General features: G+C 39.1%; 5 protein-coding genes, 1 long non-coding RNA gene and 2 other non-coding genes across 11 annotated transcripts; 7 read left to right on the top strand and 1 right to left on the bottom strand.

Annotated features, from left to right (window-relative positions):
- Positions 1-7021: 7021 nt before the first annotated feature.
- Positions 7022-8059, bottom strand: LOC131326778 (uncharacterized mitochondrial protein AtMg00810-like). Its single transcript, XM_058359660.1, has one exon. It carries the CDS (start codon positions 8057-8059, stop codon positions 7022-7024), a length of 1038 nt encoding a protein of 345 aa, XP_058215643.1.
- A 12021-nt stretch (positions 8060-20080) lies between these two features.
- LOC131299011 (uncharacterized) lies at positions 20081-22272 on the top strand. Its single transcript, XR_009190591.1, has 3 exons — positions 20081-20360; positions 20767-20869; positions 21219-22272. It is a non-coding gene; the product is annotated as an uncharacterized LOC131299011 (long non-coding RNA).
- Positions 22273-51130: 28858 nt separating this feature from the next.
- Positions 51131-51329, top strand: LOC131309207 (U2 spliceosomal RNA). The gene has a single exon (XR_009194875.1). It is a non-coding gene; the product is annotated as a U2 spliceosomal RNA (small nuclear RNA).
- Positions 51330-66116: 14787 nt separating this feature from the next.
- Positions 66117-66315, top strand: LOC131309327 (U2 spliceosomal RNA). Its single transcript, XR_009194968.1, has one exon. It is a non-coding gene; the product is annotated as a U2 spliceosomal RNA (small nuclear RNA).
- A 5297-nt stretch (positions 66316-71612) lies between these two features.
- On the top strand, positions 71613-115123 carry LOC131298960 (ankyrin repeat-containing protein NPR4-like). 4 transcript variants are annotated; one of them, XM_058324479.1, is made up of 3 exons: positions 107542-108542; positions 112454-112475; positions 114074-115121. In XM_058324479.1, exons 1-3 carry the CDS (start codon positions 108055-108057, stop codon positions 114812-114814), a joined length of 1251 nt encoding a protein of 416 aa, XP_058180462.1. In that variant the 5' UTR covers positions 107542-108054; the 3' UTR covers positions 114815-115121. The 4 variants fall into 4 exon arrangements, with proteins under 4 accessions (XP_058180478.1, XP_058180462.1, XP_058180469.1 ...); XM_058324495.1 differs by lacking the exons at positions 107542-108542; positions 112454-112475 and adding an exon at positions 71613-71920 and having other exon boundaries at positions 114074-115123; XM_058324486.1 differs by lacking the exon at positions 112454-112475 and having other exon boundaries at positions 107542-108564; positions 114074-115122.
- LOC131299002 (calcium uptake protein, mitochondrial-like) lies at positions 75406-81520 on the top strand. The gene is made up of 7 exons (XM_058324530.1): positions 75406-75946; positions 77474-77541; positions 78186-78409; positions 78542-78625; positions 79108-79325; positions 80116-80405; positions 80743-81520. The coding sequence occupies exons 1-7, from the start codon at positions 75616-75618 to the stop codon at positions 80959-80961; spliced, it is 1434 nt and encodes a 477-aa protein (XP_058180513.1). The 5' UTR covers positions 75406-75615; the 3' UTR covers positions 80962-81520.
- LOC131298928 (receptor-like protein 9a) lies at positions 85683-90296 on the top strand. The gene is made up of 4 exons (XM_058324436.1): positions 85683-86164; positions 87434-87598; positions 87694-87837; positions 87967-90296. Exons 1-4 carry the CDS (start codon positions 85789-85791, stop codon positions 90198-90200), a joined length of 2919 nt encoding a protein of 972 aa, XP_058180419.1. The 5' UTR covers positions 85683-85788; the 3' UTR covers positions 90201-90296.
- A 12908-nt stretch (positions 115124-128031) lies between the features above and the next one.
- LOC131326769 (ankyrin repeat-containing protein At2g01680-like) lies at positions 128032-130075 on the top strand. The gene is made up of 2 exons (XM_058359652.1): positions 128032-128601; positions 129314-130075. The coding sequence occupies exons 1-2, from the start codon at positions 128032-128034 to the stop codon at positions 130073-130075; spliced, it is 1332 nt and encodes a 443-aa protein (XP_058215635.1).
- Positions 130076-141368: the final 11293 nt, after the last annotated feature.

Below are 141368 nucleotides of genomic sequence, written 5' to 3'. Positions count from 1 at the left end.
TATGTCCATATTCAAACTTTTTATTGTTAAATTTTTGGCATTTTTTTTTTTTTGGTAAAAAAACAAAACCCTTGGATGAAGGGAAGAGGAACAACACTGTCAGATTATCAAACATCTGCTGCTTGAGCGCATAAAAAAAAGAAAAGGTGACGGTGAGATTGGTCAATTAATAGATGTGAATGCAAGAACTGGGAGTGAGTGGATGACGCTGGATATTCATTCCCGAGTTGTAGAGAGTGAAGATAAGAATAGTGATGAGTATATCAAAGACGTCCTACGTGAATCTGTGGTTAAGAGATCCGACAAACTTTTTTTTCCCATTTGATCCTTATTGGTAGAAGAAGAAAAATGATACATTAATGATAATATCATCGCTGATGGCGACGATGTCATTCCAAGTCGGGGTCAACCCCCCTGGTGGTGTTTGGCAAGACACATCGACAGAACACCAGGCTGGGAAAGCTATACTTGCTTATACCAATCCCAAAGCGATCTGTACTTAATGTATTTCAACATGGTAGGATTCTTTTTGTCTTTGACTACAATCTTAGAGCTCATTGTTGTTTTGCCAACGCAAAAAAGGGCTTTAGGGTTTATTCGAGCTGAGATCTTGTGGTTTGCGATCATGATCATGGCGTTCGCTTATACATTTTCCGTCATTGTCGTCTCCCCCACGGCAATGTATAACTTTGTAAACCTTGTCATTTTGGTTACTGTTATATGTGGGCCGTTGTGATATCATTTCTCCGGGTGCTACCATACCAGGTTCAATTGATACTACTTGGCTTGATAGTATTTCCACTACTACAAGTGACAGCTTTGGGGCCGCTACCTTTAGCAATTTTGCTTCTGTGTTTAATTGCAGGCATAAGATTTTTGGTTCGAAAGGCACAATGTGGAACTAAGCCCATTGAAAGTACTGTCCAGTCGACTGGAGATACGGCCTCACCACCAAATCCAATTGCAGTTACCCAGAACGACTCGATGAGTGTTTCGATCAAGGAATAATTATTCAATGGTCTTTGGCGCGCAGTGCCACATTCGTGTCCCAACACCCTTCCTTACCACAAATTCATATGAAATCTGTATATTTTATCCTGGTGTTTGGCTCCGAAATGGCTCAAGGATTGAGCGCGCGGGCGTGCCAAGACTTGTCGCGTCTAACGTAAGAGCTAGGCGTCCCTTTTCTGATTTCATAACTGTACGGCAAAAGTGCTGCAAACCTAAATGCTAGATTGCAGTGATGGTTTGTTGTTTTGCCTCAACGAGCGAGGACTTAGCAATTTCCTAACCGTGTAGGAAAGAAATCAACGTAAAAATAAAGATGAACTTTATTATGTCGGAATAATAAAGTTGGGTACAAGGAAAAGTAAAATTCAAACTACTTGAAAAAGTGAGTTCGAATGGGTTTGAATACGAGGTACTCGATAATCTACTTTGCTGAAAGTAGGAAAGTTGCTTCATTGGGAAGACTTCGGTTTAAACGCTTGACTTGATTGGTGTGAGAACTCTTTTTTCTTCTTGTGAACTAGTATTTAAAGGCCAAGCATCTTCACGGTTCTGCATGCAAACGAATTTATTGGCTTCTCATTGTGACTCCATATGTCCTTTGTAACTTCCAATTCATGGGATCATGGGGTAATGAGTGGTTATTGGAAGTTGGCTGAATGCAACATGTATTTTCTTTGGTAACGGGTGGTTAATCTGTTAATGGAGGTTACTAAAGATAGTGGGCCCTTTCCATTATCTTTTCTCGTGAAAATCAAAGAGCAATAGGCCATTTTGACTTGGTCAAATAGTCAAATGGCCGAGTAATGCTCAACCTCCCAGAACCCACGCTCCTACTTATATGGGATCCTTCCACTATATCTCAAATAACCATATTTAATCACGGGCCTTTATATTTAAGGCCTAAAATATCTGTAGCCCGTGGCCGAATTGTGTAAAAACCAATTGGGCCTAATCTGTATTGGCTTGGCCCAATTATTTTAACTTGTAATAATATCATTTCGCAGCCCAATTTAATCACATAATAATTAAATGGCCCTCCAACGTACGCTTGCCTCGGACTGGGTGCCAACAACGGATGTAAACACCCGGGTAGAAATGTGTAGCGGAAATTAAACGGTTTGAAGTCGCCACATGGTTGGTGCCCCAAGAGTGTTGAATTTCGGCTCGATTTGTACATTGGTAGTCAGCCCGGTAGTCAAGGACTACCACGGAACTACCAGCCAGAAGCTACAAGGACTGGCGCAGCAGTGTATTTGGGGACCTGTAGTCAGGCGCATCTACCGGTCGGACTACTGGTTGACGCGCGAGAATGTAGCCACATTTTGTGATGCAGAATGGAAATGGTTTATTATTTAAGAAATAGATATTTAGTTTTATTATTTTGGTTATAAATTATTTTTGAATATTACGCTTTAAGTGCCATTTGTTTTGGCAAGTTTTCTTTTAATATTTAGTATTTTGAGATCAAATCTTTTGATTTTGGTAATATTGAGTCAAATAGTGATTCACCGGGACTCAGCTTCCTGTTTTGCTGATTCCTTTTTGGTCTTAGGTTTTTAGTATAAAATAAGTTGTAGAGTGATATTAAAATAGAGTTGTTTTATTGAATTAATGAAAATTGAGAGTTTTCTCATTATTGTGTGTTCGAAGAGGTAGTACCTCTAGTTCATACCCATTTGTGTTTATGTTTCAAAGAGAGAATCTTTAACATAAGCAAGTTTGTGATCTCTTCTTGCAAATAGTTTTGTAAAAGGAGGTTGCGCTGCATCAGTTAGTATTAGAGCTCTCGTTTCAATCCTGACTATGGCCGGAGGACGTGCTGGAGGTCGAGGTGGAAGAGGAGGTCATACTACTAGTGTTGATAAGTCTATGAGCGAGATGAGGTTGCTCGAGATGCTCGAATGGATGAAAGATTGCAGCAAGTCTTGGCGGCGATTGGGTTGCTTACCCAACGCATGGAGGCTTTTGAAGTTGCAATCCCACTTCGTCATCGTCCAGTTCAACCTTGGTTTCTGAAAGAGGAAGAGGTGTCGGATGATGTTTCTATCACCAAACCTTTGGCTGATAATCATCAGACGAGGGGGAGGGCAATGGTGAATGAAGCTACTATTGAGTGGCCATTCACAGTAAATATTATTCCAGATCCAGTAGTGGATTGGAGTAAACCACCAGTTTTTGATGAAAAACCGGTGGAGAAAATTACAGAAGAAAAAAAATCAAAAAATATTGGAAAAAAAGTTTTTACCATGCTTGAAGGTGGTGAGATTGGTTGGGGAAATCAATTTGAGGATTCTTTTTGGGAATGTACTAAAGCTATTATGAAGAAGAATATTTGGATTGCATACTAAGAGCAAATTGTGGCAAACAATATTGCTTTTATTTTTCCTAACTCATCTTTACAGTTTGGGGTCCGAAAAATTAATTTGAGGTACAAGATTGATGCAGACAAGTCACGACGAATCCAACTTTATAAACTCGAGGACGAGTTTCTTCAAGACGGGGAGAATGATGCAGAATGGAAATGGTTTATTATTTAAGAAATAGATATTTAGTTTTATTATTTTGGTTATAAATTATTTTTGAATATTTCGCTTTAAGTGCCATTTGTTTTGGCAAGTTTTCTTTTAATATTTAGTATTTTGAGATCAAATCTTTTGATTTTGGTAATATTGAGTCAAATAGTGATTCACCGGGATTCAGCTTCTTGTTTTGCTGATTCCTTTTTGGTCTTAGGTTTTTAGTATAAAATAAGTTGTAGGATGACATTAAAATAGAGTTGTTTTATTGAATTAATGAAAATTGAGGGTTTTCTCATTATTGTGTGTTCGAAGAGGGAGTACCTCTAGTTCATACCCATTTGTGTTTATGTTTCAAAGAGAGAATCTTTAACATAAGCAAGTTCGTGATCTCTTATTGCAAATAGTTTCGTAAAAGGAGGCTGCGCTGCATCATTTTGACTTCATTTTTTGGGGGTTTCCTAACCCAATTAGGTTTCCTTTTGGTAGGCAACTTGTCTTTGGGTATAAATACACATGTTATGCCTCTTTATTGGTGTGAGAGCAAATATTAGGCATCGGATTAGGGTTTGAGAGAGTTGCCTCTTTGTTTTGGCTTTGGTGAGATTTGGGTAGAAGAGTTTCTGCAGAACTTCTTCTTTGTAGCTCTTTGAGCATTTGTATTTATTTAGTGAAGCCATTGATTGACTACCCGTGGACTAGGCTTACATCTTAAAGTAAGACCGAACCACGTATATCTGTGTGTCTCTCTCTCCTTTTGTTTGTTTTTCTCTCATTCTTTCACGTTTGGTTTGCTTCACACATCTATTTTTGTTCTTCGATTCAATATTCATAATCACTTCCGCACAACAAAGAGCACCTCATAGTTGTTCTTGGATCATGCCATGCCCTGGGTTTTTTATGTTAGGAAAGTGCTATCGGGCACTTTTCTTTTTGCATGTCCTCATTATATTAATTTGTACGTACGTTGTGGTTATGCTACAAATTTAAGTTACCTTGTGTCTTGAATTTAGTAAGATTTGTGTTATTAATATCTTTTTGTTTTTGTTTTTGTTTCATATATTTTTTTCGCTATCAAATTCTCAAAAGCAACATAATAAAGGAACGAAAAGCAATAATAGGTGAACACAAGAATATACGTGGAAAACCCTTTAAAAAGGGTAAAAACCATGGGAGGAAATCGAACCACTAAAAGTAATCATTGTGTAGTTACAAACAATCGTAATTAAACAATCGTGAATCCTCACTGACTGACCAAAGATCGATTTTTCGAATCCACGTACGCCACACCAAGTGGTTGATTGCGGCACGCCTTGAATCCACAAGTCCTCCGATATACTTCCAGAATCCACTGGAAGAATGTTTCAATTAGTTGGAACAATGGTTGAAAAGAGCACTTGGAGTTTATGTAGAAAGGTTCATGATCTCCGAATCATCTGTAACTCCAAGAGGTAAGAACCGGTCACCATTAGACATTACTCGGTATTGGAGACAAAGGTGAATAGCTCTGATATGTCGGTGGTCTTGAAAAGCCAGCAAAGCCGCATATAAATAGACTGCTAAAGAAAAAAAAAAGAACGTTGCTCGAGCACTAAATGTAACCTATCTTGAGTTGCTCGAGCACTATGACAGACAATCACTTTCATATTGCCACCCACGATTTCTGCATTTCCTTTTCTAATATAGCATATGCACAAAATCCTCTATGCAAAATGATTTCCTTCCAAATTGATTCCCTTAACACACTCTCCCTATCAGTTACATAATACAATTGATATCTTTTCCATAAAACAGATGCTCTAGAAAATAAGATACAACTTAATTAACGGGATACAAATCAAACGGGATTTTTGTCATGGGATTTGCCAAAATATGGACCTTACAATCTCCCCCTTTGACACTTCCATGACAAAACAAGCATAGCACGATTAACCTATCCCTTAATAGATGGAGCACAATTGTGAAAAGCTGCGCGCAGACACAAATCTGAAAAAGATAATCGGTTAATCAATAAATTACTACCCTTTTTTGTCCCGGAATGACAAAGGTAGAGCACATAGAAATAAGCACTTAATTAAAACATGGAAGTGATGTTAAAAAAAAATATGTGGCCCATTTAGAAACACTTTGAACCGTGTAGAGTTCAAAAGAAAGATGGCTCACTGCCTTAGAGCCCAAAACAAAACGGAAGATTTTTATATGACTAAAAATACTCTGTTTTTTGTTTTTTTAAAAATTCGGGGAAGACAAACACATGGATCTAGAGATGAATACTCAACCATGAGAATCAATAAATGTCACTACATGTTTTTGAAATGCATGAGAGAACTTGTATGTATCCCAAGCATGAAGAAATCTGGAATTAAGTACAACATGCAATATGAGACCATGACAATAGTGGGTGTGTGACACGTTTGAAATATTAAGACCACCATCTTCGGATACATGATTTCTCATGTTCCATGAGAATGACAACCACCCTTCCTCCCACGAAGTCAAACCAGGCATGATGACACAAATGACATCCCAAGGCTTAGAAATAACTCTCCTTCAACGATTAAATACTCCCCCTCAACCAATGAGTATTTTGTCATATCAATTTTTATTGATGCTTTCAAATAAATACACGTGTTTTTATATTTTTACCCCACTGCCGTTTGACACGAATATATGAAATAAGAGTACCTCATACCCAATCCCCGGTTACTAAGTCAGTGGTCCAACATGGTTGCCTTCACAATGTCTATTCATTTTGTGACACGAACGCTCAGAGGGAGAATACCTCAACCCAATTGTCCGATACTCAGATGAACGCCCGGATAAGCATTAAGAACTCACAAATAGACTTTTGTCTTTCTTATATGTTTTTGTACCCCCCCCCCCCCCCCCCCCCCCCCCCCCCCCCCCCCCCCCCCCTTTGTTTTCAAAGAAACCAAGAGAACACCATATCCAACCAAGATGCCAAAAGGTCAATCGCCGAGGAAACAAAATGAGACATTCCAATGGACATGAGAACCAACTATCCAATCTGAATAATCTCTCTAATCCTGACGTGTAAATGTGGCGATCATATAGTCATAAAGCATGATGCAACTAATGTCCAAAAATAGCGCATGAGTGGGGATCAACAAGAAGTACGCATGCATTTGAAAAAAAATGTGCATTTATGTGAAACCCATAGATGATTACACACAACTAAAGCAACATGCTACGTCCAACACAAAATTTTAGCTATTTTAATTTTTTTTTTCAAAAAAAAAAGGTAAATCAAATAAACGAAGACTACTTGATTGAAAGAAAAGCAAATAGCAATAATAGAGACAGAAGAACCAACCCAATCAAGGAGACATACCCCAACCGACTTGCGGAGACAATCAAGGCGATGGAAGTCAAGGGGTTTGGTGAAAAGATCAGCTTTTTGATGAGTAGTGTCAAGGTATTCAAGTGTGACTGTACCATCTTCTACGAGATCTCGGTTGAAATGGTGACGAATATCAATGTGCTTTTGTGCGAGAGTGTTGCACAGGATTTTTCGGGATGTTAATAGCACTTGTACGCGTTGTCACAGTAAACAGTATTGCATTCTTGAGGTAACCGGTACTCATGCAGCATTTGTTATCCAGAGATGCTGTACACGCACTACCTGCTGCGATGTACTCCACTTCGGCAGTAGATAAGGAAATAGAATTCTGTTTCTTACTAAACCACGCTACAAGATTATTTCCAATGTAAGAACATCCCCCCGAAGTACTTTTACGGTCATCAGCGCACCCAACCCAGTCAGCATCAGAAAAACCAGCTAAGTTTGAATTAGTATCGTTAGACAACCAAATACCATAACCCATGGTTCCGTTAATGTATTTTATAACACGCTTAACTGTTGCAAGATGAGACTCTTTAGCATTGGCTTGGGAACGAGCACAGACTCCAACACTAAAGGCAATATCAGGCCTGCTTGCAATCAAATAGAGGAGACCACCAATCATGCTACGATAAAGAGTCTGATCTATAGAGACGCCATCTAAGTCTTTTGACAATTTTGTATTAGTGCTCATCGGTGTACGAGAGTGTTTAGCAGATTCAAGACCAAATTTCTTAACTAAGTTGGAGGCATACTTAGTTTGAGATACAATTAATATTCCATGTTCAAATTGACGTACTTGTAACCCAAGAAAAAATGTAAGCTCGCCCATCATGCTCATCTCGAACTTGCTTTGCATAAAATCAAAAAATTCATTTACAAGAGCAGGAGATGTAGACCCAAAAATAATATCATCCATGGAAATTTGAACTACAAGTAAATGCTTTCCCTTATGCTGGACAAAAAGCGTTTTATCGACACTTCCTCTAACAAAGTCTTTACTTAATAGAAAAGTTGTCAACCTCTCATACCAAGCTCGGGGAGCTTGTTTTAACCCATAGAGAGCTTTGTTTAAACGATACACATGATCAGTTTTGCATGGGCCTTCGAACCCCTGAAACATAGATTTCTTCTTTATGACACCATTGAGAAAAGCACTCTTAACATCCATTCGAAATAATTTAAAGCCCAAAAAACATGCGACAGCTAGCATAACATGGATAGACTCTAGCCTAGCTACAGGAGCAAATGTTTCATCAAAATCAATTCCCTCAACCTGTGTGTATCCCTGAACTATGAGACAGCTTTATTTCTAACAACAATACCTTGTTCGTTAGATTTGTTTTTAAAAATTAATCCATTTTGTACCAATAATATTAGTGTGCGAGGGTCTTGGAACTAACTCCCAAACATTATTACGCTCAAATTAATTTAACTCTTCATGCATACCATCAACCCAGCACTCATCAATTAAGACTTCTTTAATATTTTTTTGGCTCAACTAACAAAACATAACAAACATACGATACCTCATCCTTGAGCTATTTGCGAGTTTTCATCGGGTCTGTAACATTTCTGATTACTTGACTCGTGGGATGATTGAGCTTTAATCGAGCTGTTGGGTTCAATGGCTTGTTGTGACTTTCACAATCTTGCTCATCTTTGCGCTCTTCTTCTTTTGAAATATCTGTATCTTCATCACTTGAATTTGCCTCTACCACATCACCTGTGTCTTGATCACTTAAAGTCTCATATACGTCATTAGAGATAAAATCTGCTTCATTTAATGGACTCTCATCAACAACTACATTAATGGACTCCATAATTAATACTGAGTATGGTTATTATAAACTCTAAATGCTCTGCTATTTGTGCAATAGCCAAGGAAAATTCCTTCATCACTTCTAGAATCGAACTTACCTAAGTGCTCCCGGTCTCTCATGATAAAACACTTGCTACCACACTTGCTGCCAAAAGTTTTAAAGTACTTAACATTTGGTTTTCTACCTCTCCATAACTCATAAGGTGTGTTCATAGTACCTGGTCTAAGATAAACACGATTGATCACATAGCAAGCAGTATGAACTGCTTTGGCCCAAAACCTACGAGCAATTTTCCTAGCATGTAGCATAACTCTTGCCATTTCCTGTATCACATGGTTTTTCCTCTCAACCACACCATTATGTTGTGGAGTTTTAGGAGCATAAAACTCATGACGAATACCAAGTTCATCACAAAAGTTAGCATATTCTGAATTTTCAAACTATTTTCCATGATCTGAACGAATACGAGAAATATAACCAATTTTCATTCCTTTCTCATTTTGAATATGTTTAACAAGAACTTTAAACACAGATATTGTCTCAGATTTTTCACAAAGAAACCTCACCCAAGTAAAGCGAGAAAAATCATCTATGACAACAAAAATATACTTTTTACCTCCAATGCTTTCAACTCTGGAAGGACCCATCAAGTCCATGTGAAGAAGTTCAAGGGGCCTCTTGGTAGCTATCCCAGTAGTCTTTTTGTGAGCTGCCCTGGTTTGTTTACCGAGTTGGCAAAGACCACAGACATGATTTTTTGGTTTGCTGAGTTTCGGCACACCTCTAGTCAATTCATGTTTAGTCAACATAGGTAAATCCTTATAATTAAAGTGACCAAGACGTTGGTGCCAAAGTTCAGTGTCGCTTAATGTAGTGGAGTGACATGTTATCTCACTAGAAGGGAGTATGCCATAACAATTATCATCAGTACCAGTACCATGCATGACATTAGTTCCTTCTCTATCCAAAACATAACAGTCATTTTTAGAAAATCAAACTTCATGATGAGAATCACACATTTGGCTTATACGAAGTAAATTAGCTTTTAATCCATCCACATATAGAATATTCTCAAGGCGAGTTATTCCAGGAGCTTGTATGGTTCCTTTACCTACAACTTTCGAAGTGTTTCCATCACTAAAAGTCATTATATATACCTCCGCTATAATTTTCGAAACTAATGAACACAGACTTGTCTCCAGACATATGACGAAAACAACCACTATCAAGATACCACACTTGAGAATTACGAGCTTTAAAAGCAATGTGAATAAACATACAGCTCAAATCTCTCTTTCTAACCCAAATCTGTCTAGTTTGAATTTTACTCAAGTTCTTTTGATTTTCAAACAATGGTTTTGACTGCAAACTCTTTACCCTTTTATATTTATCATGACTAGACATACCATCTCCTATATTGCCATTCTTGGTAGCATTCTTAAAGTGACGAAAACCTTGAGGATACCCATACAATTGAAAACATTTTGGTTTAACGTGACCCTTAACCTGGCAGAAATGGCAAGTGGGAATGAATCTCATTCTGCCCAATGGATAGTAAATGAGATTGGGCATAAACCTAAAGTACGTGAATCATAATTTCTAGGTCGTTGTAGTCACGTTAATGGAATTCCAGATGCTGAATATCTATAAATCTATAAAGAATTGAGGCGACAAAACTATAAATCTATTAATGAGATATGTGGGCCATTGATTCACTCTTTGTTAAATTAATTTTTTGAGGGGAGGGCCCACTACAGTAGCTCGCTACTGGGGCCTCTAATGCGTTGCCTTGGTGTTGCACTATTGCCTTGGCTTGGCACACCCCAACCAAACCAAGTTCAAATGTTTCTGCTACTTCGGGTCTAGAACCAAATTAGTTGGCTCGATATATGCAGATCAGTGTAATTGAGAAGTACCAGTATTTTGTCGATTGTTTAATTGCAGGGATAACTCTTTCCCTATTAAGCGGATCATCAATCAACTGAAGTAGTTTTAACTCCTTCAAATTAATGTCTTACACTTCTGCTTTCAATTCTTACACTGTACTTGCACACTCAATCCTCGCACTCTCAATTTGTAATTTTACAATCTACCATATGAGATCCTTGGTGAAGTAATTCAGTTGGAGATCGATCCAAGTTGTTCAATAAGTCCACATCTTCATGGATGGAACTCTTGGAATCCCTTCCTATACTGGCTTCTTGTGCCTCTTTTATGCTCGAACAACCTTTGAGTCACTTCATACGGGCTTCTTGTACCTCTCTTATGCTTTAAAAATCATTACAATGTTTGAAGGATTGCCTTTTTTTAGTCTCTCACTCCAATTCGAACTAGAAAAACCCAGTTAAAAAAATAAATTAAAAATACTTGTTGCATCACATGTGCCTCAGGCGCATTTAAGTTGCGCCGGGGCACATTCACATTGTCTATCCTTTTGTAATGTGCCTCAGGCGCAATTGAATCGCGCCTCGGGCGCATTCTATTTTCTCTCATTCTATAGGGCGCCTCAAGCAAATTTCAATTGCTCGTTGGGAGCATTCAGTTTTTTTCTGTTGATGTAATTTAATTCCTACGTATAACATCCAGTGGCTCATAGATTTCGCAAGAATTTGAAGGTGCAATTGATTTCCTGTAACAAACCCATGGATTGACCATTAGGCTTCAACGCAGCTCCACCTCGGCTACTCTTCATACTTCTTCGACTCTATCCCACCTTTCAACAACAGCTTGAACTTTACTAAGTGTAGTAGCTAGCCACCATTTTTAGGTTCCAAATATAAGAGCCATTTTACGACATATTTCCCTCATTTTTTGGTTCCCATGAACTCTACAAGCTGCCAGTAGCGCTCCCAAAATCCTACCACATGGAAAAGTCACTAGTTTCAGAATCATACCAAATGCCCATTCCATGATCGGCCCAACAAATCCCCATTGAGCTTCCCATTCTGAATCTCCATTTCATGGCATAAATGACTCTACAGCCTTCACCTAGATGGCAAGAGTGGCTACGAGCAAATAATAAGCTCAAGAAGGTCATACTATTAATTTGGCTCCATTAATTCCTTCTTCCGCCATTTGATGACAAAATTGCAAGGCTTCAAAACCAAGCCCATGGTCGTATTATATCAGCTCTCCATCAATAAGACTGGATATAATAGCACTCCAGGTAATGCTGTTCTCCATGTCCCCAAACTTTGCATAAAAATCCAACAATGAAGTTTGGAAACACTACAAGAAAAATTACATTGGGTGACGAACAAAAATCATCATAAATTGCATGTTTTTCGTCACAAATAATATAGGTGTCGAAAAAAAATTTGTCGACTAAAGGTTGTCGAGGATTTCTACCTGGTGACGAAATCTATTTTTCATCACCTATAGTGTCTTTTGATGACGAAATATTTTGTCACCAAAAAGTGAATAATTGGTGACCGAATTTTTTCCTTGCTTATTGTGCTTTTTGGCGACGAAAAAATTCGTCATCGACTGAAAATTTTCGTCATCAATATAAGAAATCGGTGACGAAATTTTTCGTTGCAAAAAACGTTTTCATATGGAAAAAAATCCTTCTTTCTTGCTCTTGCTAGGTTTCGAACCCGAGTCATTGAGTTTTTCAAGCAAGCTTCGGCCAACTGCACCACACACACTTTTCAATAAATATTTGAAATATCTAATATATAACATATACTTTTAACATAAAAATATATTTCGAATGTAATTTTGAACCTTTAAGCATTAAAAATTAGCAATTTTGATAAACATGAAAGTTGTAGACAATTGAGTTATTGTTCAAACCCAATTTGAATTATCTCAATCGAAGTTTTTAGTAAAGAGTTATGTCCAAAATACATTTAGTGACAAAGCGCAATTCATAAATTTTGTCACGAAAGGTACCCATTTGACGACAAAATATATTTTTCGTCGCTAAAAGCATTAAAATGGTGACGAAATTATTTTTCGTCACCAAAGTTAAGCATTTGGCGACGAAAAAAGTATTTCGTTACTAAATTGGTCTCATTTGGCGACGAAATAGTTTTTGTCACCAAATGCTTAACTTTGGTGATGAAAAATAAATTTTTCACCTTTTTAAAGCTTTTGGCGACGAAAAATGTATTTCGTCTCCAAATGGGTAACATGTATAATTGGTGACGAAATTATTTTGTCACGGTAGTTGTCAAAACAGTGACGAATTTATTTTTTCGTCGCCAAATATACTCATTTAGTGACGAAATTAAATTTTGTTGCCACTTTTTTGTCACCAATTTTCATTTTTCTTGTACTGAAAACACTGTGATGAAGTCCATTTTCAATAGTAAAATCAGACATTTTGCCTTGAAAAAGATTAACTTTCTTCCCATAATCCAACTGCTAGGCCTTAATTACTTCACTTTGCCGTTCGTTAAAACAATTGTCAACTTCCACATAATCCAACGGCTAGGCCTTACTCTTGTCTTGAAACGTACCAAGAAATCAAGATATTGTCAACTTTCATTTTAATTGAATAGGCCTTTTAGCTAGTTAATTGATTTTCTTGTAACAAAAGCATAATCAACAAAGAATGCCGCCATCGATGAGAAATAATTTGATGAGTAATTTTACATTCCATATGAAATTCTCAGTGAAGTGATTTAATTGGAGATCGATTTAAGTTTTTCAAAAAAATCTTCATGGATGGAACTCTTGGAAACCCTTCGCACTAGCTTCTTGTGCGTCTCTTTTGCTTGAAAAATACTTACACTAATTAATGTTCAAAGTCTAGCCTTTTATAGTCTCCAACCAACAAGGACTAAAACGAACCTGTCAAAAAAAATTTGCATCACAATGCGCCTCGGTGGTATTTAAATTGCGTCAAGGGCGTGAATCCCAATTAATTTGCACTCTATTCGTAAGGCACATTTAAGTCGCGCCCCGGCTGGGCGCACCCAAAATTTCTTCTTTTTTTGTAATGTGTCTCAGGCGCAATTGAATTGCTCCCTGGGCACATCTTATTTTTTCCCTTTCTGTAATGCGCCTCAGGCGCATATGAATTGCGCCTTGGGAGCATTCAATACATTTTCCTTTTTTGAAGTAATGAACTACTGAAATAGACATTCAATTTTTCATAAAACAGCCAAGAAGCATACAAATGCACCAACATTTCACATAGAAATCTTCATTCTGACTCGAAACACATTTATAATTGTCACCGAACATTAATGTATCGTTCAGATTGATGCTTCCAAAAAAAAATACAAATCGCAAGGAAGAATATTGCATGGTTCAATGTGGGGAAAGAGAAACTATATGTTCAACTCCCAATTATGGTTAGATCCCGCCATCTTTTACTACTTTAAAAACACTATTTATTGATATATAATGGGTCTTGATCCATTTAAGACGAGAAACATAAATGCGTTTTGTCGGAACGAATCATATTTTGACCCATCGAGGGTAAAATGGTCACTTCATTAGATATAAAAATGATTTTTTCATCCAAATTACATGGGCTAGAAAGTAAATTGGAAAAGCTTTCTAACGGTTCAAACCACGCGAAAATTGGATTACGGGAGTGTCAGGGGCAAGTCCACAAAGTTTAACAAGTTATGCAACATTATAATGCGCCTCAGGCGCAATCATTTACGCACAGGCGCATTACATTGCCCCCTGGGCTCATCCTGAACTTTCAAACAATTCTAACTTTGGAGACTTGCCCCAGACACTGCCGAATTCCAATTTGGTCGTGGATTGAACTGTTAGAAGGCTTGTCCAATCTAATTTCCTACCTAATTGGTTCCATTGAAATATAATTTTTACATCAAAATACATGACCATTTTACCCTCAATTGGTCGAAAAAAAAATTCTTTCAACAAAATGCTCGTTTTTTTTATTTTAAATCGGACTAAGACCAATTATATAATGATAAATAAGGTTTTAACTGTATTAAAAGATGATGGAAACGACCAATTAAAATAATGAAATTTTATATATGAAAAGTCGGTCGTAGGGAGACTGATTCAAAGATCAATGGAGCGGCAAAGGCTAATGTTCGTTTTCACGTCCATTTAGACATTCTAAGTTCTGTTTGCGGCCAAGCGTAATTCTTTAATCTTCTTATTCTTCCCAAGATGACGAAATCCAGGAAGAATAAACGCAACGGAGAAAGATTATTGCAGCAGCTGAAAATTTTGTAGGAAGAAAATTGTCGTTCAGTTCTGAGCAAAACCAACTTCTTCTTTCAAAATCACATGACATAAGCTCGTCTTCTTTATTGCATTTAACATTATTATTATTATTATTATATATGTCATCGATTAAAGTTCTCTTCTTCCCCTGTTTATAATTCATTTGAACAATGCAAGAAACCAAGACAAGTTCGAATCTTTCTGTTTGCATACGGGTACCAGCAAGGACAGAATCAAGATGTCGTAAACACGGGAGTTGAAATAGGAACAACAAGAAGATGCCACCGTCTGGTTCGTGGGCAAATATCTAATACCATAAGACTATGTTCAATGAAATCTTCATGGATGGAACTCTTGGAAACCCTTCGCACTTGCTTCTTGTGCGTCTCAAAAATACTTACACTAATTAATGTTCAAAGTCTAGCCTTTTATAGTCTCCTGCCAACATGGACAATAACGAACCTGTCAAAAAAAATTTGCATCACAATGCGCCTCGGGCTTATTTGAATTGCTCCAAGGGCGTGGATAATGATTAATTTGCACTCTTTTCGTAAGGCAAATTTAAGTCGCGCCCCGGCTGGGTGCACCCAGAATTTCTTTTTTTTTTTTTGTAATGTGTCTCAGGCGCAATTGAATTGCTTCCTAGGCACATCTTATTTTTTCCCTTTTTGTAATGCGCCTATGAATTGCGCCTTGGGAGCATTCTGTACATTTTTCTTTTTTGATGTAATGAACTACTGAAGTAGACATTTAATTTTCCATAAAACAGCCAAGAGGCATACCAATGCACCAACATTTCACTAGAAATCCATCATTCTGACTCAAAACACATTTATAGTTGTTACCGAACAATGTATCGTTCAAATTGATGCTTCCCAAAAAAAATACCAATCGCAAGCTAGAATATTGCATGGTTCAATGTGGGGAAAGAGAAACTATATGTTTAACTCCCATTTGTGGTTGGATCCCGCCACCTTTTAGGACATTAAAAACACTATTTATTGATACATAATGGGTGTTGATTGAATTTTAAATGAAAAACATACACGCGTTTTGTCGGAACGAACCATATTTTGATCCATCGAGGGTAAAATGGTCATTTCATTAGATGTACAAATGATTTCTTTATCCAAATTACATGGGCTAGAAAGTAAATTGGACAAGCTTTCTAGCAGTTCAAACCACGGGAAAATTGGAGTTCGGGAGTGTCCGGGGCAAGTCCGCAAAATTTAACATGTTATGCAGCGTTACAATGGCGCCTCAGGCGCATTCCTCTGCGCCCAGGCGCATTACAATGCGCCCTGGGCGCATCCTGAACCTTCCAAACAATTTCAATTTTGCGGACTTGCCCCAGACACTCCCGAACTCCAATTTGGTCGTGTACTGAACCGTTAGAAGGCTTGTCCAATCTAGTTTCCTACCTAATTGGTTCCAATGAAATATAATTTTTACATCAAAATAAATGACCATTTTACCCTCAATTGGTCGAAAAACAAATTCTTTCAATAACATGCTCGTGTCTTTTTTATTTTAAATCGGACTAAGACCAATTATATAATGATAAATCAGGTTTTAACTGTATTAAATGATGATGGAAATGACCAATTAAAATAATGAAGGTTTATATATGAAAAGTCGGTCGTAGGGAGACTGATTCAAAGATCAATGGAACGACAAAGGCTAATGTTCGTTTTCACGTCCATTTAGACATTCTAAGTTCTGTTTGCGGCCAAGCGCAATTCTTTCGTCTTCTTCTTCCCTAGATGACCAAATCCGGGAAGAATAAACGCAACAGAGAAAGATTATTGCAGCAGATGAAAATTTTGTAAGAAGAAAATCGTCGTTCAGTTCTGGGCAAAACCCAACTTCTTCTTTCAAGATCACATGACGAAAGTTCTTCTTCTTTATTGCACTTAATGTTATTATTATTATTATTATTATTATTATATCTCATCAATTAAAGTTCTCTTCTTCCCCTGTTTATAATTAATTTGAACAATGCGAGAAACCAAGACAAGTTCGAATCTTTCTGTTTGCATATGGGTACCAGCAAGGACAGAATCAAGATTTCGTAAACACGGGAGCTGAAATTGGAACAACATGAAAGATGCCACCGCCTAGGTCGTGGGCAAATATTTAATACCATAAGTCTATGTTCAAAGAAATCTTCATGGATGGAACTCCTGAAAACCCTTCGCACCGGCTTCTTGTGCGTCTCAAAAATACTTACGCTAATTAATGTTCAAAGTCTAGCCTTTTATAGTCTCCAGCCAACAAGGACAAAAACAAACCTGTCAAAAAAAATTTGCATCACAATGCACCTCGGGCTTATTCGAATTGTCCCAAGGGCGTGGATCCTGATTAATTTGCACTCTCACTACAACAAATTACACAATTTTCGACTAAACTTTGCCGACTAAACAAAATTTAGTCGCCAAATATTGACCAATTGCCGACTAAATATAGATTAGTCGGTAGAAAATTTAATAATTCCCGACTAAACATATTTTAGTCGTTAATAGTGGTTTTTTGCCAACTAAAAATAAGTTTAGTCGGCGAAAATTAATTTTAAACCAATTTAAAAAATCAGTAAATAAAATATAATTTGCCGACTAATTACTTTAGTCGGTATTTAATGTTATTAGACGACTAAAAATAACATTAGTCGGCAAAATTAATTTTAAACCAATTTAAAAAACCAATAAATAAAATATAATTTGCCGACTAATTACTTTAGTCGGTATTTAATGCCATTAGACGACTAAATATAATATTAGTCGGCAAAATTAATTTTTAACCAATTTTAAAAAATCAATAAATTAAATACAATTTGCCGACTAATTACTTTAGTCGGTATTTAATGACATTAGACGACTAAAAACAATATTAGTCGGCAAAATTAATTTTTAACCAATTTTAAAAAATCAATAAATTAAATACAATTTGCCGACTAATTACTTTAGTCGGTATTTAATGCTATTAGACGACTAAACATAATTTTAGTCGGCAAAACTAATTTTTAACCAATTTAAAAAAATCAATAAATAAAATACAATTTGCCAACTAATTATTTTAATCGATATGTAATGATATCAGACGACATAATAATTTTAGTAAGTAAAATTCAATTTTCTACGATCCATCTGCAATCTTCTGACCCATATATCAATACTACTTCTTATTGCCAAATCAAAAGGACTAAATGGGTTTTCTGGAGTATTGTTAAAGATGGATTTAGCTTTAAGAGAGAGAAAAAGAATGATACCTTTTTCCAGGCAATTCTGATGAGTAAATAATCTCCATCTTTCAGACAGAAGTTCGATAACATTAATGCAGCGGGGAGAGAGAGTTTATTAGCCTATTAGGATTTCTAATGGCAGCTTAAGGCTAATTATATACCCTTAAATAGGCTAGAAAAAGAATGGTACCTTTCCAAGCGATTTTGATGAGTAAATAATCTCCATCTTTCAGACAGAAGTTTGATAACATCAAGGCGGTGGGGAGAGAGTGTGTATTAGCCTAGCTATTAGGGTTTTTGATGGCAGCTTGAGGCTTATATACCCTTAAATAGCCGAGATTGTGGGTGGAGCTCACGTTGCATTTTTGTAAAATACAAAAATTAAAAAAATTCTAAAACATCTTTCGCAAAATATTGAGCAATTACCGACTAAATATTCCCTTAAATAGTCGGCGACAATTAATTTTTAACCAATTTAAAATATCAATAAAGAAAATACAATTGCCCGACTAATTATTGTAGTCGATATTTAATGATACTAGACGAATAATAATAATTTTAGTCGGTAAAATTCATTTTTTACGAATTTAAATAATAAAAAAAAGAATTTATTTTTCAGACTAAAAGTTTGGTCGGTATTTATCGATATTAGCTGACTAAGAGTTGTTTTAGTAGGTAAATGCCTTCTTCTTTTTTTTCTCCTTTTCAAAAAATTGCAAGAGAAGGAATATTTGTTCCAATTACATTATTGATTACAATGCAACTTTTCTGATCGAAACTGTTCCAATTTCTTTTCTTCTTAATTATGAGATTCTCATAATTTTTTGACTCAATTGGGTTAAGGAAATCCCTTTATCGACACGTAAATTCTTCAATTAAAATTTTTTTGTTGTCCAATCAAGAGTTTATCCATACACGATTAACTTCATTTTTTAGGATGAATAATTTAATTCTTATTACGTCAAAGATAGATGGTTTTGATTGCCAAAAAAGAACTTATGTCGGGTTCGATTAGTGCAATATAACACTTAAACGTCTTTGAATGCATAAAATGTTTTTCGATCACGAGGTTGCCAATGTCAAATGATCTCTGATTTTGGTGACAGTGCTATAATTGGTAAGACATGAAATTCTAACGGTTCAGATCGAGCATTATAAAAAATGACTTGGCAGTTACCTTTACAATTTATACTTTTGATATAATTAATAGTCAACTAAGTCTTATGTTGCATTTGTTGTTGCAATAGCTACATGATCGCGAGACAACCATGATAATCGAGACCGTTGATTTTGCTGCACTTGTTAAATTATTCATTATCGTAAATTTGTGGCTTAATCAGGTTTAGAAAATTTCTTTATGGAGACATGGACTCATTAGGAAAATAGTATATTTCATTCAATTAGTTGTCTAATCAAAAGCGATCTCAACTATAACTCAGTAAGAATGATCTAATCCATAATAAATTAAAGACAGAAGGTTTCGATCTTGCAAAAAGATCTCAAGTGTGGTTCAGGTGGTGTGCTATTAGACTCTAATGGTTCTGGAAGCAGTAAAAGTATTCCGATCATGTGGTTGTTGATACTGAATGATTTTCAATTTTGGTGACAATTCTATAATCAATAAGACGTGAAATCGTAACGGTTCAGATCAAGCATTATAAAAAACATCAATGGTGAAAAGTATAGAGTTTATATGCAATGGTGGCGCAATTAGAGCTCACTAAATATTTTTTTCCAAATTGTCAAACTGTACAATTGCCGACTAAATTAGGTATATTAGTCGGACAAATTGTAAATTTTTTTGCGGGACAATTGAAATTTCCGCGAAAATTATTGGCGGCAGTCTTTTTCCCTAAACGACATCGTTTAAGGGATAGGTCTCTCTTAACCCTCGTCTTCGTCCCAGAGTCTCTGAATACTCCTGAGAGCAAAACACGCTTCCCTTTGCTCTCTGTCTCTTCCACCGCTTCCCCTCGCTGTCTTCCTCTTCCTTCCACCTCTCCTTCCTCAATTCCTCCGCATAAAAATTCTCCTTACCCAACCTCTCCCACTCCCATTGTCACCTTCGATCTCAACTAGTTGTGATGCCGCTTTGAAATAGTTGAATCCCCCAACATCTCTCTCTACAAAAACGCAGATCAAGTGACCAAGTTACGGAGTCGACTGAGAGCAACCGATTGTGACGCCATTGCCGACACCTTCGTCCTTGCTGGATTGATCGCTGACTTGTCTCTCCTCCTCCCTCACTCGTAAGAAATTTAAGGGTTTTGTGTGTAAACATTGGGTGTTGTTATTTACTTTGAAAATAGGGAGATTGATTTTGGGGTTTTTATATGCTTTGTGGTTTTTGTTCCATAACTGAATGGTAAACTGACATTAGAGGTTTAACCCAAATCACAAAAAATGGAAACCAGATACGTGGCCACGGTCATGCGTACTCTCTAGTAGATTTCGACATATATTTTTTTATTTGGGGATTTTGTGTGAAACTTGGGTTTTAGTATTTACTTTTAAAATAGAGAGGTTGATTTTGGGGGTTTTTATGTGCTTTAGGGTTTCGGTTCCACAATGGGAAACTGACATAATGATAAGTAAAAAGTACGTATTTTTGGATAAAAGGGCTTGCTATAATTGCTTCTTATTGGAGTTTTTCAGGATATGAGATGAGATTTAATATGAAAACTGGTCTGGCATTACAGAAGAAACTATGAGCAGATGTTGTAGATTTTCCAAGGGTGAATGAGAGCTACACTGGAAGGTATGTTGATTGAGCTTTTATGATTTTGGTTTACAGATTTTATAGTTCACTTGTATGTAATACAAATTCAATCTTTATCTGTGATTCACGTGGAAAAGTGTAACAATCCGACCCTGAGTAGCGTAATAACGTACGATTAATCTTGCTCTTATGTTTGATCCTATAGGATGTTACTTGATTGTGCTAGAAAATCATAAAAGTGCGTCCAACCGCTTGATTAATATAGTCGGGACCCTGCTGAGACTTTTGAAACATTCCCTGTATTTTTCTGAGATTGTTTAGTGTACCCACTTTGATTTCGAACCATGCCAATTTGGTTGGTGACTTGATAATGCATATTTAAACCTAGGATTGGCATGTGGCTATTATGACTCAGCCTATTGTAAGCATATAGCAACAAAACCCACCTCATTGAAAAAGAAGAAGAAGAATTAGAAAGGATAGAAGGCATTAGAGGCGAAAGAGGAGGTCACCGGTTGGAAGAAAGAGGAAACCATCAACTGCGGCTTCGATCGCCGAGACTGCCACCATCACTTCCGATCATCACTCTCACCTCCAAACCTCTTCTCTACAAGTATATCTCTCATCTCTCTTTCAGTTTCTGGATTTAATTTTTGTATACAACAACATATCAGTAAGTTGTCATTTTTGGGACAGCTTTCGGGGTCGCCATTGTTGGGCGATTTCTTACTATTAAATTGTGAATTGGGTTTCAACTTCTTCTTGAGATTTAAAGTACATATGTAGCTTGTTCTTTTGCAGTTGAAATCGTTCAAAAACGTTGAGAATTCAATTCATAATGAATTTTCGAAATCTGCTCTCCATTATGAAAATCTGTTGTTGAACAAATTCGTACAGCTTTGCTATCTGTCTGTATTTTCATCCTTATACTTTGAATTTGATTCAAGTTCCTTCATGAGATATAAACTAGACTCGTAGATTGATCTTTGAGCGTTGGAATCACTCAAAAATATTGAAGATTCAATTTATAGCGAATATTTGAAAACTGCTTTGCATCCTGATAGTCTGCTATTTGACAGATTCGTATAGCCTTGGAATTCATTTAGTTTTTCATTCTTAAAGTTTGAATTTGATTTCAGTTCCTTCATGACATTCGAACTTCATTCTGTTGCACAACTTTTGACACCAAAATCACTCGAAAATATTAAGAGCTCGATCTATGGTGATTTTTGGAAGTCGGGCTGTTTTGTATTGTTCCTGTCTGAAAACCAGTCACTTGTTTGGTTCCCATGATGAATCTACTTAGAATTTCGGTCTCCAATTATTTTCTGGAAATTTTATTGTTAGTTAACTATCATTGAGGGCTAGTTTCACCCTTTTTGGATCTCGAATGAATTAGTTATGATTTTTATATCAAGAGGTGTCGGTTTGGGACATTGATTGATCTTGGTACCAAACTCATGCTATTGTAACAATTTCCTCATCAATTGATAAACTCATGGATGTTTTGTGGCTTGACCAATACCTGTTTTCACCATACATCAATTGGCTGAATTTTCCTTGATTGAAAGAGCCTGGTTTTCAAAATCTTGACTTGTAAGTGGGCAGTCGGGTTCGATAGCTATAACTAGGTCATAGTTAGAGCTTATCAATACTAGTAAATAATTCCCTCCACTAAATAATTCCATCTTCAATTTATCTTTCCGTATAGATAGGAGCAGCAGCAATGGTACTTCACCTCAAACAAGAAATTTTGAAGTGCAATCAATTTGGTGATATATATGCATTCTGATCAAATTTTGTTCTATGATTATCTGGAAATCAGCAGTGAATGAAATTGATGCAAAGACGATGTCAGCTGATCCAGTTATAGTGTTTGAATTACCACATCGAGTTCCTTATGGATTCCATGACTTTTTTTGATACAGAGGTTTGTATTTTTTGTTTGCATGTAATTTTGTTAGAAAATGAGCTCTAGTTTTCTCGATTATGGATTTGACGAAAGAACATTGCCTTGTGATAATGCGGATAGTTCACTGTATGTATCCTTTGTTGAAAAACTTTTGGCAGCTGAGAAAGTAAATGTTATGAGACGACGAAGCATATCAATGCTCTTGCTTGTCTTGGCTTCCATTTACTTTTAGGTGTCTTGAGAAGTTATTCGGTGTTTCTAGGGAAAATCTGAGAATTGTCCTAATTTGAATAGAATTGGTTGTACCCCTATGCACTTTTGCCTTTGAATTGAAGGCATGGTTCTACAACATACCATCCTTTGAGTTTCTCGATTTTTGGCGTATGCAATTGCAGTAATTGCTTTATGAAACACTTCTTCCAAAGATTTTTTTGGTGCACTATACGTTGGAACTATGCTTTCTTTGCTTATATGCTATAATGTATTTCCATTCCAAACTTAACTTCAAATGTGAATGCTTTACTGCCTATCTCTCTCTCTTTTTTTAATCAATCTCTATGCCTCTTAAGTGGCAGTTAATGATCCAACATGACTGTCCTATCCACAGGAAGGATGGGATGCTGTGGTCGAGGACCAATGCTTTGTATTTTGGTTTAGATGTTATTTAGGACAATTCGGTTTTCCATATTTGAGTTTTTTTTTGATCATACTCTATGTTCACGCTATTTAACAACGGGATACGTTAGTTCATAAATACTGATGGTGAGTTGTTCTTTTATTTTTTTTTCCTTACAGATTGACACTCTAGTGAAGTATCACGCAGATCTACCTTTGGTCATGGACTATGAAGATCAAAGTTGGAATTTTGGCTATGGATTCTACGTGCTTGGATGTTTAATTTTACTTATGGAGTATACCGAGCTTGGATTTTTTTGTTTTCCCTTGTGATTGGATGTGTGGTTATTTTGCACCTAACAAATTTGGATACAAGTTGTTTATTAGGTATTTGGTTGACACCTCTATTTATGAAAGCTATGAATGGATTTATTTGTTAAAATTTTCAATTTAATTACAGTAGGTTGGCAATTCTATGGATGGAATGATTGTTGGCTCAAATTTACAGGATTTTTGGGATTTAAGCTTTTAGAATTGGCGACCAACACATTTTTGTTGTTGGGAAATATTGCATATTTAATACTTTTGTTGCCAGGACATTCCCCGACTAAACTTTTAGTCGCTGATGGGTGTTATTTACATTGTTGTTGCCAAGACATTCCCCGACTAAACTTTAGTCGTTGATGGGTGTAAATATTTCTCGACTAAACTTTGGTCGTTGATGGGTGTTATTTATATTGTTGTTGCCGAGACATTCTCCGACTAAACTTTAGTCGTCGATGGGTGTAAACATTCCCCGACTAAAATGTGGTCACTGATGGGTGTTATTTACACCGTTGTTGCCGAGACATTCCCCGACTAAACTTTAGTCGTTGATGGGTGTAAACATTTCCCGACTAAACTTTGGTCGCGGATATCGTATACATTTACCGACTAAAGTAGAAATGGCGACTAAATGTTTTAGTCGGTAAAAATTTACTTTAGCCGACTAAAAGTTTTTTGGTCGGCATATACATTTGCCGACTCTCATTCATCGACGAATCTTGCCGACCAAGTTTTTAGTCGGGAAAGGCCTTTGCCGACTAAAAAGGTGACATTAGCCGACTAAACTGTTAGTCGGCAATTGTGTTTTTTCTTGTAGTGTCTTTTCCTAACGCAAATTTAAGTAGCGCCCCGGCTTGGCTCACCCAGGATTTCTTCTTTTTTGTAATGTGTCTCAGGCGCAATTGAATTGCTCCTTGGGCACATCTTATTTTTTCCCTTTATGTAATACGCCTATGAATTGCGTCTTGGGAGCATTCTGTACGTTTTTCTTTTTTGATGTAATGAACTACTGAAATCGACATTCAATTTTCCATAAAACAGCCAAGAGGCATACCAATGCACCAACATTTCACATAAAAATCCATTGTTCTGACTCAAAACACATTTATAGTTGTTATCGAACATTGTATCGTTCAGATTGATGCTTCCAAAAAAAGATCTAATCGCAAGCTAGAATATTGCTTGGTTCAATGTGGGGAAAGAGAAACTATATGTTCAACTCCCATTTGTGGTTGGATCCCGCCAGCGTTTAGGACTTTAAAAACACTATTTATTGATACATAATGGGTGTTGATTGAATTTATAATGAGAAATATACACGCGTTTTACCGGAATGAATCATATTTTGACCCATCGAGGGTAAAATGGTCACTTCATTAGATATACAAACGATTTTTTTTATCCAAATTACATGGGCTAGAAATTAAATTGGACAAGCTTTCTAAAGGTTCAAATCACGCAAAAATTGTAGTTCGGGAGTGTCCGGGGCAAGTCTGCAAAGTTTAGCATGTTATGCAGCGTTACAATGGCGCCTCAGGCGCATCCGTCCTGAACCTGGCAAACAATTCCAATTTTGCAGACTTGCCCCAGACACTCCCGAACTCCAATTTGGTCGTGGATTGAACTGTTAGAAGGCTTGTCCAATCTAGTTTCCTACCTAATTGGCTCCAATGAAATATAATTTTTACATCAAAATAAATGACCATTTTACCCTCAATTGGTCGAAAAAAAAATTCTTTCAATAAAATGCTCGTGTGTTTTTTATTTTAAATCGGACTAAGACCAAATATATAATGATAAATAAAGTTTTAACTGTATTAAAAGATGATGGAAATGACCAATTAAAATAATGAAAGTTTATATATGAAAAGTCGGTCGTAGGGAGACTGATTCAAAGATCAATGGAGCTACAAAGGCTAATGTTTGTTTTCACGTCCATTTAGACATTCTAAGTTTTTTTGGCGGCCAAGCGGAATTCTTTCATCTTCTTCTTCTTCCCTAGATGACCAAATTCGGGAAGAATAAACGCAACGGAGAAAGATTATTGCAGCGGCTGAAAATTTTGTAGGAAGAAAATTGTCGTTCAGTTCTGGGCAAAACCCAACTTCTTCCTTCAAAATCACATGACGTAAGTTCTTCTTCTTTATTGCACTTAACATTATTATTAATATTATATATCTCATCGATTAAAGTTCTCTTCTTCCCCTGTTTATAATTCATTTGAACAATGCAAGAAACCAAGACAAGTTCGAATCTTTCTGTTTGCATATGGGTACCAGCAAGGTCAGAATCAAGATTTCGTAAACACGGGAGCCGAAATTGGAACAACAAAAAAGATGCCACCACCTAGTTCGTGCGCAAATATCTAATACCATAAGTCTATGTTCAATGAAATCTTCATGAAGGAACTCTTGGAAACCCTTCGCACTGGCTTCTTGTCCGTCTCAAAAATATACTTACGCTAATTAATGTTCAAAGTCTAGCCTTGTATAGTCTCCAGCCAACAAGGACAAAAACGAAGCTGTCAAAAAAAATTTGCATCACAATGCACCTCGGGCTTATTTGAATTGCTCCAAGGGCGTGGATCCTAATTAATTTGCACTCTTTTCATGAGGCAAATTTAAGTAGCGCTCCGGCTGGGCGTACCCAGAACATCTTCTTTTTTGTAATTTGTCTCAGGCGAAATTGAATTGCTCCCTGGGCACATCTTATTTTTTCCCTTTTTAAAATAAGCCTCAGGCGCATATGAATGGTGCCTTGGGAGCATTCTGTTCGTTTTTCTTTTTTGATGTAATGAACTACTGAAATTGACATTCAATTTCCCATAAAACAGCCAAGAGGCATACCAATGCACCAACATTTCACATAGAAATCCATCGTTCTGACTCAAAACACATTTATAGTTGTTACCGAACAATGTATCGTTCAGATTCATGCTTCCAAAAAAAGATCTAATCGCAAGCTAGAATATGGCTTGGTTCAATGTGGGGAAAAAGAAACTATATGTCCAACTCCCATTTGTGGTTGGATCCCGCCAGCTTTTAGGACATTAAAAACACTATTTATTGATACATAATGGGTGTTGATTGAATTTAAAATGAGAAACATACACGCGTTTTACCGGAACGAATCATATTTTGACCCATCGAGGGTAAAATGGTCACTTCATTAGATATACAAATGATTTTTTTTATCCAAATTACATGGGCTAGAAAGTAAATTGGACAAGCTTTCTAAAGGTTCAAACCACGCGAAAATTGTAGTTCGGGAGTGTCCGGGACAAGTCCGCAAAGTTTAACATGTTATGCAGCGTTACAATGGCGCCTCAGGCTCATCCGTCCTGAACCTTGCAAACAATTCCAATTTTGCAGACTTGCCCCAGACACTCCCGAACTCCAATTTGGTCGTGGATTGAACTGTTAGAAGGCTTGTCCAATCTAGTTTCCAACCTAATTGGTTCCAATGAAATATAATTTTTACATCAAAGTAAATGACCATTTTACCCTCAATTGGTCAAAAAACAAATTCTTTCAATAAAATGCTCGTGTCTTTTTTATTTTAAATCGGACTAAGACCAAATATATAATGATAAATAAGGTTTTAACTGTATTAAAAGATGATGGAAACGACAAATTAAAATAATGAAAGGTTATAATGAAAAGTCGGTCATAGGGAGACTGATTCATAGATCAGTGGAGCTACAAAGGCTAATGTTCGTTTTCACGTCCATTTAGACATTCTAAGTTCTTTTTGCGGCCAAGCGTAATTCTTTCATCTTCTTCTTCTTCCCTAGATGACCAAATCCGGGAAGAATAAACGCAACGGAGAAAGATTATTGCAGCAGCTGAAAATTTTGTAGGAAGAAAATTGTCGTTCAGTTCTGGGCAAAACCCAACTTCTTCTTTCAAAATCACATGACGTAAGTTTTTCTTCTTTATTGAACTTAACATTATTATTAATATTATATATCTCATCGATTAAAGTTTTCTTCTTCCCCTGTTTATATTTCATTTGAACAATGCACGAAACCAAGACAAGTTCGAATCTTTCTGTTTGCATATGGGTACCAGCAAGGTCAGAATCAAGATTTCGTAAACACGGAAGCCGAAATTGGAACAACAAAAAAGATGCCACCACCTAGTTCGTGGGCAAATATCTAATACCATAAGTCTATGTTCAATGAAATCTTCTTGGATGGAACTCTTGGAAACCCTTCGCACATGGATGGAACTCTTGGAAACCCTTCGCACTGGCTTCTTGTCCGTCTCAAAAATATACTTACGCTAATTAATGTTCAAAGTCTAGCCTTTTATAGTCTCCAGCCAACAAGGACAAAAACGAAGCTGTCAAAAAAAATTTGCATCACAATGCACCTCTGGCTTATTTGAATTGCTCCAAGGGCGTGGATCCTAATTAATTTGCACTCTTTTCGAAGGGCAAATTTAAGTAGCGCCCCGGCTGGGCGCACCCAGAACTTCTTCTTTTTTGTAATGTGTCTCAGGCGCAATTGAATTGCTCCCTGGGCACATCTTATTTTTTCCCTCTTTAAAATAAGCCTCAGGCGCATATGAATTGCGCCTTGGGAGCATTCTGTTCGTTTTTCTTTTTTGATATAATGAACTACTGAAATAGACATTCAATTTCCCATAAAACAGCCAAGAGGCATACCAATGCACCAACATTTCACATAGAAATCCATCGTTCTGACTCAAAACACTTTTATAGTTGTTACCGAATAATGTATCGTTCAGATTGATGCTTCCAAAAAAAGTACTAATCGCAAGCTAGAATATTGCTTGGTTCAATGTGGGGAAAGAGAAACTATATGTTCAACACCCATTTGTGGTTGGATCCCGCCAGCTTTTAGGACTTTAAAAACACTATTTATTGATACGTAATGGGTGTTGATTGAATTTTAAATGAGAAACACACACGCTTTTTGTCGGAACGAATCATATTTTGACCCATCGAGGGTAAAATGGTCACTTCATTATATATACAAATTATTTTTTTATCCAAATTACATGGGCTAGAAAGTAAATTGGACAAGCTTTCTAAAGGTTCAAACCACGCGAAAATTGTAGTTCGGGAGTGTCCGGGACAAGTCCGCAAAGTTTAACATGTTATGCAGCGTAACAATGGCGCCTCAGGCGCACTACTCTGCGCCCAGGGGCATTAGAATGCGCCCTGGGCGCATCCTGAACCTTGCAAACAGTTCCAATTTTGCGGACTTGCCCCAGACAAGTCCGAACTCCAATTTGGTCGTGGATTGAACCTTTAGAAGGCTTGTCCAATCTAGTTTCCTACCTAATTGGTTCCAATGAAATATAATTTTTACCTCAAAATAAATGACCATTTTACCCTCAATTGGTCGAAAAACAAATTCTTTCGATAAAATGCTCGTGTCTTTTTTATTTTAAATCGGACTAAGAACAATTATATAATGATAAATAAGGTTTTAAGTGTATTAAAAGATGATGGAAAACGACCAATTAAAATAATGAAAGTTTATGTATGAAAAGTCGGTCGTAGGGAGACTGATTCAAAGATCAATGGAGCGACAAAGTCTAATGTTCGTTTTCACGTCGATTTAGACATTCTAAGTTATGTTTGCGGCCAAGCGTAATTCTTTCATCTTCTTCTTCTTCCCTAGATGACCAAATCCGGGAAGAATAAACGCAACGGAGAAAGATTATTGCAGTAGCTGAAAATTTTGTAGGAAGGAAATTGTCGTTCAGTTCTGGGCAAAACCCAACTTATTTTTTCAAAATCACATGACGTAAGTTCTTTTTCTTTATTGCACTTAACATTATTATTATTTTTATTTTATATCTCATCGATTAAAGTTCTCTCCTTCCCCTGTTTATAATTCATTTGAACTATGCAAGAAACCAAGACAAGTTCAAATCTTTCTGTTTGCATATGGGTACCAGCAAGGACAGAATCAAGATTTCTGCTTGACGATTTCCTAATCCTAAAATAATGGGTTGCCCCAAGCGTAGGGCAGAGACCAACGTAACATAATATCCGGTAAGTCTGGAGTCGAATCCACAGATACGGTGATGTGTGCTGACTAAAAATTCGGGTTGTTACTAATTAAACGGGCTCTTAGGTAGCCACCATTTGTCGATTGATTCTGATATTATCTAAACTAAAGAAAAACAACTGTTCTTGTCAAATAGTTAAACAGAGGTATGGTCGTAGGGTTCATAGCACTCGCAACCAGTTTCGGACTTATCTGCTCCATTCTTTGTTCTTAAAAACATTTGAATTTAGAGAGAAAAAGATACCCCGAAAGCTGCGAACCTTTATGGTCGCCGTTTACCAATGCGCAGCGGAGAATGCGTTTTGGACCCCCATTCCTCCGTTTACATGGGCTCCGATGATGCCCGGGTTCGTCTAACGAATGTTCTTTAATAACCTAAAATTGCCTTTTTATTTTTATTTCAAAATAGGAGCAAAACATGTCCCACTTGACCATGGTATGCTAATCAGCCCGCGACCCTACCTTTACAACTACTCACTCAACATCAAATAAAAAGAACGAAAAAAACCCTAAATTGAAACATGCTTCTATTGCGCGAGATGAAAAATAATCAGAAAAATATCAACTAATCAAATACCAACGAACAACATTAATTATGAGCAGAAATTAAAGCTAGTTACTGAAATACGAGTAATTGAACAATGCATAAAAACTTGAAAGGAAAAGAAAATACTAAACAATATATGCTGCACCCCGTCCGTGGAAATCAATCTGTGCGCAGCTTTCTTTTTTTTCTCCTCCACGGCCAGAAGAAGGAAAATCGCTTTTTGAAGTCAATAGGCTGACTTTATATATTACAGAAGTAGGGTTTTAAACCCTAATAACACTAAAGGCCCTTGAACTTCACATTATAAGACATTAGTCATTCAACTTTAAAGAACTTTGTATTTTTAACCCCAAACTTCTTTAAAATCTTCTTTTTATCCAAAGTCTCGGACAACAGGCTCGAGCAACCTATAAACATAAAAACACAGAATAAAAATAAGTTAACAAATATAAAAGACTAATAAATGTAGATAAGAGGGCCAAAATATGTATATTTTGGCACTTATCAATTTCGTAAAAACGGGAGCCGAAATTGGAACATTAAGAAAGATGCCACCGTCTAGTTCGTGGGCAAATATCTAATACCATAAGTCTATTTTCAATGAGATCTTCATGGATGGAACTCTTGGAAACCCTTCGCACTGGCTTCTTACACTACAAGAAAAAACACCTTTGGCGACCAACTTTTGGCAACCAAACCACCTTTAGTCGCCGATTGTAGACATTTGGCGACTAAATTCCTTATTGTTGTCGATTGTGGGTGACTTTTGGCGACAAAAACATCATTAGTCGGCAAAAAGCTTCCATTTGGCTACCAAATGTCATTAGTCGGCAAAAGGCTTCCAATTGGCGACCAAATGTCATTAGTCGGCAAAGAAAACATAAGGCGACCAAAACGGATTTTGGTCGCCGAAACAATAAAATGGCCAACAAAAATATTAGTCGGATAAGAGAAAAATTATATTTTATATCATAATAAAGTTACATATTTTATAGGCGAAAGCTATCATTCGGCTACCAAAGGGTTTTGGTTGCCGATACAAAAAAATTGCCACAAAAATATTAGTCAGATAAGAGAAACATATTTTATACCATCATCATATTTTTCGTTCAATTATTTGGCTACCTACATGCGATCAACTTGATATTTTGTAGGAATTATCTAATCAATAACATCTATAAAATCTATAGATCAGATAAAAATAACATGTCATTTATGGGCCCATAATTAGAGGTTTATCAAAGTGCACTACCTTTACTGAATATAATGACTGTCGATCATGCAGCTATAGCTTTCTGATCAACTCCATATTTTTCATAACTAGTATACTCGGCAGATACTACAAAATGAATGGATCCGATGATGGAATTTTTGTTATGATTATATAGGTACCATACATTCACTAGTAGCAAAACATATAAAAATGGGAGTTTCAGACACCTTGTGGGGAATCATTCGATGTCGGAACCATGTTATATAAAGAGTCTTTCCCACTATAGCCATTCCAGACATCAGCTTAGGCGCAAATACTATAAACTAAATTTATATTTGTTGTTGTAAGTGAATGTATGTGTGGTAGGCCGAACCGAGACTGGGCCTACGATCGGCCCACGAAAGGGAAATGGGTAGAGCCAAAGTGTGGGCTTTCCTTGCTGGCCTCGCGTACATCATTTGGACTAGGGCCCAAATGTGGTGGACAGGATAACAGCATAACCGAAGAGAGGTGGGCCGGACCGAAGGGTCCGACCCATCAGTTTATAGCCCAGTTTGAGCCCTTGGACTGACTATTAGTTTATAGTGTCCACCAAGCATATTAGTCATGCAAAATATGGAGTTGATCAGATAGCTATAGCCACATGATCAACAATTATTAAATTCAGTAAATGCTGCAAAATATAGTACACTGTAATAAAACTTCGATTTATGGGCCATTAAACATGTTATTTTCGTCTGATCCGTACAATTTTGTAGATGTTATATTATTAAACGACAATCATTAAATTTCCTTGGTTGACGTTCTAAGCTTAACCCTCTGTCCTCTTATATATAGCTAGTGGGTTAACTGATGTGGAACTCCCCACTAGTTTTAGTGAGAATGAAATATTTTCTCCTCTCTCTCTCTCTCTCTCTCTCTCTCTCTATATATATATATATATATATATATATATATATATACACACAGTCAGCCTCAAATGAGGGAGTCCTTATTTTAATTAAAATGCGGACCTCCTAATTTCTCTCATTTTCCGATCGAATTTCGATGATCCGAGCCGCTCAATGTGTTCAGAACGTGATTTTAAGGATACCCGCGAGAAATCGACAAAGAAAATGACCGGGAAGGGCTTCATCCGAGCAGTTTTTGTTTGAACCGTTTAATAAAAAACAAACAAAAACTGCTTGGATGAAGCTCTTCTCGGTCATTTTTTTTGCTGATTTCTCGCGGGTACCCTTAAAATCACGTTCTAAACACATTGAGCGGCTTGGATCATCGAAATTCAATCGGGAAAGGGAGGTCCGCATTTTATTAAAACGAGGTGGTCCTTACAGGAGACGGACTATATATATATATTCTTTTAGACGGTTTATATATTAAAAAATATGATTAAAAAATAAGGTGTTCAAATTTTTCAATTCGTTTTAAATTGGTACGAAAATTTTATTTTTTGATCATTTTATATCCTAAAGGGTCATGATTAATTTTTGGCTATAGGGCTCTCATCTAGTACAAAATGAAGAGTAAATACTTTAATTATGAGAACTTTAGAGATAAACATTAATTATGATCTCTTAGAATAAAACGAGTAGAAGAAAAATAATATCTTCGCATTGGTTCAAACGAATCAAAAATTAGAGAACTTAATTTTTGAGACTGTTGATATATTTAAAAAATATGGTTAAAAAGATTAAGTGCACCAATTTTAATCCCTTTAAATTGGTGCGAAGATCTTATTTTTTTGGTCATTTCATCTTTAAAGATCATAATTAATGTCTTTAGGACTTTCATAATTAAGTATGTGCTCTTAATTTGGTTTTATGGCTCTTTTAGGGCTCTCATATGAGAGTTCTAGAGCCAAAAGTTAATTGTGACCTTTCAGGAATAAAATAATTAGAAAAATAAGATCTTTACACCAGTTCAAATGGATTAAAAATTAGAACACTTAATTTTTCAATCATACATTTTTACTATGTATTATATCATAATAAACGTAATTATATGATTTTATATATATAATTTTTGGTTCACAAATGAAAGGTTTATACATAATATATATATTTGTTTTTGGGGATATAGCCCAAGTTATAGCGTAGCTCAGTGGTTGTGCGCTCCACGATAGTGCCCAGCGTTAGGGGTTTGAAACCTGGGGAGTTCGTGGAATATTTCAGAGCGTTGCGGGGCCGTGCAAGATGTACCACGAGGCTGAAGATGATGGTGCTACGTGGCACCAAATTATTTTATAATAATATTTGTTTTGGCATGAACATTTGCCGACAAAAAGTTTGGTCGCCATATGTAATATTATTTTTCGGAGGAATTCAAATTAATTGGATACGGCGACTAATAGTTTGGTCGAAATAACTTTTTGCAACAAACTAGTTTAGTCGGCAATACCTTCCACGACAATTTTTTTTGTCGGGAAAAATTGTCTTCGGCGACAAAAAAATTTTGGTCGGCAAAAACTTTCCCAGACCAAGTGTCGCCGACCAAACTGGGGAACAAAATTTTTAGTCGGGGAAACCTTTTGGCAACTAAAAACAGCCATTTGGCAACCATAATTTTGGTCGGCAAAAGTGTTTTTACTTGTAGTGTTATGCGTCTCAAAAATACTTACGCTAATTAATGTTCAAAGTCTAGCCTTTTATAGTCTCTAGCCAACAAGGACAAAAATGTGCGGAGGCTTCGGTAATTGTCTCGGTAATATAACCGGACCACCATCAACCGAGGCCTCATATTGACATGGGCCTGTGTATATCTTTCTGTTTACTCGCTCGGCGTCAAGTCTCCTGTTTACACTTCGGTTAGTTACCGAGGAGTGCATTCCGTTTGGGTCTTTTGGCAGAATGCAGCATAGCAGGAGGGGACCATGAGCGATACGTGGCGAAAAGGATCATCTGCCCATGTGCTTCGTAACCGTCTTATCCCGTGGCATCATCTATGATGTCACCAAGGGCGGTTACCTAAGCGTGACCTCCACGCACTGGCTTGGAGCCCAAGTTAACCTAGGTCTATAAATACAAAGGGATATTCATCTTTGAGAGGTATGCCATCTTACCCTAACCCTAGACCTAAAAGCAACTCTCCTTACATCTAACTTGATCGTCGGAGGGTCACTAGGCTATTCCAGCCTTAGTGACTTGTTGCAGGGTCAGCGGCGGAGGAACGGAGTAGCGGAAGTGAAGTACTAGTTCAGGCGAAGGTCCCTCCTCCTAAATCGAACCCCTACAATTGGCGACTCTGCTGGGGATCTAGCCATCCTTTCAACTTTCACTTCCCCCCATCTGCTCCGTTAAAACATCCAGAATCAAACATGGTGAAGATCGACGACGCACATCACGGTGGTACCGCCCACGGGCTCGGTTCCCTCGTGGACCACAGCCTGGCTTCTGGCGGAGCGGCGGCCCATGGAAAGAACCACATATCCATCGGAGTTGGCGCCGGAGCGTCAGCTCCAGACGCAGGCCCATCCTCCGAGCTCCACTCCTACATCCGCCATCTCGAGCGCAAAATCGACGATCTCACGACGGTTGTAGACCGCGACAGACACGTCCGAGACGAGTTGGCAGAGATCAAACACCTCCTCATCTCCCCATCTCATTCCTCCGGGAGCCGCGGCGGAAGAACAAACCGTCGCACCCCCCCACGCAGTCACGAAGCCGGTCACCTGCTAGAGCACAGATCCCGTCCTTCAGTCAAGGATCGTCTTGAGTCACCAAGACCGGTGGACACACGAGCCCCAAAAGAAACATCGCGCAGGGACCGTTCCCGCTCTCCTGCGCAACTTCGAAGGAGGCCATCGGCCTTTGACAGGCTCGGTGGTGGGAGCGTCTCTGCCTCCTCCACCCACTCCGTCCTTGTGGGCAGGACAGGCCGGGAATCTACCCCTAGCCTCACAAGGGCATCCAGGGGAGATGACGGCCTTGTCGAGATCCAGACTAGAGGATACCGGGAGCGCCTGAAGGGCCCCCGAGCCAGAAGTCCCATCGTCTCGCACCCCGGCGGCGCAAACAGCAGGAGCCCGGTCACCGAGCGCCTCGAGGCTTCCGCTCGGGATAGCTACCGACATCATCGCCAGGAGCGTTTTCCCAGAAAATCGGTTAGTATCGATCCAAAGAGAAAGGAGCACGAACGATTGGACAAACTCGTCCCCAAGAAGCGTACAGCGACTGAGCGTCCAGACGGCCCCGACCGTTCGATCCGACCTCATCGCGATGCGCGACTTGCACGACTCTCGACCTCTCCATTCACAAGAGAGATCGACTCGGTTACCCCCCCCAAAGGATTCTCCCAACCCAAGTTCGCCAAATATGACGGCAAGACCGAGGCGTACACTCATCTGGTCCAGTATAAAACCGTCATGTCTTTGTTTCTTCGGAATGAACCCTCGGACGATGCTTTCCTGTGCAAAGTGTTTCCAGCAAGCCTCGGCAACCTGGGCCTCACCTGGTTCAATCAACTCCCGGCTCGGTCAATCTCCTCGTTCGACTCCCTCTGTGACGCCTTCATGGCACGGTTCGTAACGAGCAACAAGCACGAGAAGGAGATCGACTCCCTCATAGCCCTCCGTAAGAGGAACGACGAAACGCTTCGGCAGTACGCCGGCCGTTATTGGGAGTTGTTCAATGAGATAGAAGGTTGCGACGGTGTCATCTCTGCCCGAGGATTCAAGCTCGGTCTCACATCCCAGGACGAGCAAGTCTACGACGACCTCGCTCGCCATAAGCCGAACTCTATGAAGGACCTTATGACTCGAATCGAGAACTGGTGTCAGCTCATCGAGTCCAAGGCAGAGAGAGGCATCGGGAAGCCTACAAGTTCAAAAGCGTTGAACACTTCGGTATCCATACCGGCCTCCGCACCTATCTCAACCCCGAAGAAACAGGTCAACACGATCAAGCAGTCGCCGAGGAGGGGGCCGAAGCCAAGTGACTTCAACGCCGAAAAGACCGTCTTCACCATTCCCATCTACCGGATCATTGATCAAGTGAAGGATCAGCCCTTCTTCTCCTTCCCCAATCAAAAGCTCGGAACCGAAAATGGGAAAATCAAGAATCCCATCGTTCGATGCAGCTACCATAGCGAGCAAGGTCACTTCACCACAGCATGCAAGCCCTTCAAGGCCTACTTGGAACAGCTTGTTGCTGGTGGCCACCTCGGCAACTTCATCGATCACGAGAAGACGACGGCTCGGACACAGAGGACCGAATCACATACCGAGGAAGAGGTACAGACAATCAACGTCATACACGGTCCCTTGAACCCCGAAGCCGCCCGAGTCATCCGGGCAGAATTGAATGAAGCCTCCTCCTCCAAGCAGGTCATGCTAGTTGGCCCCGAACCGAAGCGCCCCAGAACCGACGACGGCTCCAAATGGACGATAACGTTTACCGAGAAGGATCTCGACCGCGTCCAGCTTCCCCACAACGACGCCCTCGTGGTCACGCTACGCATCGGAAATTTCAACGTCCGTCGCGTCCTCGTAGACCAGGGCAGCTCTGCCGAAGTCATGTACTACTCCCTTTTCAAGGATCTGAAGATTCCCGAGACCGACCTCCGTCCTTCCGAAGTTCCCCTTATCGGCTTCAACGGAGCTCCTGTCTGGCCCATCGGTATGATCACTCTTCCTGTCCGTGCCGGCTCGGTAACGCTTGAAATAGACTTTGTGGTGGTCGACGTCCCTGGCCCTTACAACGCCATTGTTGGTCGAACCTGGCTGCATAGGCTTAAAGCGATTGCCTCCACTTATCACCAAGTGGTACGTTTCATCGGCACTAACGGGCACCAGGAAGACCTGTACGGAGACCAGACCGCGGCCAAGCAGTGCTACGTCAACGCTGTCCGAAGCACCAAACAGACCCCCCGGGTGAATCTCATTGAAGCACCAGAAGCCCCAGTTTTGGAGGACGTCGGTAGATCCCCCGACGACAAAACCGTCGAAGATGTGGCCACAATCCCAATCACCGAGGACGGCTCCCGCTTCTTCCTTGTCAGTTCCTCACTTAGTGACACTGATCGGAACGAGACGGTAGCTTTTCTCAACCGAAACATTGAAGTGTTCGCCTGGACTCCCTACGAGATGCCGGGGCTCGACCCCTCTTTCATCTGCCACGAGCTCAACATCGACAAAGCCAAGCGACCGGTCGTACAGAAAGCACGACGGTCCTCTCCCATTCACTCCGAGGCCGTCATTGAAGAAGTCAACCGACTCCTAAACGCTGGGGCAATCAGAGAGGTCCAGTACCCCAAGTGGTTGGCTAACACCGTCGTAGTCAAGAAGAAGAATGGCAAATGGCGTGTCTGCGTCGACTACTCCAACCTTAACGACACCTGCCCGAAGGACTTCTTTCCTCTTCCCCGAATCGACCAGCTTGTCGACGCCACCTCTGGTCACGAGCGACTCAGCTTTTTGGATGCGTACCGGGGCTACCACCAGATCGCCATGAGCGAAGGCGATATCGAGAACACCGCCTTCATTACCCCCCACGGGATCTTCGGTTACCTCGTAATGCCCTTCGGTTTGAAAAATGCCGGAGCAACCTTCCAGCGAATGATAACCAAGATGTTCGAGCAATTACTGGGCGACACTATGCTGGCATACATTGACGACATGGTGGTTAAAAGTCTTCGCGCCGGTGATCATCTAACTCACCTTGCCGAAGTCTTTGAGATACTCAAGCGCCACAAACTCCGCCTCAATGCCGAGAAATGCGTATTCGGCGTCAGCTCCAGCAAATTTCTCGGCCATCTCGTCTCCCGGCGCGGTATTGACGCCGATCCTTCCCAAATTCAAGCAATTGATCAGCTCTCGGCTCCCCACAACAAGCGCGATGTTCAGCGTCTAACCGGGATGGCTGCTGCTCTGAATCGGTTTATAAGTCGCTCCTCGGACAAATGTCAGCCATTTTTCGCTCTACTAAAGGGCAGCCGACGAAGCTTCAACTGGACAGAAGAATGTGACCGAGCCCTCCAGCGACTAAAGGAGTATCTTTCCACGGCTCCACTCCTCGTCACTCCAAAGGACCAGGAAGACCTGTTCCTCTATCTAGCTGTCTCCTCGCACGCCGTCAGCTCGGTGCTCGTCCGACAGGAGGGTCGGGAGCACCAGCCAATCTACTACTCCAGCAAAACCATGACTCCCGCCGAGACGCGCTACCTCCCCCTGGAGAAGCTCGTGCTCGCCCTAATCTCAGCCTCCCGAAAGCTTGCCCCGTACTTCCAGTCTCATCGCATCATCATCCTGACCGAGTTCCCCCTCAAATCTCTTCTCCGAAAGGCCGATCTCTCCAACCGAATTTCACAATGGGCCGTTGAGATTGCCAATTTCGAAATCCACTTTCAGCCTCGGACAGCAATAAAGGCTCAGGTTCTGGCTGACTTCATCGCAGAGCTTACACCACCCAACATATCTGCTTCGGCACCCCCACCGAGCACCGAAGCAGTACTCCAGGCCAACCCTAGCACAGCTTGGCAGCTCTTTCATGGCGATGTATGGAAAATGTACGTCGATGGCGCATCCAACAGCCGAGGCGCAGGTGCGGGCGTCGTTCTTCTCTCACCCTCCGGTGTCTTGCACGAAAGCTCCTTCTCCATCAATTTCCCAGCCTCTAACAACGAGGCCGAATATGAGGCGTTGATCTCCGGACTCAAGACTGCCGAAGCCATTGGCATCGAAGAGCTCGTCGTTTACAGCGACTCCCAGTTGGTGGTTAACCAACTCTCTGAAGAATACGAAGCTCGGGATGACCGCATGCGTACCTACCTAAGCGCCGCAGTCCAGCTCATTCAACGCTTTAAAGCAATCAGAGTCGAGCATATTTCAAGGGAACAGAACGCCCACGCCGACGCCCTGGCAGGGCTCGCTTCGGCATTCTCATGCACCGGGCACCGATCCATTTCCTTCAATTCTATTGACAAGCCCAGTTTTGAACTCGAAGAACTACAGAAGGAAGTACTCAACATAGAGCTCGGCCCGAGCTGGATGGATGAAATCGTCCTTTACCTGAGGGAGGACTCCCTGCCCACTGACAAAAAGGAGGCTCACCGACTCCGAAACAAAGCTGCTCTCTTCTGGCTCAATCCCAACGGCAAGCTTTACCGAAGATCATTCACCGGGCCGTACTTATTGGTTGCACACCCACATCAAGTTCCGGGCATTATCGAAGAGCTTCATGCCGGTGACAGCGGTTGTCACTCCGGTGGACGATCGCTCGCCCACCGAGCCCTCACTCAGGGATATTGGTGGCCGACAATGAAGAAGGACTCTGAAGAGTTCGTCAAGCGTTGCAAAAAGTGCCAGATGTTCGCTCCCATTATCCATCAGCCGGCCCGGGACCTGAGCCCTTTCACCAGCCCCTGGCCCTTCTCCCAATGGGGCATGGATATCGTTGGAAAGCTCCCAGTCGCTCCGGGTGGATTCAAGTTCCTTTTAACCGCAACAGATTATTTCTTGAAATGGGTCGAGGCCGAGCCCCTGGTAACCATCGAAGAAACAGACGTCATCCGCTTTGTGTGGCGCAACATCATCTCACGCTTCGGTGTGCCGTTCGCCATAATTACTGAGAATGGAGGGCAGTTTACAGGACAGAAGTATCGGGCTCTACTTGACGAATACGGTATCAAATGGGACACGTCCACTCCGACTTACCCCCAGGGCAACGGACAGGCTGAGGCGGCAAACAAAGCAATTTCATCCGGGCTAAAGCGACGACTCGAGTCACGGCGAGGAAAGTGGGCCGAAGAGCTGCCCAGGGTACTCTGGGGCTACCGTACGACGCCTCGGCGATCAACCGGTCGCACACCTTTTTCCTTGGCATTCGGAATGGAGGCGGTCATCCCACTCCAAGTCGGACTCCCAACAATGAGAACAGAAAATTTTGATGAGTCGGTCAACAACACCACCATTGCTTCGGACCTCGATTTAGCCGAAGAAGAACGGGACAACGCAAGGATAAAGCTCGCTTCATACCAGCAGGAGGTTGCAAAGGGTTACAACCGAAGCGTGCGCCTCCGGTCGTTTAAGCCTGACGATCTCGTTTGGAAAAAGGTGGTGGAGAAGTCCAAAAAGCGAAAGCTAATGCCCAATTGGGAGGGTCCTTACCGAGTTCTCAAGCACCTCGGTTCGGGCAATTACAAATTGGAGAAACTGGATGGTTCCCCCATTGCTAAGTCATGGAACGCCAACAATTTGAAGAAGTTCTACGGATAGTGCTCGGCTACCGAAGCCCGTTTTGTCCTTATTACGTTGCATTTTCTTTTGAGAAAGTTTTGAAGGCAATCTGCTTATGTATTGACAATACCCCGAGTTTTAATGAGAATTCTCTTTGGCACTATTCGTACACTGATTGTTTAAATTACTTATACTTGGTCTATTCTTGCTCGGACCATTTTATACCGACTTCAGGGATATTATTCTCCCATAGGTGATACCCTCGGAGAAAAATTCCCACCAAGTCGCCCGGGCCTCTTCGGTCGTCTAAATTTCTGGTCACTCGCTGTAAGGATACTCGGCCTTTTTCTCCGAGCCCCTTACACCGACCCATCAGAAATTTCTCACTATTCGGACTCGCCGCATCACGAACCTATGGCAGAAGCCATACCACTTCGTTACCCCGGCCTACGTCCCTAGCAGTAATACAATCCCGCGCCTGCTCGATAAGCTCATTTCTATTAATCAGCAGGGGCGTGCAATGTCAAAAGTTCATTACAATGAGTGGTTCTGACTCGGTCCTACTAAGCTGGGGCTTCGGAACGAGTCACTTTTTCTTGATTAAACATCTTTTTTATGCTTGGCAAAACGATTCGGTTAACGCTTCGGTTAAACTTGTTTCTACAAACTTTTTAAGTCCCACCGAAGCAGGGGCATCATAACCTAAGGAGCAAACCAATCAAACAAGCATTTGAAAGATAAAAACATTCAAGAAAAGAAGAGCATTCATTCAAGAACAATAAACAAAAAAAAAGGGGTACTGCTTCAAGTATTAAACGACTACAATCTCTGGAACGGCAAACTCCAAATGTCCGGAGCCGTCCAGTAAACCGACCATTCAAGCAAAAGTTAAAATACTTTTTCAGAGCTGCGAAATATAAAAATTCCTATGCTTCATCAGGAAACAGGGGCACTAAGGTCAGCTGGCTCCTCGGTCGCTTGGGGCTCTTGGTTCGGCACCTGCTCGCTTTCCTCCTCTGGTAGCACGAGCTCTTCAGGAGGGGGCTCAGGCACGGTTCGAAGCTCCGAACCCTCTGGCAGAGTAAGCTTGCTTATTAAGGCCTCATGGCCGTACCGAAGTCCGTCCAAGAACCGATCTCTGAAGAGCTCGGCTTCTATCTCCCGGACCTGCTTCTTATATTCCACTCCGGCAGCATCCCAGCCTTCATCATAGCCTTTGTTCCTTACAAACTCGACCTCCCGAGCTCCAGCAGCCCTCAATGTGTCAGCATCCTCCTCAGCTTTTTTGGCCCTCCCTTCGGCAAGTACCCGCTCCCGGTCGCACCGCTGAAAGTCGGCTAGGTAGAGGTCACAAGTCTCCCTCGCCACTTTCAGGTCGTCCTCTCTCTGAGCAAGAGTCTTCCTCAGCCGCTCCATCTCCTGCTCCCGTGCCTGGCACTGTTCGTTCACAGCGAGCACCCGAGCGCCGGCCTACCAACACAATTAAAATTGATCAAAATTCCAACAAACGATCAAGGGGGTAAGAAAAGAAACTTTTAGAAGTAACTTACTTTCAGAAGTGCCTGCGCTATCTCTCCTGTCAGATCCACGGTGCACCCCTCAACAGCTCGGGCATCCTTCGGAAGAATACACGACCGAAGCAGCCCAAACGCCGTCCCAATGTTAGAAAACGCGCTATCAGCATGATGAATCAGGCGCCCCGAGTAGTGACGAACCTCGGGGGCCTAGGGGACCTCCCTCGCCGGAACACGAGTCCCCGTTTCGGTTCCCCCCCGGCTCTCCACATCTCCCTCATCTCCTCGGGCTCCCGTTTCATCTATCAGGATCGGCTCCCCGCCCCTTCCTTGTCCGAAGCCTTCTTCCTCGGTCCGAGCCCTCTTCTCCGGAGGCTCCCGAGGAGAAACAGGGGTCACCCTCGAGGCTCCGGCCCCCGGTGAGCCAATCCTGACGCCAGCACCCCGTCCTCGTGGCCTTTGGCGCCGAAGGTTGAGCACTTCTCTTCCACGACCGGTCATCTCTCCACTGAGTCCCGTCCTTTCTGGGGTCTCCCGGTCGATTTCTTCTCGGATCACGCCTCGGGGACCAGAATTACCAACTTCGTCCTCTGACGCCCCAGCTCCTCCTCTCCTCCCTTCTCCTCTTCCTTGGCTTCTCCCTCGGCCACGTCCTCGTCCCCCTCGAGAAACTCCTTGCTGCCTCGGCTTCTTCTTCAAATAGCCGGTATAGGTCGGTTTGTATCCGAGCAGATCAGGTGCATACCGACTCGTGATAGGAATGGCGTAAGCAGCTGTTATTTGCGCTCGGTTGGCCCTTGCCCGAAGCTCTGCAACGATGCCCTCGGCTGAAAGATAGAGAATGGAAGAATCAGTATACAATGAGGAAAGAAAAATGTGCAAATATAATAAGGCTAAAAAGATACTTCTACCGACCAGGAGCCCCAGTTTCGAACTGAATTGTGGTGGCTGTGTCCGCACTTTCCCCGGGCCCAAACATAAAGTTCCCAGTGACCGATACATAGATACTTGCCCACTCTTCCGAGTCGGGAAGATGGTCGATAAGGAATGTGTCGTATCCCGTCCTACAGGAGAGGTAGTGACGGTCGCTCTCCCGGTTAACTCCAACGAGGTATACACCGAAGAGCTCCTCGAGTCCAAACGTAAGGTTGTATTGCCTCCTCAACTCTATAATGCTCGTGATGATCCGGTAGGAGTTCACCGTAAGCTGAGAAGACGTGAGGGAGAGGGCTCGGAGAACCCTTCGGACAAACTGATGAAGGGGGAATCTAACGCCCCCCTCTGTGATAGCCATCAAGGGGAAGATGAGGGCTCCCTCCCGGTGTGGAAGGTCCTTGGGGTCGCTGTTCGGTAAGATCCGAATGTCAACGTCATGAGGAACGCTGTATACCCTCTTGAATTCAGCATAAGAAGCCGAGGAGCCGTCAAAGTATTGATTTCGGTATGGGCATGGCCTCATCGCCCTCCTGCGTCCCCGTACCTCCTCGGGGGCATCGGCGAATGGACCCGGACCTTGGTTCGAGGTACTTGGGGCTTCCATCTCTTGGGAGTCAAACGTCGTCACCTCACGAGGAGCTCTCGAGGGTTCAAATGGTTCAACGCAGTCGATTGGAGTCCGGAAGAATGCCCTCGCCCGAAGTGTCTGGCGAATGTCCTCGGGAATTTCAATAGGAGAAGAGCCTGAACTACCGGAACTGTCCGAAGAGAGCTCGATGACCATTCGCTTCTGCCTAACCAAGGAAAGGAATACAAAAGACCCGTTAGCTATGTGCTCAGGGAAAAAATCAATGTCTAGCGCTCGGTGCGGAATGGTCATCGCTCCTCGGAGTCCTCGGACAATCGTTTCCTATAAAGGCGTTTCCCTCTCGGAAGAATTTCTAAAAATCAAAAGTCCTTTCCCTTGGGATCAAGGTGAGTCTAGGTCTTGGGATGAGTTTTGGCCTCGGGATGAATCTAGGTCTCGGGATGAGTTTAGACCTCGGTAATAGCATGAACAACGCTGGAGAAGCCCAGCGCCGCCTTGAACCAGACGGTGGCAAGCGGTTGCTCAGCCGTAACAAGTGCAAGAAAACGGCGAAAAACTCAAAAACAATGATCAAAACATGAAGAATAAAGCAAGGAGGTCGACATACCTCAAGTTTGTGCAAGATCTCCCAACCAAAACGATCGAAATCTCGATTGAAAGCTGGAAGTATACGGCGGCGGCGGTTCGACTTCAGAAGCAGAAGAAAGGGTGACGATCTCACCTCTGTCTCTCCTATTTATATTGGTAGAGATGGAAAGCTGCGCGGGAAACGAAGCGTCGTGCATTGAGCCGTTAGATCATCGACATGTGTTATCATCGAACGGCTAGTATCAAGGACTCTACACCGAGGACAGGCGCCGGATATTCAGACCTTAGGCATGTTGACGCGTGTCACCGAAGCGACGTTTCGTACCAATCAACTGGCATGGCACGTGCCGAGGCAGCCTTTTGATTCTGAGATCTCGGCAACAGTTGATACGTGGCTCTTCTCTGGCGCGGTTTGAACGAAATCTACCGAAGCAACTTCACCCTTCGGTTATTCTCTAAAAAGAAAGACCAAGGCCTGATGTCTCATACGATAGGATCAAGACCCTGAAGCAGAGGTGCAACGCTCCAGGGACTTGAGGGGCTATTGTGGAGGCTTCGGTAATTGTCTCGGTAATATAACCGGACCACCATCAACCGAGGCCTCATATTGACATGGGCCTGTGTATATCTTTCTGTTTACTCGCTCGGCGTCAAGTCTCCTGTTTACACTTCGGTTAGTTACCGAGGAGTGCATTCCGTTTGGGTCTTTTGGCAGAATGCAGCATAGCAGGAGGGGACCATGAGCGATACGTGGCGAAAAGGATCATCTGCCCATGTGCTTCGTAACCGTCTTATCCCGTGGCATCATCTATGATGTCACCAAGGGCGGTTACCTAAGCGTGACCTCCACGCACTGGCTTGGAGCCCAAGTTAACCTAGGTCTATAAATACAAAGGGATATTCATCTTTGAGAGGTATGCCATCTTACCCTAACCCTAGACCTAAAAGCAACTCTCCTTACATCTAACTTGATCGTCGGAGGGTCACTAGGCTATTCCAGCCTTAGTGACTTGTTGCAGGGTCAGCGGCGGAGGAACGGAGTAGCGGAAGTGAAGTACTAGTTCAGGCGAAGGTCCCTCCTCCTAAATCGAACCCCTACAAAATGAACCTATAAAAAAAAAAATTGCAACACAATGCGCCTCGGGCTTATTTGAATTGCTCCAAGGGCGTGGATCCTGATTAATTTGCACTCTTTTTGTAAGGCAAATTTAAGTCGCGCCCTGGCTGGGCGCACCCAGACTTTCTTCTTTTTTGTAATGTGTCTCAGGCGCAATTGAATTGCTCCCTGGGCACATCTTATTTTTTCCCTTTTTGTAATGCGCCTATGAATTGCGCCTGGGGAGCATTCTGTACGTTTTTCTTTTTTGATGTATTGAACAACTGAAATAGACATTCAATTTTCCATAAAACAGCCAAGAGGAAAACCAATGAACCAACATTTCACATAGAAATCCAATATTCTGACTCAAAACACATTTATAGTTGTTACCGAACAATGTATTGTTCAGATTGATGCTTCCAAAAAAAAATACCAATCGCAAGCTAGAATATTGCTAGGTTCAATGTAGGGAAAGAGAAACTATATGTTCAACTCCCATTTGTGGTTCGATCCCGCCACCTTTTAGTACTTTAAAAACACTATTTATTGATACATAACGGGTGTTGATTGAATTTAAAATGAGAAACATCCACGCGTTTTGCTGGAACGAATTATATTTTGACCCATCGAGGGTAATATGGTCACTTCATTAGATATACAAATGATTTTTTTATCCAAATTACATGGGCTAGAAAGTAAACTGGACAAGCTTTCTAATGGTTCAAACCACGCGAAAATTGGACTTCGAGAGTGTCCGGGGCAAGTCCGCAAAGTTTAACAAGTTATGCAGCATTACAATGGAGCCTCAGGCGCACTCCTCTTCGCCCAGGCGCATTACAATGCGCCCTGGGCGCATCCTGAACCTTGCAAACAATTCCAATTTTGCGGAGTTGCCCCAGACACTCGCAAACTCCAATTTGGCCGTGGACTGAACTGTCAGAAGGCTTGTCCAATCTCGTTTCCTACCTAATTGGTTCCAATGAAATATAATTTTTACATCAAAATACATGACCATTTTACCCTCAATTGGTCGAAAAACAAATTCTTTCAATAAAATGCTCGTGTCTTTTTTATTTTAAATCGGACTAAGAACAATTATATAATGATAAATAAGGTTTTAATGTTTTAAAAGATGATGGAAACGACCAATTACAATAATGAAATTTTATATAAGAAAAGTCGGTCGTAGGGAGACTGATTCAAAGATCAATGGAGAGACAAAGGCTAATGTTTGTTTTCACGTCAATTTCGACATTCTAAGTTCTGTTTGCGGCCAAGCGTAATTCTTTCATCTTCTTCTTCTTCCCTAGATGACCAAATCTAGGAAGAATAAACGCAACGGAGAAAGATTATTGCAGCAGCTGAAAATTTTGTAGGAAGAAAATTGTCGTTCAGTTCTGGGCAAATACCAACTTCTTCTTTCAAAATAACTTAAAGTAAGTTCTTCTTCTTTATTGCACTTAACATTATTATCATTATTATTACTATTATTATATATCTCATCGATTAAAGTTCTCTTCTTGCCCTGTTTATAATTCATTTGAACAATGCAAGAAATCAAGACAAGTTCGAATCTTTCTGTTTGCATATGGGTGCAAGCAAGGACAGATTCAAGATTTTGTAAACACGGGAGCCGAAATAGGAACAACAAGAAAGATGCCACCATCTAGTTCGTGGGCAAATATCCAATACCATAAGTCTATGTTCATTGAAATCTTCATGGATGGAACTCTTGGAAACCCTTCGCACTGGCTTCTTGTGCGTCTCAAAAATACGTACGCTAATTAATGTTCAAAGTCCAGCCTTTTATAGTCTCCAGCCAACAAGGACAAAAACGAACCTGTCAAAAAAAATTTGCATCACAATGCACCTTGGGCGTATTTGAATTGCTCCAAGGGCGTGGATCCTGTAGACACCCCATTCTGGACTGTCTAGATAACGTTATTTGTCGATCTTTCGTTTTCCCCAATGATGATTTTAGTCGAAAACAGTTTAAGGGCAAAGGTGTGTTTGAACTTTGAGTGTCCCGAGCCTCTTTCAAACCCATATCAAACCCTTCAGACCAGAGCCAAACAGCCCCAGCAAAACCAAACTGGCACACGCCAATGTCCTGGAGGCGTACGCCAGTCATCTGCCACGTGTCAGTCATCGACCAGTGGCCCAGCTTTTACCGGCGCACGCCAGTTAATAGTGGCGCACGCCAGTCAAACCCAGTCAAATCAACTTTATTCAGCCACTTGGGCGGGACTTTTGTGCCACCCTGACGTCGGCCACAGTAGCCCCTGATGATTATATCGGCCAGGCCCGCTCCCCCTCTCTCCTACACCCCCCATCAAGCCAAGTCCCATGCATTTAATGCATGGAAGGCTCCCTTCCTCTTCCAACCAGCCAAACAAGGCCTTGGTCCCAGACTGATCTCAGTCTTTTTCCCCTATAAATACCCCCCTTGCATTCATTTGCAAGGGGTTAGCATCATCAAGAAGTAAAAGAAAAACTCCCCTCTCCTCTCTTCTTGCTTTCTTCTTCTTCTTCCATTGAAAGATAAAGGAAAGAAGCCCACTTCCATATACCTCCACTGACATCCAATCACCATACAACATCCATCTTCAACCTTTAGGCTCTAAACCACCTTCAAACTTCAACACCCAAAAGGTATACCACCTTTGCATTCCTTTCTGTTTTCGGCCCCTGAGGGGAACCAGCAAGGCCCAGGCTGGTAAACAATACTAGTCCTGGCCTTGAACTGGTAAAATACAACAATCGTATGCGATGATACTTGGCGCACGCCAGTTTCTACATGCCGTACGCCAGTCATGGCAGAACGAGCACAACTGGCGTGGGGATCATGGATCGTCATTCCTTTTGTTTTATCTTTCTGTCAATCACCCTTGCATGCTAAATAACCAGTTTACTATTTTCTGTGTGTTTGCTAGTGTTTAGATAAAGGTTATTGCTTACTCTTTGTCCATTCAAAAGGCCTCTGGGATCCTTCTGGTCATGTTCCAGAGCCCAGATGATGCAAAAGCCAAGCACTGGATTATGGCCAAACGTGCGTACGACAGTCCATGACTGGCGTACGGCAGTTGTCCCACGACCCAGTGGCTGGCCCTTTCATCTTAGTGTGATCTTGGCCTGCTGCATGTCCCCACTCTGTTCAGGGGGTTTCCTGTCTTTTTCCTTTTTTTTTTATGGCTTCAAGCCATTTCATCTGTCTGTAAATATATATATCCTGCTTGTTTAAACTGCATGGTTTGTCCTGTGTGTGCGCTGATCCTTTTCCAGAGCCCAGAGGGTTGCAAACAAAGGCTGTGAAACCAGATAAGTGAAGTACGCCAGTCTTGCTGTGGCCAAAAATGCTTGACCGATTCCTAGACCTAAAATAATGGGTTGCCCCAAGCGTAGGGCTAAAACCGACGTAGCACAATATCCGGTAAGTCCGGAGTCGAATCCACAGAGACGGTGATGTGTGTTGACTAAAAACTCGGGTTTAACTAATTTAATGGGCTTTTAGGTAGCCACCCCTTATCGTTTTGAAACATTGCGCATAAAATAAAAGAAACCCTAACTTGAAACATGCTTCTAAATACGAAATAAATAAAAGATACAAATCAAACAAATACCAAAGAACAACTTTATTAAAGAGCAGAAACTGAAACGAATTACTAGTGTGCGAGAAATTGAACAAAGCTTCAAAACTTGGAAGAAAAAGAAAACATTACTGTAAAACCAATATGTGCCGTAGCCCGTCGGTTGCGTGATCCCAAGAAGAATCACGGCAGCCCCAATTCTTCCTTCTTTTCCTTCCCACGGCAGCCCCAATCTCTCTGTCTTTTTTTTTCGTCCGTGGGAAGAAGTCCAAAAGCTGCTGACCCCCATTCTTCATCAGTAGGTCAAATTGTATATATAGAGATTGAATACTTAAATTACACAAAGACTCTTTGACTTTATCTAATATTAAATTAATCATCCAAAATTTTAATGCACTTCGCACTTCGATCCCAAACTTCTTTAAAATCTTCTTTTTATACAAAATCTCGGACAACGGGCTCGAGCAACCTATAAACATAAAAAGCATAAAATAAAAATCAATTAACAAAAATAAATGACTAATAAATGTAGATTGGAGGGCCAAAATATACATATTTTGGCACTTATCACGTGCGCAAGTCTAACCAACATGCAGTGGCTCGACCAGTGCATGCTGGTAGAACTTGCTCATGCCCCTGCGGGGCAGCGTACTGCAATTTGCCCAGTTTGCTCAGTGCTTGTTCTCAATCTATATTTAGCATTGCAATCAAGTCATCCATAAACATTTTGCCACATAAATCACAACTTGTTATAGTTTTAACCCCCGTTAACTGTTCCCCCGCCCTAATTGGCTAAAAAATGATCAAATGAGAGGAAAAAAATGCAAACGTTTCATAAAATGCCCGAGTAGAGACCGATCTCCGGATTGGGTGAGAGGGGTGCCATAAAACCCTTCCCCTCTCGTAATCTAGCTCCCGAACTTCAGATATCGAAGGTGACGACGGACCAGTCTACAAGCCTTTTCAAAAATCAAACAAACGTGGTAAACGTTTTCGAGTTCGGTTCCTTGGGTGCTCTCACCGCTAAAACCCGAGTGGCGACTCTGAATCGAAGCGTTTCGCCGCGCTTTTCCAAACAAAAAGGGCCGCACCCAATTTCACAAGCAAAATTTCCGGGGCGCGTGCCCACAGATCCTGATTAATTTGCACTCTTTTCGTAAGGCGAATTTAAGTCTCGCCCCAGCTTGGCGCACCCAGAATTTCTTCTTTTTTGTAATGCGTCTCAGGCGCAATTGAATTGCTCCCTGGGCACATCTTTTTTTTTCCCTTTTTGTAATGCGCCTCAGGCGCATATGAATTGTGCCTTGAGAGCATTTTGTACGTTTTTCATTTTTGATGTAATGAACTACTGAAATAGACATTCAATTTTCCATAAAACAGCCAAGAGGCATACCAATGCCCCAACATTTCACGTAGAAATCCATCATTCTGACTCAAAACACATTTATAGTTGTTACCGAACAATGTGTTGTTCACATTGATGCTTCCAAAAAAAATACCAATCGCAGGCTAGAATATTGCTTGGTTCAATGTAGGGAAAGAGAAACTATATGTTCAACTCCCATTTGTGGTTGGATCCCGCCACCTTTTAGTACTTTAAAAACACTATTTATTGATACATAATGGGTGTTGATTGAATTTAAAATGAGAAACATACACGCGTTTTGACAGAACGATTCATATTTTGACCCATCGAGGGTAAAATGGTCACTTCATTAGATATACAAATGATTTTTTTTATCCAAATTACATGGGCTAGAAAGTAAATTGGACAAGCTTTCTAAAGGTTCAAACCACGCGAAAATTGGAGTTTGGGAGTGTCCGGGGTAATTCCGCAAAGTTTAACATGTTATGTAGTGTTACAATGGCAAGTCCGCAAAGGGTTAATTTAGAGGGGTGGTTTTTTTTTTTTTTTTATCCCAAGCAATCCGATACTCAATAGATTTAGCAATAACAATGTAATTGGTCGACACAAGGACTCACTACGTGCTGAGAGGCTTCAAACAACCAAGTCAAACCAGTGGCACAAACTAAACAGAATTTGTGCAAAAGCAGCAAAACCCAGTTTGTGACTTTCGGGTTTGTTTCCCTCATCAACTAAGTAGAAAAACAAGGAGAGAAAACTTGACTATAAAATAGGCAGTGCAAGAGATGAGAAGACATATCTTTCTCGGCCTTCTGGCAAAGATCAAGTGTAGTATCTGTTCTTATCAGTTTAATATTTGTTATGCGTGCAATTAGTTCTCTGTTTATTAAATTAATAATTTTTTGCGGGGAGGGCCCACTACAGTTGCTTGCTACTGGGGCCTTTAATGCGTTTCCTTGGTGTTGCTCTATTGCATTGGCTTGGTGCACCCCAACCAAACCAAGTTCAAATGTTTCTGCTACTTCGGGTCGAGAACCTAATTAGTTGGCTTGACATATGCAGATTTGTGTAATTGAGAAGTACTAGTATTTTCTCGACTGTTTAATTACAGGGTTAGTCTTCTCTATTAAGCGGATCATCAATGAGCTGATCTAGTTTTAACTCCTTCAAATTAATGTCTTACGTTTCTGCTCTCAATTCTTACACTGTACTTGCGCACTCAATCCTTAGCCTCTCAATTCGTAATTTTACAATCTACTATATGAGATCCTTGGTGAAGTAATTCGGTATGAGATCGATCCAAGTTGTTCAATAAGTACACATCTTCATGGATGGAACTCTTGGAATCCCTTCCTATATATATTGGCTTCTTGTGCCTCTCTTTTGCTTGAACAACTCTTGGAATCACTTCGTACGGGCTTCTTGTGCCTCTCTTATGCTTTAACAATCCTTGTAATGTTTAAAGGACTAGTGCTAGCCCGTGCCTACGGCACTACGCATCTCGGTTGGACGGGGATGGCAGTTGTGTGATTTAGGTGAAAACCATGGACACTTAACCAGGAAATGAGAGGATGCACTACAGCCTTTGAATCAAATGAATCTAAGACCTTCTTTTTATAATGGAGATTGCCTCTTTTAGTCTCCTGTCAATCCGGACTTGAAAAGCTCAGTAAAACACAAATCAAGAATATTTGCTGTATCACATGCACCTCAGGCAAAATTCGAATGCGCCCCAGGCTCATCCACATTTTCTCTATTCTTGTAATGTGCCCCGGGCGCATCTTATTTTCTCTCATGATTTCCTACAAAACAGTGTGGATTTAAATTTTCAGATTTCAAAATGAAACCTATTTCGAGGGAACAGAGCCTGCTGTGCTCCTAAGCCAGTAGTAGGGTCCCCATGTCCAATATTGGAGTTCCAAACGCCTCCGTCTAACCTAATAATTCCAATATTGGAGTTCCAAAACAACGTACGTACGTAACATAAAAATATATTCATTAAGGAAGAAAATTAAGTAAACGCATAGTACAATCCAACAGATTCCTAGATTAAACTTCTATATCTTCACATAAAAAAAGAAAAGAAAAGAAAACACGTCGAGAAGGAATTTCACAATCCACACAACACACTTCAAACCTTACAAGTGTTTGCGGCCACGAGTAATTTGACAAGCTAAGTCTAATTCAACGTGGCCAAGTGTACTGCGACGTGGCCAAGAAGCATGTATAAAACACAAGAGAATGTAATTTGACGTGGCCAAGTGTAATTCGACGCGTCCCAAGCAATTCGAAGCGACTAAGTGTAATTCAACGTGGCAAAAAAGCATGTAAAACACAAGAGAATGAAATTCGACGCGTCCACTAGTAATTCAAAGCGGCCAAGAAGCATGTAAAAAACAAGTTAATGTAATTTGACGCGGCCAAGTGTGATTAGAAGCGGTCACGAGTAATTCAAAGTGGCCAAGTGTAATTCAACGCGGCCAAGAAAGATACAAAACACAAGAGAATTTAATTCAACACGGCGGAGTGTAATTAAAAACGGCCACGAGTAATTCAAAGCGGCCGAATGTAATTAAACGCGGCTAGGAAGCATGTAAAATACAAGAGAATCAAGCGTAGTAATCGTGCTTTCAATAACTTGCGGCAACAAGTAATTAGACATGGCCAAGAGTTATTCTTTGCGGCCAAGTGTAATTCTTAACGGCCAAGAAGCATGTAAAACACAATAGAATCGTGCGTAGTAATCACGCTTTCAATGATTTACGGTACGGGTGTGCACGGGTCGGTCGGGTCTGGTTTGACCCCGAACCCGACCCGACAAGTCGGGTAAGAAATATTTTAGGCCCGTAATCCGAACCGAATAGGGGCAAGAACCGTCCGTGAACCCGATTCGTAGGGTCGGGGTCGGGTCCAACCAAAAACCAAATTAATCTTTATGGATTGGTTGGGTAAGAAGCACACCAACTTGAACACCGAACCAAAATCTGATTTTTAACAGAAATTGAACCTTGAGCGTCCGAACCACATATTCGACCCCGCACAAGACCCTTCGTATCAGGTCGGGTCGGGTCCACTGGTTGACGGGTTTTTAGCACATGCCTAATTTGCGGCCAAGCGTAATTCTTCTTCTTTATTGCACTTAACATAATAATTATTATTATATATCTCATCGATTAAAGTTCTCTTCATCCCTTGTTTATAATTCATTTGGACAATGCAAGAAAACAAGACAAGTTTGAACCTTTCTGTTCGCATATGGGTACCAGCAAGGACTAAATCAAGATTTCGTAAACGCGGAAGCCGAAATAAGGACACCAACAAAAACGCCACCGTCTAATTCGTGGGCAAATATCTAACACCATAAGTCTATGTTCAATAAAATCTTCATGGATGGAACTCTTGAAAACCCTTCGCACTGGCTTCTTGTGCATCTCTTTTGCTTATAAAATCCTTACACTAATTAAGGTTTAAACGCTGTCCTTTAATATTCTCAAGCCAACCAGGACTAAAACGAACCCGTCAAAAAAAAATTTGCAACACATGTGCCTCGGGTGTATTTGAAATGCGCCAAGGGCTTGCATCCTGATTAATTTACACTCCTTTCGTAAGGCACATTTAAGTCGCGCTCGGCTGGGCACACCCAGAATTTCTTCTTTTTTGTAATGTTTCTCAGTTGCAATTGAATTGCTCCATGGCCACAACCTATTTTTTCCCTTTCTATAATGCGCCTCAAGCGCATTTGAATTGCGCCTTGGGAGCATTCAATACGTTTTTCTTTTTTGATGTAATTAACTACTGAAATAGACATTCAGTTTTTCATAAAACAGCCAAGAGGCATACCAATGCACCAACATTTCATATAGAAATCCATCATTTTGATTCAAAACACATTAATAGTTGTTGCCAAACAATGTATCGTTGAGATTGATGCTTCCAAAAAAAATACCAATCGCAAGCAAGAATATTGCTTGGTTCAATGCGGGGAAAGTGAAACTATATGCTCAACTCCCATTTATGGTTAGATCCCGGCATCTTTTAGTATTTTAAAAACACTATTTAATGATATATAATATGTCTTGATCCAATTTAAAATGAGAAACATACACGCGCTTTGCCGGAACGAATCATATTTTGACCCGTTGAGGGTAAAATGGTCACTTCATTACATATACATTTGATTTTTTTATCCAAATTACTTGGGCTAGAATGTAAATTGGACAAGCTTTCTAACGGTTCAATTAAACCACGCGAAAATTGGAGTTCGGGAGTGTCCGAAGCAGATCAGCAAAGTTTAACATGTTATGCAGCATTACAATGGCGCCTCAGGCGCACTCCTCTACGCCCAGGCGCATTAAAATGCGCCCTGGGCGCATCCTGAACCTTGCAAACAATTCCAACTTTGCAGACTTGCCCTAGGCACTCTCGAACTCCAATTTGGTCGTGGATTGAACCGTTAGAAGGATTGTCCAATCTAATTTCCTACCTAATTGGTTCCAATGAAATATAATTTTTACATCAAAATACATGACCATTTTACCCTCAATTGGTCAAAAAACAAATTCTTTCAATAAAACGCTCGTATCATTTTTATTTTAAATTGGATTAAGACCAATTATTTAATGATAAATAAGGTTTTAACTGTATTAAAAGATGATGGAAACGACCAATTAAAATAATGAAATTTTATTTATGAAAAGTCGGTCGAAGAGAGACCGATTCAAAGATCGTTGGAGCGACAAAGGCTAATGTTCGTCTTCATGCCCATTTACACATTCTAAGTTCCGTTTGATGCACACATGCCTAGTTCTATGGTACTCGTTCATTGGGCTCTCCACACTTCATTAATTAATAAAAAACCATTTCATCATCAGTATTCACCCAAGGCGAGATTTTGTGGTGAAGGTGAGAGATAATTAACCAGAGGGAGTCGAGCTCAGAGGAATGCTCCTCTGGAGCAAATTTTTTTTTTTTTTTTGTAATTTTATTACGTATGATCCAATAATGGTTAAGTTTTCTCTCAATTCGTGTGTGAGTGAGATGAATGGTTTTGATCCAACAAGCTAGGAGTAGTAGAGAACAACGTACGTACGTTCCATAAAAATATATTCAGTGAGGAAGAAAATTAAGTAAACGCATAGTATAATACATTCTTTTTACGTTTATTTGATAATGGAGTTCAATCCAACAGATTCCAAGATAAAACTTCCATATCTTCACATGAAAAAAGAAAAGAAAAGACAACACGTGGAGAAGGAATTTCACAATCCACACAACACACTTCAAACCTTACAACTGAGAGAGAGAGAGAGAGTGAGAAAGATTTTTTTTGAAAGGCAGACAGAGAGAGAGAGAGAGTTTCAATTGAAAAAAGTTGGCCAGTTTGTGGCTGGGAGTTTTAGTACAAATGCTGGGAGTTTTAGTACAAATGCGTGACTGATGAACACGAATACAAATTTGTTTGCGGCCACGAGTAATTTAACACACGGCCAAGTCTAATTCAACGAGGCCAAGTGTACTTCGACGCGGTCAAGAAGCATGTATAAAACACCAGAGAATGTAATTTGACGTGGCCAACTGTAATTCGACGCGTTCCCAAGTAATTCGAAGCGACCAAGTGTAATTCAACATGGCCAAAAAGCATGTAAAACACAAGAGAATGTAATTCAATGAGGTCAAGTGTAATTCGACGCGTCCACTAATAATTCAAAGCGGCTGGCCAAGAAGCATGTAAAAACAAGAGAATGTAATTTGACGCGACCAAGTGTGATTAGAAGCGGTCACGAGTATCCAAGAAGCATGTAAAACACAAGAGAATATAATTCAACGTGGCCAAGTGTAATTAAAAACGACCACGAGTAATTAAAAGCGGCGGAGTGTAATTAAAAGCGGCTAAGAAGCTTGTAATGTCACACCCCAAAATGAGAAGTGACCGGCCATGAACCACAAGACCAAAACTCGTAGAACATGCAGCCTAAAAAAATTTTTTATAAAAACTCCCAAGCAAGGATCCACCAAACAGCCAACCTTTTTTTTTTATTCAGAACATCCCCAACCAATAAATTGCATAAAAAGAATGGGGCACAAACATCCCATGAACCAAATAAATCCAGTGATCCAACAGTAATAAAAGAATCCAGATGTCTGACAAAATGTTTCAAATGCAGAAGCGATTAATAAAATAAAAATATGATGAGACACCCTAAAGAGGTCAAACTAAAAGAAGTCCCCGAGATGCCGCCAAAGTCCTCCTAACTGCCTAACTTGCCTGAAAATGAAGTTGGAATAAATCCGTCAGCTGACGAGCCCAGTGAGTAGTAAAGCATGTATAATAATACAGTTCAAAAACATGGCTAAAAATAGATTATCACGATAACATATTTTGGCATACGAAGGTGTGCATTAAACCAACAAATTTGGCCATAAATCATTTACCAACAAACCTCAATGGCGATCACAAACCAATCTCCAACAACAATGGGGAACCACAACCAATATCGATAGAACCAAATGCCAATGAATAAATGTCTCATAATTGGATCCAATATCAAAACTTAGAGTCACCACGAGTAGGCAGCCCGTGGAACTTTTCCCTAAGAATGATCTGGTCAATAACAACCGTTGAGCATTAGGGTCACCGGCTTAATCCGATCTCCTCCCTAATGGCCAGAGTCACCCGCACACAAAGGATTAATTTCCCTGGACTTCCAAAATATGTTCCCAACAATATCCACAAAGTTCTCACCAAAAGATTATCCGAACAATAAATAGTTTCACCAATCCGCATGCCAATTTCAAGAACCGAATAAAATAAATACGTGTTCCCAATTTCAATCATTAATTTTCTAAAACAATAATTTAAGGGATATGGGGAAGTTCGCAAGTACGTAACATGCTTAACCACTCACCTGGATCCAAAGCTAATGCAAACGAACAACGCGAAACGAGTCTAACCTGAACAAAGAATCATGTAGTACTATTATCATTAACTGTATTAGGACTAATGTAAAATTAAAATTAACTAATCCTAGAACTAACTCACTCAATCCCCGAGAACCGTACAAAACCCAAACTTTAATTTCCAATTCCAACAATATGTCTCCAATGCAGCCACCTGTTCTCCATTCCCAAATTCCAACCTAAGTCCAAGTAATTCATTCAGTTTCCCACTCGCACCACGTCAAACTTTCTGTTCTAAACTCTTGTTTTTGCACTTTCTTTAGTCATTAACCATTACCTAATCCTCCAATATCCACTACAACAGCCCACTACGAAACACAAAAACACAGTTTGAATAATATAATAGAAAGGGAATTTGCTAATATATCAGAAGGACATCTAACAACCTTCGTCAATCCTCCACGCACATTCCGATGTAGCACCCGTCCACCTTCGCTCTCGACTTGCAACAAACCCAACACACCCAATACTTTTACGAGGAGAACTCAGTGCAGACTAAAACATATCTGTAGATTAGAAAGCAACTGAACCAATTAAAGAGCAAAGTACCTATTTTAGAGATAGCAAGACCACCAGTTGAAAAAATACTTGAACTCGAAGAACCCTCGAAGCTGCGCCCCTTTTCTTTCATCAGAACAATACGTCTAACCTAATAGAAACCCTACTCAGCTTATGACTATCAAAAATGCTACTTGCACAACCGTTGTGTTGGTTGTGTTTGTAATTCTGACCGTCCAGATGTATTTGGACGGTCTAGATTTTAAAAAAACTCTTCCATGGATAAGTTTAACTTTTATGAGAAAGAGTTTGAGCGAATCCTGACCATTCATTGCAGCCATGGATGGCTAGAGATTGGTTGTATATTGTGTTTTACACAACCGTTGTGTGTGTAGCACTTTTGTATAACTATACCCTTTGGTAGTTCCCACTAATAACAAACACCCACAATTATAGCAATCTAGTTTAACAAAATATCTAATATTTTAACTGGGGTAAAAACTAAATTACTATGGTTAATTAAGCTTATACCCATGTAATAACAATTACGACAATTGTACCTATGGTGCGCACAAAAATAATTAATTGGGACCCAACCATAACACCCAATTAAATAGTGGCCAAACTAATTAATAAAATAAATTAAAATTCAAGGATTTTGTAGTAATCATGCACGCTTTTAATAACTTGCGATCACGAGTAATTAGATGCAGCCAAGAGTTATTGTTTGGGGCCAAGTGTAATTCTTAATGGCCAAGAAGTGTGTAAAACACAACAGAATCGTACATAGTAATCACGCTTTCAGTAATTAGCGGTACAGGTGTGCACAGGTCGGGCGGGTAAGGTTTGACCCCCGAACCCAATCCGACATGTTGGGTAACAAATATTTTAGGCCCGAAATCCGAACCGAATAGGGGTAAGAACCGTCCGCGAACCCGATTCGTCGGGGTCAGGTCCGACCAAAAAGCGAATTGATCTTTATGGATTGGTCGAGTCGGGTAAGAAACGCCCCAACCCAATCCCCAAACCAAAATTTGATTTTTAACAGAAATTGAACCTGCACCCATCTAAACCATTCGACCCCGCCAAAGACCCTTCGTGTCGGATCGGGTCCGCGGGTTGACAGGTTTTTAGCACATGCCTAATCTGCAGCCGTAAGGAATTGTTTGCGGCCAAGTGTAATTCTTTCGACTTCTTCTTCTTCCCAAGATGACCAAAACCAGGAAGAATCAACACAACGGAGAAAGATTATTGCAGCAGCTGAAAATTTTGTAGGAAGAAAATTGTCGTTAAGTTCTAGGCAAAACCCAACTTCTTCTTCCAAAATCACACGACGTCAATCCTTCTTTATTGCACTTAACATTATTATTATCATTATATATATCATCGATTAAAGTTCTCTTCTTCCCTTGTTTATAATTCATTTGAACAATGCAAGAAAACAAGACAAGTATGAATCTTTATGTTTTCATATATATGCGTACAAGCAAGGATAGAATCAAGATTTCGAAAATGCGGGGGCCGAAATAGGAACAACAAGAAAGATGCCACCGTCTAGTTAGTGGGCAAATATCTAACACCATAAATCTATGTTCAATTAAATCTTCATGGATGGAACTCTTCGAAACCCTTCGCACTGGCTTCTTCTGCGTCTCTTTTGCTTGAAAAATACTTACACTAATTAATGTTCAAGGTCTAGCCTTTTATACTCTCCAGCCAACAAGGACTAAAACGAACCTGTCAAAAAAAATTTGCATCACATTGCGCATCGGGCGTATTTGAATTGTGCCAAGGGCGAGGATCTAGATTAATTTGCACTCTTTTCGTAAGGCACATTTAAGTCGCGCCCTGACTAGGCGCGCCCAGAATTTCTTCTTTTTTGTAATGTGTCTCAGGCGCAGTTGAATTGCTCCCAGGGCACATCCTATTTTTTCCCTTTCTGTAATGCGCCTCAGGCGGATATGAATTGCGGCTTGGGAGCATTCTGTACGTTTTTCTTTTTTGATGTAATGATCTACTGAAATAGACATTCAATTTTTCATAAAACAGCCAAGAGGCATACCAATGCACCAACATTTCACATAGAAATCCATCATTCTAACTCAAAACACAATTATAGTTGTTACCAAAAAATGTATCTTTCTGATTGATGCTTCCAAAAAAAAAAAAAAAACCAATCGCAAGCAAGAATATTGTTTGGTTCAATGTGGGGAAAGAGAAACTGTATGTTCAACTCCCATTTATGGTTGGATCCCGCCATCTTTTAGTACTTTAAAAACACTATTTATTGATATATAATGGGTCTCGATCAAATTTAAAATGAGAACATACACACGTTTTGCCGGAACGAATCATATTTTGACCCATCGAGGGTAAAATGGTCACTTCATTAGATATACAAATGATTTTTTTATCCAAACTACTTTGGCTAGAAAGTAAATTGGATAAGCTTTCTAACGGTTCAAACCACGCAAAAATTGGAGTTCAGAAGTGTCCGGGGCAAGTCCGCAAAGTTTAACATGTTATGCAGCGTTACAATGGCGCCTCAGGCGCACTCCTCTGCGTCCAGGCGCATTACAATGCGCCCTGGGCGCATCCTGAACCTTGCAAACAATTCCAATTTTGCGGACCTGCCCCAGACACTCCCGAACTCCAATTTGGTCGTGGATTGAACAATTAGAAGGCTTGTCCAATCTAGTTTCCTACCTAATTGGTTCCAATAAAATATAGTTTTTACATCAAAATACATGACCATTTACCCTCAATTGGTCGAAAAACAAATTCTTTCAATAAAATGCTCGTGTCTTTTATTTTAAATCGAACTAAGACCAATTATATAATGATAAATAAGGTTTTAACTGTATTAAAAGATCATGAAAAAGACCAATTAAAATAATGAAATTTTATATATGAAAAGTCGGTCGTAGGGAGACTGATTCAAAGATCAGCGACAAAGGCTAATGTTCGTTTTCATGTCCATTTAGACATTCTAAGTTCTGTTTGCGGCCAAGCGTAATTCTTTAATCTCCTTCTTCTTCCCTAGATGACCAAATCCAGGAAAAATAAACGCAACGGATAAAGATTATTGCCGCAGCTGAAAATTTTGTAGGAAGAAAATTGTCGTTCAATTCTGGGCAAAACCCAACTTATTCTTTCAAAATCACATGACATAAGTTCTTCTCCTTTATTGCACTTAATATTATTATTATTATTATTGTATATGTCATCGATTAAAGTTCTCTTCTTCCCCTGTTTATAATTCATTTGAGCAATGCAAGAAATCAAGACAAGTTCGAATCTTTCTGTTTGCATATGGGTACCGGCAAGGACAGAATCAAGATTTCGTAAACACGGGAGCCGATCGAAATAGGAACAACAAGAAAGATGCCACCGTCTAGTTCGTGGGCAAATATCTAATACCATAAGTCTATGTTCATTGAAATCTTCTTGGATGGAACTCTTGGAAACCCTTCGCACTGGCTTCTTGTGCGTCTCAAAAATACTTACACTAATTAATGTTCAAAGTCTAGCCTTTTATAGTCTCCAGCCAACAAGGACAAAAACGAACCTGTCAAAAAAAATTTGCATCACAATGCGCCTCGGGCGTATTTGAATTGCGTCATGGGCGTGGATCATGATTAATTTGAACTCTTTTCATAAGGCAAATTCAAATCGCGCCCCTGCTGGGTGCACCCAGAATTTCTTCTTTTTTGTAATGTGTCTTAGGCGCAATTGAATTGCTCCCTGGGCACATCTTATTTTTCCCCTTTTTGTAATGCGCCTCAGGCGCATATGAATTGCGCCTTGGGAGCATTCTGTACGTTTTTCTTTCTTGATGTAATGAACTACTGAATATTTTCCATAAAACATCCAAGAGGCATACCAATGCACCAACATTTCACATAGAAATCCATCATTCTGACTCAAAACACATTTATAGTTGTTACCGAACAATGTATCGTTCAGATTGATGCTTCCAAAAAAAAATACCAATCGCAAGCACGAATATTGCTTGTTTCAATGTGGGGAAAGAGAAACTATATGTTCAACTCCCATTTGTGGTTGGATCCCGCCACCTTTTAATACTTTAAAACACTATTTATTGATACATAACGGGTGTTGATTGAATTTAAAATGAGAAACATACTGTTTTGCCGGAACGAATTAAATTTTGACCCTTCGAGGGTAAAATGGTCACTTCATTAGATATACAAATGATTTTTATCCAAATTACATGGGCTGGAAAGTAAATTGGATAAGCTTTCTAACGGTTCAAACCATTCAAAAATTGGAGTTCGGGAGTGTCGGAGGCAAGTCCGCAAAGTTTAACATGTTATGCAGCGTTACAATGGCGCCTCAGGCGCACTCCTCTGCACGCAGGTGCATTACAATGCACCTAGTAATGCACCTGGGCGCATCCTGAACCATGAAAACTATTCCAATTTTGCGGACTTGCCCCAAACACTCTCGCACTCCAATTTGGTCGTGGATTGATCCGTTAGAAGGCTTGTCCAATCTCGTTTCCTACCTAATTGGTTCCAATGAAATATAATTTTTACATCAAAATACATGACCATTTTACCCTCAATTGGTCAAAAAAAAAATTCTTTCAAAAAAATGCTCGTGTCTTTTTTATTTTAAATCGGACTAAGACCAATTATATAATGATAAATAAGGTTTTACCTGTATTAAAAGATGATGGAAAAGTCCAATTAAAATAATGAAATTTTATATATGAAAAGTCGGTCATAGGGAGACTGATTCAAAGATCAATGGAGCGACAAAGGCTAATGTTCGTTTTCACGTCCATTTAGACATTCTAAGTTCTGTTTGCGGCCAAGCGTAATTCTTTATTCTTCTTCTTCTTCCCTAGATGACCTAATCCAGGAAGAATAAACGCAACGGAGAAAGATTATTGCAGCAGCTGAAAATTTTGTAGGAAGAAAATTGTCGTTCATCTCTGGGCAAAACCCGACTTCTTCTTTCAAAATCACATGACATAAGTTCTTCTTCTTTATTGCACTTAACATTATTATTATTATTATTTATGTGATCGATTAAAGTTCTCATCTTCCCCTGTTTATAATTCATTTGAACAATGCAAGAAACCAAGGCAAGTTCGAATTTTTCTGTTTGCATATGGGTACCGGCAAGGACAAAATCAAGATTTCGTAAACACGGGAGCCGAAATTGGGACAACAAGAAAAATGCCACCATCTAGTTCGTGGGCAAATATCTAATACCATAAGTCTATGTTCAATGAAATCTTCATGGATGGAACTCTCAAAAACACTTCGCACTGGCATCTTGTGCGTCTCAGAAATACTTACGCTAATTAATGTTCAAAGTCTAGCCTTTTATAGTCTCCAGTCAACAAGGAGAAAAACGAACCGGTCAAAAAAAATTGGCATCACTATGCACCTCGGGCATATTTGAATTGCTCCAAGGGCGTGGATCCTGATTAATTTGCACTCTTTTCGTAAGGCAAATTTAAGTCGCACCCCGGCTGGGTGCACCCAGAATTTCTTCCTTTTTGTAATGTGTCTCAGGCGCAATTGAATTGCTCCCTAAGCACATCTTATTTTTTCCCTTTTTGTAATGCACCTCTGGCGCATATAAATTGGGCCTTGAGAGCATTCTGTACGTTTTTCTTTTTTGATGTAATGAACTACTGAAATAGACATTCAATTTTCCGTAAAACAGCCAAGAGGCATACCAATGGACCAACATTTTACATAGAAATCCATCATTCAGACTCAAAACACATTTATAGTTGTTACCGAACAATGTATCGTTCAGATTGATGCTTCCCAAAAAAAATACCAATCGCAAGCCAGAATATTGCTTGGTTCAATGTGGGGAAAGCGAAACTATATGTTCAACTCCCATTTGTGGTTGGATCCTGCCACCTTTTAATACTTTAAAAGCACTATTTATTGATACATAACGGGTGTTGATTGAATTTAAAATGAGAAACATACACGCGTTTTGCCGGAACAAATCATATTTTGACCCATCGAGGTTAAAATGGTAACTTCATTAGATATACAAATGATTTTGTTATCCCAATTACATGGGCAAGAAAGTAAATTGGACAAACTTTCTAACGGTTCAAACCACGTGAAAATTGGAGTTCGGGAGTGTCCGGGGCAAGTCCGCAAAGTTTAACATGTTATGCATCGTTACAATGGTGCCTCAGGCGCACTCCTCTGCGCCCAGGTGCATTACAATGCGCCCAGTAATGCACCTGGGCGCATCCTGAACCATGAAAACAATTCCAATTTTGCGGACTTGCCGCAAACACTTCCGCACTCCAATTTGGTCGTGGATTGATCCGTTAGAAGGCTTGTCCAATCTCGTTTCCTACCTAATTGGTTCCAATGAAATATAATTTTTACATCAAAATACATGGCCATTTTACCCTCAATTGGTCGAAAAACAAATTCTTTCAATAAAATGCTCGTGTCTTTTTTTTTTTAAATCAAACTAAGACCAATTATATAATGATAAATAAGGTTTTTACTGTATTAAAAGATGATGGAAAAGGCCAATTAAAATAATAAAATTTTATATATGAAAAGTCGGTTGTAGGGAGACTGATTCAAAGATCAATGGAGCGACAAGGCTAATGTTCGTTTTCATGTCCATTTAGACATTCTAAGTTCTGTTTGCGGCCAAGCGTAATTCTTTCATCTTCTTCTTCTTCCCTAGATGACCAAATCCAAGAAGAATAAACGCAACGGAGAAAGATTATTGCAGTAGCTGAAAGTTTTGTAGGAAGAAAATTGTCGTTCAGTTCTGGGCAAAACCCAACTTCTTCTTTCAAAATCACTTGACGTAAGTTCTTCTTCTTTATTGCACTTAACATTATTATTATTATTATTATTATTATTATTATTATATATCTCATCAATTAAAGTTCTCTTCTTCCCCTGTTTATAATTCATTTGAACAATGCAAGAAACCAAGACAAGATCGAATCTTTCTATTTGCATATGGGTACAGGCAAGGACAGATTCAAGATTTCGTAAACACGGGAGCCCAAATAGGAACAACAAGAAAGATGCCACCGTCTAGTTCGTGGGCAAATATCTAATACCATAAGTCTATGTTCAATGAAATCTTCTTCGATGGAACTCTTGGAAACCCTTCGCACTGGCTTCTTGTGCGTCTCAAAAATACTTACGCTAATTAATGTTCAAAGTCTAGCCTTTTATAGTCTCCAGCCAACATGGACAATAACGAACCTGTTAAAAATAAATTGCATCACCATGCACCTCGGGCGTATTTGAATTGCTCCAAGGGCGTGGATCCAGATTAATTTGCACTCTTTTCGTAAGGTAAATTTAAGTCACGCCCCGGTTGGGCGCACCCAGAATTTCTTCTTTTTTGTAATGTGTCTCAGGCGCAATTGAATTGGTCCCTGGGCACATCTTATTTTTTCCCTTTTTGTAATGCGCCTTGGGAGCATTCTGTACGTTTTTTATTTTTGTTGTAATGAACTACTGAAATAGACATTCAATTTTCCGTAAAACAGCCAAGAGGCAAACCAATGCACCAACATTTCACATAGAAATCCGGCCATCATTCTGACTCAAAACACATTTATAGTTGTTACCGAACAATGTATCGTTCAAATTGATGCTTCCAAAAAAAATTACCAATCGCAAGCTAGAATATTGCTTGGTTTAATGTGGGGAAAGAGAAACTATATGTTCAACTCCCATTTGTGGATGGATCCCGCCACCTTTTAGTACTTTAGAAACACTATTTATTGATACATAATGGGTGTTGATTGAATCTAAAATGAGAAACATACACGCGTTTTGCCAGAACGAATCATATTTTAACCCATCGAGGGTAAAGTGGTCACTTCATTAGATATACAAATGATTTTTTTATCCAAATTACATGGGCTAGAAAGTAATTGGAGAAGCTTTCTAACGGTTCAAACCACGCGAAAATTGGAGTTTGGGAGTGTTCGGGGCAAGTCCGCAAAGTTTAACATGTTATGCAGCGTTACAATGGCAAGTCCGCAAAGGGTTAATTTAGAGGGGTGGTTATTTTTATTTTTATTTTTGATCCGAAGCAATCCGATACTCAATAGATTCAGCAATTACAATGTAATTGGTGGACACAAGGACTCACTAGGTGCTCAGAGGCTTCAAACAACCAAGTCAAACTAGTGGCACAAACCAAGCAGAATATGTGCAAAAGCAGCAAAACCCAGTTTGTTACTTTGGAGTTTGTTTCATTCATCAACTAAGTAGAAAAACAAGGAGAGAAAACTTGACTATAAAATAGGCAGCGCAAGAGAAGAGAAGACATATCTTTCTCGGCCTTCTAGCAAAGATTAAGTGTAGTATCCGTTCTTATTAGTTTAATATTTGTTATGTGTGCAATTAGTTCTCTGTTTATTAAATTAATAATTTTTTAAGGGGAGGGCCCACTACAGTTGCTTGCCACTGGGGCCTTTAATGTGTTTCCTTGGTGTTGCACTATTGCATTGGCTTGGCGCACCCCAACCAAACCAAGTTCAAATGTTTTTGCTACTCCAGGTCTAGAACCAAATTAGTTGACTCGACATATGCAGATTTGTGTGATTGAGAAGTACTAGTATTTTCTCAACTGTTTAATTACAGGGTTAGTCTCTTTCTCTATTAAGCGGATCATTAATGAGCTGATCTAGTTTTAACTCCTTCAAATTAATGTCTTACGCTTCCGCTCTCAATTCTTACACTGTACTTGCGCACTCAATCCTCACCCTCTCAATTCGTAATTTTACAATCTCCTATATGAGATCCTTGGTGAAGTAATTTGGTATGAGATCGATCCAAGTTGTTCAATAAGTCCACATCCTCATGGATGGAACTCTTGGAATCCCTTCCTATATATATTGGCTTCTTGTGCCTCTCTTTTGCTTGAACAACTCTTGGAATCACTTCGTACGGGCTTCTTGTGCCTCTCTTATGCTTTAACAATCCTTGTAATGTTTAAAGGACTAGTGCTAGCCCGTGCCTACGGCACTACGCATCCTGGTTGGAAGGGGATGGCAGTTGTGTGATTTAGGTGAAAACCATGGGCACTTAACCAAGAAATGTGAGGATGCACTATAGCCTTTGGATCAAATGAATCTAAGCCCTTCTTTTTATAATAGAGATTGCCTCTTTTAGTCTCCTGCCAATCCGGACTAGAAAAGCTCAGTAAAACACAAATCAAGAATATTTGCTGTATCACATGCACCTTAGGCAAAATTCGAATGCGCCCCAGGCTCATCCACATTTTCTCTATTCTTGTAATGTGCCCCGGGCGCATCTTATTTTCTCTCATGATTTCCTACAAAACAGTGTGGATATAAATTTTCAGATTTCAAAATGAAACCTATTTCGAGGGAACAGAGCCTGCTGTGCTCCTAAGCCAGTAGTAGGGTCCCCATGTCCAATATTGGAGTTCCAAACGCCTCCGTCTAACCTAATAATTCCAATATTGGAGTTCCAAAACAACGTACGTACGTAACATAAAAATATATTCATTAAGGAAGAAAATTAAGTAAACGCATAGTACAATCCAACAGATTCCTAGATTAAACTTCTATATCTTCACATAAAAAAAGAAAAGAAAAGAAAACACGTCGAGAAGGAATTTCACAATCCACACAACACACTTCAAACCTTACAAGTGTTTGCGGCCACGAGTAATTTGACAAGCTAAGTCTAATTCAACGTGGCCAAGTGTACTTCGACGCGGCCAAGAAGCATGTATAAAACACAAGAGAATGTAATTTGACGCGACCAAGTGTAATTCGGCGCATCCCAAGCAATTCGAAGCTACCAAGTGTAATTCAACGTGGCAAAAAAGCATGTAAAACACAAGAGAATGTAATTCGACGCGTCCACTAGTAATTCAAAGCAGCCAAGAAGCATGTAAAAAACAAGATAATGTAATTTGACGAGGCCAAGTGTGATTAGAAGCGGTCACGAGTAATTCAAAGTGGCCAAGTGTAATTCAACGCGGCCAAGAAAGATACAAAACACAAGAGAATTTAATTCAACACGGCGGAGTGTAATTAAAAATGGCCACGAGTAATTCAAAGCAGCCGAATGTAATTAAACGCGGCTAAGAAGCATGTAAAATACAAGAGAATCAAGCGTAGTAATCGTGCTTTCAATAACGTGCGGCCACAAGTAATTAGACGTGGCCAAGAGTTATTGTTTGCGGCCAAGTGTAATTCTTAACGGCCAAGAAGCATGTAAAACACGATAGAATCGTGCGTAGTAATCACGCTTTCAATAATTTACGGTACGGGTGTGCACGGGTCGGTCGGGTCTGGTTTGACCTCGAACCTGACCCGACAAGTCGGGTAACAAATATTTTAAGCCCGTAATCCAAACCGAATAGGGGCAAGAACCGTCCGTGAACCCGATTCGTCAGGGTCGGGGTCGGGTCCGACCAAAAACCAAATTAATCTTTATGGATTGGTCGGGTAAGAAGCACACCAACCTGAACACCGAACCGAAATCTGATTTTTAACAGAAATTGAACCTTGACCGTCTGAACCACATATTCGACCCCGAACAAGACCCTTCGGGTCGGGTCGGGTCGGGTCTGCTGATTGACGGGTTTTTAGCACATTCCTTATTTGCGGCCAAGCGTAATTCTTCCTCTTTATTGCACTTAACATAATTATTATTATTATATATCTCATCGATTAAAGTTCTCTTCATCCCTTGTTTATAATTCATTTGAACAATGCAAGAAAACAAGACAAGTTTGAATCTTTCTGTTCGCATACGGGTACCAGCAAGGACTAAAACAAGATTTCGTAAACGTGAAAGCCGAAATAAGGACAACAACAAAAACGCCACCGTCTAGTTCGTGGGCAAATATCTAACACCATAAGTCTATGTTCAATGAAATCTTCATGGATGGAACTCTTGAAAACCCTTGGCATTGGCTTCTTGTGCGTCTCTTTTGCTTATAAAATCCTTACACTAATTAATGTTTAGAGGCTGGCCTTTAATATTCTCAAGCCAACCAGGACTAAAACGAACCAATCAAAAAAAAATTGCAACACATGCGCCTCGGGCGTATTTGAAATGCGCCAAGGGCTTGCATCCTGATTAATTTGCTCTCCTTTCGTAAGGCACATTTAAGTCGCGCTCGGCTGGGCACACCCAGAATTTCTTCTTTTTTGTAATGTTTCTCAGCTGCAACTGAATTGCTCCCTGACCACAACCTATTTTTTCCATTTCTGTAATGCGCCTCAAGCGCATTTGAATTGCGCCTTGGGAGCATTCAATACGTTTTTCTTTTTTAATGTAATTAACTACTGAAATATTGCTCCCTGACCACAACCTATTTTTTCCATTTCTGTAATGCGCCTCAAGCGCATTTGAATTGCGCCTTGGGAGCATTCAATACGTTTTTCTTTTTTAATGTAATTAACTACTGAAATATTGCTCCCTGACCACAACCTATTTTTTCCATTTCTGTAATGCGCCTCAAGCGCATTTGAATTGCGCCTTGGGAGCATTCAATACGTTTTTCTTTTTTAATGTAATTAACTACTGAAATAGACATTCAGTTTTTCATAAAACAACCAAGAGGCATACCAATGCACCAACATTTCATATAGAAATCCATCATTTTGATTCAAAACACATTAATAGTTGTTGCCAAACAATGTATCGTTGAGATTGATGCTTCCAAAAAAAATACCAATCGCAAGCAAGAATTTCGCTTGGTTCCATGCGCGGAAAGTGAGTCTATATGCTCAACTACCATTTATGGTTGGATCCCGGCATCTTTTAGTATTTTAAAAACACTATTTAATGATATATAATATGTCTTGATCCAATTTAAAATGAGAAACATACACGCACTTTGCCGGAACGAATCATATTTTGACCCGTCGAGGGTAAAATGGTCACTTCATTACATATACAATTGATTTTTTTATCCAAATTACTTGGGCTAGAAAGTAAATTGGACAAGCTTTCTAATGGTTCAAACCACGCGAAAATTGGAGTTCGAGAGTGTCTGAAGCAAATCAGCAAAGTTTAACATGTTATGCAGCATTACAATGGCGCCTCAGGCGCACTCCTCTGCGCCCAGGCGCATTACAATGCGCCCTGGGCGCATCCTGAACCTTGCAAACAATTCCAACTTTGCAGACTTGCCTTAGGCACTCCCGAACTCCAATTTGGTCGTGGATTGAACCATTAGAAGGATTGTCCAATCTAATTTCATACCTAATTGGTTCCAATGAAATATAATTTTTACATCAAAATACATGACCATTTTACCCTCAATTGGTGAAAAAACAAATTCTTTCAATAAAACGCTCGTATCGTTTTTATTTTAAATTGGATTAAGACCAATTATATTATGATAAATAAGGTTTTAACTATATTAAAAGATGATGGAAACGACCAATTAAAATAATGAAATTTTATTTATGAAAAGTCAGTCAAAGAGAGACCGATTCAAAGATTGTTGGAGTGACAAAGGCTAATGTTCATCTTCACGCCCATTTACACATTCTAAGTTCCGTTTGACGCACACACGCCTAGTTCTATGGTACTCGTTCATTGGGCTCTCCACACTTCATTAATTAATAAAAAACCATTTTATCATCAGCATTCACCCAAGGTGAGATTTGTGGTGAAGGTGATAGATAATTAACCAGAGGGAGTCGAGCTCAGAGGAATGCTCCTCTGGCGCATCTTTTTTTTTTTGTAATTTTATTACGTATGATCAAATAATAGTTAAGTTTTCTCTCAATACATTCTTTTTACGTTTATTTGATAATGGAGTACAAGCCAACAGATTCCTAGATTAAACTTCTATATCTTCACATAAAAAAAGAAAAGAAAAGAGAACACGTGGAGAAGGAATTTCACAATCCACACAACACACTTCAAATCTTACAATTGTGTGTGTGTATGTGAGAGAGAGAGAGTGAGAGATTTTTTTTGAAAGGCAGAGACAGAGAGAGAGAGAGAGAGAGAGAGAGAGAGAGAGAGTTTCAATTGAAAAAAGAGAGAGAGAGTTTCAATTAAAAAAAGTTGGCCAGTTTGTGGGTGGGAGTTTTAGTACAAAAGCGTGACTGATGAACACGAATACAAATTTGTTTGCAGCCACGAGTAATTTAACACACGGCCAAGGCTAATTCAACGAGGCCAAGTGTAACTTCGACGCGGTCAAGAAGCATGTATAAAACACAAGAGAATGTAATTTGACGTGGCCAACTGTAATTCGACGCGTCCTCAAGTAATTCGAAGTGACCAACTGTTTTTTTGACCGGCAGCAAGAGAGAGACATGGAAGGACAAAACAGAGGAATGGCTCTGAGATGCAGCAATGAGAGGGGATGTAGAATCACTAATGGGATGTGAAATCACTAAGAGCTTATTCGGTTGAAGGTTTTTGGATTTTGGATTTGAATCTGTAATGATTAGGATAGGGAGATAGGGTAATGATTAGGATAATGATTGAAGAGAGATAGAGATGAAAATGAATGTAGTGGTTGGAGAAAGGGGTAATTGAGTGGATGTTGGAGTAGGGTAATAATTTAGAGTCCAAATCCTCAATCCTCAACCAAACAAACCCTAAAGGAAAAATTGACAATAGATGATACATTCTGGATAAAATTTTGGTGGGAAGTTTCAAAGGGAAAAATCCTCTTCACATGGCTACATCAACAGGGCAAAAAGAATTTGTTCTAGAACTTTTGAAACATAAAAAAATCTTGCTAATGTTGTAGGCAATTAAGGAACAAGGTGCAGCCCTTCACATAACATCCTCTAAGGGGCATGTAGAGATTGTGGAACATTTAGTGGAAGTTAGCCATGAGATGTGCGTGGTTCGTGACCGAGAAGGTAATAACCCTCTTCATATCGCTGTCATGAAAGGTAATGATAAAGTATTTAAGGTGTTGCTTCGAACCAACCCCAGCCCAGCCCGACTTATGGTGGATCGATGTGATAATATTTTGCACTTGTGTGTAAACTATAATAAACTCGAGATTCTGAAGCTATTGCTAGACAAGGGAGACAAAGAATTCGTCAATTCTACTGATATCAAGGGCAACAACATATTGCATCTCGCTGTTTTTGGTAAACGATGTGAGGTATGTCCATATTCAAACTTTTTATTGTTAAATTTTTGGCAATTTTTGTGGGTCAATGTGAAATAATTCCATTTATAAAGCCCAGCAACGCTAACTAACAGAACACCTGGAATCCTCCAATGAAGAAAATCATGCGGGAGAACAATAGACGTGCATACCTAACCACTCTCTCTGTCCCGATTTGTTTGTCCCTTTTTGACTTATACATGTTTTAAATTAACTGTTCAATTTCAAAATCCATAAATCAGATTAAGTAAATTTTCAAATCAATTGATCCGATTTGATTTCCTTAATAAGTTGGAAACCCGAGATTAATTGGACAAACAAATCGGGACAGAGGGAGTAATTGTACGCCATAGGCTTACTTGACCGGATTCTATGATTTACGATCATTTCTATTCCTAGTTGTATTGGAACTCTTGTATTGGAACTCAGCAGATGGATGATAATTAATTGGGGGGTTACATATAGTGGCGGAGCCGGCGGAGCCGGCGGAGCCAAGGAAAAAACAGTTGGAGGGGGCGAACAATGAAAGAAATTTTGGTCTCATGTTTTTCAAGACAAAATTCAGCCATTCAAATTTTTACAAAATGGTTTTGATAAATTGAACAATTAATCTCAAGTATTGTTGTTATTATATTATTTAACTACGCTCAATATCATTACCGCACAATATCATTTACTACTCCAAATGAAATAAAATTGGGTGCAGTTTCGTCCCCATAATAGCTTTGCGACCAACATTTGTTAATTTTTATAGTTAATGTTTTATTTAAAAAAAAATTTGAAGGTTAAACCTTACCCAAAGTTTACGATTCTTGAATGCAAAAGTTGGTATTCAGAACTTCAATTAGTCAACAAATAAAATGTTGGTGTTCAAAGCTAACTCAATAATTAATTGACAGAGAAAATTTCAAAATGTCATCTGAACTTTGTACCAAATGTCACAAAGATACCTAAACTTAAATTTATTTCAATTAAATACATATACTAACAAAATTCCCAAATTTAGACACCTGAACTTATGTTTATTTCAATTAAATACTTGTACTTACAAAATCCCCAAATTTAGACCCCCGCCGTTATACTCCGTCCCAAAAATTGTTGATATGGCATCTCCAACCCGTTTAAGTTGCCCCATTGCACATGTTTCCAATAGGGGACGATGCACCCAAGTGAAATCCATCATTAGAAGTATGTCGAGCAGAAAGAAGAACTGGGTTTGGGCAAAAAAACATGATTTGGAGAGAAAATAACCTTAACCTAATTGATTTCCCTCCATTTCTCTCTCCATAAATCTGTCTATTGTTCCACCATCTCTCCCTCACTTCAACCTCAGACCTGAAGTATGCCTATGGGTTTTGCTTGGGTGCATCGTCCCTTGTTAGAAACATGTGCAATGAGGCAACTTAAACGGGTTGGAGATGCCATGTCAGCAATTTTTGGGACGGAGTATAATGGTGGGGGTCTAAATTTGGGAATTTTATTAGTACAGGTGTTTAATTGAAATAAACTTAAATTCATGTGTCTAAATTTAAGAATTTTGTTAATATAGGTGTTTAATTAAAATAAACTTAACTTCAGGTATCTATGTGACATTTGGTACAAAGTTTAGGTATCATTTTAAAATTTTTCATAATTGATATATAGGAAATACAAAACTTATGTGAATCAAAGATATTAGTTCAGAAATACAAGAAGGTAGACATGTATAGCTTTGGGGCTAGGCCGCAAGAGAGAAACTCTTCTTAAACCCTAGTCTCGGGGTGAATGGCCTGTCTTTGACCGGATCAGGAAGAGAAATAGTCAAAGTGCACTTAAGCTAGCCTAGACACTCCTAACCGTCGAACTAAAAAAAAAATTATGAATATATTTGTACCCTATAAAACACAACACATGTGAGAGACCACGAGGCAACCGAGCTCAACAAACTTAACCAATACAAGAAATAAGCCCATCATAGGAAATAAACAAAGAAATTAAGAAAAGAAAACCCCATCTAAGGAAAGAACACCTACGCGCAGGTGAAAAGATTAATTTGAACTCTTGACCAACCAAACTAGCCCCGGACAGGAGTGAAGGGAATATGCAGGGGGTCACGTGCCCCCGGAATTTTATCAGCTCAACACTTATTTTTTTTGGTAAACCTATCAAATCATTGAAGGAATTGGGGATTGATGCTCAAATTATTTTAAAAAATCGATTGCAGAACCGAATGAATGATCAATGATTGAACAAATGGCTTGGTGGTATAATGTACATAGTGAGATACTTTTGATGGGATTAATAACGGTGTAATCATGCAGAACTTTTAAACGATTAAAACTCGTAGTGATCAATCATACAAAATTTGATCAGCAGCGAATATTTAGAGTTTTGTGCTTATGATTAGAAGCTTTTGGAATATATTATGCTACAACTTTTGTGCCTCGTGAAGAATGTTTGAAATTTTGATTTTAGTATTTTCGAAATTTTATTTTATGGTGATTTTTTTTTTAATTTATGGTGACAAGGTGCCCCTCTATATAAAATTTCTGGCTCTGCAACTGCCCAATTTGTTGTCAAAAAATAGGACACTTGTCCAACCTCTGAATCATGTCGTGCTTTCCTTTCTTTCCATTTTTTTGCTTTCCTTGTGTCTATTATTCCACAACACACCCACATACTTGCCCATGCAGTCATGAGTCATGCACACACCACACCACACCAGCGTATATCTCATTCACGGGCACACACCTTACAAACTAACACATATTTCCTCAAGGCAAGTATGCTTTTTTCTTAATTTTCAGCCCTTCAAGTTTTTGGTCAACATTTCACGATGGCTATGACTATGAGCATTAAAAACTTATTTATAATTTTTTCCCCAATCAGTACATGAGTTGACCCAAAAAAATTTCCACAATATCGTAAAATACCTTAATTTTTGTGGTGAAATGTTACAAAACATAATTCTCTTAGCCGAAAGAATTCAACGTTGCGACGGTCTGAAATCTTTCATTTTTCGGAGACAGACGTCAGCAGAATCCTCCAACACTTTACGATAAGCCTGCAATTATATTTTAAGGATATTGTGTAAAATAGAGGCATCGGTTAATTGGCGTAATTGTCTCTAGTTTTTCTATTTGTTTATTATATCAAAGACTAGAATAAAGGGAAAAAAAAAAAAAAGCATTTCTAATTCTACGCTCCAAACGAATTGGGGATGGTGTTGTGCAGTGTGTACGCAGCACCGAGGTGCGCACCTCCGAACCGTCGGATCGTGCATCCGACGGTTCGGATCTCATCTCGATAATGAACGACTCTCGATCGTTGGTTGTCAAGATAAGATTCGAGCCATTGAATGTACGATCTGACGGATCAGAGGTGCGCAAAGCAGTGTTGGGTACTTCACTGCACAACACCAACCCGAAGCCCGCTCCAAACATGCAACATAATGCGCCGGAATCAGTACAAAACCCATCCTCGTCTTTTCCATTAACGAACAAAACCAACTTCTAGAAAAATGCCCGTTTCGAGAACAAATCTCAGCCAATCCTACCCCTCCGCCTCCGCGCTCTCTCTCTCTCTCTCTCTAAAATGTGTATATATCCATCCATTCACATGCAAACACCCCTTTCTCCACAAACCCACATCACTTTGCTTGTCCCTGTAGCTAAACTTCAAAGAATCAAAAGATCGAAACACATACTACTATGCATTATTCTCGGGCACTGCTGAGACCATCCTGGCTGTTGATCCGCGGTGGCGTATCAGCTCAACGCCCCATCCGCCGCCCGATCTCCACCCAATCGCACGGCCCATCATCGTCACCCAGATCGTCTTGTGGGTCCACCAGCTATGGTGAGAACAAGAGCAGTGTCTGCACAAATTTGGAGTCGGTTCTTAAATCGGTGTTGTCGTGGCCGGGCTTAGGGCTCTGTTATTGGTCCTCCTCTGTTTCTGATTCGAGTTCGTTTTGGGCTTTGGTGGATTCAGGGGGAGAGAGCATGGAGCCTGAGAAGAAACCCAAGTTCCTATTTGGAGGTACTAATCAATGACATTGAATTATACGATTATGAGAATTGAATGCGAAAATCGAAAGCACATATGCACAAGATGACAAGAACATCATACTTACCATGAGTATTCAGAAAAGTATTATGTACACACTCCTTTTTGGATATACGGTGCACGCCTTTCGAATTTTTGTAGCCAAGATATGAATTTTGTGATTTATTTCATAAGTTTTTGTTGTTCCTTTTACGAATTATTGTGGTCCAGTCCATGAATTAAAAGATGGCCAATGTCCAAAAATACAATGCAAAATTATGAAATTTTTGTGGTGGTGTTCATTAATTTTTGTGGCCGAAGATACAAATCTGTTACTGCACAATTACAAGATTTTGTTGTCGGATACGACTTTTTTGGCTCCAAATACAAAAGTGAATACCGTACACCATATTTTAGGGGTGTGTACCCTAACGTTGTCTGTAATCAAAATGTGGCTAATTGTTACAAGTAAAATCTTGTTTTTACATCGAAGAATACAAATGATGACTAATGTGGCTAACATGGAACATGGTAAATGAAATGGTTGCATTATTGATAAGAATGAGACTGTTTAGGAACACACTTTTGAATCCTGAGATTATGCATCGAATTTATGGTAGTAGATCCGTAACCGCTGTTTGGGATTGCTCAGCTGGAGAAATGAAACAAAAGATAGGACAAAGCTAGAACAATTATTTTAGGAGTCCAACCGAATGTTAGACATAGGGGAACATCACAGATCGATGTGAACATCCCGAGGTTAGTGCAATTTTTTTCTCAGTTGAAGTTCTTTCGCTATGATGAAGGAAGATTGCAAACTAGGGACACATGAGTTTCCCTGTCACTATAGTGTATAACTAGGCTACAATTTTGGTTAGAAAAGTAAAAGCATCATTATGTGAAATGCCTTGGTGGAACATATTAAGTTCTAATTGTCCTGAAAACTTAAGTAGGTAGGAAATAAGCCGAAGAATGTATATCATGTCATTCAACGCCTTTCTTCACTTGCAACCTTGTCTTGCACATGGAGATACAAATATTCGTCTGTAGATCGGTAGAAAGTATGAAGTGAAGAGGCAGAATGCAAGTGAGGAACAAATGAAGCTTGAACCCAAGACCGCTCCCAACCTGAGCTTTGATACCTTGTTAAGTTGTTGATTCGCTTCATAGGTTAAATTGTTAGGGTTTGCAATCATGGTTGGGTGACCTAAGTTGCATTCATAGTAGATTCAGTGTGAGCTTTAAAGTTAAGTCATTTACGTGTGAAAGACCATATATGCTTTTGCGAATGGAGTGTCAATGGCAATTGGTAGGATGAAATCCCATTTATTTACCTTTATTTTGACTTAGAAGTTCCATTGTAGTTTCAAAGGGTTTGGTGTTCATGTCTACAGTTGGAAAAAGTGGTCACTCACTTATCTGGACATTGTTCATTTTGTTTAGCTAATAGTTATCCAATCTATCATGCTTTCTATTTATAATAGGTAACTCTTCGGTATACTATCATATTTGTATTTTCAGATGCATACAGGAGAAAGGTTTTCTTTAAGTACGAAAAACGCATGAGGATGCAAAGTCCTCCAGAAAAGGTATGCAACTTCACTGAGGATATTTATTATTACAACTATCAACCCAAGCAGGGCATATGGTTGCCACTGTTGTTGTACGTAATTCGGTTGAAATCCTGATCTAACAAATATAAATATTATAGCTATATATTGTCAGTTACTTAGTGGAGCTATCTCTTCTTTAATACTAACCAAAGCTTGCATGTGATCAAGAGATATATTATGATGACCGCCTGAATATGTTGGATATTAATTAGAACAAGTAAAATCACTTTTAGATTTCTTACCTCTCCAATAATGTATTGAAAACATAGTGTACGAAATGTTTTTTTGGTTCTTAAGAATGTGTCGCTTTGGTGCCTTTAATCTAGGAAAGGGATGATTTAATCACCATTTAAGTGTGCATTGAGACTCTATAATGCCCGTGTTATTGTCTCTAGCTATTATACATGTGGTTGTCTGGTTGATGACAGCATTCTTTAGATTCCTAACTAATTAAGATCACACTGGTCCTGAGCTCTGCATTTGAATCTATCGTCACAATCCAAAAGCCTCAAGTTACACAAGATTGTAAGTCACAGAGAGTTAATTCCAAAAGCAGGTTTTGCTTCCATGACCAAATATTTATTTCGTGTTCGATATATTTTGTGGTTTTGTTGTTTTAGGTTTTTGAGTGCTTTGCATGGATCCGAACCCCAAGTGGAGAGGTACTTATGACACTAACTGATTTGATGCGGGCAGTTGTCCCCGTTTTTTCTCCATCTGAATCCAATTGTGTTAGAGAGGGATTTCTAAAAGGAGAGTTGGTCCCTGGTGAGTTGCATTGTGCTCCTTTGGATTTTTTTATGCTATTTGATACAAATGGCGATGGACTTGTATCATTTGCAGAGTGAGTGGCAACTTGTACGAAATGTCTACAATTGTGGTTCAATACATTATCCCAACCTCTTAAGTTATAAAAAGGCAGTGTGTCTAAAGTCATGTCTTTTGTTTTTTTTTTCTTTTTTTGTTGCTGTAACAGGTATATATTCTTTGTAACAATTCTCAGCATACCGGAGTCGTGCTTTTCTGTAGCATTTAAAATGTTTGACCATGATAATAATGGGTATGTCTACCATGTGAGTTTGTTACACACATTTCATGATATTTCGTCTTGCTTTCTAGATGTTTGAGGATTCTTCAAGAGGAGCTTCTATGGTGTACCAAGGATAACATTCACTACAAAAATGGCGTAAGCTTGAAAAAACAATTATAAAAATAACATTCACCGCATAGTTCGTACCACCATATTTTCTTTACAAATGGCACAAAATTTACCACAATGATGCATAACATTTCCCAACTATAACAGCAACCACAAGATGACATAGCTTTCTGTAAATTTTATCCAAAATATGGCAAAAGATATTTTGTAACTTTTTATGGTCTCCCCGGGTACATCATAGATTTTTCCTTCTTCAAGATATATAGTCTTTATTGCTGCAAATAGCTAGTAAAATAGTTCTCCATTTGCTGAAACTCAAACTATAAATCTACTTATATCTTCTATGCACTCTCAAGTTGTCAACCTCTGGCCTGAATGAACAGACAGATAGACAAGGAGGAATTTAAGAAGGTGATGGCATTGATGCGAACTTATAACAGGCAAAGGGCTCACCACAGAGATGGATTGCGTATTGGACTAAATGTTACTGGTTCTGTAGAAAATGGTGGTCTCCTAGAGTATTTCTTTGGGAAAGACAGCAACGAATGCCTTGAGCATGAGAAATTTGTGCAGTTTCTCAGAGACTTGCATGATGAAGTTAGTTGGTCACTCTCTCTCTCTCTCTCTCTCTAAATTTTTTGAAGTGACTATAGTTTGTGTTATGATCTCTTCTAACTAGGAAACACTATGTTTTTTGGTGGTTGTATTTTGTGCTTTCTGGCTTTTTATGCATAACAAGTCTATTTGCATTGCATTCCATTACGGGTCATTTTTAGTGTGCATAACAAGTGCAAGTCAAGGTGTCTTTTATAGTGCAATACTGTGGGTTTAGCATCCGTCTTGAACTGGTTTGAAATAGCTCTATCACATGCTTTACTTAAAACTTAAATTTTAGGTTGCAAGATCAGTAAGCCGCACTCACAACCGTGTTTTTGCACTTTTCTTAGACCCTGTATTTGTTACGCTTCCTGACGATATTGCTTTTGTCATCACATTATAGCCTTCAAATTTGGTGTTAGGAACTAACTTCCGAAGTAACATGGTGTGTGGTTCTGTCGTGGTAGTTTTAGCAGAGTTTCCGTATTAGAAATCAGGAAAATAGAAATACATATACGCCATCTTTGTTCTTGGAACTCTTCCAAAGCAATCAGTACTTCCATGATTTGCATTTTATCCTTTAGGAATGCATTAAAGATGGAGAATGCTTCTAGAGAGGAATGAACTTTCCCTAGTTCAATTGTGCTTGAAATTTTAGTTCAATACTACATGATGAATTGGAATGTTTTACTTAACTCGATTTATTGTGGTACCCAATCTAGCAGAGTAATCGTAATTTTTTTCCAATTATGTAGATATTGCGGCTAGAGTTTGCCCATTATAGAAGTCACAAGGAACCATGTTTGCCCATTATGACTACAAGTCACAAGGAACCATATCAGCCAAAGATTTTGCGTTGTCCATGGTTGCATCTGCTGACATGAGCCATATAAACAAGTTTCTTGATCATGTAGAAGAATTAAACGATGAACCTTATCTCAGAGAGGTATGCATTACATTTGAAGAATTCAAGAATTTCGCCGAGCTGAGGCAGAGATTACGGCCTTTGTCTATGGCAATCTTCAGTCATGGAAAAGTGACTGGGCAACTGACAAAGCCAGATTTCCAAAGAGCTGCATACCAAGTATTTTTTCTATCCTTGGACTCCTAGTACTCCCTCCATCCCTATTTGTTTTGTTCGGTTTGGGCAGTCATGCTCTCTAATCAGGTCAACATATAATGTATCGTCAAATAATTCAAGATTCCAATCAAAAGATATCAATTAGTTCTCGAGGGAAAAGTTGATTAAAAGCATAAAATTATGAAATGAAAAATTTGGACGATTAATTTAGATGTCCAAAATAGTGAAAACACAAGCAAATGAAGAGGACAAAGGGATTTCTTTATCTCATGTTTTTTTTTTTCTTTTCTTCCAACAATTGAGCTTTTCATACTAATCAAGTAATCTTCTTCGGCAAAAGGTTTGTTGCATCTCTCTCACAGATAATGTGGTTGATATGATATTTTACGTGTTTGACACGAATTGTGATGGGAGTTTGAGTACCGATGAGTTCCTAAGAGTATTACAAAGACGAGAAAGGGGCATGTCACTACCAAGGGAGACGACAGGCTTCATGGGTTTTATGTCTTGTTTGATGGACTGCACAAATAACTGCTCTTATTCAAAGATGCTACATTAGATTTTCTTTTTCACTGGTGGATGATGATACATTAAGCAGACAAAAGGATGTACCTGGCTTTGTACTTTGAAGGCTCGACAACATTTGTAGAGAAGAATATCTAGACTGTTTTCTACTAGGAGGCAGTCGGCGGAAGTGCCGCGGAACTGCTTGTGATTGTGGCTAGTTCACGATGAAGGTATAAATAACGAAGCAGGCTAGTTAATCACTTATGAGCTGCAATTTTCGTTTCCTGGTTATGGTTATCATTTATGTCAGATGTTTAATTATGTGCAGATTGGTAGGCAAAAGGTGTTGACCTGTATGTGTTACGTTAGATCTTTTCTGCAAAAATGAGATTGTACAGTTGGTTACTGCTTTATGTATGTACATATTCTGTATTTCTTTTAGTAGCTTGTTCGGTAACTTCTGTTGAACAATAACAGTTTTCCATTCCTCGGGCTATTCTTTGTCGCTTCATGTGTATAGTATATGAAAAATGTGTATCTATCGTTCTTGATATCGGAACATTATTGTGTGATTGTGTGCAAATTGAAGACACGACACCATATGAATTAAGTACCAGCCACCAAGCTCTTTTAAATTTCATCTTTCTCTTTTCAAAGTTGTTTATAATGTTTGGATTGATGAGTATGGATTATGTGCATTATCCATGCTTTGGATTTTGAATAAAGTAAGATAATCATGAGCACAATTGAATCGGATCAGTAGATGACCTGCTCTCTCTAATGCCTTCAAGTTTTGATTTGGGGGTCATGCTAGCTTCCACGGCATAAGGTCCTTTGAAATCCTCGACTTTTGGCAGTATAGGAGGGTCGTTAAAATTACTATCTTTGAACAGCCATTTTATGCACATATAATCAAATGTCAGGTCTGTATCCAACCCTCCGCCAATTGGGAACTACATTGATATCGTTATTGTTGTACTGCTTGATGTGTACTGTGGATTACATTGACAAGCACTGTTTTTGCTTTTGATTTTCCTTTCGTTCGTGGAAAGTGAGATCACATCATTCTTTTTTGAAATAGTTGTAACCCTCTTTAAACGAAGCAAAGGTCAAGCAAATTGCTAATCCATAAAGCATCTCAAAGACTTTTTGAAGCCATCTTTCTTTGACGAAGAGGACACGATGATTGGGTCGACGGAGACGGACACATTGATCGAGAAGCTAGCAACATTTTCCTTGTCGTTTTCAATTTTCTGAATGAGAATTCACATTAACCGATTGCCAAGCAATATTTAATTTCTTTTTCCTTTCTTTCTCAGAAAGTGAGAGCACTTTAATGTTTTTTTGTTTTTGAGAAATAGCAATACAATCTTGTGGTAAGAGAATCTCCAATCCACCTCTATTTCTCTAAAATGGAGGGTGGACATGACACATTGAGTTGAGATTTTGTCATTTATCCTCTTTTTTCTTTACTTTTTGGGAGAATCTTGGAGGGATTTATCGTCTTTATTAAGGCAAAAGGTGCAAAAAAGTCTAATTTTATGGTTTTAGAAATCATTTGAAAATCATACACTACTTATTATACTCTTCATTGGGGATTTTTTCTTCGTGAATGTCTCCTTGCAATTTGAATGAACACTACCTGTTTGACATTACGCCTTGATGGAACAATTGATGTGGAAAAAAAGAATGGGAGCAACAAATTTTCTGATCTCATTGTCTTAAAGCTTTCTCGCTTGAATGAGCACCCACCCTTTGAAAAAATCGTTTATTGTGGCGATTTCTAAAAGTTTTAGCACAAATGGAAAGAAGGGAAAAAAAAACACTAGTGAATAAGGCTACACATGACATTCCCAAATTGATTACCAATGTGTGGCCTAACATTTTATCTTGGTGACATTCCCACAAGAAATTGTGAATAGGTTTTTTCTGTATTTGTAAAAGGATCCTTTTGTGAAGTATCTTTAAAAAGGTAGACAACGTTGGGTGCTACAAAAGATTTTGGGTAGAACATGCAAACGTATTTTGAGGGGAACTTGTCATAATATACTAAACTAAAATTAAGGTCAAACTAAATTATTGAACGATTCCAGTTGGGAACACTTAATCCACCACGATCTAGCCTGATAGATCGCTTAATTAATCTCACCATCCACAAGGGAGGCCCAACTATACTATAACAAATTTCCGTGTAGACTGCCCAACACATGCAGGAATCGATAGAAATTTAGAATGAGAGTCAAAACTTGAACGCCAAACAATTAAAGATTTCCGACGGCTCCTAAATGCTAAGTACTGCACCCAGAGGCAGCTCCGGGCGGACGCAGCTTCAGGCCCCGGAAAAATGTTTCTAATGGGGGGCCCGTAAATATTTAAGCTTCTTATATATATGTCGTTGACTGTTGTGCACAGTTATGTGTTAATTTGAGAGTGTCTGTCTGTGCCTATCAACCCACAACTTGATGTTTTTTGACAATACAACAGTATCGTGCGTGTTACATCATGAGAAACAAATGGGGGCTTTCTTATTTTGAAGCAATATTTTGTTCACCCACCTATTGTGAATCCTCAATAGAGTAGATAATGCTATCATGTTCACCATATTTTTGAGTTGTTAAATAGAGTATCCTTTATTTGTACGTATTTTGGTGAGTTGATTGAACTATATAAAAACTACTAATAGCTAATTTGATTCAAGGAAGGAAAAAAAATTGCAGTAGTGGAGCTCGTGCTCCCAGTGACCCCGTGTGTTCGTCTGTGCCCCATTAGGGATGGGGATTGTCGGTCCCCTTAGTATTTTGAAAGAATGGAGCCTACTACACACACCGACCATACACAGAGACGGCACACAGGGCCAACTCTGGGCCTAAATGATGATCTGAGCCGTTCAAAAATTATAAAAAAAAATTCCAAGTGGGCGTACAAGAGCTCAATTCCATCCGATGTTTGTAGATACTCGATTCAATCATCTCATTTTTCAAAAAAAGAATGAGCACCGAAAAAATGGGATGATTGAATCGGGCACTTACACATATCGGATGGAGTTGAGCACTCATGGGTCCACTTGAAATTTTTTTGAAATTTTTTGAACGGCTTGGATCATCCATACCCGGAGTGGGTCCCGCATGCTGTCTATGACCGTGATTGGTGGCCACGGTCGGTTTCTTTAGCATTGGCGGTCGATTATTTGTGTTGTCACTATCATGGTTTGCAATTCAAGTGGTGGGCCATTACCCTAATAGGAGTAATGTGAAAGAAGGAAAAAAGGGAAAGGAGTTCGAGAGGGAAAAAATTGTCTTTCTTACATAAAGGAAAATGAGGGTTTTGCAGAAGGGGGGAGGAGACCAACTCCTCATGGCGGGCTAAACCCGTCTTCTAGGGTGTATAGGGTGTAGAGGAAGTTTGTTAGACTTTATAGCTTGTGTTGGATTTAATATTTGGATTTGGTTAAATGAATTAGATGATTTCATGCTTATGAAATTGATTTTATTTTTTTTCCATAAATTGTTTGTTTGTTATCCGCAGTTTCAAATACTTTTCATGCAGCAATTGTTAATTGAAATCGTGGTAATTGAACGTGATAGACATATCTTACTAGTAAAATGATACGTGCTAGGTGGAAATATCTATGCCGCTACATGATATTTGAAAATTCTTAGGAGAAATCGCGAGGGCCCGTGAACCATGACGGTATCCGGTAAATCCGAATAAAAAATCCTTGGATTGAAATAAATCTAGGTTACAAAGTGATAGGTGGATTCGAAAATATCAAGCCCTCTTAGGGCAATGCTTCATTACTTTTTAGTTTAAGGCTGCCCATCTACATTACATAAGATAGGCCCAATCCAAGTTTTAGGAGCCAAACAAATGTCATGGCAATGGCGAAATATTTAATAATTTGAGGCCTAATTTTGAGAAATATGATTGAAAAGAGATGGTGTGCCGTGTCGTTCAATTTGGTTTTCTTGATGATGTGATCCTTATGAGGGAGACCGAGATGGAAATTAGGAACTGAGTAAGAAACGGTTAAAAATTGACAATTTTGACGAATACGAAGACTACGGAGTCAGAACCTTAGCCGAGTTTCCCAAATTGATTTTTCAAAGGCTATCTGTTTGTATGATGTTGTGGTAAGCTGTTAAGTAACCTAGCTGCTTATTTAAACAAAGCAAAGCAGAGGCCATGTCATAGCAAGTATTTTTGAAGAGTAAGCTGGTAATTATTCGGGGTACTTAGAATTTTCCATAAAATAGTTCTAACAATGTCAAATGAAGCCTAAAAATTATGAATTTTTTTTGTTTGGATTGATGTTTGAAATTTTTTTTGAAAAATACTAGAGGTAATAAGTGGAGAGAGATAAAGAAAGAAATGTTGAGAGTAGGAAGAATCTAAGAGGAATTTTTAAAAAAAATGCTTTTTGAATCTTAAAGAGAACAAGGCATTAATAAGTCTTACACCAAAGATATCTAAAAACACTTAAATGGAGATGCTCTAAGCTCGAGGAGCACTGCAACAGTACGGGTACTGCACCCAGAGTCGGCCCCAGAAAAATGCTTCAAATAGCGGCCCGAACAAATACGGTGGCAGAAGTGAAATTACAAATAATTTGACGCCTAGTATCGAAACATGATTTAAAGAGGTGGCGTTGCCGTGTTATCAATTTGGTTTTGGGAAGGAAAAACTAATATCAACTACTTTGACGAAGACGAAGACTACGGAGTCTGACCCATTGAACAATTAACATCAAATTTTTTACTATTGAGTATGATGTTGTGGCGGTAAGCTGCAACCCCTATTTAAACAAAAGCAAGCGCTCCATACAATTGCTATATGTTCTATAAGCACTTTAATTTGTCAAGTCATATTTCTCTGGGTAGGGATGAACTACTTTCAACATTTACTCATGAGCTCACTATGGGTAGCGCTGATCATGTTAGCTGTACTAGAAAATGGATGCAATGGGTGTTTGGAAAAAGAAAGAATCGCGCTCTTGCAACTCAAACATTCCATCAACTTCCCAGATGGCACTTCGTTGCCATCTTGGGAGGAAGACGATAGCATGGACTGTTGCCATTGGGAACGTGTTGAGTGTAATTCTACTACGCGTCGAGTTATCAAACTTGAACTTGGTGACACAAGAGATTTGAGACCATGGGAATATTGGCATCTAAATGCCTCTATTCTTCTCCCTTTTGAATCACTCCGAAGCCTCAACTTGTCTCGAAACCAATTGGGTAGTTTCATCAGGAATGAAGGTATGGCTTCTGACATCTTTTAAATGATGAAATGAAACCTAACCTCAAAATTCAATTCTTTCTTTTTTCCTTCTTGATAACTCAGTGTTCGGATCAGTTTATGTGAACCACGACTAATTCAAGAATAACTAATTCCATTGTCCACTAGTGAGATCCATTTAAGAGCCATATGGATTGGTCACATAAGAGTTTGTAGCATAGCATTTTTAACCAAATACCTAGGAGGGACCAAACTCGTAAGTCCTAGACTTCAAGATCTAGCTTGTAGCTATTTGGAACTTTGTCTCGACTAATCTTAAGGTGCATATAGTTTCTATTTTTGACTTTCGGGGCCTTTCTTGGCTCCAGTACTCCTCAAATCCACTGAGAGAGCACGTGGTAGCAGGGCAATCCCACTGAGGTTTCCACTCAATGATTTCCCACTGAGGTTCCCGTGAATTGCACAGTCGGTTTGTTTTGGCCTATAAGTGGAGGCCTCTGTCTCTGTAATTTGTATCAGAGAGACTGACAGAGATGTGAGGCCTGTAGTGAGTCCGAGTGCTGGGTGTTGTGAACAACACCGTGTAAAGCTCCGACATCTGATTAATTGTTCCGGTTTACCTCCGTGGAGTATTTGAGTTTGAGGAATCACGTATATCTCCTGTGGTTGTGTCGTGTGTGTGTGTGTGTTTGGTTTCTTTCTGAATTTTTTACAGAAAGAAGGGGTGTTAATCTAGTTTTGGATGAGAACTTTTTTCGGAGAAAACGGTATCGTTATCCAGAGTCAAAATATTATTCAAATTTAACAATTTAGACTTTCTTTGACGCGACAGGTGTTTTGATGGAATTCGATTTGTGAATGTTGAAGAACTATATAGTTTATTGGAAAACTACATAATTTGGTCATTTCGATTTGTGAATGTTGAAGAACTATATAGTTTATTGGAAAACTACATAATTTGGTCATTTCCGCTAAGGGTCCTTAAACTTATTTGTAATTTTCAAGCTTAAAAATAATGGATTTACTGAAATAATTTTTTGTGCAATATAGATTTTGTTTAATAGATCTTGATGAGATCTTTTGAACGGTGCAAAACAAAATCAAAATATTATTTTTTTAACTTTAAAAATTACCAATAAATACTTATTTTTTAAGAACCTTTAGCGAGACTTTCCTTGTCAACCAAAGAACAGAAAATGTTTTCATATCACAAGCCAATTAACAACAGGAAATGTTTTCTTTTCTAGAAAAATATTTCCAAATAAATCTACTACTACTATTTTGCACAGGTTCGCAAGAAGAAGCAGGAATATTGAAAAAGTTAGAGGTCCTTGATCTGAGTCATAATGAAGCACTCAATAATAGTGTTTGGTCATTTTTGAGAGGGCTTTCATCAATCAAGACACTGGATTTGAGTTACAATAGAGGCTTGCACGGAGCTGTTCACAATAAGGGTACCTCTTATATGAAATTTCCTTATAACATTATTAGCACCTTCCTCTCTCAGGATACTTACCGATTTCTTCCATGGTTCAACCACTTAATACAGACTTGAGAAACATCAGCAACATTGAAACTTTGTTCATGGAAGGTGTTATGCTCGACGACGTTCTTCCATACATTAGAGTCATTACTTCAATTCAAGTCTTGTCCTTAACATATTGTGACAGCAAGCGTATTCCTTCAATTGAAGGTATAACCCTAAATTGTTCTTCTACTCCCCTCCCACAAATTGAAGGATATTACTGGTCATTATTTGTTTCGTCTATCAAATATATGTCAATCTAAGATTTTCAATGTGTTTCGTTCCATGTGTTTTAAGGGCTGTGTGAGTTGAAGAAGCTCCGAGAGCTTGATGTCACATGGAGTGATTTTGGGGAAACCTTACCATCGTGCTTGGCGAACTTGACATCCCTTCGACTACTGGATTTAACTTCCAATCATTTTACTGGAAACATTGCACGGTCTCCTCTTATCCATCTGACATCCCTCGAATACCTTGCAATTTCAGATAATGACTTTGAAGTTCCAATCTCATTCATGTCATTTTTTAACCATTCCAAACTCGTGTTCATTGAGAGCCTGAAAAACATGTTGTTGGAAGAGGAGGACTTTCCCGCCACATCCCCAAGTTTCCAACTAATCGGACTCTGTTTATCAAATTCTAAACATGGTCATATTACCCGATCATTTCCTCGCTTTCTCTACCATCAACATGACCTTATATTGATTGAGCTGTCTAGAACTGATTTTACAAGTAAGTTTCCATATTGGTTGTTGGACAACAATACAAGAATGGAGACACTTATCCTATCATACAATTCATTTGGTGGACCATTATTGTTGCCTTTGCGTCAAATGAGAAATCTTATTACACTGGATATCTCTAACAATCATCTTGAAGGCTTCGTTCCTTACAAATTAGCCAGTTCTTTTCCGAGTTTAGAATTCCTCAACATGTCTACGAACAACTTTGAAGGCAACATTCCCTCTTCATTTGGGGATATGACTGCTCTGGAAAAGCTAGATTTATCCAATAACAATCTATCTGGAAAAATACCGGTTCGTTTGGCCAAAGGTTGCCGCCTCTTGAATTTCTTGAGACTATCAAACAACTTCTTGAAAGGCCCAGTACTACCCCATCAAAACAATTTGACCCTATTGAAAGTCTTATATTCCGCCAACAATTCCTTCACAGAAATTCCGCCTAACTTGTCTCGGAGCAATTTGATCTATTTGGATGTTAGTGCTAATCAACTGGTAGGAAAGATTCCAGGGTTCATTGGGAATTTATCGTTACAGTTTCTAGCCATGGCCGGTAATCATCTTGAAGGTCCTATTCCAATTGAATTTTGTCAATTGAGAAAGCTCACGTTGTTAGATCTTTCAGAAAATAATATCACCGGGGCTGTACCATCTTGCTTCAGTACATCACTTATATATATCAACAATATTCGATTGTTCAAAAATAGGCTTGATGGACCTTTTCCAATGGCCTTCAAAAATTACGGTCCCAATTTAAGGGAGCTTGATCTCTCTTATAACCAGTTCAGTGGCAATATTCCAACTTGGATAGGCAGCTTTTTCTGGCTTACGGTTCTTCTCTTGCAAAACAATAGTTTTGAAGGCAACATTCCAAAGGAGTTATGCAACATTCCCCGCTTAACCATGATTGATCTTTCTTTCAATAATCTCTTTGGCAGCGTTCCCCCTTGTTTTAGTAACATTAAATTCAACGGAATAAAAGTCGGGGGATCAAGTTACTCATTCTACCGTTATGGTTCACCACAAACATTCACATTATTGTTGCATGATCTGGGGATGGTGTTAGCCAAGAGTGAAAGAGATCAAGAAGAGTATTTTGATATAGAGGCTACAGGACAAGAGGCAAAGTTTACAACAAAGGGAATGTCCTTAACCTACAGGGGAATCATTCTACATCTTTTCTCAGGAATCAATCTCTCCCACAACAGATTGATTGGCCCCATACCACCTGAAATTGGAAACATTACCAATCTCAAAGCGTTGAACTTATCCCACAATAATTTCACCGGTCCAATCCCTGTGACATTTTCAAACTTGAAAAACATAGAGAGCTTGGATCTTTCCTACAACTGCCTGCATGGGAAAATCCCCTCTCAGCTTACAGAGCTTACTTTCTTGGTTGTTTTCAATCTGTCTTACAATAACTTAAGTGGAAGGACACCTCAGAGAATATTCCAATTTGCAAATTTTGAATCTAGTAGCTACGTTGGAAATCCACTTCTTTGCGGAGAACCACTGCCAAAGTGTAATGCAACTGATTCACCTCCATCGACGCCAAGAGCCGCTGTGAATGATACAGAAGAAGATTCTGGTTTCATGGACATGAATATATTCTACATGAGCTTTGCAGGGTCTTACCTAACTGTGGTATTGGCAATTGTAGCGATTTTATTGATAAATCCGTATTGGCGAAGGGCATGGTTTCATCTTGTCGAGGTTTCCATCACCTCCTGCTACTATTTTGTTGTGGACAATCTCGTCGGGCGCAGGCTTTGTTTTCTTTGGAAATAAGCAGCCATCTCTCACTCAGCATGTGGTGTGGTTAATCTATTCTACGTAGTTTCATTTGGATTGTGGTTTGTACAGAATAAATCTCTTTCAGTTGCACGTGTTTTGTTAAGGGTCAATTTTATATCTAAGACGGAATGCCTTGTAACTATCATTCTAGCTTTGTGATGTATTCGACTTCGTGTTGTTCTCGAGTTTTCAATTTGACGGGTTGTTCAAGGTGCAAAAGTTGGATTTTTTTTTCTTTTCGAAATCCTACGAAAATCATACAGGACTTGTACTCTATGTTGGGAATTTTTTCTTCCTGAATGTCTCCTTGCAATTTGAATGAACACCACCTGTTTTTGGCAAAAGGCCTCAGTGGAACAATTGATGTGAAAATTAAAAAAAGGGAAAATTTCAAAAAAGCCCCTGAACTTTCTGACAACTTGCAAAAAAACACCTGAACTTTCACTATTAACAAAAAAACACCTAAACTTTGCATTCCGTTAGCAATTAAACCCTCGCCGTCCAATTCCGTCAATTTTTAACGGATGGAGCTAACGGAAGGCGTTAACTTTTTATTTTTTTTTACTTTTTAATTCAAAAATTACTTTTAACTCTTTTTTTTATTGGTAAATAAATATACAATAAAGTTCTTTTTTTTTCTTACTATTTATCAAAAATTACTTTAACCATATTTTTTATTTTCAAATTTTACCTCTCCCCCCCCCCCCCCCTTTTTGCTTATTAGAATCAACTCCACACCACCAATTAACCCCACAACCAACCGCCAAAGCCTTAGCCACAATTTCAGAAATTCAAAAGTTCTTTTAACCTCCTCTTTGTAACCTTTTCTTTTTTTTAGTACTTTTACTTCCAAAAATTATTTTTAACTCATTCTTTTTTTTAGTCATAAATAAATATGCAATAAATAGTAAAAATGGGTTAAAGTTATTATTATAAATAACAGATTAGAGTTAAAGTAATTTTTGATAAATAGTAAGAAAAAAACTTTATTTCATATTTATTTACTACTAAAAATAAAGAGGTAAAAGTAATTTTGGAAGTAAAAATATAAAAAACAAGAATACTAAAAAAAAGAGTAATTTCGAATTTCTAAAATTAGAGCTAGAGCTTTGGTAGTTGATTGGTGGAGTGGGGTTAAAGTTCTAAAAAAAAAAAGAGGGAGAGAGAGAGAGAGAGAGAGAGAGAGAGAGAGAGAGAGAGAGAAGGGGAAAGGTACAATTTGAAAGTAACAAAAAAGATGGTGGTTAAAGTTATTTTTGTAAATAGTAAAAAATAGAGTTAAAGTAATTTTTGATAAATAGTAAGAAAAAAAAAGAACTTTATGGCATATTTATTTACCAATAAAAAAAAGAAAGAGTTAAAAGTAATTTTTGAATGTAAAAAGTAAAAAAAAATAAAAAGTTAACGCCTTCGGTTAGCTCCATCCGTTAAAAATTGACGGAATTGGACGGCAGGGGTTTAATTGCTAACGGAATGCAAAGTTTAGGTGTTTTTTTGTTAATAGTGAAAGTTCAGGTGTTTTTTTGCAAGTTGTCAGAAAGTTCAGGGGCTTTTTTGAAATTTTCCCTTAAAAAAATGAAAAGAATGGGAGCAACAAATTTGGATATCAAAGCTTTATCATTTGAATGAACACCGCCTGTTTTTTGACAAAACTGTTCTTTTGTGGCCATTTTGAAGAGTTTTAACAACAATGGAATTAGAGAAATATTATTGTCAGTTAATCAGGGCACATACGACATTCACTTGCTTGTGAGTGCGTGGCCCAACATTTTATCTTAGAATGCAGTGTTCTTCTTTGTTCGGATTCTTTAAGTAGTCTCCCGATTGTTGGGGTTGCCCTTTACTTACGAATGCAATTTATTCATCGTAAAATGCCTATTGTCATATAGATGATGTCTTTTTTTGTGCCATTTAGATACGGAAAGCACAAGCTAAACCACTCGTCTGTGACATTTGTGCATTTTTTGTAGCCTCAATTCGATTTTTTTCCCCTCACACCTTGCTAGGGACACTTGAAGACCTTGAATACCGAAGCATTCGAGGCGTGCCTTTAAGCTAAATTACATTTCTACACGAATGAAGAAGTTGGTGAGAGCAAATACGTACCCTGGTAAGTTGTACTTCATAAAGAAAAGTAGGATCAATGTTGTTTATAGGAGTTTAATGAGTAATGACGATACTGTTTTCAGTACTTCGGCCACTCTCATAATGGTCCCAAAAACTTAAAGGGCCTTAATTGATTGTGGAACTTAATTTCCCACTAAACTTGAATGATGTAACTTAATCCTTTGGCTTTCTCCCCTCCTCTTTGCACTTGGAAAAAATAGTAGTTTTTTTTTTTTTTGGGATCTGAATCACATTTCATTAAAATATCAAATGACACTTACAACAAATCCATCCGAATAAAATGAAAAGGAAAACTATAGCTAACTTATCACAGAGAAATACACAAGAAAATCAGGGACAAAGAGACGACGTAATGTCTATATCCTAAGCCGAGCTAAAGGCTGATCACTACACACTGCCGCTAAGGGTCTGGACACGTGGAGCTAGCAATCTATCCATTCAGCCGCCTCGGTATGGCGCAGATTCCAAAACAGGGACTGCGGAAATAGCACCGATGGAAAGAGACATAAACATAAGCTAAGAATTAAAGGGAAACCATCACCTTGGACTGCTCCAATAAGCACGCCGGCCTGCTCCGACCGAGGAAAGAGCGTCGTCGCCTAAGGCGCAGGCAGATCCACAAACCAAAATGATGGAGATAAAGTCCGGTAAGCCCCCGCTGCCACGGCAGGCTCCGAGTGCGGAGACCGGAATAGAAATACTCTGTGGGCTAGGGTTCTAATCAAACGCGATGACAGAAAGTCAAAAACCTTCTCACCCAAATTTTCTTCCACCACACATTGACGAAAGGAGAAGGGTACTCAAGATCTGTGCTCCACGAGCACTGCAACATGTAGTGCACTCACCCAGAGTCGGCTACGGGTGGAAACCCAGAAAAACGTAGCTTCAGGCTTGTGAAAGGAATCCTAAAAATCGGGGCCTCATATTATTAGACCTCCTTACGTTTATTAGGCCTGTTTTTTTTTTTTAATCCAAGCTTTAGGAAAGCCAAACAAATGCTATGGCAATATTGAGATTTCTAGTAACTTCATGCCTAGTTTTGAACCACGATTGAAATCTGGCTGTGCCAATTACTTTGACGAAGACGAAGACGAAGAAGGAGGCGGAAACATTGACCGAGACGCACCATTTCACATTTGTTTTCGGTAGTGAAAATTTTCTAAATTTTTATTTGCGGTTGAGAATTTTTATTTGCAGTTGAGAAATGTTACGTATTTTTGATGTGAATAAGTTGAGAAATATCAAGTTATTTTCGATAGTAAATAAGTTGTTAATAGGTTTGTGAGTAGATTTACTATAGAAAAAAAAGTCTTTGCTAACAATTTTTTGTTAGTGAAAACGAGATGGTAAAATACTGAAACTTTTCTGTTAATAGAAACGAATTGGTAAAATGCGTTAAGTTCTTAGTATATTTTGTTAGTGAAAATACCCCCGAGTGATTGAACAGCCACCAAGCTTGCTCTTTTAAATTTCACCTTTCTTTTTTAAAAGTTGCTTATATGTATGGATTAATGTGTATAGATTATGTGCATTACTGATGTTCTGAATTTTTAATGAGGTAAGTAAGATAATGAGCACAAATGAATCAAATCTGTAGGCCTGCTTTCTTTGATGCCATCAGGTTTTGATTTGGGGGTCATGGTTCCACAGCATAAGGTCTCTTGAACTTTTTTGGCAACATAGGAGGGCCGCTATTTATGTGGTAAAACTATTGGTGAGCAATCACTTTGTACATATATAGTCAAATGTCAGGTCTGTATCTAACCATCCACCATTTGGGAATTACATTGATATTGTCATTGTTGTGTTGATGTGTATGGATTACATTGACAGGCACTATTTTCTCTTTTCTTTTCCCTTTACTTTTCCCTTTGTTTCCCGGAAAGTGAGATCACATCATTCTTTTCTGAAATTGTTGTAACCCTATTTAAACGGCGCGAAGGCCAAGCAAATTGCTTATCCATAAGCATTTTGCACATTTTTTGAAGTCATATTTCTTTGACGAAGACGACGACTCGACGGAGACGGACACATTGAGCGAGAAGCTAGCACCATTTTCCTTGTCGTTTTCAATTTTCCGAATATTGCGTGTGAATCCACATTGAGTGAGTGATTAATGACGAGCACTATTTAATTTCCTTTTCCTCTCTTTCGTGTTCCATTATTATCACATGGTTCATGGCCCGTCAGTACTCTTCTCGATTTTGTGGTGTCACAATATTGGTATATGTAAACTACTACTACTAAGTTGGACTTAAGCATTTTGGATATACTATCTGGTTGGGTTCCAACAAGTTACTCGGCTAGTGGTCTAAGTGAGGAGTTTCAAGTGGTATCAGAGCAACAGTGGCAGAGCTAGGATTTTGACTCCAGGAAGGCCAGTTTAGAAGACATATATTTTATTAGAACGTATACTTATTACTCTCTCCGTCCCAAATTGCTCGTTCCTCTTTCCATTTTTGGATATCCCAAAAGGATTGTCCACTTTCTAAAAACATCCATCAAAACAAGGTCACTTTCCAGTTTTATCCTTGAAAAATATTTTTCCATCTCAATTGGCATGTCCATTATCATTTATTTTATAATGGTTTTCATGATTTGAAAATTTTGTTTAATAAAACTAATTAATATTTATCAAACAAGATTCATATTACATATATTTTGAGTTACATATAAAAAGTTAGACCCATAAAATTGACCTCGGTAATATTGACTAGGACTCAGGGGCAATACAAAAAAGACAATACAAAGTTTTCGCATCCCTTAATAAGTTGGATTCCCAAAAGGGACGAGCAATTTGGGACGGAGGGAGTATATTATAAGATTTTTGCTTTCCAATTCATTACATTTGTACATTAAAATGATTCTTTAAGCTAATTCAACTCTCATGTGCGTATTTTTTATTATTTATGAAAGAAATTGAGCAATGAGAATGTAAAATAACTAATTTTTTTATCAAATTAAACAAAAATTATTAAGATTATAAGTAGTTATACATAAATAATTATCAATAATATTCAAAATCAGGTCTATACAAAATAAAAATTTTAAAACTCAGATGCTCAGGGAGCCGGAGCAGGGGAGCCCAGGGCCCCCCGGGCCCCAACACAGCTCCGCCTCTGCAGAGCAACCCGTGTACATAACCGTGTGGGCTCGGGCTATCGAAAAACATGTGAAATACTATGGTAACTCTAGGCGTGGGGAGCATGTGTTTACCAGAAAAAAGACCCATGAAATATCATGGTGACTATGACCCCTAGGAAAACGACTTATGAAATACCTTAGAACTCTAGTGCCCAACCCCACGTGAGGCCATAAAGATGGTGGAGAACACGTCTTACATCAGAAGTCTACATGGATGATCTTGATTATATTAGGAACCATGAAAGCTACTAGTTGTAACTTAGGCACGGGGGGATGCGCTCATGGGGGACAAGACCTTATGGGAAATTGATTGTGCACATTTGTGCTCAAGGACATGGACCTAATGGGACACAATCCTCTCATGTAGGACCAGCTCGAAAGAACCCCTATCTATCTACATAAGATAGGTGTAATCCAAGTTTTAAAGGCCAAACAAATGCGGTGGCCAGAGACGGAACCCGGATTTCATAACGCGATGGCCGAACTATGAATAATAAGATTTTGAAAGTTCAAGAATGTAATCGTTTGTTTGGTTTGGGTTTTGAGTTAGATTTTTTGAGTAATGAGTGCAGAAAGATAGAAAAGATAAATAAAATTAATAATTGAAGAAAAAAGCTTATGGTAGACCATGCGAGGGAGAGAGGTTGGATTTTGAGATTCAAAACGGACACGTTCTTAAAACATTTAAATGTCTGAAAAATACCCAATACAAAAGACAACATCTTGGTGTTCTTAACAAACTAAAAAAAAAAACCAACATTAATATTAAAATTTGAATAAAAAAGAACACTATGAAACTACGTGCTTAGCCTTCAAACCTCGCCTTCAAATAAGGTTGAGAAAAACCCCAAGCGTAGGGCTAGGTCGTCGGTAGCATAATAACCGGAAAGTCCGGGATCGTACCCACAAAGAATCGAAAACAGTTTATTCGGAATGTAGGCTTTATATGGTGGATTGTGGCGTTTAAGACGGCCAACTTAGTTTTGCTTTTAACGGTGAAAAGGCTAAAGCAACAAATTAGATACGAGCTTTATAAACTAAAAGAGGCAAGTCTAGGGATCGTCTAACCCTTGACTTAAGCCGTTACCGATTCTCAATTATAACTCAAGTGAGAGTCACGACCGCGCGCTTACACTCGGAAGATTTAGCTTTAAAAGACTATATTTATCGAAAGATGTGATTAACCGGAATTAAATCAACCTATTTTTGCTAATGTATCTAACACGTAGGAGGCCACGAGCCTTCAATATGCCACTTGCCAAGACCGCTTGACTAAACGACATATTAAGGAGTTAACACCCATCGCTTAGACCAAAATGGCTAGGTTAATGAAATTTCGAAAACTATGATTTTAAGCCCGAGGACTTGAGAACCAAGTAACTACCTAAGTCATTGGGAAAGATTAGCCCAAGACTTAGCCAAAAGACTATTCACACATAGCTAAAAGACTAGACATGGTAAGAAAATGGAGCGAAAGATTTAACCGAAGAAAACGAAAATAAACTTGATTTATGCAATGATCCAAAGCGTAGCTACAACATTAATAAACGAGAAATTAACATAAAGTAAATACTTACTTGAGTTCTAAGAAAATTATAATAGGAAAAGCATGAACAACAATGGAGATCTCTCCTAGAGAGAGAACTAAAACTAGAACATAAAGTAGATATGAGATAAAGTGGAAGAGAAGAGTATTTATACAAATCAACTTGTCTCCCAACAAATATCCTAGAAACATACTATAAGTAGCAACTATTCCATAAATGAAAAGTCTAAAAAGCAGCAAATATCTGGCCGAGAGCTCCCCGTATCGATACAGATTATGCAAAGTATCGATACCACATCGCTAAGCTGAGAAGACCAATTTTCCGTAACGCGCCCGTATCGATATGGTTTATGACCGTATCGATACGGAACTCTCTGCTTGCCCAATTAACCAACGCGTATCGATACAGCTCTTAATCCGTATCGATACGCAGAGCTTATCTCCAGTCTTCAAGCCAGCCTCCAAGACTTGGCACCCGACGGCCCCAGAGCTCCACAACATCTTATTTTCATTCTCTAAAGTTAAGTAAATACTACATTTTAAACATTTCTTTTACCTTTTCTTTACTTTAATTTATTTAATGAAAATAAGAAAGTACCCCACATTTGGAAACAATGGCATTACCAGAATTTCAAGATTCCAATTATATCAAAATGTCAACCCCCCACTTTTAGTGTAAAATGAAAAACTGCGCATATTTCTCAAGCGAAAATGGCTCAAAACATGACCTTACCGTTCAAATAAAACCTTGTAACTTTGTAGTTACTCTTAGAAAAATTCAAGGATCAATTACCGCCATTTTTAATCTCGAGAATCGATACTTTTCCTGAAAGTCATTTTTTCATACTTAGACAGATTTTAAGAGAACGACAAGGTCTTCGGGTACTTGGAAGCATTCGGAGCATTCCTGGCGTTGAAATGCGCCTTATTTGCAAGTTTTACCTGAAAACACTAAAAACACACCTTACGTGCAATATCGTTATAAAAGCTAGATAAATGCAAGTTAAAGCAACATAAAACGGGACTACTACAACTAGGTAAGAGTCCAAAACACCCCTTCAAATCCGAGTACGTGCAATTCACGCACAAGCATGCCATTAACTAGGACGAATAAACTATGCCATATTAGAGTAGTCAAGCACGTATGCACCACAACGAGTTTCGACTCCAAAACTCACAAGAACACGCTCTTATTCAATTTTTTACTCAGTGAGATACAAGATACATCCCATGACAAGCGCTAGCGAGTAAATGCAATAGTCAGAGACAAAAAGCTATGCATGCTATCGAAGGAGCGCTAAGAACGAAAGGAAAGCTAATTATTCACAACTATGCACGTCAAGGAACAAATCATACTCAAAAAGTAATATATATCAATCATGCATCAAACGGAGTTAATTAGCGTACAAAAGATCAACGGAGGATTTTATTAGCTTATAACGACATTGGATACAAAGAAAAATGGACTACAAAATATAGTGGCCATATACTTGCATGGTTCATCTACCCTTGGCCACTACCGACCCTAAACTACCCAAGGTATGGCCACATATCGGCCAAACACCAAACAAAGATTCGAACAAGAAAGAAAAACTACTAGATAAGTCCTACTAAAATTACTACCACCGACTCTACCACACACACTCGTCATCCTCATCCGGCTTCTCATGGTATTAAGCATCGAGCTCCTCCTCCTCATCGGACTCTTCCTCCTCCGGAATGTAAGCTAGCCCAGAGGTCACACCAATCTTCTCATCATAGTATTCAACCCTCTTTCGGATATGATTTTGCTTTTTCATAGCATTTCTTTGATTTTTCTTTGAGAAATAGGGTCATTTGAGGTGAGGTTTGTAAAGAAAGAGATTGAGGGGCCAATGTTGAGAGCTTGGAGAGGGAGATGAAAATTTTGAGCTTTAACATTTGTAGTGGGAGAGGAGAGATAAGGAATCATGTACCAAATTTCACCTTTTTGCATCCTAACCACTTCTATCACATTCACACCACCCTCAAACCTTTTTAAAACATTGAAAACTATAGACACACAACCCTCCGAACATCTGGTTACCTAGGTTTGAACAATGGAAGAGACTCGGACTATGGTTCAAAATAAGGACAAAATGACTCTTATGTGGTTTAATCAAACAAAAATGCCTTGAATCATTTCCTAAGTACGCTAACAACTCCAAACAAGATGCACAAAAGATATAAACACTACTCAAGCATGAACAAAAGATATTATTTACGCAAATGCGGAAAATGAAAGCAAAAAGCATGGGATGCTTAAGAATGAATCTTTACTCTAGCGATGCATAACACTTGACTTGACTTGACTTTTAGGCTAAACTTGTTTATCAATGTTCATGTATATGCTTGTGACATAGATTCAAACATATAACCAAATTCGACGGGATACACGACTCTTGCCACTGACACAATTGACAATGCAGCAGCACACAAAGTCGGGAAAGCCATACTTGCTGCTTGACCGATTTTCTAGTCCTAAATTAATGGGTTGCCCCAAGCGTAGGGCGGAGACCGACGCAGCACAATATCCGGTAAGACCGGAGTCGAATCCACAAAGACGGTGACGTGTGCTGACTAAAAACTTGGGTTGTTAGAATTTAAACGGGCTCTTAGGTAGCCACCTTTTGACGATTGATTGAGATTAATTAAAACCTAGAAATTGATTGAACTTTTCAGATAATTAAAAGAAGGTATGGTCGTAGGGTTCGTAGCACTCGTAACCAGTTCAAATCAATCTGCTCCATTTGGTGTTCTTAAAAACATTCAATTTTGGATTGAAAAGATACCCCGCAAGATGCGAAACCTTAGGGTCGCCGTATACCCATGCGCAGCGAAGAATGAGTTTTGGACCCCCATTCCCCCGTTCACATGGGCTCCGACGATGCCCGGATTCGTCCGCGAAAAGTATTTTCCAATCTTAAATCATTTTTACATTGTTTGAAAACAGGAGCAGTATCCGAACTGATCATGGCGTGCTAATCACCCCGCGACCCTACCTATATGACTACTCACTCATCATTAAACAATAAACAAAAAAAACCCTAGATTGAAACATGCTTTTACTGCTCGGAATATAAAATAAACACAGGATCTAAGTTAAACAAGAACCAACGAACAACTTTTATAAAGAACATAAATTAAAATAAATTACCGAAGCGCGAGAAATTAAACAAAACTTTGAGAACTTGAAGTACAAAGAAAATCTGAAAGAAACAACATAAGTAAAGGCTGCTGTATTAAAATTCGAGACAAAAGAAACGTCACCCGTAGCCTCGTACTTGATTCTTTTCGGCTGCCTCCGTTCTTCCGTTTTTCTTTTTCTTGTGTCCAAAAAAAAACGACCCTTTAAAAAGCTGCTGCTACCTCCTTTTATAATAATCAAACCCTATTCCTCCTGCAGCCCGTCCAAACCGTGTACCTCATTGACTCCGATTTTACTCCATGGCCCAGACAAACCCTTTTTTTATTTTTCCTTTTGTTCAGCCGACTTCAACCTCTTTTCCATGGCCCACCATTTAGAATAATATAACATTGGGCCCAGTCAATGGAATTGCAAATCATTTTCCTCAGTGATGCCCGTGGATTAATTAATTGGTGAACTCTTGACACCATATGACCTTTCAATGGTCTGCTTCAAACACCATTTAATATTTTAAACTTTGCGCTTTTTGTATCGAGCCCTTCAAATATTTACAACACAAAAATAAAAGCATAAAACACCAAGTAATAATATAAATGCGATTTAACAAAGATAAATTAGGGGGCGCTTATGTGAACATTTGCACGCCTATCACTTGCTTATAACTTCCCTGATTTGTACCCGATGTTCATGTGCTTAAACACGGCTGGATTCCTTTTTTCTCTAACTACAATCTTGCTGCTTATTATCGCCTTGCCAGATCGAGAATGGCGTTTACGGTGGGCTCAAGCTTTCATCTTGTGGTGTACGATCCTGACAACGGCTTTTTCTTACACATTTTCTGTCATTGCAATTTCACCGGCTGGGGAGAAGTATATATATGACAGGGACGCAAGCAAAGCAATTAAACTTACTGCTATGGTGTGGGCCATTGTGATTTCGCTTATCTTCGTATGTCACTTGCATCATTTGACAATTGGGATTCTGAAAGAGCAACAAAGGTGTCTAATGAAGTGCAGGGATAAGCTTTTCAAGGTCGTCAAAGGTAGCCCGACATCACTTCCGTACTCAGTTAGCGGGAACACGCCCAACATTTGATCTTTTGATCATGCTCGTGCTGTGAGTTTTCCCCGGAAGATATTACAATACACACCCCTCATGTTGCATAAGTGTACTGTAGCACATGTAGTAGGAAAAGGAATGTAATGTATAACGATGTGTTATATGTCTCATAGGCATGAAATTGAGTGTACTTTACTTCAAAAAATGTCTGTAAAAATCAATCTCCATGTATGAAAAATAAGGAGATTTCAAGAAGACATCATTATTTAACACATACATATATTAGCCCAATTTTAAAGGAAAATGCTACAAATTGAAACTAATGGCCCATATACCAGGAAAAATGCTCCTAATTAAATTCTAGAAAAGACACCAAATTAATTACTTTTAACTTCTGAAAATTATTTGAATTGACTGTTGAATAACGTTCAATAACTTCAATCTCTCTCAACACTTCGTGTCAAGTTAAATTCTAGGAGAACTATCTACAGGTCCAATTCCATTTTCTAATAATAACAAGCTTTCGAGAGCACATGTGACCAGTTTACAATTGATCTGTTCTCAGTTTGGTTCATGGCTATCCATATCTTATACTATCTTCCACCACTTTGGCTTTATTTAACTGTATCAACATATCTCTCATCCCAGATGCCAGCAGTCCCAACTCCCATCTGTGGAACTTGTTACCATGATTTTAGTGTTTTCCGAGCTGAAATCTATCAAGTTGATTCTCTATGTTTATGCAAAATCCATGGGGTTAAAGATTTTTCAGTCCTCTCATCCCATATATTGTGTAGCAGGCCGAAATAATGGCTCGTGTCCATTCTGAGCGTATATCGAACCCTCCTTGAACGATCCATGCCAGTCCTAACCTTGTCGATGGTTTGGCTCAGCTTGTTCCGATGTTCGGCCAGATTTCCCTTGAAGTTTGAAGGGACCGTTGGCCGAGCAATGCCGACCCTTTGACGGTCAGACTCAACGTTTGGCCTTGAACGGACGTGGGGACCATTCCTCCAGCTCACCCATGTGGAAACAACCGCCTCATCAGCCACGACGACGACTCTCACATCATCTGAACGGTTACGCACTTGGATAAGGATGAGGGCACGTGAAGGTGCCAGCTCACCCCATGAGCGGTTACAAAACCCTAACATGACGATAAGGTGACGTCAACCGACTCGTGATAAGCGCATGTGCAGTCTTGGAGGCCAAGCTAAGGTGTACCCTACAAATACCACATTATGCCAACCCTAAAGAGGTACATGCTCTTCCATAGTCAAACCCTAGTTCTTGGCTTTCATCTCTGAACACTTTACTCATTCTCACACTGGAGGGCCATCCCGGAGATCCTCCGGTGTGGTCTTTTAGTCGTGCTTCCTTGTGGATCTCCGGGATGGTCTTTCAGTCATGCTTCCTTGTGCAGGCTAGGCGGAAACCAGGAGCCACTCACAATCGAACCACGGTCCAGAAAGGAGTGAACCAGATTCATCGGAACCCCACATATTGACAATACCTTGACCCGCAACAAAATATAAGGACTTAACATCATTTGGTCGCTGAGAAATGGAAAATATGGCATCATCGCTGGAATATAACAAGTCGAACTACTACTCCTCGATACCCATGCAACCAAAGAAATCCATCAAAGCAGCTGCTATGTACCTGCATATGCGCAGACAAAATAGGAAAACCACCCTTTACAGATTAGTGGTGAGCAATAGCTCCATGTCCTAAACCATAGCGCAAAAGGAATTAATTAAGTTGAAGAAAGCAAAAGGCAAGTTGAGTCATGTCACTTCGCACAAATGTGTTAGAATATTGTAGACTTGGGTATGAGTATCTGGTGAGGGTCGAAGTGGCAAAATTTAGACCTTCCTAAAATTATATCTCAAGATATGGAGGCTCGTGTCTCCTAAGATCAAGTTTGTATACAGGGACACGTCTAGAAGATTATTCTTATTGTATATCTATTACTGCCAATATCCTCAATGATCGGGGACGAGATAGATTCTGTTATTGTTGTTGTTGTATATCTATTACTGTTATAAAGGGAATATTCCTTTCAGAGTGAACGCCAATTTTGAGGCTAGCTCACATATCAGTTTCTTTTTTTTTTGTTTTTTGCTCGGCTAAAAGAAATTTCATAGAACTCGAAAGGTTACATCGAGGGGGGAAGGTTGAGGAGCGAACATGCTCAACTCAACTGGGGAAAGGGAAGACGATAATCATCCAGTTAGAAGTTGAATGATAATCGTTAAACTACTACATTTAACATCCAAAAGAAACTTCTAAGAAGGAAAAAAATGTTGTCACCGTAATATCTTCTTCCTTCTTTCCCACTTTCACATCTCAGATTTGATTAGAGATTAATCTTAAGTCAATATTTTCCTCTTTCGCTATTCTGGATGATACATGATATACTATTTGCACATGCATTGTGTGCGAGCTCGTCTAGTTATCTTGTTTACGTACATAAAATCCAAAATAGTATTCAGAAATGTACTCAAAATTCAAATGCGACTGAGAAAAAAGTACATTTTTTTATTGCCGAGCGGCCCAACACATATATCACGCCCACCTAAGAATTAGCGACACAAGTTCAGAAGAGTCTATGCACCATCAGTTATCGCATGAGCGTAATGAAGCAGGCCTCATAGCCAACAGGTACTTGGACCGGTTTGAGTGGGGAAAATTATGGAGGCGCGGCCTAACATTTTAGCACGTATCAATTCTATTCAAGTCCAAATCAATTTCAGTTTTAGTCTATATATTATTTTTGGTCAAAGTCTTCGAGTAATTTCTTCAATCAAAGAGTCATTGAGTCTATCGAAGAGTCATTTAGTTATTTAATTAGAGGACTAAAAACGTGAACTTCAATTAAGTAAATTACAAAAGCAATACCTTTGACAATGAACACGGTTGAAATAGAATCCCCGAGACTGGCCACGAATCGGGTTTGGGACAAGTAAATCCCATCTCCATCCTCCTTTTCCGCATCAACATTCCAAAATCCAATATTCCCAAACTTGTTCCCCACTGCAACCAAATTTTTTCAAAATGCAGTCTTCAAAATGCTACAAATCCATCTGCAATGGCGGGGTTTATTGATACTATATGGCTTGCTATTGCTATGACATAGTATGATGCGTTCGTTTTTATCGATGTCCAATCAAATGTGGTTGATCGACATGGAAACCAACCAAATCGTACCGATATCAATGGCAACAACATATTGCATCACGCTGTTTTTGGTAAATGATGTGAGGTATGTCCATATTCAAACTTTTTATTATTAAATTTTTGGCATTTTTTTTGGGTAAAAAAACAAAACTCTTGGATGAAGGGAAGAAGAACAACACTCCCAGAGAGTACTGAACAACACTCTTTGACAGTGTATATACATATTTCAGATTATCAAACATCTGCTGCTTGAGTGGATAAAAGAAAGAAAAAATGACGGTGAGCTTGGTCAATTAGTAGTGTGAATGCAAGAAATGGGAATGGGTGGACGACGCTGGATATTCATTCCTGAGTTGCAGAGAGTGAAGATAAGAATAGTGATGTGTATATCAAAGACGTCCTACATGAATTTGGGGTTAAAAGATCCAACAAACTTTTTTTTCCATTTGATCCTTGTTAATTGGCAGAAGAAGAAAACATCACTCACCTGTTTAGATAATGCAACAAAGCTAAGGAGCTTTGGAGTTGCATTCCCTCTAGCCACTTAATGAGAGGGGACCCGGATACTTCGTGTTTTGAGTGGATATCCCTTAATATGCAAAGCAACAGAGAGGTGGGAATTGGAAATGGTATCCCATGGCATATTGTTTTTGTCACTACTCTCTGGCAGATTTGGAAGGATAGAAACAAGAATAGTTTTGTAAATAGATTATAGAATTAGAATAGATTTTGTTCATGTTCTATGACAAAATTGATTTCTTGAAATTATAGGTAAAATGTTTTTATTAAGAAGTCATTGTGAAAACCTAGGAAATGCTTTGCCGTAACCCTAAATAAAACTGATGTTTCAATATGAGTTTTTGTCTAATTGCCTCCATGCAAAATGGGTATTCAACTTTTTGTTATCTAAAAGCCCGCAAATGAGCTACACACGATAAATAATACATCATTTCACTTTTCTTTCACACTAATAATAGCATTGCCGACGAGTTGCCTATCAGATTAGATTCATTGCACCTAGGGATGGAGCAAGGAAATTTATTTGCCGGGGTTAAAAGTTAGATACACAAGTAAGATAGTACTTTTCATTTACAAATCCAAATAATAACTAAATTAAGAGGTTAATTATAACATAGATACACTTATAAAATGTATTTCTGCTTTATAATTAATTGGTCCCAAAGACTAGATACATTTGGAAAATGATGCATAACTGGTTTAGTCCCAGCGATTACCTGGTATATGTGGGACAAAAAATAGTAAATAAATGGGGACCAAAATAGACGGGCAAAGTGATCTCATACACTTGCATTAGGCTAGGAGGACAAAAATGAGTTTTGTTAATGTGTACCCCTATGGCACATGATAAGGCACCTACCTATTAATGGTCATTAAATTAGATCAATTAAACTCCACTATTGCAAAAAATAGTGAGAGTAGTTGGAATATAAAATGAAGAGCAAAATTTATTTTGGAGAGCAAAATACCCCTTAATTTTTCCCTCCACTCCATTTAATGTGTTCCTTCCTTTTTTATTTTGCCCTTTCACCATTTTATCTTTTGATATTCAGGTAGTAACATTGCATGTTTTCCTCAATCGAACCATCTGGTAATGTGTGCCCCTATGGCACATGATAAGACACCTATTAATGGTCATTAAATTAGATCAATTAAACTCCACTATTGCATAAAATAGTGAAAGTAGTTGGAATATTAAATGAAGAGTAAAATTTGTTTTGGAGACCAAAATACCCCTTAATTTTTCCCTCCACTCCATTTAATGTGTTCCTTCCTTTTTTATTTTGCCCTTTCACCATTTTATCTTTTGATACTCAGGTAGTAACATTGCATGTTTTCCTACAATAGTGGGGTTTAATTTACTTCATTTAATAAATATTAACAAGTGCCTTATCATGTGCCTTAGGGATACAAATTAACAAAACCCAATGAAAATGACAGAAAAGACTACTCCAAGAAGTATGTGTGGAGTCTTTGGATCAAAGTCACACATGCCCAAGTCGTTGGAATTTGACATCAACCAAGAAAATTGGCAGAACCATCCAATCACCAAGGCTTAGCATTTACGTCCGTGGAACCCATGACTCCGATAGGATGTCTATTTAATCTTTTTTATAAAATATATAACGGGGATGGGGTGCTTACCATTTTTTTTTTTGTCAAACTTCAGAGATGTAATTTCATTGATACGAAAATCATACATAGGGAACAACTGAACGGGTAGCCAACCCTAAGGAGGGAGGAAAGCAACCACAAAAGAGGCCTAAATGATCACCATAGATTCAAGACGTCACACAGACAAAACTCGTTTCTGACCTCAAAAAACCATTAAGATGACGTAGAAAACCCATAAGAAGAATGAGTGAGAGAAAGTCCTACCCAAGGGAAGAAAACCAACAAAAAAAAAAAAGAAGAAGAAGCAAACAAAACCTAAAGTAAAACCTACAAGCAAATAACCCATGCCCTTAAACTTCTGACTTACCTGTGGACCGGTGTGGCGACACTTCTGTTTTGGTTCGCAATAAGTGAGCAAAGGAGTTGAATGAAGGCCGATCGATATCAGTTCGAAATGCAATGTTTTATGATCTTTTACTTCATGCTTCATGCTCACGCTGCTGTGAGTTAATATTTTCACAGGACGTGTTACAATACATACCTCCTTTTGCTAGTTGGTGGATTGTTACTTTCGTGTTGTGCAATTTTGCTACGAATTTATGTAAAAGGCTCATGTCGTGAATCCAATACAGAGTGTTAACAGTAGTATTTACTCTTCTTCCCCTGCTGACAAACCTTCACTTGTACATTTTAGCTGCTCGAAGACTTCCTCGACAGGAACGTGCTCCTAAACGCCACCCATATTTGCGAATTCATCACCACCATTGCCTCATTGTAAGAATTGATCAATGATTTGCGAAAAGAATTAAAAAAAAAAAAACTCATATTCACTGTAGTAAGTCATTAATATTGTAAGACTGAGAGAGAGCAGCATGAGGGAGACTTGGGAGGGATTACAAGTCTCTTTAGCAGCGTGGAAAACTTTCCACATAGCCCTCATTCTTGACTTTGTTGCCTTATATTTTGGTTTGAGAGAGAGAGAATATGTAGGAATTGCTCTGTGATGCCCATGGGTCCAATATCGAGAAAGGCGCCGCATTAACTGGCCTCATATTTGAATCGAATTAGGGAGATGCACATGTCTATATATGTAAAGCTTTCAATTGTATCTATCTACCTACATACATATATAAACACGTAATGGGCCAGTGAAGCAGTACTTGTGCAGAGTGCAGACATAATCGCTGTAGTCGTATTATGCTCATCCTTTTCTAGATTACAAAGAGAGAGAGAGAGGAGAGAGAAACAGGCAAACTATTGATGATGGCAGCGGGAGAGGAAGTTTGGAGTGCCAGAAAGAGAGAGTACATGACAAGAAGAGAGGATAAGGAGAGAGAGAGAGAGAGCGTGTGCAACAGCTAGAGAGAGAGGAGAGGAATAGAGAGAGTGAAGAACAGAGGATAGGGAGCAAGAGAGTGACATGGAAGGACAGAACAGAGGAATGGCTCTGTGATGCAGCAATTAGAGGGGATATAGAATCACTAAAGGAAATAATGAAAATAGATTATTATATCCTGGATAAAGTTTTGGTGGGAAGTTTCAAAGGGAAAAATCCTCTTCACATTGCTACATCAACAGGGCAGAAAGAATTTGTTCTAGAACTTTTGGAGTATAAAGAAGATCTTGCTAAAGCTGTGGACAAGGAATTAGGCACGGCCCTTCACATAGCATCCTCTGAGGGGTATTTAGAGATTGTGGAACTTTTAGTGAGAGTCAGCCCTGAGATGTGCGTGGCTTGTGATCGAGAAGGTAATAACCTTCTTCATATCGCTGCTATGAAAGGTAAGGTCGAAGTATTGGGGTTGTTGCTTCAAACCAACACCTACGCAGCTCGAGTTATGGTGGATCGAGGTGACAATATTTTGCACTTGTGTGTAAAATATAATCAACTTGTGAGTCTGGAACTACTGCTAGACAAGGTTGGAGATGAAGAATTCGTCAAGTCTACCGATATCAATGGCAACAACATATTGCATCTCGCTGTTTTTTTTAAACGATATGAGGTATGTCCCTGTTCAAGCTTTTTATTGTTAAATTTTTGGCAATTTTTTTTGGTCAATGTAAAATAATTCGGCCATTCATAAAGCCCAGCAACACTAACTGAGGATTCTAACCTAAAGTAAAATCAAAATAACAAATGATACTTCTAGCAACAGATCGAACACCGGATTGTATTATTTACACGTTCATTTCTATTCCTAGCTGTATTAGAACTCAGCAGATATATCATAGTTTTAAATTGCGGTATCGGTCGCCGTCGCGGTATCGGTCGCGGTATATCGGTATCGGGACATATCAGTGATACGTCGCGGGAATCGGGTGTCGCGGTCGTGAATTTTTAAAAATCATCAGCAACATGTATAAAACTTGAAAAATATACTTTTGCCCCAAACATTGCCTTAAATTATCACATTTTAATTAATTTAAGACATGTAATAGCCCATTCTCTTCATGTGAAATATCCGATAATTTATCAAAACCCGCAAGTCAATAAGATTTTACAAATATGAGAAAAATGCAACATTATAAGTTTCGATATAATTGACATAAATAGCAAAAATAAGATAAAGACATTAAAATAAACATTGAAGTTTCAATAAGAAATTTTTTTTTTCCGAACCGATACGTACCGGCCGTACCGGCCATACCGGTCCAAAAATCGGTTATATACCGATACGTATCGGGAACCGGCCGATTCGCCTGTGAATTTCAGTCTCACCGATATATCGGCCCATATCCGAACCGGAAGTCCAAAATACCGGTACGAACCGGCCGATACGTACCGTATCGGCCGATATTTAAAACTATGAGATATATGGATGATGAATGGGGGGTTACACACCCTGATACCCCCTATTGTGTACTCTTAACTTTTACTATTTATGCAAGTTCCTCTTTTAACCAAAAAAGAAAAAAGAAAGAGATAGGAGTAATGTCTAGCCTAAAGCTCTTAGATCCGGGGACCTTGTAGCGCCCCAAGCGTGCTGCATGGTGCAACGCTTCATTCGGACCGTCAATGATCTGAATTTTATAAAAACTCGTCCGGTGCAGCGCTGCACCCGCCTTCCTAAAGTTCTCTAATAAGATTTGGGGATATGCGAAGCAAATAGGAAATACTTCGCAGCAGTACAAGTCTACTATGTACAAATGCTACAGGCACATCAAATTGGCACACCTCTACCACACGAGCTGAGCTGGCGCTGGTCCGATTCTCCCCCTTCCTCCCCTACTGCCTTCATTTTTTTTTCCTTTTTTTGCTCATTCACAAAATCGATCGGCAAAGCAACGAGATAGCGGCAATGGTGCTGTTAGCTTCCTTGGATCTCAGCCACTGTTCCCCTCTTACCGTTTTTTGGGAGTCATGTTGATGTGCATCACGGAGGCTACACAACAGGGGTGTCGGTACTCGCCTAACGGCATGGGTTAGCATCCGCTTCTGTTTGGTTTGTCTGGGTTTCCGGATTCTATTTCCGTGGGGTGGCCTATGGTGGTTTTGGTGGACGTTGGTGATGTTATAACTGGTGGTGGTGGTGGATCAGATTGATGAGGTGGGCGGCGACTGTGCATCCCTAGGGCTAGGTTTTGGGTTTTCTTTGGGCTGGATTTTATTGTTGTATTTTGGCTATTTAGGCCTTTCGGGTTGTATGCGCTGTTTATTGTTTTATTGGGTTTTGTCCCTCTAGTTGTATGTTTCCAACTTTTTGTTTGAAGCTCTTCCCCTTCCCCTAATAAAATGTTACGTTTTCCGATTAAAAAAAATAAAAAGAACCGTCCATGGAATCTCTACGAAAAAATAAAACAAAATAAAAGAGAGAGAAAAACCCTTGGATGAAGGAAGACCTTTACAAGAGCGGAAAAAGAGCGGACCTTTGGGTTGTTTGGCTTATTAATAACGTTATTTATCTCACGTTTGATTTGTCTTACTTTAAAAATTTTGCTAATTTAAGAGTGTTTGTAGACGACCACCAATTGGTGCCCAACACCATTCTCCACGCACGAATATGTGATGGAGAATGGATCTAGTTGGGGAATCATGTGGCGGAGCCCTAGGCCCACAGAACAATTACTCCTAAAATTTACTTTATTGAACTTGTCATTTTCAGTGTATGTATATTTCTTTGATTTATATCTAAATCTTAGACTCTACGTGTATGTACATATTTCAGATTATCGAACATCTGCTTAAGTGGCTAAGAAAAAAAGAAGCAGAAAACATGTTCTTTGGCCAGATCGGAATAAAGACGTGCTTTCGCGGTGAGCCTTGTCAATTGATAGATGTGAATGCAAGAAATAGAAGTGGGTGGACGGCGCTGGATATTTATGACCGAGTAGCAAAGAGTGATGAATACAAGAATATCCGACACCTCCTAGAGATATCTGGGGTTATAAGATCCGACAAACTTTTTTTCCCATTCGATCCTTATTGGCAGAAGAAGAAAAAGGACACATTAATAATCGTATCATCGTTGATGGCGACGATGTCATTCCAAGTCGGGATCAACCCTCCTGGCGGTGTTTGGCAAGATACATCAGCAGGACACGAAGCCGGAAAAGCTGTAATTGCTTATACCAATTCCAAAGCGTATCCGTACTTAATGTACTTCAACACGGTAGGATTCCTTCTGTCTCTGACTACCATTTTGGAGCTCATTGTTGTTCTGCCAACACAAAAAAGGACTTTTGGGTTTATTCGAGCTGGGATCTTGTGGTTGACGATTATGATCATGATGTTCGCTTATACCTTTTCCGTCATTGTTGTCTCGCCCACGCAGATGTCTAAGTCCATAATCGACATTGTCATTTTTGTCACTGTTATAGCGTGGGCCGTTGGGGTAACATTTCTCCGCGTACTACCATACCAGGTTCAATTCCTACTACTTGGCGTGATAGAATGGAGTCTATATTTGATAGGATGTACACTATTCACGATATGTTTGGCGCTATGGCTACCTTTTGCTTTGATTTTAGTGGTACGTGACGAGGTAATTTCTCCAATTAAGTCCACTGAAAGAACTGACCAGTTGACTGGAGATACGGCCTCAACACCAAATCCAACTGCAGCTAGCCAGAACGACTCGGCGAGTGTTTCGATCCCGGAGTAATTATTCAATGGTCTTTGGCAGTGTCACATTCATGTCCCAATACTCTTCCTCACCACACATTCATGTGGGATCCATACGTTTTATCCTAGATAGAAATGTGTATTGGAAATTAAATGGTTTTAAGTCACCCCACGTGTCGGTATCCCAATGGCACCCAATAATTGTTCTTGGATCATATCATGCTAGTGAGTTTTTTTATGCTAGGAAAGTGCGAGCTATAAGACACTTTTTCTTTTTGCGTGTCCTCATTGTATTTGTACTTTGTGGTTGTGCTACAAATTTAAGTTAATTGTGTCGTGAATCTAATCATATTTGTGTTATATTAATAATCTTTCCGTCTCATATTTTTGTTTGTTTTTTTTTCATGTACTATTTTAGAATGTCCCAAATTGTTTTGCTGTCAAAAGAAAAGTCAAAGAAAGAGGTGTGTAAATTTTCTTAAACTAATCCTCATAAATGATTAAAAGTACCATTAAAATATAGAATATGAGGTAGTATTAAAAATCTGATTAGAGATTGTTGAACTTTTAGTGGAAGTTAGCCCTGAGATGTGCGTGGTTTGTGATTGAGAAGGTAATTAATAACCCTTTTCATGTCGCTGCCATGAAAGGTAATGTCAAAGTATTGGAGGTGTTGGCCGGTTCGGACCAATCCCCAGGCAACTCGAGTTATGGTGAATTGAGGTGACAATATTTTACACTTGTTTGTAAACTATAATCAGCTTGCTAGTCTGAAACTATTGCTACACAAAGTTGGAGGTAAAGAATTCGTCAATTCTACTGCATCTCGCAGTTTTTGGTAAACGACATGAGGTACGTGTCCATATTCAAACTTTTTATTCTTAAATTTTTGGCAATATTTTTTTGGTCAACGTAAAATAATTTCATTCATAAAGCACGGCCAGCAACACTTACTGATGACTCTAACCTAAAGTAAAAGAAAAATAATAAATGACACTTCTAGCAAAAATGCTAAGCTTGCAACAAAATTTTACAATATAGTTACAATATCTTTACACGTCAGCGTTGGGGTTCACGAACTCAATACTTGTAAGGATGTTCATGGGCCCCAGTGATGACATGTAAGAATGTTGTAACTATGTTGTAGGATTTTGTTGTAAACCTAGCCATTCTCATTTGATGTCTAGCCTAAGCTCTCTAATATGTTTGGGGATTTTCGAGGGAAATAGAAAATACTTTTGCAGTAGCACAAGTATAGAATAATGACTAAAAGTGATATTATTGTGCACATCCCGACCGTTGATCTCGACAATCAACGGTTGGACAGTTGGGATTAGGCACAACACCGTGCAATCCAGACCGTTGATGGCCAAGATCAATGGTCAGGATTTGCACATCACGGTGCGCACAACACCTTCCCCGGGTTCTCCAAAGTGTTACAAAAAATTCCAATTACAGTTAGGAAATTAAAAAGAACGTAACTGTGGAATCTCATCCAAAAAAACAAACAAAATACAAGAGACAGAAAAACCCTTGGATTTGAGATCGAAGTAAAAGAGTCCTCAAATGGAGAACGAGTGGCTTATTTAAAAGAAGGAAGACCTTTACAAGGGATGAAGTGATGAAGAGAAGAACAATTAACACTCTTGGAGAGTATTGAAAATCTTTAGGGGCGAGTAAGAGCATCTCTAACCCAATTCTTTTAAATATTTTTTTATTCAAAAAGCAAGTTTAGAGATTTTCACTATTCATTCTATTTCAATCCTAAATCTCTTTTTTCATCTCTATATTTTTCCCTCCCAAATTTCCCTCCAAATTTATTATTACTCCAATCTCCCTCCAAAAATCTCCCTCCCAAATGTCCCACCAAAACTCTACATATTTGGAACATCCCTATATATAGAAAAACAAAATTTATAGAGCTTGATTGGAGTAATTTTTTTTCTCTCATTTAGAGATATAGAGCTTAATTGGAGATAGAGGTGGTGGCAAGGTTTGTTGGTGCATGTAGAGTGCCTTTGGGTTATTTGGCGTAAAACTAACGTTATTTATCTCATGTTTAATTGAACTAAATAAGTTCTTTTGAATTGTCTTACATTTTCAAATTTTTGTCAGTTTTGTATCAAATTTATTATATAAAGATTTTCACTTAGTCTTGATGAGAGTAATTTAAGAAGTAAAATATTATGATTCCACAGCTAAAAAATTGTTTACGAAAACTACAATTATACCGTGCTCGTAGATGACCATCAATTGGTACACAACACCCTTCGCCACACACGAATATGTGATGGAGAAGGGAGTTGGGGACAACGTAGCGGAGCCCCAAGCTCACTGAATATTTACCACCTAAAATCTACCTTACTGAACTTTTCCTTTTCTATGTATAATGTATGTATATTTTCTTTGATTTTTATCTAAATCGTAGATTGTGTATATGCATATTTCAGATTATCAAATATCTGCTGCTTGAGCGGCCGAAAGAAAGAAAAAATGGCGATGAGCTTGGTCAATTAATAGATGTGAAGGCAAGAAATGAAAGTGGGTGGACAGCGCTGGATTTTCATTCCCGAGTGGCAAAGAGTGAAGATAACATTAATGAGTATCGTGATATCAAAGGAGTCCTATGTGAATCTGGGGTTAAAAAGTCCGACAAATTTTTTTTCCCATTTGATCCTTATTGGCAGAAGAAGAAAAATGACAAATTAATGATTGTATCATCGTTGATGGCGACGATGTCATTTGGGTGTGGGATCAACTCTTCCGGCGGTGTTTGGCAAGAAACATTAGCAGGACACACAGCCGGAAAAGCTATAATTGCTTATACCAATTCCAAAGCGTATCCGTACTTAGCGTATTTCAACACGGTAGGATTCCTTCTGTCTTTGACTACAATCTTAGAGCTCATTGTTGTTTTGCCAACGCAAAAAAGGGCTTTCGGGTTTATTCAAACTGGGATCTCATGGTTGACGATCATGATCATTGTGTTCGCTTATACATTTTCCGTCATCATCGTTTCGCCCCCCGCGATGTATAAATCTGTAAACCTTGTCATTTTGGCTAGTATTATAGTGTGGGTGGTTGTGATGTCATTACTCCGCGTACTACCATTCCAGGCCCTATTGATACTACTTAGCGGACTGATAACAACTCCAATGGAATTGATAGCTCTGGGGCCAGTACCTTTGTAATTTTGCTTGGATTTTTATATAGTATAAATTATATGGAGGTTTCGTTAAATAATATAAATTATTGGCGCAACGTGGAACGAAGCCCACTGAAAGCACTGACAAGTCGACTGGACAGACGGGCCCACCACCAAATCCAACTGCAGCTAGCCAGAACGACTGGACGAGTGTTTCGATCCAGGAGTAATTATTCATTGGTTTTTGGCGGTGGCACATTCGTATCCCAACGACCCTTCTTCACCCGACATTTACAATTTATCCTGGGCAGAAATGTGTAGTGAAAATTAAACGGTTTCTAGTCATCACGTGTCGGTGCCTTAAGAGCACTCAATAATTGTTTTTCAATCATGCCATGCCGTGAGTTTTTTATGTTAGGAAAGTGTTTGTACTTTGTGGTTATGCTACAAATTAAAGTTACTTGTGTAGTGAATCTAATAAGATTTGTGTTAATAATACTCCTTCTGTCTCATTTATTTTTATTTTTTTGGTTTCATATATTACTTGGAAATGTCCCAAATTGTTCTCTCCAAGAAAAGTCAAAGAAAGAGGTGTGCAAATTTTCATAAACTAACTCTCATAAATGATTAAAAGTAAATTTAAAATTAAAGTGTCTCGATATCATTTAAATGTGAATGGAAGTTAATTTGTGAATGTATATTATCACAAAGAAATGTCTATTGAAACTCTGGTTTATTGATAGTAATGAAGTCTTTGGACTATTTTTTTTGCCTTATTCATTATATTTCACATTTGTTAATATTCTGTTAATTTTTTGGAATGTGTTTTTGTCTCGATGAGAGAAATCTAAAAGTAAAAAGCTATGATTAAAACGGATAGAAATCCAAATAGCTAGGAGAGAAGTAAAATGTTCACTGAATATGAAGAAAATCCCAAACAAACAGATTTTTAATTTATTTTTGTCTTTATTCAAGTTTTAACTGTTTAGGGTTATAATAATACTGATTCTTTCATAATCTACAAAAATTTGACACAAAACTTACTAACTACGAAACAAATTTGAATGAAGACAAAAAGTAATCCATAAGAATTAATAACCGTATCCACGCTTATTGAGTGATGGTCAGTGAAACCGTAGTATTGCGCAATTTCATAAGAAAAACACGTACGGGATCAAATTGACACAAAATAATCAGATACAAATTTAAATGGAACAATGAGTAAAGATGGAAGTTAACGGGATCAAGTGATCACACTTGCCTTGGCTCCGCTCTTGAGTCCGAAAAATCAATTTTAATGTAATTTCTTAGAAAATGAACCAAAAGAGACATTGGCAATATATAACTTTCTTGCAATAAACGTTGAGGAAAAAATTAAAAAAAAGTCAAAACTCTCTTTTAATAAACTCAATTTGCTGTAAGTGGCCAATTTTATCTTAACATAAATTTTAAGCTTTATTGTAAACAAAGGTTAAAATTGTGTTGTCAAAATAGTAATTTAATATGGGAGAGAGGTAAGAAATTCATTTCAAGTACGAGGTTATTATCTTTTGACGAGGACCCCATTCCGACCGGGAACCTAGGGATGCTGCCAAGGGTATCCCTAAGAAGCAAGTGCCAAGCGGCATAAAATTTAGCTGTTGATTTCAGAACGGACGGTTCAGATTGAATTTGAGCATTTACAAATCTAACCAATGTAAACAAAGGTTAAAAATGTTGTCGTGAAAATAATAATTTAATATGGGAGAGAGGTACGAGATCCATTTCAAGGACGAGGTTAATTATTATCTTTTGAAAGCTCAGTTTGATGAGGACAAAGGTTGTAGAAACGATTCCGGGTACAGTATAGCTAGTGCCTCCCGTTTGATCGCAAAAATGGTACGGTTGGCCCTTTTGGTTTTTTGGTAAACCAACGATTTATATTATAAAACCTAGTGATTTTTGTCCATACAAACTCAACGTCCTCTGCAACCTTCGAATCGCCTTTACATATTGATCCTAGCCATTTGATCAATAAATGTTTCCTAATATAAACCTATTCGGAGACGTTTTCTAATCTGTTTAGCAAAAATGCTACTTGCACAACCGTTGTGTTGGTTGTGTGCGTAATTCTAACCGTCCAGATGTATTTGGACGGTCTAGATTTAAAAAAAACCCTTCCAAGAAAAAGTTAAACTTTTATGGAGAAGAGTTTGAACGAATCCTGACTATTTATTACAGTAATGAACGGCTAGAGATTAGTTGTGTGTTGTGTTTTACACAACCGTTATATGTGTAGCACTTTTGTCTTTTTAGTTTGACCTGTTGTAAGGTAAATATAAAATTTCCTTTTCAATTGATTACCCTTTTTGTTTTTTCCCCCTTTAAGTTGATTTCATTTGTTTAAAGAGGGTTGATAAGAACAAAAAATCATCTAATTAAAGAGAAACATGAGAACTCATCTTAAAGAAAATGTGTTATTTTTTAACATTATTTGATGTTGCATTGAATTGATGTGTGTCATTACTATTTTATGTAATTGATTAGATAAATTTTGTTTAAGCATATTTGAAAACACAATACTTGGTTGGCAGGTGGCCAACAATAAAGAATGAGAATTCATTTAAATTGTGTTTAGAACATGTTACTTCATGCCTTTAGACATGGCCAAGCACTAGTGCATTAATAAAACATAATTAAGTGCTTACAATTCTAGGATATTCCATCCCAATCAAATCCGCATAAAAAATAGTAGCAATACAACTAGGAATAACATGGTAGATATAGAAATCCCCCACTGAAAGCTAAAAAAATGTTTACGAAAAGTACGGTTAGTCGAGAATCTGAAAATTTATAGGGTGCTACCTATTGGTGCCCAACACCCTTCTCAACACATGAATAGTGATGGTGAAGGGAGGGGGGGAACCACGTGACAGAGCTCCAAGCCCGCTGAAGAATTACTCCTAAAATCTACCTTATTGATCTTGTCCTTTTCTATGTATTTATATTTCTTTGATTTTTATCTAAATCTCAGACCATGTATATACATATTCCAGATTATCAAACATCTGTTGCTTGAGCGGCCGATGAAAGAAAAAAAAGAAGGCAGTGAGCTTGGTCAACTAAATGATGTGAATGCAAGAAATGGAAGTGGGTGGACAGCGCTGGATATTCATTCCAGAGTAGCAGAGAGTGAAGATGAGAAGAGTGAAGATAAGAAGAGTAAGTCCTATCGTGATATCGGAGATGTCCTACGTGATTCCGGGGTTAATAAATCCGACAAACATTTTTTCCCATTTGATCCTTATTGGGAGAAGAAGAAAAATGAAACATTAATGATTGTATCATCTCTGATGGCGACGATTTTATTCCAAGTCGGGATCACCCCTGCCGGCAGTGTTTGGACCGACAATTCACCAGAACACGAAGCTGGGAAAGCTATAATCGCTTACACCAATCCCAAAGCGTATCCCTACTTAATGTTTTTCAACACAATAGGATTCCTTCTGTCTTTGACCACAATCTTTGAGCTCATTGTCGTTCTGCCAACGCAAATAAAGGCTTTTGGATTTATCCGTGCTGGGATTTCATGGTTGACGATCATGATCATGGCGTTCGCTTATACGTGTTCCGTTGACATTGTCTCACCCGCAGAGATGTATAAGTCTGTAAACCTTGTCATTTTCGTTACTGCTATAGTGTGGGCTGTTGGGATATCCTTTCTCCACGTACTACCATACAGGGTTCAATCGAAACTACTTGGCGTGATAGGATGTCCACTAAATGCGACAGTTAAGGTGCTAATATGTTTTGCAAGAATTTTGTTTGGATGTTTCGAATGTTGTTTAGGCTGTTTGGTTGTATGTTTAGCCTGTTTGGCTGCATGTGCTACCACACCAGCATTGGCAACAATTTGCAAGTGGGCTGCAGATTCGTTCTCACCACCAAGTAATCCTACTGTCCAGAAGGCTGGAGATACGGCCTCACCACCAATTGGTGCAGTTAGCACAGAAGACTCGAGGATTGTTTCGATTCAGGAGTAATTATTCAATGGTCTTTGGCAGTGTCACATTCATGTCCCAACACCGTTCCTTGGCAGAAATGTGTGTTGGAAATTAAATGATTTTAAGTCGTCAAGTGTCGGTGTCCCAAGACACCCAATAATTGTTCTTCGATCATGCCATGCAGTGTGTTTCTTATGCTAGGAAAGTGCTATAGGACACTTTCCTTTTTGCGTGTCCTCATTATATTTGTACCATGTGGTTATGCTGCAATTTAAGTTGTCATGAATCTAATAAGATTAAGTGGTGTTATTCAGTAATACTCTTTCCATCTCATTTATTTATTTTTGTTTCATATACTATTTTAAAATGTCCCAAATTGTTTGCTCTCAAAGAAAAGTTAAAGAAAGAGTTGTGTAAATTTTCATAAACTAACACTCATAAATTAATAATTAAAAGTAACTTTAAAATTAAAGTGTCTCAAAATAATTTAAATGTGCATGGAAGTTTGTGAATCTATATTCATCACAAAGAAATGTCTGTTGAAACTATGGTTAATTTATTGACAGTAATGATTGGTGTTTTGGCTTGATAATCTTTGGACATTTTTTTTTTTTTTGCCTTATTCATAATTTTTTGCTTTTGTTAATATTCTGTTAACTTCTTGGAATATTAATTTGTCTCAACGAGAGGACTTTAAAACTGCAAAGTTATGATCAAAATCTTAAATGTACATTGAACATGAAGATAATCCAAAATAGACAAATTTTTGAACTATTTTTTTCTCTATTCAATTTCATTGTTTTGGGCTATAATTTAATAGATTTATCTCAACGAGAGTAATCAATAGCCTGAAAAATTTGACTCAAAAATTACAACGACAAAACAAATTTGGATGAAGACAAGAAGTATCCACGGTTATTGAGTGATGGTCAGAGAAACCGTTGCTAAGATGAGGATATTGTAATAATTTTAGTCGAGTTACTTTCTGATTGCGCAATTTCATAAGAAAAACATGCATGGGACCAAATTTACAAGATTCAGATAAAAAATTCAAATGGAACAAAGAATAAACTTGGAAGTTAGTGGGGCAAGTAATCACACTTAAACTGGCTCTGCTCTTGAGTCAAGGAAAAATCAATGTTAATGTAATTGCGTAGAAAATTTACCAAAAGAGTCATTGGCGATATAACTTTCTTGCAATAAACGCTGAGTACTTGACGATTTCCTAGACCTAAAATAATGAGTTGTCCCAAGCGTAGGGCGGAAACCGATACAGCACAATATCCGATAAGACCGGAGTCGAATCCACAAAGACGGTAATGTGTGCTGAACAAAAACTCGGGTTGTTATAATTTAAACGGGCTCTTAGGTAGCCACCCTTTGTCGTTTTGATTGAGATTAACTAAAATCTAGAAATTGATTGCAACTTTCAGAAAATTAAAAGGAGGCACGGTCATAGGGTTCATAGCACTTGTAATTAATTAGTTCGGATTAACCTGCTCTGTTTGAAGTTCTTAAAAACGTTTAATTTTAGATTGAACAAGATACCCCGCAAGATGCGACACCCTATGGTCGCCGTATACCCATGCGCAGCGAAGAATGAGTTTTGGACCCCCATTCTCCCGTTTACATGAGCTCCGACGATGCCCGGGTTCGTCCGCGGGAAGTATTTTCCAATCTAAAATCATTTTTTCATTGTTCGATAAAAGGAGCAGTGCCCGAACTAGCCACGGTGTGCTAATCACCCCGCGACTCTACCCGTACGACTACTCACTAATCATCATGCATAAAATAAAAGAAATCCTAATTTGAAACATGCTTCTAATACTGGAGAAAAGAAAAAATAAACAAGAAATTAATACTAAGAAAACACAAACGAATAACTTTTATAAAGAACTGAAATTAAAACGAATTACCGGAGTGCAAGTAATTAAACAAAATTTCAAAAACTTAAAAGGAAGAAAAGAAAACTGAATAAAACTAACGAAAGAATTGGCAGCCCCCGTTCTTCGTTGAAGCGAACCCTAGGCAGAAGTTGTGCATGTCAGAGCTCCTGATGGCTGCCTCCTCTTTCCCGTCCGAATCCTTTTTTTGTTTCGGCTGTGGGGAAAAATTCCCCTTTTTTAAAAACTGCCGAAGAACAGTAGGTTAAAACATTGGTATTGGTTTTATAGGGATATATGGTATTAATCGCATAGTAGTCCTTTGGGTTTTGACTAATATTAAATTGACTATCCAAAACTTCAATGCACTTCGCACTTCAATCCAAAATTTTTGCTAACTTTCATCTTTACCCAAAAATCATGAAAACCAAGATCGAGCAACTTGTAAAAGTAAAAACACATAAAAAATATCAATTGACAAATATAAAAGACTAGTAAATATAATTTGGAGGGCCAAAATAAGTATATTTTGGCACTTATCATTGAGGAAATAATAAAAATAAAAAAAAGACAACTTTCTTTTAATAAACTCAATTTGCTGTAAGTGGCCAAATTAATTTATCTTAACATACAATTTACTATTTCAGTGTAAACAAAGGTTAAAATGGTGTCGTGCAAATAGTAATTTAATATGGGAGAGAGGTAAGATATCCATTTCAAGGACGAGGTTAATTATTATCTTTTGAAAGCTCAGTTTGATGAGAACAAAGGTTGTAGAAACAATTCCGTAACGGACTGGGTACGGCCAGTGCCTCCCATTTGATCGCAAAAATGGTATGGTTGGCCCTTCTTCTTTTTTTTTTGGTAAACCAACGATCAATGTATAGAGGTTTTTGTCTACACATACAAACTCAACGTCCTCTGCAACCGTCGAATCGTCTTTACATGTTGATCCTAGCCATTCGATCAATAAATGTTTCCTTATATAAACTTATAGGGAGACGTTTTCTAATCTTTTTAGTTTGACCTGTTGTAGGGTAATATATACAATTTCCTTTTCAATTGATTACCCTTTTAGTTCTTTCCCCTTTTAAGTTGATTTCATTCCTTTAAAGAGGGTTGATAAGAACAAAAAATCATCAAATTAAATATGAGAGCTCATCTTAAAGAAAATGTGTTATTTTTTAACATTATTTGATGTTGCATTGAATTGATGTGTGTCATTATTATTTTATGTAGTTGATTAGATGAACCCTGTTTAAACATATTTGAAAACACAATAATTGGTTGTCAGCTGGAAACCTCTTCAAATTCTTGCATCAGACACCTGAAGTCAAGTAAAATATTACCTAAAGGATGATTGTCGTGTTCTTATCATTTAGCAGTTGAATAACACCCATTGCATCCACTTCAATTTCCAGCCTTTCAATATTTTGGTCCTTTGCGAAAACCAGCCCATCCCTTAATACCCGGATTTCAGCCTTGATACGGTTGGCCCTTTTGTGTGACATGCAGAGTTATTTGAGCATTTGCACTAGCTGGCTTACTTATACCAACCAGAAAACCAAGATTCCTACACTAGGATTAGCTTATCCCACCCCTTACTTGATTAATTTATCCTTAATTAGCTTATCTCACTTGTTGTAATAACTTGGATGCCCTTAACCTTAAATCTTCCTCTAATTTATGATTTGGATTAACTTTCTTTATTGAGAAAATATGAAGGACAATGAAATAGTTTTCAGTCGAGTTGCTTTATGATTGTGAAAATATTTCATTAAGATATGGGATCAAATTTACCCAATCGGACAAAAATTTAAATTGATCGATGAATAGAAATGGAAGTTTGTTGGGTCGAATGACCAACCTGGCTCCGCCCTTGAGTCTGCGAGAAATCAATTATAATGTGATTGCTAAAAAAATTGACAAAAAGAGGGATTGGCGATATAACTTTCTTGCAATAAATGCTGAGGCAAAAAAAAAAAACTTTCTTTCAATAAACTCAATTTGCTGTAAGTGGCCAATTGTATCTTAACATACAATTTACAGTGAAGTGCAAACAAAGGCTAAAATGGAGTTTTCAAAATGGTAATTTAATATGGGAGAGAGGTAAGAGATGCATTTCAAGAACGTGGTTAATATATTTTGAAAGCTCACTTTGACGACGACCCAGGTGGTCGATACGATTCCATATCAGACTGCTACAGCCGGCGTTTGATAGCAAAACTGGTACTGCGCGCAAATAGGGCTATTCGGGAACGGCTTGGTGTTAGGCTTGACTCGAGCTCGAGAAAAAATTAATAAAATAAGCCTGAACATTAATATGCTCGGCTCATCTCAGGGGTAGGTGGTTAGGTCTTGGTTGTGTTTATCTCTTTTTGGGTTTTTTGGGCCGGGTTGGGTTCTTGCCATCCATGGGCGGTTATTTTCCCTTTTGGTTCCTAGCGGCTTGGCATATGATTGTTGGAGTTCTCGTTGCTCTGCTTTGATGCATCGTGCTATGGATCTTTTTAATTTTTATAATCTGTTTTCAAAGATTAATAAATTTTCTTTGTTGTTCAAAAACAAATATGCTCGGCTCATCTTGGCTCCATAAGACTCGTTTTCATTTAGCGGAAGGGCATTGCATTGCTTCTTACTAATTCAAAAGTAACATTTTGATGTGCAATACTAAAAAAACCTATAGAAAATTGTATCACTATTTCCAAATAGAGGCTTTTTCTTGTAGTTTATATAGATATAAGACACACGCATATGCACAATCAAAATATCCTCTACTATGCAAGTTTAAATATGTATGATTGGTGGTTGGCTCGTTAAGACTCGTGAACAAACTCAAACTCGAGTCAAGCTTCAACTTGTTCAGCTCATGCTCGGCTTGTTATGCTTTCACTATGTTCGAGCTTGAGCTTCCCAAAAATCGAATAGACAAGCTTGAACATGGCACAACGATCAGCTGATGAGCTTGGCTCATTTTACATCCCTAACTATGTTCTTATCTTGGACTTATCTATTTGTAGGGTTAAATTGGGAATTTGCACGGTTGCACCCAACTTGCTTATACCAACCGGATAAGCAAGACCTCTACAGGTGGATTAGCAATTATCCCACTCCTTACCCTATCCTTAGCTTATCCCACTTGTACTAATGACTTGGATGCCCTAGACCTTAAATCTCCCTCTTTAGAATCATAAGTACAATATTGAGATGAAGGAAACATATATTTATTCTCCAATTATTGCCTTTTCCATCAAAACATACATGCAATTATTAACGTACACGCATGCAATATGGGGTTGAATTTGCATCCATTCTTCAACCTAATCAGGCAGTTTTCTACCGTACTTGAGTGTCTCAGGCAGTCCCGCGATGGCAAACTTACGTGAGAGGAGAGCAGGGAAATAAGTAAGTCATAGGAGTCGAAGGAAAAACTTAACTAAGGACATGGGAGACCTTAATTACGATTGTTGGCTATGTCAGGATGAAGTCCAAATTAATCTTTTAGAGCATCCAGGAATTGGTCTCCCTGATATTGGGCTGGAGTAGGTTGGAGTGGCGAAAGCAGATGACAGATAATGCCAAAGCTAGCATTTGAAGATGTTACTCCTATATGGGGTGGCACTTTTTTGAAAATCTATCTGGAGACCCATTATGAGGGTATTTTAGTATTTCTAAAAATTGATCCACTCACCACACAGGCAAGTGAGCTAAACTTGCTGTTATTTTGGCGGTTATGTGTTGATACGCAAATGTGGATAGGGCAATTCACACATGACCAAAACCATAGGGGTGGTCGATTACAAAGTGATTTTTTTTCCTATTGCAATAAACGCTGAGCCAAAAAAAGATTAAACTTCATTTCAATAAACTCAATTTGCTCTAAGTGGCCAATTGTATCTTGACATACAATTTAAACTAAATTAAGTGTAAACAAAGGTTAAAATGGTGTCGTCAAAATAGTAATTTAAAATGGGAGAGAGTTAAGCGATCCATTTCACGAATGTGGTTAATATCTTTCGAAAGCTCTCTCTCTCTCTAAACTTCTCTCTGCTAGGGTTGCTTCGGCGCTGCCGCCGCCTGGGGGGAGGCGCCTCCCTCCCTCCTCCCCCGGGCTCATTTCTCCTCCTCCTCTCTCCCACTATCTCTCCTTCTCCTTCCTCTCCTCTCTAGGTCCAGGCGCCTTCTCGCTTTTCCCCTTCGTTTGCGTTTTTCTCGAGCACCGCCCTTTCATGTGGGGAGGGTGTGGCGGCTGTGTGTGTTGCACTCCACCACCGATCAGAGGTTTTCTTGGCTACCTCCGGAGGCCTAGCGGCACTGGGTGTTTCGGATGATCGGTGGTCATGGGCATCGGTGTTGTGGGGTTTTGAGCCGGTTTGGTTGGGTGGAGGCGTCGGGCAGTGGTGTGGTGGAGGTGTAGATAGGGCTTTCTAACCTTTGATTTTGCAAGTTTTATTCAAAATCGATTGGCAAAAATGGCGGTCAGATCTGGTTCGGTTTCTCTCCGGCGGCGGCAGGGTGGTTGCGATCCTCATGGATGGTTTGCTCTTGGTTGTCTTTGTGTGCCGAATTCCAGCCGGCGGCCTTTCTGAGATCTCATTCGGGTGAGGAACCGACAGCTCGTCTTCTCTGGTCGGTTATTGCTGCTTGTGTTGATCGTGAAGCTTAAGGGTTTTTGTTTGGGTGTTCTGCTGTGTTTTGGTGGTCGGTTTGGGTACCCGTACTGTGGTTGCCTTGGTGGTCTCTCTCGTAGGCTGGCTGCTACTTCTGGGAGCGGCCGGATCGGCTTAACGGCAAGGCTGGATCCTCCGGTGGTTTGTACGGTGGTGGCCGCCATTGTGGTTAGGGTTATGGGGGTTGGCTTGGGTGGGCCGGTCCAGGGTTGGGCTGGTATTTGGGTGTTTGGGCTTTATTGTTTTATTTGGGTGCTGGGTTGGGCTCAATTGTTTCTATTTTGTGTTCCCTAGTAGACCCTTGGGTGTTTGGGCTTTTGTCCTTTAGAGGTGTATTCCAACTTTTTGTTGAATCCCCTTTCCTCTCTTCCCGTTTTAATAAAATTTCATCTTTTATCGATAAAATAAAAAAAAATCTTTCGAAAGCTCTGTTTGATGAGGGCCAAGGTTGCAGATATATTCGATTCCCTATCGGACTGTTATGGCCAGTGCCTCCAGTTTGATACCAAAGGTGTCGGTACGGTTGGGGATTTTGGGTTTATTTGAGCATTTGCACCAGATTAATTTGCTTATACTACTTATACCAACTGGATACAGATTAGCTTACCCCACTTGTGGTAATGACTTGGATACCCTCAATCTTAAATCTCCCTCTTTAGAATCTGGATTAACTTTTTTAGTTGTTTATTTACAGATTATGTGTTTCATAAATACAATATTGAGAACATGACGGAAACATATATTTATTCTCCAATTGTTTGCCTTTACAAAACGTAAATGCAATTATTAATGTACACACACCTAGCGGTTGCTTCAGTGATAAGTGTAGAAACTTTATATTCAACTCAAGATCAATTGGCAATGAGTGGAAAGGTCCCAGATGTTATTAAGTGATCACCCATTCCACTCTTAAGCAATATGAGATTCTATTTCTTTAACATCCCCCCTCACGTGCAGCCGCATTTGAGGTCTGTCACGTGTAGCCACTTTTGGGTCTTATCATCGTGCAGCCTTTTTGCTGGTCTGGCATCGTGGGGTGTGGATTGTTAATTTTTAAAATGTGGGAGGAACGGGCCCCGCTCTGATACCATGTTGAAACTTTATGTCCATCTCAAAACCAATTGGCAATGAGTGGAGAGGTCCCCAGATGTTATTAAGTGATCACCCATTCCACTCCCAAGGAATGTGGGATTCAATTTCTTAACATGCCCCCTCACGTGCAGCCGCGTTTGAGGTCTGTCACGTGTTGCCACTTTTGGGTCCTATCATCGTGCAGCCTTTTTGCTGGTCTGTCATCGTGGAGTGTGGATTGTGAATTTTATAAAATGTAGGGTGGAACGGGCCCTGCTTTGATACCATGTAGAAACTTTATATCCAACTCAAGACCAATTGGCAATGAGTGGAGAGGTTCCAGATGTTATTAAGTGATCACCCATTCCACTCCCAAGCAATGTGGGACTCTATTTCCTTAACATCCCCCTCACGTGCAGCCGCATTTATGGTCTGTCATTGAGAGAACTCCTCTTGGTTAGGGATTAGATTTCCCACGGCCGGGTGAATACCTTGGTATTTAAGTGGGGGGCCGTAGCTGGTGTTCTGTAATTAGCTTCCCCTGAGGTTTGGGATTTTCAATCGGATTCATTTAATGACTTGACTATAGGGCTGTTCCTCTGTTACCAAAACTAAAAATAAAATTATTAACGTACGCATGCAACATGAGGTTGAATTTTCGGCCATTCTTCACCGTACCTACCAGGAAGTTTTCTACCGTACCTGAGTGTCTCAGGGAATACCGATGCGAGACTAATTACGCGGGGATTTTGTGTACCGTAGATTGGGCTGGAGTGGCGAAAGCAGATGACTACATGAGAGTACATTAAAGGATACTGCATTTGAAGATATTATATATACTGGTGGCATTTTTTTGAAAATTTGGAGACATTATGAGGGTATTTTGGTATCAAAAAATTGATCCACTCACCACAAAGGATAACGTGTCGTCAAAATAGTAATTTAATATGGGAGAGAGGTAAAAGATCCATTTCAAGTACTAGGTTAATATCTTTTGAAAGCTCAGTTTGATGAGGACAAAGGTTCAAAATTTCGGCTCCATATCGAAACGGTACGATTGGTACATCCCGTTTGATCTTAAAATCGGTTGGAACAGTTTGATGCCGTTTATAAGTACTGACCAAAACAGTAGCGATGGGGTATCGACCATTTGTGGCTCTATTTTTGGGTCCCGCACAAAGGATCCAAACCATTCATTACTTTCTAAATAACTTTTCGGGACTCAAAAATCGGTATTGTTTTGGTCGGTACCCTTAGTATTAACGATTTCGTTCAGGTTGCCATTCTCAATCTATTTTGCCGTACTGAGAATTTTCTGCCATAGCGGTATCTCAGACAATATCGACGACAGACTCATGCAAATGGTTAAATTTTTTTATCTTAAAACTGACAACCAAACAATCCCCACTTGAAGGTGGCTACAATGTAAGGTGCATGGCTATAACCCTTGGAACAATCTTTTATCGTCATATAAGTGATGTTGTCGTTATTGCGTCACCCAACCATCCAAAAACTTGAATAGATCTTTGCGTGTTTTTTTTTGGTGATGAGAATGACTATATATATGTGTGTGTGAGTTTGTGAAAAGTATTTTCAGCAAAACATCTCTATTAATTGTCAGCTTTACTAATGGAGAGAGAGGGAGAGGCAGAAACAATGGAGGAGCGCCTCTGTTATGCAGCAATGAAAGGGGATCTAAAATCATTGCAAGAAATAATCGCAATAGATGGTTCCATTCTAGATAGAGTTTTGGTGGGAATTTTCAGAGGGAAAAATCCTCTTCACGTGGCCATATCAACAGGGCAAACACGATTTGTCTTAAAACTTTTGGAAATTAAACCAGGACTTGCAGAAGTTTTAGATACGGAACTTGGCGCGGCCATTCACATAGCATCGGCTAAAGGGCACCTTGAGATTGTGAAAGCTTTAGTGAACGTTAGCCCTGAGATGTGCCTAGCTCGTGATGGAGATGGTAATAGCCCTGTTCACATCGCTGCATTGAAAGGTCAGCTTCAAGTGTTGGAAGAGTTGGTTCGAACCAATTCCCACATAGCTCAAGTTAAGGTGAATCGAGGCGATACCATCTTGCACTTATGTGTGAAGTATGACCAGTTTGAGTGTCTAAAACTACTTCTACAAATGAATCCAGATCCATGTTTTGTCAATGACGTCGATGTCGATGGCAACACCATATTGCATCTAGCAGTTTTTAAAAAACGACCGGAGGTATGTCCACCTTCCCGGCTTTCTGATTACCAAATTTACTGTCTGTTATTTTATTGGCCTTGTCCTTTCATATGCATATCAATACTCCATTCATCTCATGTATTTATTTTTTCTTGGAAAGAATTACGATTTTTGAATTACTAATAGCTAAAGTAGTTTCCTCGGATATAGTCCTTTTCTGTCTCTTTTAAATTCATCAGTGTGAAAAAATGTAGTACAAATTTATCTTCACTGATTGCAACAATGGCATAACAAATGATCTGAAAAGATTTGTCCTAACCATCAAATTCGCAACCTCATATGGTGTCCAATCATTTCATTACTGAATTATGTTCAACTTTATTTTTTGTACCACCGAAGTAATAGACGAACGTACTCTATGAAATGAACGATTTGGGTCAAGATAACACCATCTCGTAGAAGTTTTTTTAAGTGCACTACAACCATATACTATGATATAGTGCGTTGGTGCACTACAGGAGCTCCCAAGTCCCGAAGGTTATCGTACAACATTGACAAAACTGCACGAAAGTGCTTTAATTAGTACTTTTCTATATGAAAAGTGTCGTTTAATTTTAAAGAAAAGATGGACAATATAGTAGGAGACCTCTGAAGTATTCTTTTCTGACCTTATTATTATTATTATTATTATTATTATTATTATTATTATTATCTAATTGGTGAGTGGTCCGTGTATGCATAATTCACTCAGATGATCAAACTCGTGCTTAGCTGCAAGAATATAGTAGCTGTGAATGCCATAAACAAAAGTGGGCGATCGCCGCTGGACATTCATCTGCAATTCCGATCTGAAAATCAATCAGATTCGGAGATTGAAGACATCTTACTTGATGCTGGGGCCAAAAGATTTAAAAGAGGCAAACAGGGCACGGTTGGGGATGATCGCCTCGAGCCTTCGTGGCAGACCAAGAGAAGGAATACCTTTATGATTGTATCTTCACTGATTGCGACAATGGCATACCAAGTCGGGGTGAACCCTCCCGGTGGTGTTTGGCTAGACGATGCAGAAGGACACAAAGTCGGGAAAGCTATACTTGCTTATAACTACCCTGATTTTTATCCGATCTTCATGTGCTTAAACACGGCTGGATTCCTCGTGTCTCTAACCACGATCTTGCTGCTCATTATTTCCTTGCCAGAGCGAGGATGGGGTCTAAGGTGGGCTCAAGCTTTCATCTCGTGGTGCACGATCCTGACAACGGCATTTTCTTACACATTTTCCGTCATTGCTATTTCACCAGCAGGGAAGAGGTATATATACATATACGACAGGGACGCAAGCAAAGTGATTAAATTTACGGCTATGGCGTGGGCCTTTGTGATGTCGCTTCTCTTCGTATGGCACTTGCTTCATTTGACAATTGGGATTCTGAAAGAGCAAAGGGGTCTAATGAAGTGCATGGGTAAGCTTTTCAAGGTCGTCAAAGGTAGGCCGACATCACTTCCAAACTAGGTTTAGCGGGAACAGGCCCAATGTTTGATCTTTTCATGCTCGTGCTGTGAGTTTTACTCCAAGAAGTGTTACAATACACACCCCTCTTGTTTGCATAAGTGTACCGTAGCACATGTAGTATGAACACAAGGAATGTATAACGTACGTATGTGTTATATGTCTCATAAGCTTGAAATTGAGTGTTCTGTAGTTCAGAATGTCTGTAAAAATCAATTTCCATGAATGCAAGGAGTCCCATATGTGGAGCTTGTTTCCATGATTTTAATGTTTTTCCGTGCTAATATCTATCGAGCTGATTCTATCTTTATGCAAAGTTCATGGCGTTAAAGATTTGCCTGTCCTTTCATCCCTCGTATTGACAACACCTTGACCATCAGCAAAATATAAGGACTTGACATCATTTGGTCGCCGAGAAATGGAGAATATAGCATCATCGCTAGAATATAACAAGTCGAACGACTCCTTCTTGACATCCATCAACCAAAGAAGTCCATAATAGCAGCTGCTATATATATACCTGCATATGCACAGACAAAATAGGAAAATCAACCCTCTACAGCCAATTAGTGATGAGCAATAGCTCCATGTCCTAAGCCATAGTGCAAACGGAATTAAGTTGAAGAATGCAAAAGCCAAGTTGAAGCATGTAGTGTCCAACAAATGCATTAGAATATGTAGTAGACTCGGGTATGAGTATCTAGTGAGGGTCGAAGTGGCAGAACTTAGACCTTCCTAAAATTATATCTCAAGATATATATGGAGACACGTGTGATCTGAACTCAGGTTTGTGTACAAGGACATCTAGAATATTATTCATATTGTATGTCTATTACTGTTAACAAGGGAACATCCCTTTTGGCGTGGAAGTCGGTTTTGAGGCTAGCTCACATTTCCGTTTCTTAAACTACCGCTTTAACTTCCCACAGAAAACCTACTAAGAAGAAAAAAAGATATTATTGTCACTGTAATTTTCTTCTTCCTCCCTCGAAACTTTCACATCTCAGATTTGATTAGAGATTAACCTCAATTCAACGTTTTCTTCTTTCTTTCTTTTTTTTCGGTCAAACGGAAATTCACAACATTTTCTTCTTTCGCGTGCTCTTCTGCATGATACTATTTGCACATGCATAATATGTGCCTTGGTGTCTAGCTATCTTGTATATGTACATGAAAGAAATCCACAAGGGAGAGGCACTTCCTAACATTTTAACATGTTCCAATTTTAGTCTAAGTCCAAATGAATCCCAATTTTGGTCAATTTATTTAATTTATGGTCAAAGTCTTTGAAGTCATTTCGTCAATTAGAGAGTCATTTAATCTTTCTGTGTGTACTTTTTATTGGCACAAAGAGTCTAAAGGTTGGTTCTAGGTTCTATGTTCTTTATAATTGTGTCTTTGGAAGATTAATATTGTCAAGCTTAGTATAGTATAAATATGTTAAGCCTTTAGCAAAAGGTAGTGGATTGAATAATATTGAGTTTTAATAGAGAGTGTTTCTTTATCTTTCAAATTCTTAAGTATTCTATGAATCATTGAAGTGTTTGATGCATTTATCCCTGGGTATTCTCACATTCCACTACAAGAAAAAGTATGTTTAGTGACGAAAAAGTGGCGACAAAATTTAATTTCGTCGCTAAATGAGTATATTTGGCGACAAAAAATAAATTCGTCACTGTTTTGATAACTTCCTTGACGAAATTATTTTGTCACCAATTATAACTATTTAGCGACGAAAAAGATATTTTTGTCACCAAAGGCTCCTATTTGGCGACGAAATAAAATTTTCGTCGCCAAAAGTGTAAAATAGGAGACGAAATTATTTTTTGTCGCTAAAGATAACTATTCGGTGACGGAAAAAATATTTTGTTGCCAAATGAACCAATTTGGCGACGAAAAATATTTTCGTCTTCTTTTTACGTTTTCAGTGACGAAAAATTTATCATTTGGTGACGAAATTTATGAATTACGCTTTGTCACCAAATATATTTCGGGCATAACTCTTTGCTCAGAACTCCGATTGAGATAATTTAAATTGGGTTTGAACAATAACATAAAGAGCTACGATTTTCATGTTTATTAAAATTGCTAATTTTAGTGTTTAATATTTCAAAATGCCGTTCAAAATATATTTTAATGTTCAATGTATGTGTTATATAGTAGATATTTCAAACATATGCTGAAAAGTTTGTGTGGTGTAGTTGGTTAAAGCTTGCGTGCAAACTTAGGAGACTCGGGTTCGAAACCCCGCAGGAGCAAGAAAGTGAGATTTTTTTCACATATAAGAATGTCTTTCGCGACGAAAAATTTCGTCACCGATGGGTCACCTTTGACGAGCCAAAGAAAATAATTTGTGACGAAATATTTTGTCATAAAAAAAGCACAATAGGTGACGAAGAAAATTTCCTCACCAAGTCATTTTTCCGTGACGAAATTTTTCGTCACGAAAAGGCACTATAGGTGACGAAAAATAGATTTTGTCACCAGGTAGGAATCCTCGACAACCTTTAGTCGACAAATTTTTTTTCGTCACCTATATTATTTGTGACGAAAAACATACAATTTGCGACGATTTTCATTCGTCACCCAATGCAATTTTTCTTGTAGTGTTCAACAGGTTTAGAAAAGGATTGAATTTCGTGTATTCATGCGCGAATCAACGGATCTTAATGTTATGACTACAAAAGAGAGATTACACCGAAGAAATTTGAAACAGAGAGGAGAGACTACTGAATCTTATTTCCCAAAAGTAGAGTAGAGAAACAATACAAAGAATCCACACAAAATACATTGGGCCTCAGCCGTATATAGCACAACTCGGTACCCTCGCTAACCGCCTCACAACTTTCTCGCTCCTAACAACAAAACAGAATATTAGCTAATTGCACTAAGCTCCCAATTACCAGAATTATTTACAATTTAGCCCTGAAATCATAACATTTCCTTCTCCTTAGAATCAGTCTTGACCTCAAGGCTGGAAGTTTGGAAACTTCTTGGTAATGGTATCATAATCTTCCCAAGTAGCATCCTCTGGAAAAGATCTAGACCACTGAATTAGCCATTGAATGACAGCCTTGTTCTGCCCCTTGATCATTCTTCTATTAAGTAGAGCTACGGGTTCCATTTGTAAGTTGCCATCAAGTGAGACTGGAGGAAGAGTGTATTGTGCAGTCACATTTTGGCCTAACTTCCTTTTGAGTAAAGAAACATGGAACACTGGATGGATTTTGGCATCATCAGGAAGTTGTAACTTGTAAGCCACAATCCCAATCTTTTGAATGATTTGAAAAGGCCCATAGAACTTAGGAGCCAACTTCATATTTATGTGTAAGGCTAAAGTAGTCTGCCTATAAGGCTGCAGTCTCAAATAAACCCAATCATGCAATGCAAACTCCCTTTCTGATCTATTTTTATCAGCATAGAACTTCATTCTCCCCTGAGCTATCTGCAAATTCTCCTTAAGCATTCTAGAAATGGCACCTCTTTCCCTTGCCCAATTGTCCACTTCAGCCACAGGAGAAGAACCTGGTATATATAAGGCCTGATCTGGTGGTGATTGCCCATAAACAGCATAATATGGGGTGGTTTTAATGGCTGAATGGTATGTGGTATTGTACCACCATTCAGCTAGTGGTAACCACTTTGACCAGTTCTTAGGACAATCCCCTGACATACACCTTAGATAATTTTCCAAACACTTGTTCAAGATTTCAGTTTGGCCATCAGATTGTGGATGGTAGGATGTGCTCAAATTCAGTTGACAGCCTTGAAGCTTGAAAAATTCCTGCCAGAATCTACAAGTGAACACAGCATCTCTGTCAGACACAATAGAATTTGGCATTCCATGGAGCTTGTAAACATGATCCAAGAATTGTTGAGCAACATCCTTAGCTGTATAAGGATGAGATAAGGCCATGAAATGCCCATATTTGCTTAACCTATCCACTACCACCAAAATAACAGACTTACCATGGGATGCAGAAAGCCTTTCTATAAAATCCATTGATATATCAAACCATATCTTCTCAGGAATTTGGAGAGGTTGCAGCAAACCTGGATACTTAACAGCTTCACTCTTGAATCTTTGACAAATATCACATTGGCCAATGAATTGTTGTACATCATTTTTAAGATTTTTCCAATACAAAGTCCTCTTAATCCTTCTAGTGGTTTTATCAATACCAGAATGACCCCCAACTGAAGAATTATGATAGGCAGTAACGATTTTCTGCTTGAGAATTGAACAATCACCCACTACCACTTTACCTTTGTATGTCAACAATTGATCGTGCCACACATAATGCTTATGAGAGGCAGGGTCACTGATGAGGTCTTGGATAAGTGCTTGAATAGCTGGATCATTAAGCCAACCCAACTTAACTTCTGCCAACCAGTTATAATTGAGTACTGAAAGTGCTTGTAAGGTAGCATTACCATTGTTATCCTTGCCTTTTCTGGATAAAGCATCAGCTGCCAGATTTTCCTTTTCCCACCTTGTAGACAATCTCATAATCAAACCCTAGTAGCTTGGTGATCCATTTCTGTTGAAAAGGGGTAGCAACCCTTTGTTCCAATAAGTGTTTCAGGCTTTGTTGATCAGTTCTGATAATAAAATGCCTCCCCAATAAGTAATGCCTCCACTTAAGAACAGCTAACACTACTGCCATCAATTATTTTTCATAAGTAGACAATACCTGATCCCTCAAGGAAAGAACTTTACTCCAAAATGCAATGGGATGGCCTTCTTGCATCAATACTGCCCCCAACCCCTTACCTGAAGCATCAGATTCAATGACAAATTCCTTAGTATAATATGGCAGTGCTAAAACTGGAGTAGTAACCATAGCAGTTTTCAGTTGTTCGAAGGCTTGAGTAGTAGCCTCAGTCCAATGGAAAGAATCCTTCTTCAGTAGTTGGGTAAGCGGCTCACTGATCTTGCCATAATTCCTGACAAATCTTCTATAATACCCAGTTAAACCCAAGAATCCCCTAAGCTGTTTCAAATCAGTAGGAACTGGCCAATGAGTCATGGCTTCAATCTTGGTTGACTCAGCTGAAACCCCTTCATTAGAAATCATATGTCCCAGATATTCCACCCTTTGTTTGCCAAAAACACACTTAGTCATTTTAGCATACAATTGGTTAGCCTTCAAAATCTGCAAAGTGGTGTTCAAATGTTGTAGATGCTCAAGCCAGGTCTTGCTATACACCAATATATCATCAAAGAATACCAGAATAAACTTTCTCAAATGATCCCTAAATATCTCATTCATAAGACTCTGAAAAGTTGATGGTGCATTAGTTAAACCAAAGGGCACTACTAAGAATTCATAATGCCCTGCATGTGTTCGAAAAGTTGTCTTGGGAATATCAGGGGAATGAACTCTTATTTGGTGATAGCCGGATCTAAGGTCCAGTTTAGAAAAGAATGTGGCCCCATTGAGTTCATCTAATAGCTCATCTATAACAGGAATAGGAAATTTATCCTTATTGTGGCCTTATTTAGAGCTCGATAATCCACACACATCCTCCAACCAGTATCTTTCTTTCTTACTAACAACACTGGAGAAGAAAATGGACTAACACTATTTCTAATCACACCAGATTTTAGTAATTCAGCCACAATCTTCTCAATTTCATTTTTCTGAAAATAAGGATACCTATAGGGCCTGGTGCTAGTTGGCTCAACATCTGGTTTGAGTGGAATATGATGATCATGAGGTCTCATGGGAGGTAATCCAGTTGGTTCCTGAAAGATGTCCTCATAGCTGTTGAGCATCTTCTTCATTGCAAGATCCTGTTGTTGCACATCGGTATCTCCAACATGCAAGGAAAAAATTTGAGCTGCAAGCACTCCTGAAACACTTTTCTTAAGAATTTTGTTCATCTTCCTACTACCAACCAAAAAATTTTCCTCCTTCTTGCCTCCTCTAAGCACGTGTTTTTTCCCATTGAGATGAAATTCCATGCAAAGATTCTGAAAATCCCATGTAATAGGTCCTAAAGTAGATAGCCATTGTATACCAAGCACCATGTCACATCCCTGCAGTGGTAACAACCTCATGTCTGCCTTGAAATCAGTCCCTTGCATCTGCCATTCAAAGTTCTTACACACAGCCTTGCTGTGCATCCTTGTACCATCAGCTACCATAACTGGTAGGGCTTCAGTCTCATCTACCAAACAGCCTGTTCTCTTAACTATTTCAGGGCTAAGAAAGTTATGTGTACTTCCTGAATCTATGAGAATCATCATTAATCGTTTCTTCACATTACCTCTAACTCTCATGGTCCTGAAAGATACAGATCCAGTAATGGCATTCAAAGAAATTTGAAGTTCTTCTTCTTCTTTTTCATGTTCCCCATCACTCTCTTCTTCTCCTTCCTGGTCTGACTTTAGATCATCCCCATCCCCTTCCAAGGCAAATAATTGCTTTTTCTTACATTCATGTCCCTTCGACCATTTTTCATTACACTTGAAACACAAACCTTTAGCCCTTTTTTCATCAAAAGTCTTATTTTCTGTTCTGTGGGAACCATTGTAAATAGTACCCCAATGACTACCAACCGTTGATTGTGTAACAGCATAATCAAGTTTTGTAGGAGCTGATCTGGTCTTTTTAGTAATAGCCTCAATACTATTTTCCTGCAACTTAGCCAACCCAATGGCTTGAGTGATAGTAGTAGGCTTGAACATTTGTACCCCAGCCTTAACCTCCTCTTTAAGTCCACTAATGAAACAGCTAATGAAGAAGGATTCAGGCAAATTGGTAGTACGATTGGCCAATTCTTCGAACTGTTCTTGATAAACCCGAACTGTGGTGGTATGCCTCAATTTAGTAAGGTCACCCATAGCATCTTCATATGTGTTTGGCCCAAATCTTGACACTACTCCGTCTTTAAACAAAACCCAGGTCATTTGGCCATGGCATTTTTCAAACCACTGGTACCAATTTAGGGCTTTGCCCTCCAAATGTAGGGTAGCCAATTTCACCTTATTGTGGTTCTCTATCATATTGTAATCAAAGAATCGTTCACATTTATACACCCAACCAGATGGATCTTCACCACTAAACTTAGGAAAATCAATTCGAGCGAATCTGGTATTGAATTGCGGAAGAACATCGTGATTGGGGTTTCGTACCTGAGAAATTACTTCCATTTCCGGAGGAGAACGTAACACCTTCTGTGAAATCTGATCATATTTCAGGCTCATTCCGGTGATTAACTCCTTAATCTCGACCAAGTCACGCAAAGAAGTCTTGATTTCTTGGATTTCAACAACTTGTTTATCGGAGTTTTCCTTCAAGAAGCGAACTGCTTCTTCAGTCTTCTTGATATCTTGCAATCTAGTTCCGTCTGCCATTGATGGATAACCTCACAAGCCGAGAAAGGCCTGCTCTGATACCAATGTTATGACTACGAAAGAGAGATTACACCGAAGAAATTAGAAACAGAGAGGAGAGACTACTGAATCTTATTTCCCAAAGTAGAGTAGAGAAACAATACAAAGAATCCACACAAAATACATTGGGCCTCAGCCGTATATAGCACAACTCGGTACCCTCGCTAACCGCCTCACAACTTTCTCGCTCCTAACAACAAAACAGAATATTAGCTAATTGCACTAAGCTCCCAATTACCAGAATTATTTACAATTTAGCCCTGAAATCATAACACTTAACTCGTGCTAATTTTGTGTTAGTATAAGAATCAATTGCTTACTTCATTACAGGACTAAAAACGTGAATAACTTTGACAATGAACATGTGGTTGAACTAGAATCCTCCTTTTCAACATCAACATTCCAAAACCCAATATTCCCAAACTCGTTCCCCGCGGCATCCAACTTCATATCCATCGATGGAAAGAACGACACCGTCAGTATCCTCCCCGGCAAACCCTAGCTATATTCTTAGCTATATTCTCCTGTTCCAACCTCAGTGTTCCCATATCTACGCAACATGAAGCCCTAATCGGATAACCCCAAGTTCTCATTTTCATCGATCAGCATAACATGGCATGGGCGTTTTTTTATCCCCCAAGAAATCTACTATTAGAAATGCTATGAGTATAGCAAAGGGGGGTGTTTCGAGTTAATATATATATATATATATATATACACACACACACACACACACACACACACACCACGGATCCAGTGAGGGATCCCTTACCAGTCTATCGTGCGGACCTCCCTTTTCCCGATCAAATTGCGACGATCCGAGCTGCTCAATGTGTTCAGAACGTGATTTTAAGGGTACCCGCGAGGATTCAGCAAAAAAAATGACCGGGAAGGGCTTGATCCGAGCAGTTTTTACTGAACCGTTCAATAAAAAACTGCTCAGATCAAGCTCTTCCCGATCATTTTTTTTGCTGATTTCTCGTGGGTACCCTTAAAATCACGTTCTGATCACTTTGAGCGGCTCGGATCGTCCCAATTCGATCAGAAAATGGGAGTCCCGCACGGTAAGCCCGTGCGGGATCCCTTAAGGGAACCCGACTCCGTATATATATATATATATATATATATATATATATATATATATATATATATATATATATATATATACAGCCGGGTTCCGGTAAGGGATCCCGCATTTTTTTAAAATGCGGGACTCCCCTTCCCGATTGAATTTCGATGATCCGAGCCGCTCAAAGTGATCAGAACGTGATTTTAAGGGTCCCCGCGAGAAATCAGCAAAAAAAATGACCGGGAAGGGCTTCATCAGAGCAGTTTTCATTGAACGGTTCAAAAAAAACTGCTCGGATGAAACCCTTCCCGGTAATTTTTTTTGCTGATTTCTCGCGGGGACCCTTAAAATCACGTTCTGCACACATTGAACGGTTCGGATTTTCAAAATTTGATCGGGAAATGAAAGTCCCTCATTTTAAAAAAATGAGGGATCCCTCACTTGATAATTTGTGTGTATATATATATATATATATAGTCCGGCTCTTATAAGGACCACCTCATTTTAATAAAATTCGGATCTCCCTTTTCCGATCGAATTTCGATGATCCGAGCCGCTCAATGTGTTCAGAACGTGATTTTAAGGATACTCGCGAGAAATCGGCAAAAAAAATGATCGGAAAAGGCTTCATTCGAGCAGTTTTTGTTTATTTTTTATCGAACGGTTCAAACAAAAACTGCTCGGATGAAGCCCTTTCCGATCATCTTTTTTGCCGATTTCTAGCTCGCGGGTACCCTTAAAATCACGTTCTGAACACATTGAGCTGCTCGGATCGTCGAAATTCGGTCGGAAAATGGGAGAAATAAGGAGGTCCGCATTTTAGCTAAAATGCGGACTCCCTCATTTGAAACTGACTGTGTGTGTATATATATACACACGCAAAGGGGGGTGACAGACCCCGAGTATAGATGATATTGGGACCTGTCTCGGGTCCCACGCATATAATTGGAACCGCTTATTTTGTTCATCTTTGGCCATTGAAGGTGTCATCTTTGGCCGTTGAAGTGAAGGGATAGTAGACTTAGGAGTTGTTTGATAACCATATTCAGCACTTAAAAATCGAATAGGATAAGTAAAAATGAAATAAGTTGGCTTGATAACTAAAGTAGAGCGGTGCTGAAACTTTTAAGAGCACGGAAGAGCAAACAAAAAATTTGAGTAGGATCATGTTTTGTTTTCCATGTATGTTGTCCGGCAGCTAAAGTGAAAGGCGCTGTGGTGCAGCCCTTGGCTCCTGTCACTTTCACCACTTGCACCGCTTGAGAAGGATTTGAACAAGATAAAAATGCCTAATTTGTTCAACTTGTATCGCCACTAATACTTACTAATTGCTTAGGATCTGAGTGTGATTCTTAGGGGGGTAAACGAGCCGAGCGGAACCGAGCTTCTGCGAGCTCGAGCTCAGCTCATTTACTTAACGAGCCAAAAACTCGAGCTCAAGCCCCTTACGAGTTGAGCTTAGTTATATACTAAACGAGCCTTTTCAATCGAGTTGAGCCTCTTTTAACGAACCAAACTTTGTTGAACGAGCCAAGCTCCACTAGGCTCGTTTAGTAAATAAGCCGAAAACTCGAGCTCGAGCTCGGCTATAGCCAAGTCGAGCCGACCCTTAACGAGCTGAACCTAGTTGAGCTCACGAGCTGTTTGGTTCGTTTACACTACCCTAGTGATTCTGTGAAGTCATGTTTGCAACACAGAAAAATCATTATGTACTATTCTGCTTACAGAGCGTGAATTGATGTAATAAATTTTTTTAACAATTTGGTAAAAAAAAAAATCCTCTTGAGTGAGAAATACTTTTTCAACGGAGGGCAACTAAATTTTTTTTTTTCTCGGCAAAATGAGACATATATATAAACTCGAAAGGGTACATCGAGGGGGCTCGAGCAACGTAAGCTAAACAAACTTACACAATCAAGTAGCAAAAGTAGAAAATAAAGCCACGCCCCTTACAATGACTTCCAACAGAAAATTGGAGGAAAAGACAAACACCTCATACACCACTGCAAACAATCTTTACAGTTTCAACATTCTAATTCCATCCAAAAAAACCTTAAAATCCTCGACTGTATACACCTTAATGTTGAACTTTGCCTTATCCACATAGCAACTCTAGCTTTAATCTGCTCGCCCACAACCCTAGGTCCCGATGTGGCGTTATTAAAAACATAATCATTTCTCGTCAACTACAAAGACCACAACGTCGCAAAGAAAGTAACTTCCCACAAATTTTTCTCCAAATTTCTGAATCTACTTTCAATCCACTACCCGAAATGAGCTTCCAGGGATGCGGGACACATCTGTAGGACAACAATTAAGCTACTTCTATACAGAGTATAACCAAAAGATGCTAGAATTTTTCCATGATACATGCTATCAAAAATTTGATCAAGTCAATGTTACTGAAAATTGTACTATTGTACAAATCAAACGGTACAAACTTTGTGTTGTCCCAATTTTCAAGGAGTTTGCCACGACAAGGCTTTTTCCGTCTTGACAATAATTGGGGCCTCCGAATTATTAATTTTTCCGTCTTGACAATAATTAAACTCCAGATATTACTTTGTAAAGATACGTACGCCACATTGGATGAGCTAGAAATAGGAATACCATATGCTATTGCTTGCCCTCGAGTGTAACTACCTAACTAATCACAACTGTTTGACTTCCCCCACTTGCCCTTGCATCTGAGATTCTGAATCATCACTGACATCATCCTCACCTTTTATGGTTGAACGTCAAGTACTCCCTCCGCCCATATTATTTAGACTTTTTCGATATTTGTATCAATTTTCAATCGTTTATATCTTTCAATATGAATCTCT

Source organism: Rhododendron vialii, chromosome 1a (assembly GCF_030253575.1).
Source record: "Rhododendron vialii isolate Sample 1 chromosome 1a, ASM3025357v1".
In the NCBI taxonomy this organism is placed as follows: domain Eukaryota; kingdom Viridiplantae; phylum Streptophyta; class Magnoliopsida; order Ericales; family Ericaceae; genus Rhododendron; species Rhododendron vialii.
Note: the sequence above shows the minus strand (reverse complement) of the source record. Positions and strands in the feature narration are given on the sequence as shown.

What these genes read in the sequence shown, in the direction of transcription:
- LOC131326778 (XM_058359660.1), bottom strand. Translation starts at nt 8,059, where the DNA reads ATGGATGTTAAGAGTGCTTTTCTCAATGGTGTCATAAAGAAGAAATCT.
- LOC131299002 (XM_058324530.1), top strand. Translation starts at nt 75,616, where the DNA reads ATGCATTATTCTCGGGCACTGCTGAGACCATCCTGGCTGTTGATCCGC. An exon ending in TGCAAAGTCCTCCAGAAAAG is followed by an intron (nt 77,542 to 78,185) that starts GTATGCAACTTC and finishes TTGTTGTTTTAG; the next exon opens with GTTTTTGAGTGCTTTGCATG. An exon ending in TCCAAAGAGCTGCATACCAA is followed by an intron (nt 80,406 to 80,742) that starts GTATTTTTTCTA and finishes CTTCGGCAAAAG; the next exon opens with GTTTGTTGCATCTCTCTCAC.
- LOC131298928 (XM_058324436.1), top strand. Translation starts at nt 85,789, where the DNA reads ATGAACTACTTTCAACATTTACTCATGAGCTCACTATGGGTAGCGCTG. An exon ending in CGGAGCTGTTCACAATAAGG is followed by an intron (nt 87,599 to 87,693) that starts GTACCTCTTATA and finishes CACTTAATACAG; the next exon opens with ACTTGAGAAACATCAGCAAC. An exon ending in GCGTATTCCTTCAATTGAAG is followed by an intron (nt 87,838 to 87,966) that starts GTATAACCCTAA and finishes ATGTGTTTTAAG; the next exon opens with GGCTGTGTGAGTTGAAGAAG.
- LOC131298960 (XM_058324471.1), top strand. Translation starts at nt 108,055, where the DNA reads ATGAAAATAGATTATTATATCCTGGATAAAGTTTTGGTGGGAAGTTTC. An exon ending in TTTTTTTTAAACGATATGAG is followed by an intron (nt 108,565 to 110,727) that starts GTATGTCCCTGT and finishes TACATATTTCAG; the next exon opens with ATTATCGAACATCTGCTTAA.
- LOC131326769 (XM_058359652.1), top strand. Translation starts at nt 128,032, where the DNA reads ATGGAGGAGCGCCTCTGTTATGCAGCAATGAAAGGGGATCTAAAATCA. An exon ending in TTTTTAAAAAACGACCGGAG is followed by an intron (nt 128,602 to 129,313) that starts GTATGTCCACCT and finishes TAATTCACTCAG; the next exon opens with ATGATCAAACTCGTGCTTAG.